The sequence below is a fragment of the Lutjanus erythropterus genome, chromosome 19 (assembly GCF_056507025.1).
Source record: "Lutjanus erythropterus isolate fLutEry1 chromosome 19, fLutEry1.hap2, whole genome shotgun sequence".
Lineage (NCBI taxonomy): Eukaryota > Metazoa > Chordata > Actinopteri > Lutjaniformes > Lutjanidae > Lutjanus > Lutjanus erythropterus.
Window position 1 is genome coordinate 12,703,609 of NC_139335.1, and position 113,188 is coordinate 12,816,796.

At 39.4% G+C, this 113,188-nt stretch overlaps 11 protein-coding genes across 16 annotated transcripts; 5 read left to right on the top strand and 6 right to left on the bottom strand.

The window, feature by feature from the left end:
• Positions 1-32,223: 32,223 nt before the first annotated feature.
• slc25a10a (solute carrier family 25 member 10a) lies at positions 32,224-38,480 on the bottom strand. Its single transcript, XM_084744058.1, has 11 exons — positions 38,125-38,480; positions 36,574-36,693; positions 36,362-36,476; positions 36,239-36,287; positions 35,748-35,789; positions 35,592-35,635; positions 34,999-35,069; positions 34,273-34,365; positions 34,112-34,189; positions 33,866-33,922; positions 32,224-33,714 (listed from the first exon to the last, which is right to left on the bottom strand). The coding sequence occupies exons 1-11, from the start codon at positions 38,212-38,214 to the stop codon at positions 33,613-33,615; spliced, it is 861 nt and encodes a 286-aa protein (XP_084600184.1). The 5' UTR covers positions 38,215-38,480; the 3' UTR covers positions 32,224-33,612.
• A 4,741-nt stretch (positions 38,481-43,221) lies between these two features.
• Positions 43,222-47,555, bottom strand: mrpl12 (mitochondrial ribosomal protein L12). The gene is made up of 5 exons (XM_084745171.1): positions 47,349-47,555; positions 45,484-45,682; positions 45,314-45,379; positions 45,017-45,154; positions 43,222-43,837 (listed from the first exon to the last, which is right to left on the bottom strand). Exons 1-5 carry the CDS (start codon positions 47,408-47,410, stop codon positions 43,721-43,723), a joined length of 582 nt encoding a protein of 193 aa, XP_084601297.1. The 5' UTR covers positions 47,411-47,555; the 3' UTR covers positions 43,222-43,720.
• An 889-nt stretch (positions 47,556-48,444) lies between these two features.
• Positions 48,445-50,737, top strand: LOC146309416 (methyltransferase-like 26 B). Its single transcript, XM_084743779.1, has 7 exons — positions 48,445-48,613; positions 48,697-48,899; positions 49,546-49,708; positions 49,824-49,883; positions 49,992-50,059; positions 50,170-50,248; positions 50,324-50,737. Exons 2-7 carry the CDS (start codon positions 48,700-48,702, stop codon positions 50,369-50,371), a joined length of 618 nt encoding a protein of 205 aa, XP_084599905.1. The 5' UTR covers positions 48,445-48,613; positions 48,697-48,699; the 3' UTR covers positions 50,372-50,737.
• Positions 50,738-50,807: 70 nt separating this feature from the next.
• hgs (hepatocyte growth factor-regulated tyrosine kinase substrate) lies at positions 50,808-65,396 on the bottom strand. 5 transcript variants are annotated; one of them, XM_084743778.1, is made up of 20 exons: positions 65,224-65,396; positions 62,919-63,003; positions 62,686-62,761; positions 62,473-62,565; positions 60,516-60,639; positions 59,656-59,708; positions 59,441-59,509; positions 59,199-59,323; positions 57,476-57,560; positions 56,453-56,551; positions 56,271-56,366; positions 56,125-56,163; positions 55,855-56,019; positions 55,512-55,722; positions 54,935-55,107; positions 54,704-54,844; positions 54,418-54,601; positions 53,721-53,857; positions 53,443-53,625; positions 50,808-52,188 (listed from the first exon to the last, which is right to left on the bottom strand). In XM_084743778.1, the coding sequence occupies exons 1-20, from the start codon at positions 65,258-65,260 to the stop codon at positions 52,087-52,089; spliced, it is 2,277 nt and encodes a 758-aa protein (XP_084599904.1). In that variant the 5' UTR covers positions 65,261-65,396; the 3' UTR covers positions 50,808-52,086. The 5 variants fall into 5 exon arrangements, with proteins under 5 accessions (XP_084599904.1, XP_084599901.1, XP_084599902.1 ...); XM_084743775.1 differs by having other exon boundaries at positions 57,476-57,587; XM_084743776.1 differs by having other exon boundaries at positions 55,512-55,725; positions 57,476-57,587; positions 60,516-60,633; positions 65,224-65,395.
• Positions 65,397-68,380: 2,984 nt separating this feature from the next.
• On the bottom strand, positions 68,381-70,294 carry cldnk (claudin k). Its single transcript, XM_084743629.1, has one exon. It carries the CDS (start codon positions 69,298-69,300, stop codon positions 68,653-68,655), a length of 648 nt encoding a protein of 215 aa, XP_084599755.1. The 5' UTR covers positions 69,301-70,294; the 3' UTR covers positions 68,381-68,652.
• A 1,848-nt stretch (positions 70,295-72,142) lies between these two features.
• On the bottom strand, positions 72,143-76,400 carry btr02 (bloodthirsty-related gene family, member 2). The gene is made up of 7 exons (XM_084744370.1): positions 76,270-76,400; positions 74,285-74,555; positions 73,870-73,947; positions 73,530-73,781; positions 73,209-73,356; positions 73,082-73,108; positions 72,143-72,861 (listed from the first exon to the last, which is right to left on the bottom strand). Exons 2-7 carry the CDS (start codon positions 74,552-74,554, stop codon positions 72,317-72,319), a joined length of 1,320 nt encoding a protein of 439 aa, XP_084600496.1. The 5' UTR covers position 74,555; positions 76,270-76,400; the 3' UTR covers positions 72,143-72,316.
• A 4,690-nt stretch (positions 76,401-81,090) lies between these two features.
• Positions 81,091-83,100, top strand: LOC146309420 (retinal cone rhodopsin-sensitive cGMP 3',5'-cyclic phosphodiesterase subunit gamma-like). The gene is made up of 3 exons (XM_084744802.1): positions 81,091-81,556; positions 81,646-81,686; positions 81,788-83,100. The coding sequence occupies exons 1-3, from the start codon at positions 81,411-81,413 to the stop codon at positions 81,862-81,864; spliced, it is 264 nt and encodes an 87-aa protein (XP_084600928.1). The 5' UTR covers positions 81,091-81,410; the 3' UTR covers positions 81,865-83,100.
• Positions 83,101-83,107: 7 nt separating this feature from the next.
• Positions 83,108-86,242, bottom strand: tspan10 (tetraspanin 10). The gene is made up of 3 exons (XM_084744801.1): positions 86,038-86,242; positions 85,300-85,883; positions 83,108-84,178 (listed from the first exon to the last, which is right to left on the bottom strand). The coding sequence occupies exons 1-3, from the start codon at positions 86,125-86,127 to the stop codon at positions 83,866-83,868; spliced, it is 987 nt and encodes a 328-aa protein (XP_084600927.1). The 5' UTR covers positions 86,128-86,242; the 3' UTR covers positions 83,108-83,865.
• A 6,800-nt stretch (positions 86,243-93,042) lies between these two features.
• Positions 93,043-96,664, top strand: LOC146309422 (uncharacterized). The gene is made up of 4 exons (XM_084743987.1): positions 93,043-93,194; positions 94,518-94,620; positions 94,837-94,966; positions 95,776-96,664. Exons 2-4 carry the CDS (start codon positions 94,521-94,523, stop codon positions 96,050-96,052), a joined length of 507 nt encoding a protein of 168 aa, XP_084600113.1. The 5' UTR covers positions 93,043-93,194; positions 94,518-94,520; the 3' UTR covers positions 96,053-96,664.
• Positions 96,665-102,463: 5,799 nt separating this feature from the next.
• On the top strand, positions 102,464-106,775 carry LOC146309423 (immunoglobulin lambda-1 light chain-like). Its single transcript, XM_084743817.1, has 4 exons — positions 102,464-102,603; positions 102,696-103,032; positions 105,395-105,429; positions 106,253-106,775. The coding sequence occupies exons 1-4, from the start codon at positions 102,564-102,566 to the stop codon at positions 106,567-106,569; spliced, it is 729 nt and encodes a 242-aa protein (XP_084599943.1). The 5' UTR covers positions 102,464-102,563; the 3' UTR covers positions 106,570-106,775.
• A 673-nt stretch (positions 106,776-107,448) lies between these two features.
• LOC146309424 (immunoglobulin lambda-1 light chain-like) lies at positions 107,449-112,780 on the top strand. 2 transcript variants are annotated; one of them, XM_084744821.1, is made up of 4 exons: positions 107,449-107,575; positions 107,668-107,981; positions 111,473-111,509; positions 112,266-112,780. In XM_084744821.1, exons 1-4 carry the CDS (start codon positions 107,536-107,538, stop codon positions 112,586-112,588), a joined length of 714 nt encoding a protein of 237 aa, XP_084600947.1. In that variant the 5' UTR covers positions 107,449-107,535; the 3' UTR covers positions 112,589-112,780. The 2 variants fall into 2 exon arrangements, with proteins under 2 accessions (XP_084600947.1, XP_084600946.1); XM_084744820.1 differs by lacking the exons at positions 107,449-107,575; positions 107,668-107,981 and adding exons at positions 109,661-109,810; positions 109,896-110,221 and having other exon boundaries at positions 111,476-111,509.
• Positions 112,781-113,188: the final 408 nt, after the last annotated feature.

Consider the following 113,188-nt stretch of genomic DNA (forward strand, 5'->3'; position numbering starts at 1 on the left):
CGGCATGAACCAGGGGCCGCGAGTGTGCTAACTCCCTGTCTGCACTAGGGCAGAGGGGTGTTGCAGACGCTGACAGCCTGTCTGAGACACTCTACGGAGAGGTCATTTGAAGACGTCGCATTTCAATCAGGTGTTTCTAGTCGCGTCTGGTCAAACACGGTTTGTGTGCTGCTCTCCTGAGTGGCAGACACAGATGAGGTAATTCAAAACCAGGAAGGGTCGGAGGAGAGGTGATGCAGAATCCACTGAGAAAACAACAAATCTCAACTCCAAAAAGTTCTGTAAAACATAAATAAAAACAGAATACGATTGCTTGTAACTTTTCAACTTACATTCAATTCAATTCAATACAAAGGTAAGATATTTTTTTTACTGAATGAATTAATTCTTAATTGGATTAATTCTTAATTAGTTGGGACACCTTTTCCTCAGTAATTGTTTTTTGGAACTGAGAAGACCAACTGTTGAAGTTTTGAAAGTGAAATTCTTTCCCATTCTCACTTGATATGACTTCAGGTGCTCAACAGTCTGTATTTTGTGTTTCATAATGCACCACACATTTTCAGTGGAGACAGGTCTGGACTGCAGGCAGGTCAGTCTGGTGCCTGAACTCTTATTACGAAGCCAATGCCGTTGTAATGCATACAAAATGTGTCTTAACATTGTCTTGCTGAAATAAGCAGGGACGTCTCTGAAAAAAGAAATCATCTGGATGGCAGCATATGTCGCTCCAAAACCTGCATGTACCCGTCAGCATTAATGCTGCCTTCACAGACGTGACAGTTTTGATGATGCCACTAACACGCCCCCATACCATCACAGATGCTGGCTTTTGAAGTTAGCATTGGTAACACCCCATGATTTCCCAAAACAATTTTAAACACGAACTCGTAAGACCACAGCCCATGCGGTGTCCTTTATACAATTATGCGGAATTGTAATGCAGCGCCACCTGAGGGGTCAAAGGTCGCAGGCAAAAAAAAAAGTTTAACAAGCTGCAAGACTCCTGAAACTCCTAAATTGCAACAGACAGTGAATCATTTCTTATTTGCAGTCAAAAATGAAGACCACAAGATATCAAAGGTCGAACCTGTCTCAGCTGCTCATTAAGTTGATTGAAACGTCTCTGGCAGCCAACGGTTTTCATTTTTTGAGCGTGAAACTGTTTATTTACAGGTTGTATATCTTTCCTTAAAATGTCAACCTTTGCGATACACATCATGCAAGTTCCAATGTTTTATCCTAAGACGGGAATCAAGAGAGCTTGTTCCATGAAAATGGGAAAAAATAATTCATTTCTAAGCCTCTCATTCCATCCCCTGTGTAATCCATCTAGTATAAGACCCTGATTACAAAACAAACTGTTGCCCCTCCTCGCAAAGCCACATCCTCTGACCACAGACTCCTCTCAGTGCACAACCTCTCAGCGGCTGGTATCTGCCGTCCACCCACCTACAAGCCTCTATAATCTGAGGAATAAGGAAGATTAGTCTGCTCATCTGAGACGTGTGCCATTTTATCCCTGATCCCACCTGCAATTTCAGCGGGATACAGCAGCACTTCACTCTCTATCAACCCTACCTGCTCTGCCTGTTGTTATCCACAGTATGAACACTCCTGCTCCTCAACAGTGATGTATGTCATTACTGTGGTAATAGCGTTCCTGTGCTCTGCGTAGTTGGAAAAAATGAGTGAATGAGCGGCTATACAGTTTAGTATTTTCTAAACCACATGGCCTTGAGAGGGAAGGATAGAGTAAAACGAGGACAAACTTAAGTCCTTAATAGATGATGTTTGTAGCCTCGAGCTTACAGGCAAAACATGACCATATTTGTTACTTGTGTGGTCAGTTCTATATAAACTGGCAGTGGTTGCATTTTCGTGGGTCTTTTGTTATTCGCATACCTTCACCGTTGTGTATATCTTTTCTCGGCTGCATTTTGCTTTAAAAGTAGCAGTGTGAATTTAGTGTCATCTGAGTTATTCCACAAAACCAGTACAATTTGGGCCTTGAAGTTTTTCTTTTCTGAACACCCCCTAACATTAAGGACATAGTTAACCGTTACAAAAACACATTTTCCCACTTCAGGCACCAAACCTCTTAATACTGAGGAAGATCTGGTTCAAATTCAGAATTTGAACTAAAATCAAAAGTCTTAATTCCTCTAAACATTTTAGACAGTTCAACAAACATTCAGTTATTTTTTATAAACGAAAAAAAAAAAAAAGATTTAAAAACGATCTAGGTGTGACAAGGTTGAAACTTGGTAACATGGTTGAAGGTGGTAATGGGGTGGAGGAGACAAATAGTGTGTCATTTCTTGTAAAATGTTGCTGTAGGTTAATCTGTAACACTGGTGCTGCCATGAGTCTATTAACCGGTGGGAATTTCCTCGCAGTGAAATTCCCTTAATGCCAAACCCGCCTCAAAGTGGGCTGATGGGTGGGTGATGTCTCACCCACTGCACCAACCCACGGTAGAGCCCCCTCTCCCCCTCAGAAAAATGTGTGTTATGAGACTCAACTCATGTGTGCAGGAGAGCAGAGAGAAAGACTTTTTAAAAAGTCTCAACAATTAGGGGCTTTTATTGTATAGAATTTATAAGAAATATAGTGTTTAATCCGAACAGTCAGGCCAGCATGTGCGTATGGAAAACTAGTCTCAACCAAAGTGCTAGATAGACACACATCGCCATCTATAATGCCAAGTCAGAATCAGATACTCTGAGCAACGTCGAAGCAAGTCCTGTAGTTAATAAACTAAGTGATCCTGCTCTTATATTCTCTATAAGTAGAATAATGGATCCCAGAGTGAACATAATGTTTCAAGGGTACTTACAGAAAGCTAAAAACTACCAGCAGAGACTTTAATGCAACTGATTGAGGCTGTACCAACACTTGTAAGTGAAGAAGTCAGCATAATGGGTGAAGCTAAAACAGCTGTGACCCTCCAGTAACACATCTCTTACTGCACATCCTGAGTACCATCATCTCTTGTTAATGACCTTGCTTCCACGCTAAAGTGATGTCTGCCTCATCACTTATCTTCATCTCTGTATGTGTCCAGGCTCGAGAAACAAAACAAGCAGGATCCCGGAGTGAAGCAGAGCCAGCGTGCCTGCAACCCCAGAGAACGAATGTGTCTGATGGGAAAAAAAAAAAAGGCTGAGCAGTGTCTGTCGACGGGATGTAGTGGTTTGTGCCTCCAGAGTAAAAGGGACATCAAGTCTGCTCTTACATAAGGACCTTGATGACTACAGCATCCATCCTAACCGCACATCCGTTTCTTACTCTCGCTCTCACAGCACCAGTGGACTTCTGGGGGAGTTGTTGTGATAACTTTTAGGAGTTCATCACTCGTCAACAGGCAATGGTCAGCACCTTGGCAATGAGCGAGCAAAACACACTACATCTCCACTGACAGATTCTCATTTGTCACTTCGCACCACGCCATTAACCAATCATACGTCAGTAAACACAGTAGGCCATTTGAACATGCAGCACAATATCAAGCCTCGGTTTCTGTCAACAACATTCATGAGCAGACATCATGTCTGCTCCTAAAGATCATGATTACAGTGATCAACCACTTATATAGATCACAAAGCTTGGGACAGAATAATTTCTATATTGTTTCAATGATTTGCTAGTAGTGTTGTCATAATACTGGTATTTCTTACTTAGATACAATAGAAAAATACTGATATTTGATACTAGTTTCAATATCAGGTGGAAAAAGATAAATTCAGTATTTCCTCTTACATTACAAACAAAATGTCTTATTTACATTTATGTTGAGAGACCTTTATTTTAATATTTTATTTTGAAATGACATCTTTTTCTGTTCATAACAAGCTATGAGCTGTCATATTGAATGTGATAAGATAATTGGTGCAGGATGCAAACTGTATTACAGTTTTAGGACTCATGTAGCTCTGACTGGTCAGTGATACATGAACAATATCATAATAATAACAATAATGATAATGATAATAATAATCATGCAATCCTTCAATGCTTTTAATTAATAATGCTATCAGAGAGTACACCTGGTCCTGGTGTATTGATACTACAAAGAGTATTGAAGTTGTTTCAAATATTCAGAATTGATATGTATTAAAAATTCAATAGTTTTGACAAGAGTATTTGTTAATAATCAAGTAGTCTTGCTTACATTGTTCATTTTGAGAATTTTCATCCAACAACGTACTGGAAAAAAATGTCCAGATGAAATGAAAAATGGTTTTAATGCTTTTAGATCACATTGCCAGTAATATGTTACCAATAATATCATGACATCCGGCTGTCAATCAACCTTCTAGCAGCATTTCTGAGGGTTTTCACATGAAACTAAACCACAACAAACATCATGGCACAATTTAAGAGGGATCAAAAAATTTTGCCATTGACTGCCATTTATACATATTTTTTTAAATAAAGTCCCACTTCACCTCTCTATAGAATATAAAAAAGAAAACGATTGCTAATAGTGCTCAGTTTGACTCAGATAAACGTGATCACTGTACCGTTTTTTTTCTCTGTCTCAATTCAATGAATTCAATACAAAGAAAAGTCCATTTATCACGATGCAGTGCTGACAGCTCTGTTGCTGTCTGCTAAGTGACTGTATATGACTTGTATTAAGTGTTTATATGATAATGTTGAGAAAGTGAACTGAAGCAGCCACCTGGAGACTGTGTTTATTACTGTAAAGGACTTCTGTTAAGACCAACAGGGGGACTGTTTATTAAAATGACAGAGTCACTCTACAGAATTTGTACATTATTATTTGATGTCAATCTGATGCTCCTGGTGAACCCACTGACCCAAACCTGCATTCAGTTATTTTTTGGCCATTTGGGGTCAGCGTAGTGTCACATATTGCTAATTTACACACTGTGGATACAAGGAGCAACAGTGTTAGTAGATTCATATTTGTGTCACTGATGAATCGGAGTCCCTTCACTCACTTTTTAGCTGTTTTCCCTTCACCTGCTCTGGAGGGAAATATCTGCCTGGGTAGTGTGCAGTGGGTTTATCAGAGCTCCCTGTAACTGGAAACATGAAGCTGATGAGAGTGGGAATCAGAACAGTAATGTTGCATTCACATGATTCAGGCAGATGATGGCAGACAGATGACACCTACGGGCTGGAACAGGAAACAAAGGAACTGCATGTGATGATATGCTGCAAGTTTGCTTGTTTACATAGACCAAATGAAATATATTCAGTAAAATTCTTTTGTGTCTGATATTTTATGCAATTGACCCTTCCTAAGCCCCGCCCCTTTTTGCTCTGTGCTCCAATAACAGTTGAGCAAGTTTGGTACCTCAGTCAGCTATTCCTTTCCTGTAAAAATGACATATTCTCATGTTAGGTTAGCCAATGTTAGCAAAAAAATAGCTAACTCATGTATATAAGCAAGGTAGTTAGCTAGTTTTTGCTAACAGTAGCTAATTTAAGATGTTTACAGTTTCCCCAGTAACCGTAATAAAAAGTATGGTGTGCTGCCATGCTGATTTTGAGCACACCATAAATGTCTAGTTGACCAATCAGATTGCTTGGTTTAAACTACGTCTTGTATAACGTTGGCATCAATCTACATCTTCAGCTGGAATATTTCCTACATTTCCCACAGTGCATTTCCACACCTCCACACAACAGGTGTTAACACATCAAGCTCCATACCAGTTTTTTTCTCACGAAATGTCAAGTTACATTGTAATCAGAACATATTCAGCTTTGGGGCTTAAAATAAAACAGTTGCTTTTGCTTCCTGCCTGCAGCAGAAAACAAAAAAGTCATCCTTATCTCTTTCTCTCAGAATTTATTGCACTAATTCGGTTGTAGTTCCACCACCATGAAGCCACTAACTAGCAAACAAACAGCCTGAATAATGTCTAATCAGATTAAAAGTTATATAGAAATAAATCTTAGCCGGCTGAATGATTGCTTACTGTAGAATTTGATTAAACGTTCATTAAGTGGAGCTTCTGTCAGCTCTAAAGAGCTCCCTGCTGTGACAGAAGCTTTCATCACCAGGCAGCGTAAGAGCCATGGGAATCACAGCCGCCGTAATGGAAACGCTGAGATATGATAGAGTCAGACCACTTGATTGCAGACAGAATCAGGCCACTATTTATGCCTCCCCTCACATGGTTATCTTCGGGTACCTCCATCCCTGTATGGATATAGAGCATTAATGTTCTGCCCTGGGGTTAAGTGTTTCCAATCTGCACTGTTTAGAGGTGACGAAGCATCCCAAGAGCCTTGCAGACAGTTCTCAGATCCTCTCTCACACACACGTATATCCCATGCACATTGCAGCTGCACACACACATTATCACTTTGAGTAACAGCTAGTTTGCCTCAGGTGAACAAACACAAGTTTGCCTTGCAGATTAAATTTAAACATAATTGAAGGAGTGGATGCTCAGTTTCTTAGAACTGCTATTTAAAAAAAAAAACAAGAAAAGCCCTCCAGCAAGTTGCACTTAACTATCCATAGCATGAAATAATAAGTACACGCAGGGGCTGTGATGAAAATTATATAAGCCTTTTATGATGACAATCTCTCTAATTTCTGCAACATCTCAGCTATAATCTATTGACCGTTCGCTAAACCCTTCACTAAACAGCTGTTCAGTCTCATCTGGGGCTGTAAGAGTGATACTCGTAGAGGCTGGATGGTGATGCCTTTAGCCTCTTCAAAACTGAAAACAAAAGAACAGGAGTGTAAGGACTGGCTTACTAATGTAAGCTGAAGTCATCAGTATGCCCGGAGTAGCAGGTTGATGTATGTTGCATCTCTGTTTGGTCTGAGTGGACTTGCACTGTCTTGACGGCACTCTATAAAGACAGACAGCTGTGATCTCGTTTCCCTTTTGGTCATTTAAATTTCAGTTTTGTTAATTTGGTTATCCTGTTTAATTTACAATTATATGGCTGCCAACCATCTTTAAGTAGCTTAATGTTGTTTTGGAAATTATTTTGTTTTCAATTAGTAGATTATGTGCTTTTGTTTGGGTGTAAACCCGCTGACTGTTCCTCCCTATCCTTTTCAGAAAATAGTGTTTTAATGGGTGTTTTTTTAAAAAATCTTGAATAATAAAAATAATGGTAATGGAGATTTTTCTCAACAGAACCAGAGTCCAAAATGAATATGGACAGAAATGTGGATGTGATATAGCCAAAAAACTTCCTTTGATCATGCAGCATGAAGTGTATGACCCGGGCTACGCTGCAGACTGGAGTCCGCTAACATGCCTTTGTGTTTCTACACTAAACCAAGCAGTGCCAGCAAAAGCTGCTCCAAGTTTTTATACAGCGTACCAGCATTGCAGAATAAAAAGAAGCATGATATAACCCAACAGTGCATCAGTCATCAAGTGATCCTGCTCATCTGCTCTTTTCTAATCACACACGGAGCTGATGTCATGAATTTTAACATAAAGCATTTTATATGTTCCTGGATGAACAGTCTGTTGCTTCTTCTGCAACAGATAACTTAAAAAGATCACTGTGTGTGTGTGTGTGTGTGTGTGTGTGTGTGTGTGTGTGTGTGTGTGTGTGTGTGTGTTTGGTGCATCCAGCTGTGTCAGTGCTGCAGAAAGTGTCCTCTCATCTTTCTCCTCTCTGTTCAGCTGACAAACATGCATAAAATGTTCGTAATTTGATACAAACAGCAGTGCAGTCTGTCACAGCTCTGTGACTATCTCGCTTTGTGGAATGAAAAAAACTCCCCCCATTCCGCCTCTGTACCTTTTACACAGACAGCGAGGCGGACTATAGGTGCAACATTTCCACCTTAAACAGACTGTGGAAAACGGGGCTTCTGCTACTGTGAGAAACGGATCAGCTGCCTCCTTTATCTCGTCTCCCTTTTCAGCTTCTTGCAGTTCTCATGCATAATGGTGTGATCAATTTGAACTGGGAAGTCGGAATTCTCGAGTTTCCAGCTGGAAATTTCAACAGTATGTTGATGCTAAAGTCTGTCTGCTGTTGCGCAAAATGTCTTTAAATTGTTGTAAAATGTGGCCATTTAAATTGATACAAAAAAACATTAATATCACGGACCATTAATTGTGATGTCATTTTATAGACTCCAGCATCCCTGGTTGAAGGAAGGATGAGGAGGAGGCCCCTGAAAAAAAAACACTTTTCCAGAGAAACAGCTGTTTTGTACCTGTTGACACAACTGCAGATGTAGAGGTTATTTATTAGTTTGTTGTTTTCTTTTCATTGTAGTTTTAACTAGGCCTATTTTCACTTGTGCCTGTATATGTGAGGCAAAAATTGAAAGCTGCTTTTCTCCTCTCTGCTCCCAGAACAGCTAGACTTCTCCTCACTTCTGTCTCTTGTGTGCGCAGAACAATAGAGAGACTAGTTGTTGATTTCATGAAATATCTTGAGCTATGTTCAGTTTTCTGTGTGATTGACATACTGCTGCGCACGCTTCCTGTTGGTGCTAGTACATAAAATTAGGTCTGGATATCATGAAAAAAAATGAGCAGTTCTCTGTGCTTTGAAATGCCGGCGTTTTTGTGAGTCATTTTGCAGGACTTACATAGTGTTAGGGGGCATATGGCTCCGGTGCGTCATTGAGCTTTATTTCAGGTTTGCCCAAAATATCCTGAACACAGACAGTTTGACTGTCTAAGTCCACTCTTAAGTGCAGAGTTCACCATCTTTTCACATTTTCAGCAACTTTTTCAAACTTGTATAATGTGTTTTGAAGAAAGGGCTACCAGCACTAGCTCTAAACTGCAACACAAGAAAAATTCTGTTTCTACTCCAATGTCAGTGCCATCAACTGTGTATTTAAGACCCATTCTACAAAATGTTCATTTTAAAAGAAGTGTAACATTACAAAGTCATACAAAGGTGAAACACTCATGGAGTCAGTGTTAACTTGTTAGGTTGTATGGGCCAATTAAATAGGATTTCAACTTATTTGGATTTCTGTACTCATTTTTGCAGAATTGATACATATTGCTCTTTTTACAGGCACATCAAGAGAAAAGGAGTTAGAATAACTGCTGAGGTTCGTTTGAGAAGAGTAAATGCAGTGTATCTAAGCTGTATTAAAGTTTGACAGAGTGATGATAATTACTCTTTAAAATGACTTTAGGGAGTCTTGCTGTTGAATATGCTCAATGATCCCAAAAGTACCATTAACACAATCTAGTGTAATTAGACTTATAGCTTATCAGTGGGTAGATACCATCATCGGAGCTCGCAAATATTGATGGTAGACTACATCACTGCAATTCTCATTTTCTTAAAAATCATTATTGCTTTTTAATATAGCAGGAAAGACTAAATCATTAGGAACCTTAATTGCAATACAAGGAAATGATTTAATTATGAGCAAATGAGTGCTTAGGGGGTGGATGTGTGTGTGTTTCTGTCTGTGTATGTGGGTAATGTCAAGTAGAGGGTGACACAGGAATGGGTTTTTACTCCTATCCCATCCCAATCCCAGGACAGGGTATTCCTGTCCTGTCCCAATCCCAGAAATATGATTCCTATCCCAACCCATTCTCGTCAATCCACAGTCCATGCACGATATTAGACACTTTTATATATATGTAAAAAAACAAGACCTACTGTTACTATGATTCCTGCTCCTGTTGACATTTTTTCCTGTCCTGTCGCAGAGGCATGATTAACCATCCTGTGGAAATCCCACAGTAGTGTCAAGGTGGGTCTGAGGGGACAGAATCCTCATTCCCAGTCGGTATATTTTCCCTGCATCATCATCATTATCATCCCTGTCATCATCATCATTTGTTTTTCCCTCAAGGATCTTGCATGGTATGGCTCACTATAATATATAAGAGGCCTTTTCTGTCTTTGCTCATGAGGTCTGACTTTCTTTTTCATGGGGTTATTAAAAAATTCCAATTGTATCTCTCGAGCACAGCAAGCATATGGAAAATTATCCCTTTTGCAATTAAGAGTGGTGCAGCTAAACATCTTTTGAATAGATTCTGTCCTTTATGATGCTCGAATGACAGAGGATCCCTGTGGTGTGTGAGGAGAGTTACATTTTCTGCATAGGACAGATAGGAAAGATCACAATATTACCCCAAAACACAGTTTTACTCCTCTGCAGTTGTGTTTTTCTGAGATTAATCCTCAATTCTGCAACATCAGCCCTCCTTGTTGTTCTCTGTTAATCTTCAGTTTCTCTCACAGCAGGGCTCAGAGAGCCAGCCTCATGTTCTGCTACAACGCTCTGATTTTTTTTCCTCAAATGCCCAAACTGTGCTGTGTGTCTGCCCTGATCAGCAAAATAATTGGAGCAGAATTTATATAGATGGTTTCATTTATATATAGAAAAAAAAGCTAAGCTATTTGTTTTAACTTAAAAAAGTTAGTGTCTGGGCTCTCTTAAAATTTTAAGTTGACTAAATTTGAAAAGAGAAGTTGAGGCAAATTTGTAAGGTTTGACAACAAATAAAATTTTCAAGGCAAATAAACCTGATATTAATTTAGTTCATGTCAAACTAAGCCTGGCTGATCAAATATGGATACAACATCACCTATCTCTCATTTAAAATGGTTTCAGAAACATATTTTAGTGACTGTTTTGTCATAAAACTTGAAATATTGTTACTGGGTGGCTGCCCCTGAACCTACCCAGATCTTAAACAAACTGTTGTCACATTATAAAACATAATTAGTTTGTACATTGTGCACAATGCACAAACAAATCTCACAAGAGCTTAACAAGTCTAGGGTTCCCTTCTAGAAACAACCAGATTCCTGAAACTCAGATCAAACCGTCAGACTAAAATCAGAAATGGATCAATATTCTGTTACTGCAGTCTTGCAGTTTTGCTGACTTATATTCTTATTTAGACAAACTTCAATCTAGGAGTTTTAGAAACGAAATAAAATAAATAACTTTTATTTGAAAATATTAAAATATTAACCATAATTAACCTTTCCTTAAATGAGTTTGCTATGGATATTTTTTTGAAATTTGTTGGCTTTCTAAAACTCAAACATTCAAGTTTATCTAAAGAAGAAAAGTAAAGTATCTCAACAAATGATTAGAAGTTGGTTAAACTTAAAAGTTTCAGTTGGGCTCACAACTCAAAAAGCTCCTCATTTTAATTCAAAAGACTTCAAGTGGGAAGAATTCATGATGAGTTTATAAGAGCTCTGAAAACAAACACTAGAAATTTTAAGTTCAAGTGAATAAATACAACTTAGATATTTACATTTTAATGAAAAAGTTTAATGAAAAAAATTAGTTGACTCGACTTAATTCCTCTATATTTTTGTTATATGATGTATGATGAGATAATAAGGTATCAAATCAAACAAAGAATTGAATAATGCATTAGAAAAAGATCACATTGTCACTAATTACATACATGGAAAACTTGTCTAAGTTATATTATAGTTAAACTATTTCTGTATGTCTCTGCATTTTTTCCTCTCTAATCTGCTTGACAGTTTTACTTCCCACAAATCCTCATCCTGACAAAAAACAGCCATTTCCTCGGATCCTGTGGTTTCCATATTCCTCGTAAAGCTGCCTGAACATGAAACTGACGTCAAAATGGTTCACAGTCGTGACAGTTTGACTCTCCAGCTTCTGAGTCTGCGAGACCTGGAGGAGTATTCTGGTGATGGAGCTAGACGTGAGGGGAGAAAGGAGGCAGGGAGTTATCTTTGGAAGGCAGGTTGTAATAATTCAGCGCTGGCACAGGAAACGGCTCACACCTCACTGCAGATTGAGTGGAATTAGGTGAGCAGTCCAAGAAGTGTGGAGTGGAAAAGGGAGAGCAGGATAATGTCCGGCAGCTGATCAAACATGTCCAGTGAGTAGAGAAGAGGACGTGAGTGCAAACACTTTCTGTCACGGTGAGGTCCGACTCTGCCAATCCGCTGCTTAAACATCTGTCGTCTACTGGCCATCTGTGCCCCGCTGACCGCTAATAACCACTGCGTGTATTGTGTTCATGCGTAAGCACTTGTACTGATTTGATTGAACCTGTTCTGAATAGGTTCACAGATATTCATCTATCTTTAGCTAGTGAGAAATATGGATTCCTCTTTTTTCTGTCACTGATAATTGGCTCCACATCATTGCTCAGACCGTCATTATCATTATCATAATAGAGTATACTCTATATGACTCAAGGATTATCAAACTTTTTTAACCTCAATTAAGGTCTTTCTGTGTTTTTAAACTTAGACTTTTTGAAGCAAACCATCTATTTACAGGAAAGCCTTTTTAACACATGGTTAAATCAGTTGCATTTTGGGTACGTTTAGGCAAGAAAATGACTTGGTTAGGTTTGGTTAGGCGACAAAACTACTGTTGCATCGTAACACTCTAGACTTTCCGTACGGTTGGTTGAATCTGCTGTCTCCTCCTGGCTGTCCCCGCACCCCAGTGGTGTCTATTCACCTTTTTCAACAGGTGGTTCGCCTTTCTTGTTTTGGTTGTTGCTCCTGGCGTCACTTTGCTTCTCTGCGGTGCTTCTACTGGCTTCTCCATGCTGGCTGGTGTGTGGCAGAAGGATGATGTTAGTGTCGCCTGTCGCCATGGTTTGTCCTCATTGCTATATATAAGTATACTGAGAATGACACACACACACACCAATCACTGATGTCACACACTTGCTTCTCTCTTGAACTGCAGGCCTAATGCTGCTAAAGCTTTGCTTTGCTTCTGTCCTTTTGCTGGGCTAGAAATCCATGTCTGTCAATAGGTTAGAGCTCCACCAGGGCCACGTTCAGTCACAACAAAACATAGAAAAATGTTTATTTAAACAGAAGCAGAGGGGCGTTGAACACCCTGGTGTGTATGCAAGTGCACCACACTGCAACTCTTTTTTTAATATGGTGGTGTTTATATACATGTCACTGCTGACTGGATAACACCTCTGACACACCCGCCAAATGAGAGAAAATGTACCTGAAAGTCCATTGCACACCATTGCACACTATTGCACATCGTTGCACACCGTTTTAAGGAAACATGACATCCAATCCAGAAACTGTAGCATCATTATACAAGTACACACTGCACTGGCCTTTGGAGAGTCAAGATTGACCTGTGAATGAGTGTTGCTGAAGGAACTGCAGTTTTTCTGTTTAAAAAGCACTATAATGTTTATTTCTCAGCTGATCTCAGTGAGTGGTGTTACATTCAAGGGTTCATGATCTATATGGAGTAAGAAACCAAACCAGCCCAAATATTTTTTGTGTCTAAATCATATATATTGTTGACCTGATGAAAATGGTGCCGACATAATGCAGCAACAAGCTGATGTCAGTGCATCATCTATGTGACAGAACCCTCCAGTCAGGTGGTTACAGAGCGACAAAATCCACATATGGCAGAAATTGGATGAATTGTTGTGTTTTACACGTTTTTTTATTAATCTGTTAGGTTATTGCTGTGTTTGGTTTTAACTGCATGCTTTTAGTTTGAAATGTACTTTTGCATTGATGTTTTAATCCATATTTTCTTCCTGCCTTGACATGTGAACTGATTACCTCACAAATATATGTACACATGTTGTTGTTGATGAGACAACGGATGCTGACTCGCTTCTTGGGAAAACAATCTCCTCCTCAAAATTACACTCATATTGTTGTAACTTGTTTTCCCAATTGTGTTGTGAGAACAAACATAATTGTTGCCTGATTATGTCTGAATGAAGGAAATTCTACTTTTTTGAACAACAGACAGGACTTTGACACTGGAGACCAGGATTCATATCTTGAGTCCTGCATGTGGTTAGGTTTGGGCAACAGAAGGACTTAGGACTTAATTGAAAATACAGTAAAACAGTCTCATGCAAGTCAAGGTAAGACAGTTTTATTTATAAAGCATGTCTGTTTTGACAGGAGGTCCCTGATTTTGGCTGTTTTTAACCTATACGTTTACTGTTAGTACTTTGTTGCCAAATAATAATAAATTAGTTCTGTTTTTATTGTTTAGTTGCAGGAAATTTTGAGCCATTCACTTATTTATTTGCACAGTTCATTTGGATAATGAGTCAGTAGGACTGTTGTCTTTTGATGAAAGCGCTAGGTAGAATTGTGTGTCATCAGCGTAACTATGATAAGCAAAGTTCTTGCTCTGAAGGAAGTGTAACGATGCACAGGCTAAACAGAAGTGAACCGTGAACTGACCCTTCAGAGACACCACAGGTCAGGGACATCTTCTTGTGAACCTTCATAAGAGCTGTCTGTGCTGTGGTTTGCACAAAAGCCTAACTGAAGTTTGTCAAAACAGTCATTTAAAGTTAAAATGTGTGTTGGCAGATTTAAAACTGCCTTTAAAACTGCCTCTAAAACTTTTCCTAAAAACTGAGAGGGGTCAGAAGTTAATATCCTTTAACTCACTAACTTTTTCTATATTAAACTAAAGCCACAGTCATTTCCTAACTTCAACCAAGTGTTTTGAGTGCCTAAGCATAACCATAAAATTAGTTTAATCATCTTTTAGGTCCTACAGGCAGTATTTTGCAAAGCAGATTTTGTCGGAAAAGAAATGAAAAGGGTCACTTGGGCGGTATAATGTTTCCTCGGAAATGTACTGCCTGTTTCAGGGATGTTGTATAAAAATGTCTAGGGGACAGGGTTATTTGATGCAAACAGACTGACAGCCAAAGTTATACAAATGCATCCGCAAGATAATCACACACCTAGCATGCAAAACCACGGAGTTACACCCACACAGCGGATGTCTCTCATATTCACGTCTGGCATGTTAACCTTGAAGGCATGATGCCGCATGGTCGCCTCTGAGTCAGGTCAAATTAGAGCCAGTTGTAACAGAGCTCTTCCTAAAGTAGGGCCGTGTTACATCATCAGTGGGGACAGAGACACCCAGGGCCTCAGTGCCATGTAGCCCTCACTAACAAGTAGGATGAAAACACAGAAAAAGCAATTAGTTAACAATTAACAAAAGGTATGTTTATAGAGGGCTCTAATTGGAACACTTGGAACTGAACCATCGTAGCTGTTGGATTAAAATAGATAAAAGAAGATTAATGTCTTTTTTCTGTGTAAAATGTCATAGGATTCATCTTTTCTGACGTCTGAAGTCTTTTGACTTGAAGGATCAGTTGAATAAAAGCACTACTGAGATTTCACTCAACTCATTAAATTAAGTTTCTTAATTTGATTGGTTTCACACACACATAAAATGAACTTCAACAAAGTTCAGTGAACACATTTGTAAAGATATAACTTTTACAGTAGGGATGCATGATATGGGATTTTTGCCAGTATCCGATATGCTTAAAGGCAGCAAGGGGACTTATACTTTTAAGTTAAATGGCTTAAATGATATAGACGACTGCATTAGATGCAGCCTTGGTGTCAGAGCTTGGACCAAGTTTCTACAGATGAAAGAATCTTACATATTACAATGAATATGCATAGCTATAGCATGCACTGTAAATAACCTGCATTTACTTTGATATTAACTTCTGAAGTTTTTCTTCTCTTTCATTATTTACATGTTATCTATAAAATTCAAAGCGAACTACATGCATGTGTTGGCCATGACTGATTCTTTAGCAGATACGCTCAAATTGCAAAGCAGTGAGAAGAATTCAAATATGTCCACTAACTGCTATATATTTATATATTCGATCAAACTCCAATGTAAATGGTCTGGAACTGAACACACATTTGTCTAGTTAGATGTAGAAGTGAGAAAGATACATCACAAAACAAACAGATGAAAAACATCTTATCTTAAAATGATAAGAATGTTTTTCTTTTCTCACATTACGGCCATCTTGCAGTGTGGTTCTCTTTATTACAATCATTTGTCACATGCACACATGGACCATTTTCAAATAAGTGTAATTTATGTTCAGGGTACATAATTAGACCATGGCACATATTGAACATTACCATCTATGCCTCAGAACTGTTAAGTGACCTTTTAGTTTTTCCACAAATATCTGTAGAATAGCTCCAGTTTCCTCATGTGCATTTAATTACGTAAAGGTCAACAAATGTATTTTTCTGCAATCCTTTTCCTACCACCTTTTCAGACCCTTAAAAGCTGTTTCCCACTTTATGAGTTAAAATGATAATCCAGCACCATTTTGTCTGGGCTATTTTCCCTTCAGTGCTCCAGTGTTAACATCGCCGGTCGTGCCATGGCACCGGCATCAACCCTGACGAGATGATTGCTCTGTCAGCTAAAGGCTCTGTTTGATTATGCGTGTTTTCACTTTGTTTTCATTCAACGGCATGCATGATAACTGGGTCTGGGAGAATGTGGAGGTGAGAAAGGTGCTGCTAAGATGTAATTAATCTTTTTGCCTCGTTGTGGTCGACAGCATGAGGTGCTCTGCCTCGGGCCCATTAAAAACAACACTGGCACTCCGGAGACACTGATGAAAACAGCAGCAGGGCAGCGAGGGCAGCGGCATGATTAGTAGAGAGTTGATGGGCTTTTCCTGTTCCTCCAAACACAAGCGGCGTGATTGAAGTGTGGCTTTTACCAACGCCTTTAATGAATATTTGCATGAGAATTTGCTATTGCAGAAGCACAAGCTTAATAGCATTTGGGAGCATATAATGAAAAAAGTTGATGTACAGACTTTTGCAGTCTGTATAATGCATACTTTAGAATCAAATGTATATTAGCATTAGATTAAATGAGGCCAGTAAAAAGAGTTTGTGTAGCTGAAATTCACAAACCTGATGCCAAACCTGATCACACTGTATTGTAGTTAATCTAGTGTCTTTTCAAAAAAGACTACCAGCGTCTACAGCCATGCTATGGTGGATCTCTGAAGCTGTGCGTACAGACACCTTTTCTGCTGGTAAACATCATAACATTTTTTCATGCAGGCTTAGGTGGAGACAAAACTACACTCGCCAGCAAGTTTTTTTTTTTTTTTTTGGCTTGTTTCTTAACTGAAGAATATACAAGTTCGTTTGTACATATACAGTCTTTCACTTTCCAGGGCTGTGATTGTTACAAGAAAAAGTTCAAGTCAGCCAGTGGGAACAGACTATTTTTGTCATTTTAGTTTGCAAAAATGAGTGACAGGTGCTGCTCCACACTGGCCCAGCTCAGGACACTTGGACTGAACTCGACCAAAGAACGAGTGAGAGGAAAACAGCCTGTACAACCACACTGTTTTAATGTTTAACACAGTGAAGGATTATTAAGGATTATTTTAAGCCAAACAAAAAGAGTTTGTGATTGTCAGAACAGTGGACAGAATGGACAAAACAGTTTCGGTGAGTTGGATTTTGTTTATTTCTATTGAATTTGGCACCAGCAACACAGCAAGATGATGTTTTTGCTTCGTTATATTATTATTACGCTACAACAGTAAGATTTTTTACCACACTATTAACAGGGAAATATTACAGTATGCAAGCACTGCAGTAGTAACAACAACAACATAACATGAAGGATATCATATGTGCTTCCTCTGAGACCCAAACAAAGGTGTTAAATGCCCTGAGCACAGACTGAAAGGCTGGGGGTTGTAGGGATGGACTTTGGAGGAAAGAGGGAGGTAGAGAGGTTTTATTTTGTGTGATGTTTAAAATGTTCTAACTAAATTACAATGCTGAAATTTAGAGGTTTGGACTCATTTTTACCTCTGAAATGACATTTTTGATATTACAGAGTGAAATACTGAAAAATGGTACCATTGTGAATGGTACCCAGCCTTACAGGCTACCACAAAGTGTGTCTAAATATATATAATTCCGATTGAATGCGATCAATCAGACTGTCAATTCTTGAAGGAAATTACTTTGATTACAGAAAGTATGTGAAGCAGAATGGCTCTGAAAAGGTCACTCAGAATGTGCAGAAGCACAGTGTTCGTGTGTTTCTGTGATCCTTGTTCATGTTAGCAGATGTGGTGGTAGCTACACATCTACCTTCACATCCAGCCTCCAGTGAAGGTTGACAATTCCTTCCCGTACCTCAGCTTACTCTAACCACACAAACTGTGGTGCCTGCTGGGAATCATCATCCAGAGCTGGAAGGTGAAAAAGCTGACATCCTGCCCCGTCACTCACACTTACGCACACACACACTCAGTGGATAGATTTTTGCTCTACCAGGATACTGGGGAGCAAAGCCTCACATGCATGACCTCAACTGAGTGATAAAAGCCACTCACACACACTTACACACACACAAACCGGCTCTTGTTTATGTTTTTGACATTTTCACTCATCACTGTTCGAATGTCTTTTGTGAGGGTGAATCTCAGCGGGGATAATTAATCAGTTAGAGATTTTAGAGGCTTGTTGGCCTCTGCTGAGTGGGATTAATGGGCCCATTTATGTGATGGCGAGGCAGCGTTCTCTCCGGGGGCTCTAAAGCTGTGTGAGACGCTGCATGTGGACACAACCATGGCATGACTGCATCCGGGTTGCAGTGTTTAAATCTCGACCTTGTTAGTCTACGAGTCGGTTCTAATCATGTTCCACTGGCTGCACCTGATAAGCAATCTTCCCATTCGGTCCCTGTCATATCTCCCAAGTGTCATTTCTCCGGATCATTTACCTGTTCCATCCTTTCCCCCGAGACTTTTTCATCCGAGAATCGCCGGACATAAAATGCAAATAACAGCAGTGATGAGAGTGGCTGATGTTCGGCTGCAAATGCAATCAAAGTGCCTCCATTCCAGCCACTCCTGTGTCTGAATGACTGTCATCAAGAGCCCACGGAGGGAAACATACAAACACAGAGCGCGCCACATTCCTTCACCTTTTTTGGCCACATCTGGCTGCAACTTCAAGTGCACCTCATTGGTTAAAGTATCAAAAACATGAGGCACCGCTGCCGAGTTGTAAACGAAACACAGCAATAAATCAGTCCAATTACAACATTTAAATGCATAAAACACATCTTGTACTTGAAGACATGCACTTAAGTGGGAAAGAAAAACACCACTTGAGTGAGCACATCAGAGGATGAAAAAGCATAAAACTGAGAGCGGTGGAAGAGGTGCTCATCCTTTACTTTGAAAATGTACAAAGAACAAATAAATGAACTTTATGGGTGTGAGTGAAAGTGAAAGAACTGAAACGCTATGCACATAACCAGTAGTGGGTTAGATTTTGAGCCTGTTATGAACCGCTGCCTTATTTTTCATTTTGCTGGAAAGCTGAGACTCATCTCATGTCTGGAGAGCAGAGAGGAAGACGCTTTTAAAAGTCTCTGTGTGATCAGCTCTCAGTACTTTTGTAGCCTCAACCTGAATCTCCTGCGTCACTGTTTTTAGTTTTATGTATCTGCTTTATTTTACTGTTTCATGTCCGGTTTCAGCTGATAGGAGTTGTGTTAAGTTACTGTTGATGAAAACCCAACATTTCCTGATTTTGCCACTTCACAATAAAAGCTTTTAGATGACAGAGTAACAGTAGACTTTTGGTGTGAAAATTTAAAGGAAAATGCATGCATGTCATAAATACACACTTTCAAGTAGGTGCACACTCTGCTGTGCTGGGCTGATGTGCTGAATAAAAGTGAATCCAGCCAAGCAGCAAAAGTGTATAAAAAAGGAGCAGAAGAAGAAGAAGTCGCAGAAGTTACAGATGGAGGCAAAAAGCCTTCATTGCAGATTGTAGCATTTCCCAATGAAGAGATGTTGTTAGTTGTTACTTGACAAGAGGCCCTAAATAGACACTACTTTTACAAGGAGTCAAAAACACTGGGAAAGTTAAGGGTATTTTTATTTATTTATTTATTTATTTATTTTTTTTGTGAAATCTTAAATTGAGAAGAAACTAGTAACTATAGCTGTCAGATAAATGTAGTTGAGTAAAAGTTGTGAAAGCAAAGTGGCATGAAATGCTTTTTTCTATTTTCTCGTTTTGAGTTTGGTCAGAAACAGTGTTGTGTAAGTTCACACTTAAAGAGAGGTGGCTCAAAGTTCAGTTCACACTTCCAAAAATGAACTAGTTCAAGTTCATTTCTTCCTTTTACTTTAAATCTAACTTTATTATAAAATTGTAGTCCCAAGATTGCAAATATTCATATCAACTTACTCATATCAACCAGTTATTAACAACGGTTCAAAACAATTTGAAAATATTTAACGCTGCAGCACACTGTGAATTTGCACACCAACCTACGATTGAAATTTGCAACTGGGAACTCAAAATTCTGACTTTTCAGTGCAAATTGAATGCCCCATAATACATGGGAACTGATGGGAGATGAAGAAAGAGACAAGACAGAGGAGAGCGTTTCTCACTGTAACACAATCTCCAGTCTTCAGTGCAGTTCATACACTTCATGCTGCATGATCAAACAAAATTTTTATACCATGCTGACATTTCTGTCCATATTCACACACTTCTCTGTCTCTCTCTCTGCTGCAATCACACTTTGTTTGTCAGCTGACGGTGTGAGCGCTGTTATTTCTCTCAGGAGTGAGCATCACTCACATCTTCACGTGCTTTAATTGATCCATTCAGTTCACCATTCACAAAAAATACAAACACATTCAGTAAACACATTATTATTTCCTCGAAAATATTCACGTAAAGGTACAAGTACCTCAAAATTATATAGAAGTGTTGTATCTGAGTAAATGTACTGAGTAAATGTACTTTCCACCGCTGAAACCTGATTCACTCCTGTATGAAAAAAGTCAAACTCTGTAATGGATGCAGGAAAATAGCGCAATAAAATGAGGCCTCACCTGTACTTGGCCTTTTGTGTGTCACTCAGAATACAGAGTGCTGAGGCCTTTTGACCTGCCGCACTTTCGGCAGAAAATGTTCAGTCTCCTATTGGTGACACACGTCTCCGCTAATGACCAACATCCGCCATAGTCAGGATTGCTTCTACATCAGAGGCCGTGGTGTGAGCAAAATAACATCCCACTAACTCTGTTCTTCCGCTGGTTAATAGAGGAGGTATATTAGGTTTGTAATGACAAGCTTAAAGACGTCAGCAACAAGCAGCTCCTGCACGCGTCCAAAAGAACGTTTTAGCTATAATGTCAGGTGTTATTTCCATCATCTGACACATGCATTTATAGGTGAATCTGCAGTTTATTCTAAATCAAGTCAATTTGGCCTCAGGGGCAAAACATGCAAGCAAAGGAAATGAAAGCAATTGTTTTATAATGTGGCCACAAAACAATATTTGACTGTTCTTATGTGTTAATGGATAAAGAACTGTCCCCAGGCACATTCATGCAAAACATAAAACTGAGTTAGAGGCAGGCAGAGAGCAGGCTGGGAAATGTGACTTTATTTTAGAGATCTATTTGGACTAAATGTCAGGCCAGTTTACAACAAACAAGGTTTAAGTGAAGGGGAACACTGCTGTGTTTGTTTTCATTTAACTCGTAGCATGTCTCACATTAGCCTTTTTAGAGAGCCAGCGACATGTTACCATAAAAACTAAAATAAAAACCATTCAGATTAAATGCATTCTGTATCGTCTCCAGTCTGAAATGTTAAAGTAATTTGTTTTGGTAGTCTGTGGTTTCATGCTCCATTAAAAGTGGCATAATGTTTCTGCAAACTGAGGGGAAAACACGGAAACGATCTCATTCATCTTAAAATGTTGGATGTTTAGATTTATAACAAGAGTGATGAATAAACAGGAAGAGTGATCAGATATCTATCAACTGCATGATTAGATTAAGATGCAGCGCTCCTTATCAAGAAATCTGTTTTTAAGAAATCTGATTAATGACTTAAATGTTATTATGTTGATATTACCTTTTTCAATTAATCAGACATCAAGTCACTTGTGTTTGCAAGACAAATGTTTAGTTTTTGAATATTTTCCCATGCCAGCAACATTTTTTTTTGTAAAATGGTCAGTTTGTTTGTGCAGTAGCTTCACAATACAACAGGTCACTGTGGGTCAGTGTTTCATAAGTGGGCGTACCAGCAGAACAGAGGCTCTTAAAGCTTTTCCCCAGTTTGAGAGGATTTTGTCTGAAATGGACAGTTCACCCCAAAATCAGACCTGTGGTGCTCAAAGCACCGAAAAAACACATGCATTTAAAAAAAAGAGCAATGTTTCTTTCCAGAAATCATGACCCAGTCGCTCAAAATAATCCACAGACCTCGTAGTGAGTGAGTTGCATGTAGGAACTACTTTCTCTCTGCAGTAGAATCTGCCAAACTACTTTAGAAGAACTGCTTTCTTTCTAATCAAGAGAAAGTAGTTCCTACATTAAACTGCTCACAACCATTCACCCATTTCTGTTGATTGTTTTCGATTCGTGGAGAGAGACGTTTCTGTGCAGTTTTTCAAATATATTTTTGGTTCTTTGAGCACCACAAGCCGAGTGCTGTTTAGTCTGATTATACTGGGGAGAAGTTATCCCCAAAACTCTGCAACTCACACCAAAACAATCTAGATAAATAAATAGCACTACAGGCCAGGGGGAAATGTGTTTAAGTTATTTATTTTTATCAGGACAAGTTTTGTTTTTCTTGTCAAATTCAGATAAATTAAATGCAAATGTTTCCTGCATCACAAATACTATCTTTTCTTTTCTTTTAAGCGTAGTTTGATCACACAGGCTTGAGGCCAGATGTGAGCACAGGGAAAGTGCTCTAACATTTGGTCCGGCGGTGAAAACAAACGTGTCCTGCTGGGACAGAAAACCACTCCAACCGCACTGTCAGTACACAATGTTCAGAGCTGATGCCTCTGCTCTCTAGAAAGTAATGAGCCACTGGAATTAACTTGGCAGCTTTCAACCTCAACACTTACTGTAAAGTAATAAGATCATGTCCCCTCAATTATCAAAATACTTCCCAGTTCAACAATAAAATGGTTTTATAAAGAGGTTCATGGAGTAGCCAGGATGAAGCGCTCAATATTTCATCTTTAAACAGCTGCTGTCTCCAGCTTATTACTGCAGAAATAGAAGCTGGATGCCAGTGTCAGACATCTGCAAGTAATTGATGTGGACGTGTGTAAGATTATCAAGTTGTCTGGTTATTAGTCAGTTTAATTGTGATATGCAGCAGCTGTATTATTTTTTCTTCTTCATATTCCATTATGAATCCAACTACAGCTTTCTAACTCTGCTAACGAATACTGTCACCCTGCAAGCTAAGGAGCACTACATTAAAAAATAAAGTATAATGTCAACTGTAGCCTCTCAAACCTGATCCGTGTGCACACGCCTGAAGCAGGTACACAAGCTCTCGCCCAAGCGGTGTGGCTGCAGCAACGAAATGATGTTCCTCTTCTATGTCGAAGTCCTTGGACTTTTTCTTCTTTGTTGAAAGTTTGCAAAGTCAGCTGTGCGTGTAACAAGTCACTACTTATGAGCAGATCTCTCTCTCTTGTCTGAAGGTATCGCGAGATCTCGTATATCTCGTGTCGTGCCGCTTGGGCGAGAGCCTGTGTACCCGGCGTGTGCACGCGGATCAGGTCTGAGAGGCTACAACTGACATTTAGCCTAAAAACATGGTGTAAATTGTGTCTCTTTTGGTATATATACATATATAATTTATATCACTTTTCACTTTCTATTGTTGTAGCCATATGTCTATTTTTGGAAAGACAAAGGGTTCAGTGTCACTGACTCAGTGTCCAGGTTATATCGGGTTGATAAGCAATATGATTACCTCAGTCCACTAATAGCTTCTGTGTGTCCACTGATGTTATTAAACACTGTGATAAATACAAACCACCACAGTTCAGTCATCAGTCTTGTTTTGTAACTTCACTTCCTGTTGCACAAGCTAAAATGGACTGAAGTTAAAGTGAACACTAAATTGGTCTGACAGAGAAAATGGACCTTGAACGTTTGGATATAACACAACATGTCTCCATTACTGCAGCCCTTGTTATTTCGGATGTAGGAGTCATGTCTGACCTTTCTGAGCACGCTGGAGGACAGAATCACTGTGGGCTAAATATCCTTTGTTAGTCTTTTGAAAACAAAAACAAAAACAAATTCTACAAAACATGCCTGACGTTTCAGCCTAATGGCCCCAGTGTTCCTCTCCTATGATCTGTTTAATGCTGAGTTTTCTCTGAGAAAACATCCTGCTGGGCCCTGCTTTTTTCTTTTTTTTAATCTTTCTCATTATCATTAGCAGTCATAGCGGCAAACAGCAGCCTTTTATTTCTTGTCCTACTGACCACTGGGTCTGAGTCTGCACTATAATTTCGACAGAGCTCATTAGCTGTGCTCCACAATTAGAAGATTTAGATTTAGACTTACAACAATATGTACAACAATAACAGATGCTCAACTGTTATTGGAGCACAGAGCAAAAAGGGGAGGGACATAGGAAGGATCACGTACGACATTTTCAAAGTCTTTCTGAATAGCAGACTTTTGCTTAATATTTTGTTGTTGTTTTTTTAAGTAAGTAGCTGTATAATAAGCAGGATAATGTTCTCATTATGGTATAATAATGCAGTTATTGTATATAGCTACATAAAACACAGTGTGCTCAGATTTGTATAATACCAATGTGAAGTAGGACAGAATGATCAAATTGTGAAGCTTCTGATATTTTTTGTTTGCTTGGTTCTGGACCAAATGCTAAAATTTGCCAGTCATAATACTCACTATCTTCCTTATATAATGTCTTTGTGATATCCACCCCCTTGGCTTCAGTTCCTGTTTGTGTGAAGATCTGTTCTGGCTGGCTGCAAAAGAGCTGGAAGCCGGAGAGGAGAGAGGGGAAGCACGTAGGCTAGATCCACTGTCAGACCTCGAGAGAAAAACCTGGCTCCCGCCGTCCATCCCACAAACTTTTCCATAATACGAAACCATCGCTCATTCTCTCGGCTCTGCCATCGTTCCAAACCAAAGAGATCAGCACTGTTACCACCCAGTGAGAAACAGGCAACAAAATACCTCAAGAGAGAGGAAGAGAGGCACATCGCTGTCGTCAAGTGAAAACCCAGGAACTGCAGCTTTGGTTATTTTCCTGTTTAAATATAATTTCACAGATTTATGACTCCTCTGTTGCACGCATTTAGTCTTACGAAGTCCATTTAAAACACCTTGGGAAAGTGGTGTGGCAGCAGTCTCCAGTACAACCTGTCGGGACTGGCCCAGGGGTGGTGCAGGTGGTGTTATAACTAATAAATTCTCCAAGTAGCAGACAGAGAGATTAAAAAGGCAAACATGTCATATCCAGCCACGATGAAAAGTGGGACACATTCATGAAGTGAATCTGGTCCAGTCCTGCGCTCTGGGAATGCTAATGGGAGCTGACAGCGGTCGACTTTGCTAACCCTGTTGAATTTTCCGTTCTTGCATCACGTACGTCTCTACAGTTTGCAATGACGATGGTGGCAGATTTCACTCAAAGTTCTTAACAATTTCTCAAAAAACAGTGCTCATTAGGTCCTTAATTGTAGTCAGAATCAAAATTATTAAAAACTGTTGATGACTCATCTTGCGCTTGCAGGTGTGCACTAAATTTGCTTCAGATGAAATGCGCTCTCACTTATGAGAAAATCCATACAGCCATTCATCAGAGCAGACAGGAGTCTTTCTAGGTTGAGCCTCACTGTACAAAAGCACCACTTTACATCGTTATTCACTGATTTGGGTGAAACTGGATTGAACTTTATGATTAAATTTACAGCGCTTTAGTGGTAGATAGCTTTAGTTTACTTGTGTGTGTGCGTAGTGTCACCTGCTGGTTTTCATTTTGGCACCCAAATTAGCCGGGTAGAGCGTCCACACAGCCCGCTTGAGCAGCGTGACTCATGCACATGTCAGGTGCTGCTCTTACCACGCTTCATCTAGAGATTCGTAGGCTTGTCTATTTTTTCCGTGCGATGCGAGCAGTTCTTGGCAAAAAGTCAGTCATATTAGCATTATATCAGCAACAGCACACCTCTGACTACAGTTTCATTGTCTATATCTGTGTAGTATGTCACAGCACAGCCATGAAAAAAGGAGGTCTTCTCCCTCTATTCATTCATCCCCCCTCTCTCTGTGAACTTGGGGGAAACTCTATATAGAGAAACACGACTTTCAGCAGCTGTCTCACAGTAGAAGTGCAGCCTGTGTGGCCACCACAGTGTGTGTGAGCCACAGTGTAGTGTGAACCAGCTGTTAGATCAAGCAGGCTCAGTAGTCTCCAAGTGAACACAGACGGTCACTGGGATGAGCGCAGCCTCCGATACTGACGAGGAATACAGTACAGGTTGTTTACAGAGTTTCCTTATGGAAAAATAGTTTTACATTTTGCTAAAGTAAGTTAGCTAACTGCTAACAGCTGTAAGTTCAATCCACTGTACCTCCCTGGGGTGCTAGGAGCCAAACTCAGCAACAAACTGAACTCAGTACAGCAACCTATTGCCAGTTCTCAAACTGGCCTCTGTTGGTCTCTGAGACTGTTTTTGTCCCGTTCCAGCCGTGTTCACTGGGAGCTCTCAGCCCAGATAGAGTCAGCTAACAGGACCATTCTCCTTCCTACAGCTATCTAAACTGGAAATAAGCAATAAGCACTCTGCTAACTGTAAATCCAAAGCTTGACAGGCCTGTTGTGCATATAGTTATTGTTGTGTAACTGTATAACAGCTGTCCAGGTGAGGTGTTATGGGGTCAATTAGCAGCTTCACCACTCTTCACCTAGCCAAGGTCTGACCTTGATACTCCTGGATTTAAGAGGTCAAACGCTTTGGCCTCCAGCTGGTGACCATGCGGAGGGTTCAAAGTCACCTTCAGAGGAGCGGCAGGGAGCAAACCTCAGCAGTCTTTAACACCAACCTTGCCTTAAAATATCAGCTGTTTGAGGTTTTGTTAGCGCAGGAAAAAGTGTAACCAATTACCCTGCGCCATTCAAATGTCCACTTCAATAAATTAAATTTAAGCAACATATGAATCACTGGGGTGTTTTTTGTCCAAATGGCTCTTATTATGCATGTGGGAATATGGAAGTGTAATGCAATTAAATTGATCTTGATTGAATTAAATTGCTAACAAGTGCATGCTGATGGTATGGCATACAGATTTATTAAACCAGAGGTAACGTGAAAAATATAAAATAACATCTGGCTTTTACATGCTCACTAATTTTACAACAAATTCTGTAACCCAGGATATTTTTAACATAAATGCAAATTACTCTCAGTGCAATAATGAACAAACAATTTTCTAAAGATAAGGAGTGTTGAGGACAGTCATGGTTAAAGTAAACATCGTCCTCTCAGCGCGTTTCCCTTTTATGGCCCACAGAAAAGCTTGAAGAGGATAACTTTCTCAGCAGACCCAAATCATTCTTTTAAGAACCGTCAGCCTAAATAAAGGCTTTATTTAATTAATTTTATGCTTCATAAGTCACATAAAGAGGTTGCAGGTTCACTGTAGCTTAAAATATCATTATTTATTTTGTTTTATTTTATTTGTTTATTTGACTGGAACAATACACAGCTTGTACCAGAGCAGTCCATGGGAAGGAAACAACATCTCTGCTAAAAAAAAACAACAAAAAAAACCCTACCACTGTCTACTACAATTACAAGACAGAATATGTTCATGATACACAACTTCAGCGATGACAGGATTTCACAGCATTGAGACACCACAGCAACAACAACAAGAACATTTCATAGCATCATGTTTTGTAGTAGAGTAGTATTTTTTGGTAACATTATCCATTGGATTACAAATATAAATGTAATATAATGTGAATACTTTTGGATTATTTCAATCAATCATCATCAAATACTGAAAATATTGGACCTTACTGAAAACTTGGCACAGCACCAGAAATATTCTTTTTTTTCTCTTTAAACATCTGAAAACATTTTCGATGCAAATAAAATGCATTTTTGCAATGAGTTCTTATTTCTCCCACCAGGTCACAAGTGAGCACATGTAGACAGAAGAAGAAACTCAATATCTCACTTTTAGTACTGGTTATTATGAAAAAAAGTTTAATAAGTTAAAATGTATATATTTTCAAGACATAATCAGCTAGAATTACCATCTTGTGTATGTATTCCCCTGCCAACCACTAAAGTTGGAGTTTTCATCCTCGTCTATCCAGACTCATATGATGTATATAATGAAGAGTTTGTTTGGAAAATAGAAGATACCACTAAATTGTCATAAATAAATCCAGTGAGAAGCAGGCTGTCTTCACCTCAGGAAATTTTGAGGAATTCCATCAAGGTGTTTTTAAGATATCACATTCACAAAAATGGGGCAGAGATGAGGTCGCAGTGACTTTGAAAAATGTGTTTTGTGAGGTTCACTGTTCATTTGACTTCCAAAATCATTTCCTCCTCCAGTCTAAGAGGACATTTGATCAAAGTTTGAAGAAAAAGCATCAAGGTGTTCTTGAGATATCTCGACAGACAGAGGAACATCCTGAAAGCGTAACGCCTCCAACTACGACTGCCACCATCACAGAAGCACAAAAAGGTAATCGAGTCATTATTGACAATGTACATGTAATCTAATTACACAATTTTTCAAATGGAATCTGGGCTGATTATAGTTTCTTGTTATTGATTACTTTCTGATACTCCTGTTTTGCACTGGTACGAGACGTAACTCATAAGTGTTTTGGTGTTGATTTTCCATCAAGAGGCAAATACCTCATCAGTGTTTATCATTAGAACAGTGAAACACCCCAGAACCATGAAATTGAATGCCTGTCCTTTGCATGTTTTTCATGCAGCAGCTGTCAACAACATTCTCTTTGGTTCTTGTACTTGCACAGGCCATGTTTCTCCGTGAGAGAGGAATGCGCTTCGCTTGATAAGACCTTCACGGCCACCGAAAGATATTCAGATAATTTCAAGCGAGCGAGTAGCTGGTATGAAATAAGAAAGCTAGAGAGCGATTTTGATCATATACACAGTGAGCATCCGATCAGGTAAAAATCACAGAATATTTTTTCCATGCGTTGAGACGTGAACATCTGGCAGAGCAATAATTGAAGTCTGAAATCTCCAAACTCTGTGTCTGTTGTTGGGGCTGTTTCCAAAATATTTAGTCTGACAGTTCTCAAAATCAAACCAAAGTTTGAGGTCTCTTTCTGAACTTTTCCAGAAACTAAGATATGAGAGAAAGAAGCTATGTGCATATGAATCTGTGTGTTTGTGTGTGTGTTTGCGTCATTAACATCATTAACTGTATCCTCAGTGGACGTTTTCCAGCACAGTGGTCTGTATGTATTCTATCAGTGATAGAGTGCCCGATAAAGACGGAACTACAAACCTGCGTCTGTGGCTACAAGGTAAATCAGGACTGAAACAGAAGGAGACAGAACCAGAGCTATGCTCCATATATGGCGCGTTATGTGCCATTACCAGCCTATGTCATCATGCTGCTCTTTTAGTGAGCTCCATGACAACCACAGATGATTACTGTCCCGCCATTAGATGACTTTTGGCACAGGTTTAACAGGGTTATGTAACCTGTCCATTAAAGGGATGGTTCAGGTTTTTTGAAGTGGGTTTGTATGAGATACTTATTCATAGTTAGTGTATTACCTACAGCGGATGGTGGTCGACACTTCCCCAGTTTGGAGAAGCAGCAGGAGCACCGGTGTAAGAAGTGAACTATTGTGGAGAGGGTCAGAAATTATTTCAGCCTCTTAAAAAAATCTGAAACAATCACTATCACTTTGAGTGTACACTATATTTAGAACTGTCAGCACTTTACCTTGCTGTCAGAAAGCTTTTTCCGATGAGAAACTGCCAGTCAAATATAGATCTCTTCAAACAAACCTGACATATTTTTTTAAAGGGTTAGTTCAGATTCACAGAAGTGACACAATAACATAAAAAGGTGATTCAGTTGAGTGCAGATGCCCACCTGGGGAAAAAAAGATGGTGAAGCACCTGCTGCAATGCCACCACAACTGCCAGATGCAACAAGCTGAGATTCACAAAGTTCTACCAACATTAACATGACTTACACATACGTTGTCCCGAGCTCAAACAAGATTTCAAACTGAAGCAAGCTATTTTAACAGAGGAGTAGATCTGATAGAGATCTGAACATTATGATGTCTCAGTGAAACTGACCTTTGTCCACCAAACTCAGTCCATCCTTGCACCTGAGGACATTTTTACCAAGTTTGAAGATAATCTGACACCAAGAGTTCCTGAGATATTTCCTTCACAAGAAGGGGACAAACATGACCTTTGACCTTTAACAATTTCAATCAGTTCATCCTTGAGTCCAAGTCGTCATTTGTGCCAATCTGAAGAAATTTCTTCATGTTGTTCTTGAGATATCGTGTTGACGAGAATGGGATGCCCTGAAAACATAATGCCTGTGGCCATGGAGCCACTTTTCAGAAAGTTAAGTGGTGAAAATATTTTAAAGATACTTAGGACTTGATATTGGACTGATATTGTCAGCTGTAGCACAAGAGTTAGAGCGGGTCCTCCACTGATGGGAAGATTAGCGGTTTGATACTCGGCCAGATCCACCTCCAATCTGTGTGGTGCTGTTGCAGAAGAGACCTCAGCTTTTCCACAATGGTGCAATTTTCTAAATGTAAACTGAAAGAAAACAACGAACAAAAGAGATAGTAATCAGTTTTAGAAGGAACAAAAAAATGAACAAAAAATCAACTGTGAATCAATGCAATCAGTCACAACATACAAACACCTAGGAACTGAAATAGACAATAAACTTAACTGTGAGGATTGTGCCACTTCAAAAATCAGCAAACTGCAACAGAGAAAACTCAATCATTTTAATGTAAGCTGCTGGGTTTTGCAGATGTTTTACACATCAGTACTGAAGAGTGTTTTTTCCCCTGGTCTTGTCTGTGTGTTTGGTAACAAGTAGAAAAACGACCAAACCAGGCTGCAAAGACAAATCAGGACAAGAGACACTGACCAGTAAACAGCCACTAGCCTGTACACAAAACTCATCCTCTAAAAAATCTCACATGACAGCACCCATCCCCTCCAAACGAAGATGCAGCAGCAACCCGATGCAGAGAGAGAGAGACTTCTGCAGAACTCTTTTATCCCTCAAGTCATAAGCCTGTATAACATGGAGGCTTAATCTCTTAGCTGGTCACTTTGCACTTTTATATCAAATCTGCTTTGGATTGACTGTTTTTATTTGACTTTATTGTCTATTCTGTCTCTGTGGAATCAAATATTCCACACCTGTTTTCCGTATTAAACTAATTAATCTCTGGTTGATATCTGTCATTCATCAGGCAAAGAAAGAAAGTTAAGAAAGTCTTTTTTCTGTACTTTTACCTCATAGAAAGAAGCATCAAAAGTTTAGCTGTCATGAGTTTGACCCCGAAGAAAGTTATCATCCCTCAAATACTGACATCGATATAGACAATAAGTAAAACGTGGGACATGGAAAAATATCAGGTGTCCCTTCAAGCTGAACATGATGGATTGTGCATCACTGTAAAAGGTGGAAAATAAGACCTGGAACAGTTTAAAACAAGAAGAAGCCACAAACCCACATACTGCCTCTGAACCAAGACTCACAGCTCTTTTCTCAGAATTTCAAAGTCAGAAAAGTGTCTTCAGATGAACATTGTTTCACAAGCTGTCTGGTTTAAAAGCCTGCTGATTGTCCTGCAGTCATATTGTGTTAAAGTGTTCCTAATCTGCAGCTTTTGTTCAGTAGTACATGACGAACCCGCCTTGAAGTATTCCTGTTTAAGAAGGAGAAAGCCTGACAGACTGTGCTCGGACTGATAAAAGCTCAGTAAAGACACAAAATATCAACATTTGTTTTAATTCGTTTAATTTAATGAGTTACAGCATTTTGTCCTTAGTGTCCATATCAGAAATGGATATAAAACTGAAACATCCTCTCAGGGATAAACAAAGTTATCTTGACTCTTAGCAATGGAAAATGAGAAAACGATGCCTTTCACCACAAACTTGGAAGAACTTTCCACAATATTTAAATAAATAATCTTCTTTTGGCAGCGGACACCAAAAACTGTCTGGTACAGATAGGCTCAAATTCTGCATCATTACAAACAAACTCACAGTATATTATAACACAGGCACAGTATTTTTCAGTGTAACAGTCAGAAGGCAAATAAGGCCTGGTATCAGTAGATTTATCAGTTGATATCAGCATTACAGGAAGACTACTCTTCACAAAAGTTTACTAAAACTTCTTTTCACAACGCTTATGTCGGATTTAAAGTTCATCACAGGTAATGGGCCACAATGGTGAACTGTTTAAGGATGCTGTGAGCAAACACAAACTTTAGGCCCTGAGAGGCAAATGGCAAAAAAAAAAAAAAAAAAAATACAAATAAAATAAAATGCAAAAAAAAACATGTAAGGAAAATTTTCTTAAAATTCACAATTAGATAATATTAACTGGTGTAAAGTGTGGTTGTGCCCCTTTCAACTTTGTGTTTCAAATAGGATCAGTGAAGTTCATTTTAAAGATCCTCTCCAGTGACAATCATATTTTTACTCTTGTTAACATGCATGTCATGTATTGTTAGACATCAGGAGCAAAATAGCAGTAGACACCATGTCTAAGCATTTCTTGCTTTAAAACTGCCTATTGATATAGAAATGAATGCACATTTTGTGACACTGAGCCAGCAGTCATGCATTTATTTTGTTATTGTCCCTCTCATCTGTGTTTTGGAGTAACATAGAGGGATTTGTTTACAACAAGACAGGATATTCTATAACAATAAAGACATTACTAAATTCAAATGCATCATTCAAATGCCTTTGAGGCTTAATAAGCAAATAAGCAATAAGCAAATTTAACACACATAAAGCAAAGATCTCTAAGTCCATTGCAAACCCTTATTACAAACAAAAAAATGAATGTACACTGTCATATTATTAAGAATTATTTACTGTAATTCCTGTTTGAGATATATTGATTTTGTTGAATTGCTTATTTTCACTTTAAATGTTTTATTTTTATTTTTTTTTTTATATTGAATTAGATATTTTAATGTGTGTTTTTGTTTTTGTTCACAGATGCAGCAGGTGAAAACTCTCCTGGAAAAAAATATGAATGCTTTTAGTGCTGTTTAAAACATGGGGTTGTGGTGCACTTCAGCCTCTTGTGGCCAAAATGGGTATTACAACAACAACAGAGATTAATGATTAAAAAAAGAAAGAAAGAAAATGTGAGGAACTAATAAATATTATTCTGGCAAAAACAATTAACCTGTTCTTAAAGGCTCTGAATTTAGTGGTGTCAAGCAGTGAGCTTGCAGATTACAAGCAGAGTTATTTTACTTTTTTATTTTTCATTAATTTTATTTCCTTTTTTGCATTCAGTTGATTCAGTTTAGTTTCAGTTCATTTCCAGAGTGAGTCTGCTTGTTTCAGTTTTGTTTTTATTGATGAAAAATGTTCAGTGTCACTTTTTACTAGTTTCTTTCTTCCTTTCTTTCTTTCTTTTGGTTTGTCCATTCTGGGCTATTATATAAACACTGTGGTGCAGCATGATGCCCAAAAACATATTTATGAATATTATTTAATGGTCTTATAAACACAGGAGAAAAAACAACTTAGAAAATGGATTACCAGGATTTTTTTTCTTACATGCTAGTCGTATCAAGGGGTTATTCTCTGTAAGAATAACATCAGTGATGAAACTGTCCAACACTGACAGCCAATGAAACTGTAAAGACTGGTCACGACAACCACGAGGAATCACTTCCTTCCTCTCAGGCGACAACAACTGCACCGAAATGTTGCCTCAGTTGCTCGAGGAACATGAAGGTGAAGACTGTGTGAGGGATGAGGCGGATCGCGGCGGGAACGAGACCCTGGTGGACAAAAATCATATCATTATTTCAGCAGGCGAACAGTCAGAAGATGTTTAAAACGCAGTGATATTTACATGATGAAATTAGAAAGAGTGGAGTTTTTGACTGGAAGGAGCAGTGTAAAACATCACGTCTTGGAGGTGACATCCACCTTGTAAAATGCCTTTGGGCCCAGTTTTGCTGTTTCTGTGAGACAGTGACACACACCCTGCAACAAGGAGACACAAAAACAAAGACACGTCAAGCTGTGTAATTCTCCACAGCCCATGAATAAAACATACATGTCCGAGTGATGAGACGGAGACCAAGCGAGGGAGACGCCTCAAGTAACCCCGACCCCGCAGTCCAGCAACATTTAAATCACATGACAGACAGCATGTTCTGTACACACTCTCACCACATATTCCAGTTTTGAGTTCATTAGTCGTGTTTTAACAACATCGAGTGGTTGGCAGAGAATCGTGGCACAGCCTCCCTGTACAGAAAAGGAGAAAAAGGTGTCTCATTTTGGAGAATGTGGCGACATTATACAAACATCAACAGAGATGAGTCACTTACTGCAATCACACTGGCCATGAAGTGTGTGATGATGTTATCAGTCAGGTAACCGGTTGCCAGAACCAGCTGCTTGGACTGGTCGTAACAAGACAGCTGTGGAGGTAAAACAACACACATTCTGCAAAACAGTACAGTAGCATTTCATGATTGGTTGTATAAAGCAGAGGTCCTAAGATTTTAATTCAGAGAGGAAGAGGTCTAGTTGTCATCTTCAGAAATTGCAGCTGATGACTAGTGTTGCTTAAAACCAGTGGTTCATGTCCAGTCCTCTGTGCAGTTGTGTATCGCCCCCTTTAGGCGACTGAATTATTACCTTCAGTTGTTCTGAAGCACAACAAAATGTTAATCTATGGTTATTTTTAATTTCATGACAACCTGTCAGCAAACATCAAAGCCACCAAATTTATTAGTACAATGGATTTTTCTTTTATTTTTCTTTTAACCCTTGCAGCTTCTGAAGAGTAGCATGCCAGAAAACGTTTGGGAACAACTGTTGAAGTTATTGTTACTTGTAATTCTGTCACTTTTTTTGTTTTTATGTTTTTGTTTTATTTGTTTGCTCTTTTGCTTGCTTATCTGTGTGTTTTATTTACTTGGCATATGTGGGAACATGAGGAAACTCAAGTATACTCTGTTATGCACTGGTTTTAGTTATGACACAGTTGTTGAAAATAAAAAATGAAAAAAAAAGATGTTGAAAAAGAAAGAAAAGAAAGAGGTCTTTACCTGTCCAACAGTAACCAGTGCACCTCTAGTGGACGCCACTGTAGCACCGGAGAACAGTTTTCTCACTCCCTCTGCAAATGAAACAGCAGAATGGAGAACAGAAAGTACAACACCCAAGATTTGCTTGGTTTTCTAGGAATAATAATAGTTCAGTATGTCATGCATGTGTGGTATACAAACAGCTGAGCTAACTTTAGCATTGGATTTAGCCAAGTTTTTTCTGTAGCAGCATTTGTATGAGACACACCGAGGTGTCAATTAACTTCAATGTAAACCCATATAGTATAGTGTAGTATAAAGAACAAGAGAGTGTTGCATATGGAGCAGCTGGGTCACAGAACTTTTACCCAGGAAGGTTTGTATCCTGTATGAAACCAAAAATTAAGGTTATCTTAAGTTAACCAAGGAGGTTATTGTGCCTAAACCAAAACAAACTGGCTGTTAACCTTGTGTTAAAAAGTGTACCTTGTGCATCCGTATAAGATGCCACGAGGCATGACAAAGAAGTTGGTGTTTGATGACCTGGGATGAGAACAGGTTGGTATTTTTCCTATGTAGCATGTAACAGTAAAATGTGTGTTTATGTGTCTTACCCTCCTTCCAAACTCGTAATAATCCATCTAGTGCATGAGCATAACTAGTAAAAGAAAGAAAAATCTCAGTGTGGTGATTTGCATGCGACCACAGACAGTTTTCATTACATAAAAAGGTCTGCAAAGGATGTATTCCCATTTCAAATGTTTACTTACTTTCTCCTGAGCTCCACCGGCAACTTGACATCATTCTGCATTCTGCACAGATGAGAGATTAAAATATTTCAAAGTCGGCTGATTGTCAGGATGATAAACCTTCACAGTGATTATCTTGCTGCTGAAATCAGTGGACATTGGCCTGTCAAATATTGGGCGACCATTAAAGGTCGCAGCCTCTTTGATTACTGACATCCAATCTAAATCTAACAGTGACCCCGTCCTGAATTTCACTTAGCGGAACTACTTGGTATTTCCTCCACATGAAAATTGAAAAGAGAGGGAATTACTCTTTTAGTCGATACAATACTGTGCACCCCAACAGCAGTATTATAGCAGCACTGCATATAATAATTGCATTTTACAGTTGACCTATATTCAATTGAAAACAGCACAAAAACATGTTATGTTCAAACTGCTAATCTTTATTGTTTTTGGTAAATATGTACTAATTCTGAATTCTGAATAGTTAATCTATCCTCTAAACTCACCGGACATTCACCAGGTCAGCTGGGGTCCCAATGAAACCACCTGCAAAACCTGTTGGGGAAAACACATTAAATAATAAAACAGAATATAGACTAACATGTAAAATACTGTGTAACAGCACATACCTCCAAAGGCGCCCAGCAGGACTTTCTGGGAGAAAGGCATGAGACCTTTATTCTCTCTGTTCATCTTGTCTCTGACAGTCTCATAAATGGCAAACCGGGACAAAGAATATGTCATCTAGGAGAAAGAAACAAAGAAAGAAATCCATCCAAACTTTGAGCAGCATGGACAATGAACAGTGCATGGATGATTTAATGTGTGTGTAGATTTCCACCTGTCGGCAGAGAGATGCACTTAGACCACTGTAGAGAGCCAGGAAACCTTCTCTCCTCACCACGTTAACTGTCATCCCGATCATCCTCACCCTCACCTCCTGCTGCGTCTGTAAGTGCACCTGGAAATGACCACATGGAAGCAGCGGCAAGCGTCGGGCAAAGTTTTAGTGAGAGCAACGGCCTCCCGCACATGTGTAAAGTGACAGTGTGCTGCTGTCTGAAGCAGCGAGCAAACAGAACCGGCTCTTAGCAGAAGATGATAGACCGTAATCAGCTCCAAACATCATCACAACCATTCAATCAGTGAGCTGAATGAAAGAAAATCAATTCAATGACGGGACAATACATCACTGAACAAGCAGATCTGTTTCTGCACTCTCAGAAAGACAGGTTCCACAGGGGTTCTGCCTGAATGGCTACAGTTCTACTCAGAACCACTGGCTTCTGAAGAACCCTTTTTTTAAAGAAAGCGTTTTTCAAGGGTTTTTTGTAAGTTATGATACCATGAAGAACCCTTTTCATCCAAAGAACCCTTTTAGTAGAAAGATTTCCTCAAAGATTATTGAAATAGCCAAAGAACTCCGTGCCATAGGTTGGTCAACGTTTTTTTTTTTCTGTACCATAACATAAAAGGATTCTTGCTAGAACCCCTGGGTGGGTTCTAGATAAAACCCTTGGAATATATAAAGGTTATTGGTAGATAAAACCCTTGGAATACAAAAAGGTTCTCCATAAAACCCCATCAGTAGGTTCTATATAAAGCCCTTGGAATATACAAAGGTTCTCGGTAGAACCCCCCTTGGTGGGTTCTAGATTAAGCCCTTGCAATATAAAATAGTTCTCATTAGAACTCCCTAGGTGGGTTCTAGATTAAACCGTTGGAATATAAAACGGTTCTTTGTCGAACCACCTGGGTGAGTTCTTGCTGTGACCCATAAAAGGTTGATTGTCAGTAGAACCACCAATAAAACAGCAGTTGGTTCTGGATGGAACCATTACACCATAGAAGGGTTCCCTGTAGAACCTCACATAATGGGTTCTGAGTGGAACCTTTCACTGATCTCACTTCTGATCTCGCTTCTCAGTGATTTCACTGTTCTCGGTACAAGCCTTTATGTTCAGTTGTAGGTGGAATCCCTTTAACAGGTTCTAACAGGAACAAAAAAGGGTTCTCCTATGGGGACAAGTCAAAGAACTCGTTATGGTTCTAGTCAGCACCTTTATTTCTAAGAGCGTGTCATAATTTCATGCAGTTCAGAACATCCAAACAAGCCTATTGATTGTCACGGTCAGGGTAATTTAGGTAAACTGAATCATCACAGAAAGATAACAAGCTATTCTGAAAGTCAGTGTCAACAGGAAAACAGGATAATAAACCGTCTAAGAATATAATTTTATTAACATTTTCCACAATTCAATCCAGAGGCACATGTGAAAAACACTCCAGACGGATCAATGAGGCTTAAGTGGATCATTTTCTAAACTTCTTAAAGGAAAGAACTCTGCTGCAGTGGTAATAAAATTAAAAATCAATTAGCTTTGTATTTTACCTTAATTAAATCCAGTGGGTGTGTTAAACAGGCGGCTGCGCTGGCGGAGACTCCACCAAAATACCAGCGAGAAACGCGAGTCTCCTGCATGTTCTCAATGAAACAAAGTCCAAAGGAAGGAGAAAGCAAAGTGTCGGCTTGTCAGAGGTTCCTGAGAAGACTCTTTCCAAGGGTGCTCGCTTCATCCTTTGCTGCTGATTGGTGGATGCTGTTCATATTAAATCCACAACAGACAAACTCAAGCATCCTTCGTGTAAATCTGCATTTTTGTTTCTCCGACTGAGCTGAGCACTTTGGATTAACATGTGGCTCAACTTGTCCAGTGGAGTAAGAGCAGAGCCTTCGAACTTACTCCATCTTCCTGTGCCAAGACAGGGAGGGAGGGGGGGGGGCAGCTGGGAGGAAGTGTACGTGACTAATATAAAAATAGTAAGCCAGCTTGACTTGCTGCTGCATTTGTGTGGATGTGACATGGCAGCATCGCAGGATTCAACTAGCACAGATGAAAGGTCACGCGGTTCTAACAAATGTTTGTTAAGAAAAGACATGGCCTTCCCATTATAGTCCGTCTCAGGGTTCCACAGAGGGTCATGAGGTCAAAAATGTCTCAAAACAATCAACAACAGTTTGTGCTGCTGTTATTGGGTCATTTTCTATGTTTTATCAAAGTCTCTACAGCCCAAGTATGCGTCTTAGTGTCTTAAGCATGACATGATTTTAAATGAGTGGTGCAGCAGTGGTATGAATGGGCAGCCTGGCACAGCACTGTGTGTGCTGACTCAGAAGGGAGTGGGTGGGGGGGCTTCATGACAGATGACAGAAACAGTAACTGGATACCCTCTACGCTCCAAGTCAGAGCAAAAGGCAGGACGTGTGGAAACGCTCGCCGCTGCCGCCGCCGCTGCTGCTGCTGCTGGAGGATCTGACACATGCAGACATGTGAAATGATAGTTAGTATTCAGAGTCAGGTTTCTGTCCTGGGCCTGGTTCTCATTATAGTCCACACAATGAAAGAGAATAATACATATCTTTTATCATTTTGTCTACATTATTCCCCCTGCATACAAATCTACGTCTTTACATTTGTAAAGTTGAGGTATTTTACTTGAATGTTTTCTGTTCTCTATACTTCATCTCCAGAGAGAAATATTGCGTTTTACTTTACAGAAGATAATCTGGTCTTTAGAGTCAATCAGTGATCAAACTAGGATAACTATAAATCACAATCAATCAAAACAACCAACCCCATTTCTTCCTTTGTATTTCCAACTTCCAAAAAAAATGTTTAAATATTCTTTTTCTCAACCCTAAAACCCACTCGAGGATCCCGTTGCTTCCCAGACCCCACTTTGAAAACCAGCGTAAGGACCCCCAAACAACATTTTGCATAGGGCCCACAAAAAGTTAGAAACGGTCGTGTCTGTAATGTTATGTTTTGCATTTTAAGATGAGTATTTACGTAGTGTCAAATCTGTAGTAACCTCGGCTGCGTCCTTTTGATGCACCATTATGCAGAGCTGTTTTCTTCAACCTGTTTTAATCACCTACTTTGACCTCATATTGTTCACCCCATCACACTGGCTAAAATCACATATGTTGAAGACTGTTTAATAAATGTTTTTCTTCTGAACCCTTTGGTCCCGAACACTTTTCAGCACATGCCCAGTAAACCCCCCTTGGATGTCTCTCTAAATTATCTGCACAGTTTGCATCTACTTTTACATGCAGTTTGACCTTTGTCTGTTATTTTTATCTCAGTTAAACCTGTAATTGGATTTGATTTCATGTGCTGCTTCCCCGCAGTGGTCCAAGTAACTGTCTCAAACAGCCTGAAAACATCATCACTAACACAGCGTGGTTTCCTTTTCAGCGCACAGGGGGCCGTGTTACAGAAACTTCCTATCTTAAGTTTGGTATTACATGAGCAAATCCTAACTAACTTACTAAATACAAATCAACCAGCCACTTGTGTATTTTACCAGGATTTGGCCTCTGGATGGTGTTAATTTTGACATTAGTCTTTAGCACAGTTTTACTTAATTACATCCTCGCAGCGCTGGTAGTGTGGCTGTAGACTCTTGGAGTATTGCTCTGCGTATAGGAGAAGCAGAGGTGCACATAATTAAATGAGTGATGGCTGAATTCCATTTAGCTGCTTCAGTTTCAGGGTCCTGGACATTGTCGTGGCTTCCTGGGACACTTGAACAGAACAGAGCTGTTGTTAATGTCATTATTAAGACCTGTGCTTTTTCTTACTGTGAACACTCCCCCCTGGTGTTCATGATGTTAACACTTCCTTCCTCACTTCCATTTTCAGGTTGTCAGTTCATATGCTGTTCAATACCAAAATCTATTTTATTATTCCTTTCCTATCTGATATGTTGTCTCTCCTCCTCGCTCCTATTATCGATCATTCTTTCTCGGCTGTCGTGTGCAGGACATGCAGGAGTCGGCTCGCTGCTTTTTGATTGTCTTAGAGTGGTCTTTTTCTAGGCACAGAACCTTGAACAAATAAAGTTTGTTGCTTTGGTAAAGCCCTCGTGAGCAAACTGGGGTTCAAATGTAATGATATCTAAAACAAAACTGTCAATTATGCCCACTAAATACAGTAGCCTTTAGCTACAATAGTCACCTTTAGGACTCTATCTGTTTCCAAACAGGCTCTTGAATGTTGATGTAATCTTCTAAAGCAGAGGTTTCAGGCGGTAGGCCTCCACGGGGAGGAAATGACTGGTGGGTTAATCGATTAGTCGATTAAAAGAAAATTAGTTCAATCTGGACATTTGTGCCAAGTTTGAAAAAATTCCCTCGAGGTGTTCTTGAGATATTGCATTCACAAGAACAGGATGACCCAAAAACATAACGCTCCTGGCCAGCTGTCCTGGGTGTGGACCCATAAAGTTGTTTGAGGTTTATCAAAAATTCTGAATCACATAGTTCCTCCAGCGTGGAGTGATGAATGCGCAAAAAAAAGCTGATAAGTCCAGTAGTATGGGAGATTAACTGTGGCCAAGATTCAGATTTGTTGGTCACACACACGCAATACCAAACACACCAACCTGACAGAGATAATGAGCCCTGGGTTTATTCTGAATCTATTCTAATATGGGCTACTAATAAAACCCAGATGTAACCCCCTTCAGCCCTGACACTCAATTGAAGGACCAGGGACCAAATCTGGCCCATGATAGCATGCTGGGTGCTCCACCAACCACTGATTCACACTGGTAAAATTTTTGTTTGTTGATATTGGCTGTTACTTGGGAAGTTGCATATTTGCCTTTTTTTCAGTGTTAAGCCAGTTTATGTTTGTGGTTTATGTTTATGAATGATTCCAACATTTCAGTGATTGCATGATGGAAGAGATTCCAGCTGTTTAATGTTGTGCAAACTCTTTCAAATGTAACCAAAGCATTTACAACTAAAATGCAGTTGATATGAAATGGACTAAAATATCTGATTTATCCGTCATATAGGCCAATATAGTGTCAATCCTTGTAACATGTTAAATTTAGTAAGTCAATGAGTCACTTAATTTGAAAAAAGGAGAATTTTAAAGACAGATTAGTTCTGGGCCTTTTAATGTTTAATAATTTTATCTGATAAATATGATCAACTGGCCCCTGACTTCCTGTGATTTTGCAAAACGGCCCCCTGGTAAAGCAGGCTGAGTGTCTCTGTGCTATATGTCTGTGAGGATGTAATAAGTATTTAATCCTCTTAACTACTTAAAAAAAAGAGATACAACCCTCTATTGATAAAGTAGTATCACAGAAAAAGCAACAGCTGGCACCATGCTGGACTTTATAATGTCACCTGTGCTAATAAATGCACTTTAGGCCAAACATTCCTCTGATCCTGGTCAGTGTTATCATGATGAAGAGGACAGCACACTAGTGAGTTTGAGTTCATCACAAAACACCTCCACCATCCATATCAAACATCACATTACGTGGAAATTATAATTCTCAAAATGGCAGGTGACTCAGGTGTGCCATTTAACCTGCTGATGTCATCAGGTGGCATATGTATATTCCACATGGTCAAATAAATGATTGTTCAAACAACCACTCTCATCCTGTTTGAGGCGATTAAAAGAGATCTTGTGACCTCTAGTTGTCAGCAGCAGTTACCACAGTTTGTAAGCTAATGTAATTAGCACCAGCCACATGTTGGTAAAACATCCAAGTGGCTGGTAGATTTGCTTCACTTAGCAGCCAAAATAAACAAAGGGAAATTATTGAGTGGATGGTAAAAATGAGACCATTCTTAGGCAGATAGGCTATTGACCCAAAAGAATATTAATTCTGCACCTTAACTAAAGGTTAAAATATTCTCTTGGAAGAGTTACGACACTATGACTTTCAGTCCCAGTGCAGAATATGTTTAACAGGTTTTCTGGAGGTTTCAACAAGTAGACTTTAAGGCATTTTAATACCTTTATGAATGCAATTTCAGATCTATTTCATGTTCATGCTGATAAAGTAAAAGCACAGTTTGTTTAGTGGTTACTGGGTCAATGTTAGTTTGGTTTTGTGGTTGTTACAGTGTGATCAATACAAAACTTCCCCAAAACACATGAAGTAATGCAATTTAGAGCATTTTCCTAAAAAAACAAAACAATGTATGGACTTATATCAACATACCCCTTTGAATCATCACATACGACCCACTAAAAGTGTGTGGTGGTTTATGTATCTGCAGAGGTCTCTGCCTGTGTTTCCTCAGTTTGTCATTATTTTGCTGTGCTTGGGGTGCTTTATTTAACATCTTGGGAATGAGGCTCAAAAATTAGCCGTCTTTCTGATACATTTACTAACAGCTCAGACAAATCCTACTAATTGCACAGTTAACTTCGTAATTCAATCAGTCTTTAAGACTTGTCAAAATCTGTTAGGTCATTTTAAAGCCTTACATTCTGTTTATTGGATTACATATATTTTAAAGACCTGCTTAAGGCCAGTGGTTTTCAAAGTCTGAGCCTGTGGGCTTTCCCTTTCACTCAATTCCTTGATGTCTTACAGGATCATGATGATGTTATTTGAGCCCATTCTTATTATTTTCACCACAAGAACACATAAGAGAAGGAAAAAAATGGATATTTTAACTTTAATCACATTATCAACATTTCTATAAGCAGTATGAGGACTCAGCCCAGTCATCCATCCCCTGATCTAGGTACAGTATCTGGTGTTCCTCACATAGGGAAAGGTAACCATGGTAACCATGTCCCTACAGGATAATCCTTCTTTCTGTGAAAGGTTTAACATACACACACGCACAGAATGACCAATTCACTCACTTGGCACCCAGGCCAGTGTTTTCTGTAGCTTGTTTGCTACACAAGTATCAGACAGAATCATGAGCAGACAAATGGACATGGAGACAGCAAGGCGGCCATTTGTGCAGGCTGTGTGCCTGGAAAGTTCAGTCTGAGTTGTACCGCCCCACCTGATGCTGTTAAGAGACAGTATTAATGTCAGAAGGCATTTGTTTCCTTTTCTCCTGGGATCCTCCTCTTTGTCATGTAAAAAAAAAATTAATAATAGGATGAACGATGAAGTGCACGAGCAGCAGAACGGGTGGGCACACAGATCTACTCCAACACCACAGTGCCACCTGCTGCCTCCAGCGCTGCTTTCAGTTTCTCTGCCTCTTCTTTGGATACGTTGGCTCGGATTTCCTGGGGAAGGGACTCCACAAGTTTCTTAGCCTGGTTTAGGAAAGGGAAAGGAAAAAAACAGATTTGGTAAGGTTAATGGATCTGTGAAAAGCTGCTATAAATCGATATTTTTCTTTTTTTTGCAGGGACCACTAATAGTTATCACAGTCCGCTAAAACTCAAATCTTTTGTTTGTAAGACATGGCGCTCCAGATAAAGTATGTCAGCTGTCTCTGACAACAATTACTCAGACATTATTCCAACTGCCTAATGCACCGCGTTGCATGTGGTTGAACTATGAAGCAGCATGAACAAATGAATAACAGCGTGTTTCAGTGCAGACATTCACATGAACTTCAGGCAAAAATAGGAACAGCAAGGAAAAAATTCTTCTTAAAATTTTATTTTGGCATTATTCTGAAGATGATGTATGGCTTATAAGATGCTACTGTAAAAAATTCTGGTGGTAAAGAGAAGCTTAACAATCACACTCATATTTCCACAGATCCACACACCAAAGCACACAATACACGACACTCCTTAGGAAACCACTAAAGGAGTTGTGATAAACACTATATTTTTAAGACGGTCATATTTTATTGTAGGTCTACTTTTGGCACTACGCGGCTGCATTAGGAATTGGACTGAGTGTATCTGGAGAAAATACTTAATATTAAAGGTGTCCAGTGGTTTCTAGTACACAGAGTTTCTGTTCACACTCAGTGTTTCTCACTGTACCCAAAACACTTGAGGCCTTATGAATGATGCAGTTTTAAAAAATATTCTAAATCCTGCACTGTTTCCATCCATGTCTGCTAACTAGAAGCCTTCCTCTTTTTTGCCACATTTCATGGCACACTATTGCCACCAACTGTCTATCGGCAGACATTGCACCTCAACATTACTAGGGGCCATAAACTGAGAGCTGCCTTTACAAACAAATGATAAAAAAAAAAAACAAAAACACATAACATGACAGAAAAGGAGAAAAGATAAACTGGGATGTGACAGGATTTCATCACATTCAACACACTGTGCTTTCAGCTCAGCATCATGGCCTGCTGTTATGGACCTAAATTTATTTTAGGTACTCAATCTGGTCTATTTGGTACATTTCCCACCGGACATTTTGGCTGTTCACATTTTCACGAGCCGGACAACTAAACGTGATAAAATAAACCTGATCAGGACTGACGACTGAACACACAGAGAGAAAACAACGAGACTCACCTGCACCAGATTCAAGCCTTGGATGCAGTTCTTCACCTCCTTTATAAGTTTCACTTTTTCAGCTGCCTTTAATTCTGTCAATTTTACTGTGAAGTGAGTCTTCTCTTTCTTGACCGGTGCCTCCTCCTCTTCCGTGACCTAGTTTCACACAGGAAAAAACAAAAGTGAATATATTTCTACACTTGATTTACAACTATTACCTGTGTCTCATTTTAAGTAGCTGGGAGGAATTATTGATTAAATGATGAGACATAAGTCAAACTCTTTGTACTTCATTTAAAAAAAAAATCCAGTCACCTGAGCCACAGGAGCAGCTGTCGCAGACATTGGCATCATTCCTACATCCTGAATGTTCAGCGTTTTCTGCAGCCAACAAAAACACAACAGCACAGATGGATCACAACAGTCTCTATCTGACAAGGTGTGCTGTGGTTAGTATTCGGTGTTTCATGACTTTTCCCACAAACCTTGAGGAGCTCGTTGAGGTCCGACACCTCTAATAAAGTGAGGCTGGTTATGTCATTGACGAGCTGTTGGATTTTGGGGGAATATTGTTTGGGTGCTCCGTCTAGAGGAGGGGTGGCGATGGCATCTGAATGGGTGACTGGACTGGTCTTCAGAAGTCGGAGGGCACACAGGGCTGGCGCCTGCCGCTGAAGCTGTTGCCTAGAAAATATAAAATGGATTATCTGCATGACTGATGGTGCCTGGTCCTTAAAAATAAACCATGTATCCAGATGTTAGAGCTGTAACTATTAGTTGATTGATCGATCGGAAAAAGCACAGTAACAGTAATTCTGGTAATCAGTCAATCATTATCTGTTTATATTATTTATAAAATGTGAAGATTTACTGCTTTTCTTTGCCATGTATGACAATAAATGAAAAGTCATTTGGAGAATGCTGAGAATTTTTCACATTTTTATGAAATTTTTTAGACTGACTTACTGATCCAGACTGATACTTTTAGGAGGCTGAAAAGGTAAAACGATGCAGTAATTTACAAGAAAAAAAAAAAAAAATCATACATCCACACATAATCAATGTGCAACTATTTTGATAACAGATAAATAATTTGTCAATTTTCCAGGAAAAAATAGCCAACATTCCTCTAGCTTCTCATTTTTGAGGATATGTTGTTTTTCTGTGTCTTAAGTGAATTTGACATCTTAAAAGAAGATTGGACTGGTGATAGACTTATTAGTCAATTGAATGGCATTTTGAGGTAATCTGCATCAGCTGGTACCTGCAAAACACATTTGCAGGCAGCCTTGTTAGTGTGGCTGCTGTGGAGAGTTTTGTGAAGTTTCAGTAAAAAGTTTTCCTGCTGTTAACATTTGCTCAAGCTCTTTGCCTTTACCCACCTAGTCATTATATTCCCTCTACTGATGATAATTTAATCCCGACAATATTACTGAAATATTGATATCTGGTATTGTCACATACAGCATGCTAAAATAAAAAAACAAAACCATGACAGGTATATGGTCAAAAATATTGTGAAATTTGATTTGGCCCACATTTCCACCCCTAATCCAAGATAATAATCAGCAGATTACATGATGAAAGACATGGAAAAATGAACTGTTGGCTGAAGTCCTCAAAAAAGCAAGGATTAGATTCAAGTCTGCCAAAACTCACCTAAATTGTGCGGTTTTTGTTATCCTAACCTTGGGACCCCCCCATGACTCTTTTGGGTGGGGGTTACCTACATCCACCAGGTCAGGATGGGGACCACTGCTCTGGCATGAATGCAGTTTTGTACAGAGAGCAGCTATTATACAGTTTTATTGTCAATACTGCTCGTCCCTGGTGGTTTATTACCACATAACCTGTAGTTTAAATTAGCAACCTCAACTTTGCTCAGAGTTCAACATGTACAAATGAGGAGATGCAGCTCCTCCAGTGTGACCTTGGCTGTCAGAAACAGGCTTAAGGAAGGAAAATATCAAGCAGCTGCGACATTTTGTTTCTTACAACCAAACTAAAGTGGAGGACAAAGTATTTAACGAGAATTAAAGCAGTGATCATTGTCATTGTGAAGTAAAAGCCTGTGAAGGTGCAGTTACTGCCGGCTAGTAACTTTAGCTAACATTAGCTTACACGCTTCACACACAGCCGTAAAACGTTAAACTGCTGCCTGACTGCGGATAAAACACATCATCTGTATTCACACGACCCGCAGAGACAACAGCAGGTCTTACAACCAGAATAAGCAGCAGCAGTCAGCGGCTGTCTGCCCTTGAAGCTGCAGACAGTCAGACCCTGAGGTACCGTTAAGTTCCCCCCGGTGTTACGTGACTGTGGTGGCCGCTCGGGGGACGTTACGTACCGGTGTGCAGTGGCTGCTGCGGCCCGCAGCGCGCTCCGTAGGCAGTATCTGCTGCAGTACATGCTAACGTTAACTGGAGCCGTTTGTCCCGGTCAATGTCCCCGTAAATACAACCCGAGTCTGTCACAGTCTCCTTCCTGCAGTCCCTCTGCCTCAAAAGCACATGGCGTCCTCTCGGCTTCTGACCTACCCACAATGCACCGCGTGAACTGTTAGAAAATCTATGGGAGCCCGCAAGGGACATGAAAAACTAGTATATAGACATACATACTGATGGTTGTCATAGGTTCCTAGATGTATCAGTAAAGATATTGGGAATTACTATAAATTAAATAGTAGATGGAATATTAAGCTACAATGAAAGAAAAGAAAAGGGGGGCAAGATTAAAAAATAAATTTATTTATTTATTTGCATTTCAAAAATAAAATCGAAATGCTAAAGTCGAAATAACTTGTAAACATTGAGAAAAAAAGTCAAAATGTCAAGAATAACGCTGAAAGGTGGATAATAATGTCGAGAATACAGTCGAAAAATTGAGAATAAGGTGGAAAAGTGGCTAAAGTTGAAATGGAGTCAAACTTTCAGTATTAATAGTAGGCCTAAGACAAAATGAATCATTATTCTTGACAGTTCAATTTTATTCTCAACATTTTGACTCTTCTTCCCCTAATTTGTTCCCTTATGGTCCTCATACTCTTCCACAATATGTAGTTATCTACATTAAGATTTTGTTATCACACAATAGGGAGCCTTGCATCATAATAATAAATAGTCCTGCAATACGAAACACCTTTGTTATGTTTTTTTTTGCCCACCCCCATCTAAAGTACATATTAAATGGTTGACAAAATCTTATATACGCACAATTAAACTGATTAATAGTTAGCCACAATTTATGTTTTGTTGCAGTTCCTCACTATGACCACAAGATGTCAGTATGCACCCATGATTCCAAACAGCATGACATGATAAAAAGCCATACAATATACCACAGATTGTGAAGATGCTGCAGTAGTTGCTGACTGCTTCTGACCTTGTTATGACAATAACTACATGATATTCGGTCATTTATGAATTTTTCCCTGCTTGTGTGTGTGTGTGTCCTAACTGGACTGTGACAGTGATGAGCATTTGGGGAGGAGCACAGACAGAATCCTCTTAACCAGGTAATCTCTGCACCCATCTGCTGTTACAGTCATCCACCACATCCATCTTCCACCAATATGCTATTCACCAGCTAGTCTCGATCAGCCAACAAGTAAAGGTAAGAGGGGTCCTCTGAGGGAGAAAATCAATGCAATGCAAGGTGACAGGTTAACACATCCTTCTGTTTATTTCTGTCTGCAGACCATGCTGCTGTCTCCTCAGGCAGAGAGGAACTGGGAGAGCCTGTGTTCAGTGCTGGAAGATGTGCTGGAGGACCAGTCCCACAGGCAGCTGTTTGCCTTAGAGCTGGGCTCCGGAACTGGGCAGCATGTCATACGCTTTGCCCAGAAGATGCAGTTTGTTACCTGGCAGCCGTCAGACATCACACAAGAGTGGCGGGACAGGTTTGTGCTGAATTATGCATCACTTACTAATGATCCAAATGGTTGTACAGTAGTCAGACAGTCGAGTTTTTTACAGTGAGCAACGTGGGCAACAGGTTGTACATTTTCTAAGTAGGAGAGAATGGGGTTACATGAGCCACTTTTTAGATTTGATGATTTACCTACAAAATAGAGTAGATCTGTTTCAAATAATAGTTATTATGCCTATACTACAGGTTGTTGTGTACACATGGGAATTAAAACAAGTTATCTAATTTCACTGTTTTTAGAACAGTGGCCCATTAAACTAGAATAGCTGCCTCATGGTTTTATGCTTCCACTAAACTATGAAGGAATTTACTAAAAGTGATCCAGATTCCAGTGAATAATTTCCAGTGAGAAACATACTGTCCTCACTCAGAGATTATTTCCAGAAGACCACAGAGGACTGAAAAAGAGCTTAACATTATGTCACAGTGAAGTTGACCTTTGACCCTTTGGATATAAACCATCCGAGACAGATTGACTAATTGCTTCATTTGTAGTCAAGATTACTTTTTTAGTTTAGTTTAGTGTTTACCCTCTGGCTCAATTTACCCATTTCTCCCCCATGTGGATGTGAAAGCACCAATTCATTTATGAGAATCTGATTTTTACTTTCTTGTAGTATTAAGGCATACATTGCTGCAACCCATGCAAAGAACGTGCTGCAGCCCGTCCACCTGGATGCCAGCCAGCCGTGTGAGCAATGGGCAGGCCTTCCTCGCAGCTCCTGTGATCTTATTGTTGCCATTAACTTACTGCAGTACAGCTCCTTCAAAACAGCACAGGTAGGCCTGCTCATGTCAAAAGCAATTGTTTGCTTGTGAAGGACCATAACACACAATTTCTAAGTCATCAAAATATGCCAGAATGTGTTTCATATACATTTTATGATTTCCCAAGGGTGTTTTCAACGGTGCTGGTCAGATCCTCAGGCAAAATGGCCTTTTGGTAACATATGGGGTAAGTACCAACAGTCGTTAAGTTTATAATCTGCTCAAAACAGCATGATGTTATCATGTGAGTGTGAAGTGTAAAGACACAACAAATGACATCTTAATTCTGTTCTAGGCGTATGCAATTAATGGCATCATTACACCAAGCTGTAATGAAGACCTGGATGCAGAGCTTCGAAAAGTGTGAGTGGATGTTTATTTTCTCTAATAAATTTTATACTGCAACATGGCATCAGTATGTGTCTTGTGTAGCTCTGCTGGCAGAATGTAAATTATCCAATGCTTTCACACAGGAATCCAGAGTGGGGTCTTCCCGACATCGATGTGCTGAGACAGTTAGCCTACGGGAACGGGATGCGTCTGGAGAGGATGGTGAGTAGCTTTAGGTATAAGTTTAGGTTATAACTGCAATGTAGGTTTTACACCTGTACTGTTTGTCATTTCCAGATTGAGATGGAAGAATATTACAAATGCCTCATCTTCAGAAAACTTTGAAGAAGCCAAAGAAGAAAAACTTTTTTTGTTTTCTTTTAGTTTACTTATATGTTAAAGAAAATTTAATCATATCACTTGTGTCAATGTAATGTGATGGCCTTTACAGTTGTAAAACAAAAACTAAAAGGTAACTTTGGTATTTTTCAACCTGGACCCCATTTTAATACTTGTTTTTTTGTCTAAGCGACTAAAGATACAGTCACACTGCAAACCTTAGTGCTCAATTATGATTTAATGCTCCGATGTGGTTTATTTTGATCCAGTGTGAATTGCTCACAGAAGTTACCCTTTAAAACCCCTCTTACTGAAACGTGTATGAATGTGACGTGTAACTCTGTATGTACATTAATAAAATATAATATCTCATACTGTACATCTCTTTCTGTTCAAATCCTAAGGAAGGTTATAGAAAAGAAACCCCAAGATGAAGCAAGTGGACAATAAGAACCAGATATTTATTAAATATAATTTCAAAATTACTTTAAAGTCAGACAGATCAGTATGATGGAATAAAGAAGTTCACAGACAGCAACTGAAGGGTGCGTCATGTTCACTCTGCAAGCATTTCCACATTTCTGGAGAGCCAAGTACACTTTAGAAAAGACTGCCCACCTGTATTTAGTATGTATATATTTGTATCTGTGACAGTTACAACCAAATGCATACAAGATGTGGTGCCTGGAGGCCATCTGCGGTTAATTACAGGTTAACATCCTAACTACTCTTCTGTCAGTCTTGTTTTTGTGAGGATCGTCATTTTAATAAAGAGACACAGGATGCTATTAGAGTTGCTGGACTGCTTTAGCATGTATATTTTATGGTCACTAGTTGTGTAATTTCAATGATTTAATCTATTAAAGTATATTAAGTGAGGATTTAACAACCACCCAGCTAATTTTTTTTAAACACTCCTCCCACAATGTACAATCCCTGCGATGTGTTTCATCATTTAAGAAACTACATTAAAAAGAAACTGAATATTCCAAGCAGCGCACAACAAATAAATGCTAAAACGAGATAAGATGAGCCCGTTTTGTGTTTGGGATGGAACCGAAAACCACAACGAACGGTGAGCTGTAGAATTATGGAGATGTGAGATAGAGCCATTTTATTTTCAGGCCTTTTCAGACTGTGCTTTCTCTCCCCGGACATCAATCTTTCTCCCCACAATCTCTTCAACAGCACGTACAGATGACAGGTTGCAATAATTCACTCCCGTTTGGGGAAAATATTTGAAATTTAACATGCAAATTTTGCTTTAGAAAAATATGAGACAAAGGATGGTTATGTCTTATCTTTTTTTTCTCCTCAATTATCATATTTTCTTATTCATTTTTAACTTTAATACCACTGACTATTTCTGAGCTTCAGTAATTCATTTAATAAGGAAATACTACATACATATCAGCTGGAAAGGGGGAGGAGGAGGAGGAGGGAGAAAGAGTCGGGGTTATGGTGCCCTCTCTTGCAGCTTCACCCCGCGTTCACGTACTTCAGTGGGGGAGAGGCAAGGAGAGCAACAGTTCTGCAACATCATCACAATATTTTACATTGCCACAACATCACAGCAGGGTGGGAGATGGGAGGTGTGTGTGTGTGTGTGTGTGTGTGTTTCCAGAGGGCATCCTCAGAGTCCAGAGAGTGACGGGAAAAGACCAAAAGGAGGAGAGAGGGTGTAGTGTGTGTGTGTGAGAGACCCTGCAGCATGTGGGCTTTCAGTCGAAGGAGATGAGCTGTGCCTCTGCGCTGCCCGGCACAGGCTGAGGGGCCTGCTGCTGCTGCGGCTGCTGCTGCTGAGGGCCACCAGGGGGAGCCACCTGGCAAGACAGGAGCAGAGTAGAGGTAAAAAAAATATGAAAATTGGGGCAGACTGAAATAACCTGGATAAGTTTAAAAATAAAGAAAGTGCAGCTCTCCCCCAGGCAATAGGTGGTGAAGCACTTACTGCAATGGTACCACAACTGCCAGATGTAAACAGCGGAGATTTGCAATTTTTTAATTTTAGTTTTCTTTAAGATGCAATAAACAGTGTAATGGTGATGGAACTGAGATCCCGGGTTCACCTAAAGAACTCCTTCTAGAAACTGAATAAGTTTGGTAAATCAAAACTTTCATTTTAAACACTGTTATTCATTTAGAACATTTTGCTATTTATTTATAACATTACATGTAACGAAGCTAGAGACCTGCACCAGGTCAGATACCCACTGGGTGACCTAATTGTGGGCGGGCAGCAGGTTAAGACTAATAATAAACCACACAGAAAGCACAAACATGTTTTTTTCCCCTGAAAAAAAATCAGAAATGAAAATGATGCAGTGCAGTATTTTTAACATTTATATCTACTTCTACAGTCATATTGAGATATTAACAGTGATGTAGGCCAGCTGCTGGCTAAAGAGAATAACATTGTCAGTGGCTCTGCTGCTTGTAAAAAGTTTCAAGAAGTATCAGCTCCTGATAGTCGCAAGCAAGGATCATCGTCACTATGGTAACACATCAAAAACAACAGGAGCACAGGTGCTCCACTAGTTGAGGATTAATGGATTAATGTGGGAGAAAATAAAAAGAAGCTGTTCATTTTACTATGTCTCCATGTCCTGTTTATTATTTTCTGTTTAAACACAACACAGATGAAAACCCTTTTAGATTGCTCAGAAGATACACTCTCTGGAGTTTGCGTTTAGTGACTCACTTCCTTCTGCCTGTCAGATGCCACTAACATATTTCTCTGTTTAACCATCAGAAACCTCTACTCCTTCTAAAAGATTATTAATGATTTGTTACAACAGACACCAACTCATTTGGTGAACTCTAATTAACAGGAAATGGGCAAACAAAAACACAATTTACCGTCCGTAATACAAATTTCAAAGGAGGACACTGCAGCTGTAACATTATTGTCAGAGAAGCAAGTGTTTAATTTAGCGTGTTTCCTTAATCTCTGAAGACGTATCACATTCAGTTTATGATTTATTACAGCAAATGTATTACAGATTTCTCTGTAGCACAGAAAGCTAATTTACCACAGTATGCTCTGGTAGCAAAGGAAGAAATAATGAGTGGCTAACCTGTTGGTACATGGGCTGCTGGCCTGGCATGTACGGCTGTTGGGGGGGCATATTGGGGTCCTGTCCTGGCAACGCTGAAATCATATTCTGCATGCTGTACGGCTGGTAGCCCATGTAACCCATGCCATTGGTCGGGGCAGCCTGGGACATCGGGGGCATACTCTGGGCCTGAGAGACCACATTCTGCACAAAACACAGACAAAACAGTTAGTGGGATAATTATTTTATTTTAGCTTATGTAGTGTAGCGTAGAAAATTAAAATGGGAGTCGGTCAGACCTGGTAGCCCTGTGTGGGTGTGGGCTGATAGTTCGAATAGGGTGGACTAGTAGTCGGTGGAGCCTGACCAGGAGGAGGAGCAGGCTGCCCATTGGTGCCTGCAGCCTGGTACATGTACGCATTGACCATATTGGGGTCTGAAGGAAGAGAAGACAAATAGTCACACACAGGAACAAAATTAAATAAAAACATTTAAGGGATAGATTGGGTTTTCCATAGGCCGAAATCAGTAATTTTACCTTGCAGATTACAGTGGGAGTTGTTGGGCTATCATTGCATCAGTCTGTTAGTTTCTTTGTGTTATTGTGTGGCTTTGTTGAATCTAATCTAACCCTTAAAAACACCAAAGTCACACAACAACAAAAACAAACTAAGAAATTGAAGCAGCCTACAACCAGCAACTCCTGTGTCCTGCAAGGTAAAATTATTCCTTTTGCCAATGGAGTTTGGTTGAGCAACAGAGGGCAATATTTGGCTTAAATAACTGCAGTTTCCTGCGTCAAGGTAAAGCAGCAAAAATATAGCATACGGTTACACTGATTATGGATACATATTTCATACAACCCTGGTTCAAGTACTATGAATTACCCCTTTAAAGTTTCAGGTCAAATGTTTCCTGACTGAGTGTAATTTTTTAGTCCTATCAAAAAGTATTTCAAAGCATTCTTTGCATGTTTTTTCTTGTTGTTCTCCTCACCTGTGGCAGCACCGGGCATAGCTTGGTACTGTGGTGGTGCGGTCTGCCCAGGCTGGTTCATATAGATGTTGTGCATAGGTGAACCCTCCACAGAACCAGCAGGGCTGAAGGTGCCCGGGTAGCTGGGTGGAGCACCAGGCTGGTACACCACACCTCCTGCCACATTGGGGGGCAAAGACTGCATCTGTGTGACGACACGTACAGACATTATTAGACACTTATCCCAAACTTCTTCCTTAGAAATAGTTTATTTTTGATAGCTGATGAAGGAGTGTGCCTTGTGTACCTGGGCGTAGGGCAGAGAGAAAGCAGGCATTTGGGCTCTCATCTGGATCGTGTGCTTCTGCTGCTCCAGACGCATTTGCCTCTCCTTCTCCTGCTCCTGGAGGCGCTGGATGGCCAGCTGTCTCTGCATCTCCAGGTACTCCTGCAGTTCAAAGACAAACACTTGTGAGCATGTGATGAATAGTGCATCAATATCTGCATGTCCTTCTAGTGAAGAGCCTTCTTTCAGGACCTGTTTCTTCTGCCTCATGATCTCCAGTTTCTGTGCCAGCTGGATCTGCCTCTGTCTCTCTGCCTCCTCAGCGGCACGGCGAAGTTTTTCTCTATGTTCGTCCCGAAGGGCATTGAGGGCCGCCCGAGCATCACGCACCTGAGCCAGCTTGTCCTGCAGCCCTTCATAGTACACTGTGGACAACATACATGATGTGATAGTTCAGAGGCTGGACATGCAGGATTAAAGGAATGCATTTGTGTATATAATTCTTCCACTTCTTATCGGTTATTTACTTTATCTTCTTCTATTTTTCCCATATAGTGTATTTTATATGTATATATACATATTGCTGTCACACATTAAAGAATAAGGCACGTAGTTTTACCTATTTCTAATCTGTATAAATGTATTCATTAAAAAATGTAGTAGAAGCTTCTTCTTTCTTATAATTTCTCTTTTAAAAAACCTAAACTAAAACTTAAAATTTTTATCAAACATAAACTAAACTAAAATGAGCAAATACACTCTAGGAACTAAACTTTTCTGAAAATAAAAAGTAAAATGAAATAAACATAAAGCTATAACAATAACTCACATCGCTTCTCATCCAGCTGGTTGAGAATGTCCAGCAGCTGTGGATGCATGTTATTGATGGATTGGAAGAGTGAGAGCACGGCGCTGTCGTTGGTGATGCTGCGCCCGCGCATGTGGTTGCTCTTCATGCGGTTGAGGAAGGTGGTAACAGCGTTCTGCAGAGCCTTCAGGAACTGCTCATGGTTCTCCTCTGACTCCCCGTTCTGGTACTGCTGCTGAAAGAGAGGACGAGAGGGGGGGCAAAACACACAAAGTCATTTGTGGTCTGCACACTACGATTCAGCTCAATACAAAAGAAAAATACTACTACAAACATTTGCTCCCAGCACTGCATTTAAACATACCTCCACTATGCTGACTGGCTGAACAGGGACGTGACTTTCTACAGGCTGACTGATTGCTGGAAGCGGCTCAGCCAATGGCACTGGGGCAGGGGCTGAGGGGGTGGGACTCTTGCGAGCCTCTTCCTGTTTCTTCTCCCAGTACGTTCTGTTCAGGTAGCGGGCCAGCTGGAATAATGTGACAGATAATCACCAGTATTATAAGCATGATGAAAGATTTCCATTAGTCTACCTTAATGCAGGTAATGAGGAAAAGAAGGACACCACATGTACCTCAGGGTCGACATCTTCAGCTGATGGAGCAGAAGAATTCTGGAGAGAGTATACAATTACTTTTACTTAACATATTACAATAATTTGAGATAAAATCAGCACCTTTAAACCTTGTTTTAATCATGTTTGGTTGTGTACATAATTACCACAGGGGAGGTGTAGAGGGTGCTGACTGGTGGTGCCGAGGAGGTCACTGGAGTGGGATCAGCTTTGGGATACATTGAATAGGAGTTTTTCTGCCTCTGTTAGACACACACAGGCATTTATCAGTTTCTCTCTGTAAAAAGGCAGTTGAAATACAAAGTAAAGTTTCAGCTGTGCAACCCACCATCCGCTCCTTCTCCTCGGCCTCGCTTTGGGAAAGGGCAATGGCCAGCTGCAGTTCTTCCTCCTCCTGCAGTGCTGCCTCGTCTCTCTTGGGGGGCATCTGGTGAGAAAGCAAACCAATACTGAGATTCATCTTCCACTACAGAGCAGGCTGAATTAAACAAACAGACCAATACACATTTCAGCTGTGACCAATCTGACCATCTACGGCATCTCGGTTTCAACTTGTACTTACTTTCTAAATAACTACCCAGTATTTCCCACTAATTATCTGGAGTCTAAAGCCTAATTTGTCCCACCACAGTTTCATAATGAACCAAGTATATTTCTACACTTATCATCACTGGATTATGGTGATGCAATCCACAGGTTTGCTTCCAAGAAATTTATTTTTAACTGGATGTCATCTACCATCTCGCCATTCGCCAGTGCTCATCGCTGGAACCCGTACTGTCTTGTCAACTGGCCATCAATCCGCACCCAGCGACTGATTCATTGGTATCAGTCCATTCATAAAACTATCACCGGTTTTCAATCGATTTATCTGATTGAATGAAGATAAAATAAATAAATAACACACTACGTGGTTTTTGTGTGAGTACTTCAGCAACACATTTCTCCGTTCCAGTCAGTCAGCAACCCAAAGTTTGATATGAGCAACTAACAGTAACATTAATTTCACATGCTAGCTTGCAGAGCATCTCTCTGTATGCATCTCCTGGTCTGTCTTTGAGTTTGTGCCTGACCAAAGTGAGAGTAATTCAACTAGTTATTATGTTTAATAACCACCAACAGGCAACTGTGTTTATAAATGGCAGCTGGGAAAAGATAAAAATGGTGTGCATGAACATGTGTTCATATGTAAATGCACAAAACTCTCACTTTCCTGCAGCAACCTCTGAGGGACCAGTCCAAACGATATATGCGTGTGATGGCACAGTAAAATGTACATAACTTTCTCCCAGGGGACCATGTCCCTGAACCACAGTAGAGGGTCCACGGTCCTGTGAGAAACACTGATTACCTGTGACTGTTGGGACAGCGGGCTGGTCAGGTACTCAGGGGGCAGCTCAGCAGGGCCTGAAGACGGGGCTTTACCTTCAGCTTTCCTAAGGGGAGGAGAGAGGGAGGGGTGGCTGGTGAGGAAAAGGGATCAGGGAGGACAAACAACCTTTTAAATCAGAGGAGAACATGCTGCTTCAAATGACACAATTTCTCAAAAAACACAACAATATGAGAGAGATTCCACAGTCAAAGAAATGCAAACCTCTGTCAATGCTGCAAAATCTTTTTTTTTCTAATAATATAAAAAGTTTTGTCCTACGTTCAGATGAGCATCAAAGCATGTATACTCTTCCTGAGTTTAAATGAATGCCTAAATTATGAGAATGTTAAGCCTCTACAAGGTTTAACAATGCAAAATATCAAGTCAGTGAGACTAAATACCATTTCATGTTTTGACAGAGCCATTTACAGACCAAATGCTATTAAATGTTGCAGCATTGCTCAGAGTGGATAATATGCTTAAATCATTTAACTGCACAATGTATTACTGAATTAAAACCTTTTTTTGTCACACAAACATTTATAGGACTGTAGTTGCAACAACATGTTAATATGGGAAATGCATGGAATACATTCAGGGTTCTTCCCACATATTTTCATAAACAAAATTTCTAAGCTTTTCCAGGACTTTTCAAGGTCCCATAATAAAATTTCCAGGACAATTCATAACCTATTAACACATGAACAGAACTGTATTATACAGCTCTGGTCAGAGGCAGAACCAGATCCACTTGCTGGTCTTGCTGTGGTTCTAATCAAGTTGAAAAAGGCCTGGACTGATAAATCATCTCTCACGATCCTCTCATATTGGATGTGCTCCCTTAGCATGACTCCTGAGGGCTGCCTCCCCTGTACTGTCAACATCAAAACTATTTTGCTAAACCCACATCCTGCACTTTAGTCATTATCTTGTTTGGTTTCTAACCAAGGTTTATATCATTAGAGAGCCATGGCATACTAAATGTACACTTGATCAGCATTATTCAGAAATTTCCGATTCAAAGTCTACCCTAATAACATTTCAGGGCGTTGGCCTACGTGAAGGAATAGAAGGAATGTGGGAGAAAATTAAGAAACGTGTCAGATAGTAAAGGAAACGTCATGTGCAGAAGCATATTAAAACTTTCCATGATTTCCATGACTGTCCCATGTCTAGAAAAGAATATTTTAAATCTTTTCAAGGTTTACAATGACTGTAGGATTTATAATGTACAGCATGTACATTACAAATGGCAACATGACTTAAAAAAAACAAACTAACTAAAAAACAATTGGTTCTTTTCTGGTCAATGATTTAACTTCCCACAAAATTTCAGAGAAATCTGTTTTTGCAATATTACTAGCCCAGACAAACTGGGCCAATAACATGACGGGTGGGAAAAAAGAAACAATTTCCACAGAAATTGAGGTTCAATGCATGACTAAGTGTGAACAAAGATTACAGAAGAGGAAGTCAAAATTTTAAAATCTTTTTCCCTAAACTAAGAAGCAGTAGAGACCATCAGTAATCAAGAACAAAAAAACTAAAACAAATACACACTCAACAACAAAGTATACAGCAATAAGTAAGCGAGACAATAATACTGCAGCTAATGCAGCAGTTATCTACTTTGCCGGAAACAGACACACGCGAACAGACTGGAACACACACTCATTCTGGTGGTTCAGATCAGTGGACTCACTTGTTAAGCAGCTCAAAGCACGGCTCACACACACGCACTTCCTTCTCGATGCCAAACTTCGGAATGGTCGAGTACTTAGACGAACACTTTCCACAGAAAATCTGGCCACAGGCTCGACAGTGGTGCTGGAAAAGCAAAGAACGGTAATCAAGGTCAACTTCCGCACACGCGCTGTAAACATATAAACACTGCTGTAACCATAAAATCTTCAAGTGGCCTAGTTTCAGGAAAGCCCGGCCTACCTTTCGTGTCATAACTCCAAACTGGACTCTGCACCGGTGGCACTCTTCAGCATCAACCCAGTCTGGAGCCTGAGGCAAAGCAGACACACATCACGTCTTACTACAGATCACAGGAGAGTTGTGTGCAGTCTCTTCTAACCAACTCCTGCTGATTCTACTGACACCTCATAAAGCTAACTCTACTTCAGTGAGACAAGAAAAACAAAATATCTCACCCTCTCAGCTGCAAACATCGCATCGCTCTCCTTAAACTCAGGGAACACATGACCTGTGGGAAAAGAAAAGCACACCTGTTAAATATACAGTCTGGTACTAGTAGCACATTAACAGAACTAAATGCATGAATAAATTAAATAAATATACATATATTGATGTAACATAATGTTGATATAAAATGTTCTGTGTGTGTGGATTCAGGGCACGATGCCCTGCTCCGTTAACATAATTTTTTAATTTCTCATTTTAAAAAATAACTATGATTTATTTTAGACTCATTAAGATACATCCACTCATGCAGCAAACATTTAACATAAAGCATTAATTTTAGCACCATGTAGCATGAATAAACCCAGTGTTTCCCACAAAATGCTTGTCTACCTCAAAGATGCATTTATAATGCTGAACAGAGTTCAACTGAGTGAAACATGATATCAAATTTAGCAGAAGACCTTATTAATATAAAAAGTCTCTATTTTCTCTTTATAGTTTCTATTGGACATCTACTGCACAATCTCAGTTTCTGTGATTTAATATCAAATACAAAGAGTTACGTTGTTATAATGTGCCCCACTAAGCTAATTTGTTGATTTAGGATGCAACTAATCTGATATATGAAAGAACTTTAAGGTTTAAGGTTAAAAAAGAAAGCAAAAGAAAAACTTAAACCTCACTAAAATTTTCAGGAAAGCCACCAAGACTAAAATTAAATTAAAAATTCTTGTCAGAATTAACACTGGCTATAACATATTTGGGAATCATTTATCCGGGTAATTATATTTTCAGAGAACCTTCCTTTCAGGAAAGCTTGATGGAGGGAAAAAAGTAAAATACAGCTCACGTACAGGTGTCCACTTACCTTCCACTTTCATGATCTGATAGGTGTCTTGAACCACCTTATATTTGGGTTCGTTGCGGAAGGCGTGAGCCCAGGCCTGGATCAGGTAAAGGATCTTGTTTCTGACGTTTGGTTCCGTCTGTTTCTGGTGGTAAAAGAACCACACAGAGTGAATTAAACTTGTCTTTACAGAATAAAGTCCCTCTTGTGTTTATATTCCACTTGTCTGTTGGTACAACTGAGCTTTTGAGACACAAACTGAATAAAAACAAGAAAAACATGCTGTTTGATAATATAAGCTGAGGTGGGAAGTCCCTCCCTTTAGTCAGAAAAAAAAAACCCTCCTGTCACAAGGCTATGACATCAACAGGAAGTGGAAAGCAGCATGGCCTGCTGGAGCTTGTGTCACATGACACAGCAAGGATCCAATCAGATTTTGCTAGCTCATGCTGTAATGCAGCCAGCTGTCTGACTGCAGCGAGCAGTTATCAAGAGGAGAGAGACGGTGGGAAAGGTGATCAGGCTTCCAGCCAAAATACAGTCAGACAAACCAGCCTGTTTGTGTAAAACCTGTAAAACACTGAATTCAAACTTCACACTGCTTATTTACATGTTACTCTGACAGAGGAGGGCAGGAGATTAATACATAGTTACACAGATATTATCTGTGTATAACCTCTTTGAGGTGAAACAAATAGCAAACATTTTGATAATTTATTAATCATTTCAGTAATTTAGCAACCAAAAATGCCATATATTTGCTGTTTTCAGCATATTACATATCTCTGTTTTAGGTCATGCTAATCTGAATATTTTTGGGTTGTGGGCTGATCGTCAAATAACACAAGACATCTGAAGATGTTACACAGAGCTCTAAGAAACTGCAGTGGGTAGTTTTTACAATTTTCTGACTTTAACTCTTTTTACACAGAGATCTTGCAATAGTGCCGTAACAAAGGCTTGTCATTACACCACCTTTGGTTTTTTACACTGAATCAAACAACTCCACCATAATTGTGCCCCAGTATGGCTGCAAATTCTGTGTATTTTCTGTCCTTATTGAACAAATGGTGCCACCAAACAAAACAACATCAAATCCAGCACAAATACTGCCAATTCTCGACTAACAAGGCAGACCAAACTAAACCGTGAGAAAATCTGTGAATCCAGTGAAATGGCAAACAAAACACACATTGTTGGTTAATAAATTGGTTAAATTCCTAAGTGTATGATTTTTTTTTGAAGAAGTGTAACAATTGCACCAGTCAGCAAGTAATTCTGCTCCTCTACTCTTTCCTAATCATAGATGGAGATGATAACCTCATGAATTTATAATGTAAAGCTTTTTATATGCTCCTGGATAAACAGTGTGTCGTTTTTTTCTGCACTAAGTTCAAAGTATCGCCTTTTGTAACGATTTCTCACGTGTGTCTTTGTCTGTGCCCACTTGTGTCTCTTGCTCTCTGCTTAGACACAGCTGAGAAATATGTAAGTACATAGTTTAAAAAAAACAATCGCAAGCAGCAGTGATCATGTAACTCAATAGCGTCATGTCCTGTTAGCTCACCCTTTTACACAGAACTCGATTCGGCTCGATTAGTAGCTCCGCTGACAGATCAGAGTTGAAACAACAATGCCCCCCACTGCATGTAGTAGATTAAAGGCGCAACAGTCCCGCCTCAAACAGGCTGTATAAAAGGAACTATAGGCTAAAGACCTGGTCCATCAAAAATACTGACAGATTAATTGATTATGAAAATAATCTTTAGCTGTATGCATTAATTCCATTCTACAAAAGCTCAAAGTGAAAATTTGTCAGCAAATTCAACTTCACAATGAAAAGACAGACAAATGTATGCTTCTAACTTGTGTAGGGATTCTGACTGTAGCAACTCAAAATGAATCAGACTGAAGTCAGCATGTTGGAAATTCAACAGCTAAGTTATGAAGTTCAACATATTAATAGAACAAAGGTCACCTTGAGTAAATCCTTCAGTTCCTCCATGGTTTGTTTACTCGCTACCTCATCATGAACTGTCTGGCCACAGTTCTTCACCACTGACTCCAGGACCTGAAAAGTAAATCAATTCATCAAGTTCATCAAAGCACCTTTCTACAAAAAAACCTGGCAAAAAAGCACACTAAGCAGAGTTAATTCAGGAGCTCATTTCCGACTGTACAAACATCTTACCTCAAGAGCGTAGAGGGCAACATGTGGATTTTTGTCATTTAGTTTCTTCTTAATGGCCCCGATTGCATATTTAGCTCTGGAAGAACAAAAACAAATATTTCTCTAAAGAAGGTCCAGGAAATAAATCAAGTCAAGAGATGAACCTAATACTCAGATGGACTTTTTTCAACTTCAACAGCTGGGGATATAAATTATGTAATATAAATGAGAGAGAAGTGCACAAAGTCACTCACTGTGCATCTCCTTGTCGTATAAGATCACAGATTTGCAGGATGGACTCCCAGTCAGTCTCCAGCAGCAGCTGACTGGTGGCTTTGTCTGTAATTAGTGCAAATGGTTAAAGCTTTAATACATGTATTGTCTAATATCCATCACACAGTATCTGTTACACCAAACCAACATGTCACAAAAAATAACAAGCCTCCTCCTGCTCACATTACAGTTCTGGATGAATTAGTCTTACTTTGTCAAAACAATGTTAACCAGGGTTTTATAAAAATATATAATGTACTGTATGTCTACAATCCTCCAAATCCTGCTTTCGTGAAGGTTTTTTTCTAGTTTTAAAGAGCCGTTGAATCAACTATATGATCACTTTGGAGGCTGTAATTTGTAGTTCTGTTGTTGTTCTCTTGAGTTCATGCAATTTTACAGTGATATTTTCTCTTTGAGAATCATTATACAGTAATAAATGTGGCAGAAGATGAGACGATAAATCTCATGACGGAAAGACAACTGAAAAGCATTCTGAACTACATCAAGTTCAGAAATTACGAAGTTGTGTCAAGAAATGAACAAGAGTTTTATCTGTTAACCTTGTGATGTGCAACACTGTGATATAAGAAACAATATCAGCTGGGATTTTACTTTTTTGTATCATTGCAATTTACTATTAATTATGTTGTACTATTCGCATCAATGTACTATTTTGATACTAAATAAACTATTTTAAAAAGTTTTAGCTTGACTGTCTGGCAATTTGTTTGTGGCATTGTATCTTTGGGACTAGGCACAAGCTATGGCACAGTATCAGCTGACATGATAAAGACCTTAAAGATGGTTTTGCTTTGTACCTGCTCTTGAGGCTCTGTTTCTACATCTAGTTTTAGGAACTTAATTGAGTAAGCTGACATTGCGCTTACATTGTATGTATTTCTACATTTCTGTGTTTCAAATTACCTCACAGCAGACAGCAGGGGGAAATTATTACTGTTGCCAGATGAACCAGAGTAAAACTCTAGACGATCAGTAACAAAATCAGTAACAGTCTCCCAGATGGAGGTGCAGTATGAAACATGCACTTGTTTTCAGCACAGACCTAGAGCCTGACCGACACATCGGTCCATACTGGTGTCACCATATATGTTGTTTGTTATGCTTATATGTTGTTTTTTTTTACAAAACACAAAGCAGACTGGGTTATTTTTTGTTAGCTAAATAGGATGCATTCCATGTATATTTGATCTTTTTCAAAATTCAGGTTTAATACCTATATATATTTTTTTATGTATTTGTGGTTTTGTATTCATAGCTATTTATACTTATTAAATATATCAGTAAATATTTACTGTTTCAGTGCCCTGATGTCATTTTGGACAATATATATATATATATAAAAAAACGTGCATTTACTACTATACACAAGAACATGGAAAAATAGAAAGAAGAGGCGGAAAAATATGCAAACAACAAAAAATACACAACAATATATACAGCAGTGGTACATATTATAGTGTAAAAACAACAGTAATGTTGAGATGGGGGATAGGTGTGTTTAGTACATACAGTATAAATACCTGCCAGTGCATCATGTTTAACTTTAGCTGACTCATAAAACATACCTACCCTAACTGCATTGTATGGCTAAATTGCTTTTTATCATGGGATAATACCAGGGTAAGCTAAGCTAATTAGCCACCTTACCTTTGCCAACTGTATTTTAATGGAAAAGGCTCTAATTAAGTCTAAGGTTGATGTATACAAGGAATAGATTAGCAGCTAATTATTCCCGTCAAGCAGCCAGCTAATCAACCTGTTGTGAACTTAAAAAAAAAAAAAAACTTAGGACAACACTAAAAGTCTTCAGTATCTCGCTTCTGACAAGGTTGCTCTTGGTTGTCTGACTTTAATGGACACCAGAGCCATGTCATCAGTTATTCAGTAACATTACTGTTGGTGTGAATCAATAGCTAACGTTAATACATGATCCTGTGTGGAGCTGATATGAACCTCATTGGTTCAGCTTAGCTAACAGCACGAAGATAACACAAGGATAAGGTAATATAGGTTTGATCAGACTCTTGACAAGAAACAGCGGAGAAACGTGATTGTATTTAGTCGTGCTGCTAAATCTAGCGAGCCTATATGGGCCTCCAAACAATAGCAGCGAAATTGTTAGCAGGCTAAAATTAGCTAACCTAGCTGGCCTGAGAGCCACAGCCCCAGCAATGTCTGTCAAAACAATACGCTGGAAAACATCGCACTTTGACTCGTAGTTGGCTAATAAACTATTAACTTAAAAACGTGCTGATAACTTACCCAGAAGCCTCTCAAATGTGCCTCCACCTTTCCCCATGTTAGATTCAAAGTCTCACAGTAGCTGTGGAGGAGTCTTGTTTAGTGAACGGGATCCTGGTATTTTCACCGTTGAGCTTGTTAGCCTGTTAGCTTCTCTGTTAGCCACAGAGCACAGCTGTACGGCTCTTCCTACTTCCCTCTTCCGCCGGACAAATAACAACACAGGAACTTCCTCCCTCTACCGGTGGACACGTGCAAGTATTTTAAGTACTTGTGTAAAAAGTAGTACGCTAAATGTTGCTGCATTACATTATGGAAATTATTTTCCCCCCAAATATTAATCAGCAACTTCAGGCAGAGGGAGTAACCATTTCCAGTGCATTATTTGTGTTTTCTTGAGTAATGTATTCAGATTCAGTGATGATATTGAAAACCACACTGTGTCTTGAACAGGTCACTGAGCGGTACAGTATCATTATGTTTTATTAGTTGTGATGTTTTACTTTGTGCAACCCCTATTCCAAAAAAATGTTGGGACGCTGTGTAAAACATAAATAAAAACAGAATGCCGTGATTTGCAAACCATTTTCAGAGACTCTGTGATGGTATGGGAGTGCGTTACTGCCCAAAGCATGGCTATAACTGTCTCATCTGTGAAGGCCCCATTAATGCTTAAATGTACATGCAGGTTTTGGAGCAACATATGCTGCCATCCAGACGATGTCCCTGCAGTGTGCTTGTGTTACAACAGCATGACTTCATAGTAAAAGGGTTTGGGCAGCAAAGTGGCCAGTCCTGTCTCCCATTAAAAATGTGTGGTGCACTAGGAAATGCAAAATATGACAATGGAGGCCCTGGACAATTGAACACTTTAAGCTATATATTAAGCAAGACAGTTTTCATTTTTGAAACTTCGACAATCAATGTTCCCAGTTGTTAAAAGAAAAAGTGATGTATCACTGTACTAAACATGCCCCTGAAGGCATCGAATTCAGTCAAGAGAGTCTTAATCATTTTGAACAGTAGATATTTTGTCTTTATATTGAATTCAACTGAATATATGTTAAAAGGTTTCACAGATCATTGCAGTCTGTTTTTATTTAAATTTAACACAGCATCCCAACTTTATTGAAATTGGGCGTGTACAGCATGCTTTAGCAGTACTGTATTTTATTATGGACATGCAAATAAAACCTCTTTGGATTGAAGTGAATGTTGTGTAGTTGGCCCAGTGGATGCTTCACCTCACTGTGAATGATCTGATTCATCGCTACACTTATTATCTGTTTGATTATTGTTACTATCATGTTGGTGCCATACCTTTACATTTACTTTGAGGCACTACACTAATTATTTACAATGTAAACAGAGCATTTGTCTCACTCAATGTTTTCCCTATTACAATTGTACAGTTAAAATAGCACAGACTGTCTTACTGTACTCCCAGCATTACTCTACCAACATCGGTATAGGCCTACTTAGGTCATGTATGAGTCACTACCTGGCACTGGGACACTGGTGCCCATTGTTATTGTAGCGCTGTAATGCTCTATAAAGTGCCATTGTGCTGCTTTGTCCTCTGCTGTTGGACAGATAGAAACAAACACTGAAGGAGCCTGAAGCCCTGCACAACTGTGATCAAATTTACTGTTTACAGCAGATAGAAAGCAGAGGCCAGGGTATTTTTCTATGTAGAAATTTATCTCAGAAAAAAAAAAAAAACATTGAGCATCACATCAGCATGTAAAACAAGTATAGTCAGAGGCTCTCCAGCGGTTTTAATTCACTGAAATTGAAACTCTGAATGGATAATAATCATTGAGTTCAAAGTGAAGGAGCACAGAATGTGAGGGATCTGAACAATGTCTCATGAATAAAGATTTTTCCACTGTGGCTTGTAACATCCCACATTACATGCTTACACAGACAGACACTGACAGACCGCCATTTCAAACTTCTGAGTGCTGATATGTTTTTATAAAATATATAATTATCAAGTTGAAATGTGAAAGATAGGTGGTGGGATACACAAACTTTACCAGGGAATTTAATGATTCTGACAAAGAGGTCGGGGTGCTTTTAGATCACCTGTGCTGAAAGAGCCGAGTGTAAATATGAAAAAAGTTGAGGAAACTCAAAATTTCAGGGCAACTTACATCAATAGATTTTTGCGTTTTGAGCCCAATTCAAAGTTCTACCAACTAATAAAGTTTTGTTGAGATAATGTACCTCAAAATTGTTTATAAGTTTATCTGAAGAAAAGTAGATTATCTCTTGGTAAAACTTTTTAAAAACTTAAGATTCTGAGTTGGGCTCAAAACTAAAAAAAAATCTTTAATGTTTTCTGAACTTTGAGAGTATATGTTTGAAATGTTTTTACATACACTGTAAAAATAAAAAAGTTGAGAAACCACAACCTCTAAAGGTAGCTTGCTTCAATGGATGTTTTAGTCTTGAGCCTCAAACTCTTAAATTTTGAAAAAGTTTTACCTACTAATACTGTTTAACTGAGACATTTTACTGCTCTTCTTCAGATAAACTTGAATCTTTGACTTTGAGAAACCCCAAAAAATGAAGTGAAAGTGAGCAATGGTTAATAATTTAATTTTCAGTTGCAACCATTACATTTTCAAGCACCCAAATAAAAACAAATTCACAGCTCACTGTGAAGCAATTATGAAATACATGTTTTGGTATTGGTATCAAAGATTCAAGTTTATAAGTAAAATAGGCCAACAAAAGATTATAGGTTGGCAAAACTTGATTTAGTTTATTTCAAAACTGAAAAGTTTGAGTTTGATAAAAAGCAGTCGCCTTTTTCAACTTTTTTTTTTACATTGTTAAAGAAATTTCAAGATTTTTGTGTTGTGAAAGGAAGATAATATATTTTTCTTTGTCCCTGGTACTGGGTAGCCGAGACGCAGAAGAGTAGATGGAAGATACGAGATGGAGACCACAAACAGACACTCACACACACAGACACACACACACACACACACACATACACACACACACACACACACACACCACAACAATATGGCGCCACAAGCAAATGTACACACATCCCCATTGTTCTATTGTTCTTCTCCACTCTGCAGAACCACAAGTAGTGTTTACATAAATGAGCCAAACAAAGATTTTCCTTTTAAAACTACTATACAAATGTGAACACACACCATTTATTTCCCTCAGAAGAGGATTTGGAGGACATTTTATTGTATTTTACACTGACAGACAGACAAACAGGTTATTGAAGGATATCAGGTATGAAATAATGAAATAATGAGTTCAATTTTCCCTAAACAGCCTCCTGCAGCTCTTCAGAGAAAAAAGCAAACTGGTATACAATTAAATATAAAATAATTACAAGAAGCAAAATCAAAAGGAAAGGAATCGGGTTTGTTTGGGATATATTTGTAGGACTTTAGGGCATTCAGACATTTTGGAAACTTAAACATAACCTTTGACCTGTGTGGCAGGTGCCCTGCGGGGACTACTTTCTCCACTGCTGAAGGTGGGAGAGCCGGGGATCCCAGGGGGACTCGACCCAGCATAGAGCAGAGATCCCCCGATGAGGAGCAAGGCCGAAGCCCCCCAGCCAATGTACAGGGCTGGGCCGAGCTCACGCTTGTGTGGGGCCGCCACATGTGGGTCATAGAAATCTCTGATGATGGAGTGGGCCGTCCAGCAGACGGGCACCAGGTAGAGGAAGCCTGCGATGGCAAAAAGGGCACCAGAGATGCGAGCAATGCGGGCCTTGAGGCTGTTTACACCAATGCACTTGGTGCACTTGACTCCTAAGACGCCCAGAGCCAGAGCCAGGCCACATATCAGGATGGAGAGCACAGTGAGGCCTCGGGCCGCCTGCATGTCACTGGGCAGAGCCAGCAAGCTGTCGTACACTTTACACTGGATCTGACCTGTGCTCTGCACGATGCAATTCATCCATAGGCCCTCCCAGATGATCTGAGCCGTCACTATGTTGTTCCCGATGAAGGCAGTGACTCGCCACAAGGGGATGGCGCAGACTATCGCCCCGCTCACCCAGCCCACAATGGACATGATGAGGCCCAGCAACTGCATGCCTGTGGTCGCCATCGTGAAAGGTGTTATTTGAATCAGACGGACTTTCTTTCAGTCTCTGTTTGTCCCTCTTATAGTCCAACACAGAAATGTGACAGTCAGACAGAACAGGAAGTATTGTGCTCCGCTACTGGTTCTTCAGTCTTTGGGCGACGGTGTCGCAGAGTTCAGCCCAACAGGAATAGGTGATCCTGAAATTCAGAAAATTATCAAAATAAATACATTTCTCATTCATCACACAAACAATTCTGTAAAACTCACAGATACAAACATAATTATAACTTCTTACTACTCACAACAACAAGCATCACATTTGTAAAACATGGAAAGACTAGCAGAGCATATATTTATCATAAATATTTGGAAACAGGCTGGGAGGCCCATGTTTAGTGGATTCCAGTGAGAAGCGCAGAGAATAGCCGTCTTTGACACAGCTGTGGGTGTCGAGCTACGCCTTGCCGGGTGAGTGGATTATCTCAGAAAAACATGAGGAGACTCTGAACACAAGCATCTTTCATGAAGCCCTGTAGAGTGGGCCAGGAGGACACATGTCATCTCTTTGTCACAGCTCTCAGTGTCCACATTTTACCAATTCTGTGAATCAAAACCCTCCCTGCACCATCAATCCAGGGATTCTTCATGACAAGGACAGATGGAAACAGGTCAAAGGGTCAAGCTTTGGACCACTTTTAGATAAACATGCATCCAGCAGATCCATCTGAGGGGATTATTATTAGATCTGATAAGTGGGCAGGTAACTATGGATCATATGGATCCTCAAGACCAGATACTAGAACCATAAAGGGTTCTTCAGTTTGCCCCCATTTTGGCCCTGTTAAACCTTTTTTATTAAGGGCCCACATGGAACCCTATTGGGGAGTTCTACCTGGAACCTAACATAAAGGTTCATACTTTAAGGCATCTGTGAAAGGTTCCACTCAGAACCTCTTATGAGAGGTTCTACAGTGAACCCATCTATGGTGTAATGGTTCGACTGAGAACCCTCTCTGAAGGCCCTATCCAGAACATTTTCAGCTTCTAAAGGCGCCTACAAGACCCCACTGAGGGGGTTTTACCGAGAACTTTTTATACTCTAGAACACACTCCCTGTCCTGCATAGGGACTTTTTATATCGCAAAGGTTTTGTACCAAGAACCTTTTTGTATTTCATGGATTTTATCTTGAACACACCTGCGGAACATACACAGAAGTTTCTGCTGAGAACCTCTTAATATTCCAAGGGTTTTATCTACATGCTCAAGGGGTTCTACCAAGAACCCTTTTATATTATGGCAAAATATCTTAAAAAATATTGTTCATAACAAAATAAATTAATTGAATGAATAAATTAATGAATTTATGAAGTCTTGATAGTTCAGTCTTTGGTACAACTACTTCTTCTGTCCACATGATGGGAAATTGCAATGAGACGAGAAATTTCATACACCGGCCTCCATGGGGACTACTTAAACTCATGACATTTCACACAAATGTATCTGTTTTTCAGTCAAATGTTTTTTTGACATTGTTGGACATGCCACTAATGCACTGATCAAGGATATTTTCAAGGATATTTACCGCAAATGAAGTCCTCTCACTGCTCCCCTCGGCCCACAGGTTAGCGTCGCTCCTCCTCTGCTTGGTCAGATCAGCTGGGACATCTGGATTTGTGAATTCAGCCCTGAGAATTCAGTCGGGTCCACTGCAGGCTGGAGAGCAGAGGGAGAGGCTCTATCTTCAGAGGTCGATCAGCTTTGACACCCAGGACTGGACTGGAGATGGGGCTGCCCTCCGAGATGCCAGCGCGAGTCTGTGCGGCAGTGGGCAGAAGCATGCGCTTGTGTGCACGGCGGTGTCAGTGTGTGAATGAGTGAATGTGTTTGAGTGTGTGTCTCCCAGTGCCTGGTGTACGAGCACAATGCCCTGCTGTTTCCACTGTGCCCTCCCTCCCTGCTCCTCGTCAACCTCTGTCCTAACCCTGCAGCCCCTCGCATCCATCCAACTCAGCAACCTATTTTCTCCTCTTTTTTTCGACTTGGACTCACTTGTTCATTTATGAGAGCCTTCTCTTTTCTTCTTCTGTCCTTTTCAATCTGTTTATGGGTTTCATTGAAGTTGCTGGAGTGCAAGTGGTCAGTCCTTATGCAACCTCTTGTTCACTGTTCTGACGGGGAAAATGTGGTTCATTGTAGTTTTTCATGGATTTGTGACTAAATAAATACATTTGACACACTGGTTTGATACTGAAAAGATAATCACAAGCACAACTGTATATATCGGAGGTGGAGGACTCAAGTCACATCACTTGACTCAAGTCAGGCTTAAGTCACAAATTTGAGGACTTGAGATTTGTTTGACTAACATGGATAAAGGACTCAACTCAACATGAAAGGACTTGCGCACAAACCTGGCAACCTACTAGTACACAGCAGACCAGCAGAGGCCAACTCCTGAGGCAGCTATCATGAAAGGGGGTAGTCCAGGTGTCAGAAACCTTCAATAACCCCTTACTGTAGCATGCAGAAAGGAGTCAGATGGAGGCAGGACTGGATGTCCAATGGGTGGAGCATAGCCTATGACAGTCTAATAAAACAAATAGCACCATCTGCTGGATGACTGCAAGAAGGAGGCAACAAATCTGTATATCTGTAGAATAGAAACTTATATTTAAAACATCTTTCTTAAATTGACTGCACTAACACACATAAAACATGGTTCAACAACAAGAGCATTTGAAAATAGTATAACATTTGGCTCAACAACTGTCAAAGTTTGTCTTTTGCAGTCAGTCAGAAGTGCAAAAAGGTTGCAACAGTTATCAATTTTTCATGACAACTGTCTTTTAAATGTTGGAGATCATCAGAATTTTATATGACTTGACTTGTGACTTGCTTGACCTTAGCAACCACTCAACTCGACTGGTTTGAATCTCTGCGCAGTAACTTGGGACTTTCTTGAGACTTGAAGGTTTGTAACTTGCACATGTGTGACTTTTTTTATTTATACTGAAGATTTATAAATCCAGTGATGTTTAGATGCTACAGAAACTAGAAGAGATGATCAGAGGAGCAGCGTTTCTGCCGCCATGCAGGCGACCGGGAGTGAAGAATGGACTGAGCCTGTCAGTAAATGTATCTGTGAAGGTGTGAATGTGGACTCCAGATTCTGCGCAGTAGAAGGACACCCGTCCCTCTGTGTAGTCCAGAAACACGCCCACCCTCCTGGGTCTCTGCTCCAGAGCCAGCGGGGTGACAGGAGACGTGTTGGCCATGTACTGGCCTCCAGGCTTCAGGCTTAAAGTCCAGAAACCATTTGCAGGACTGACAGTGAACTTTCCCTTCCTGTTTATGGACTGTCTGACAACACCCAGGTTCCACTCGATCTTGTCCCCGACCTCCACCTCCCAGTAGGTCCTCCCGCTGCTGAAGCTTTCTTTGGCCAGCACGTTTGCCACACGGTCAAACCGCTTGGGATGGTCTGGTACCTCCTGGAGCTTGTCCGTGTGTCTCACCTGTTTTCTGTCGTCTGACACGGAGAGGAATGGGTGTGCTGTCTTAACGCTCAGATTGACATCCACTAAGAAAGAGAGAGGGGAAAAGGTCAAGAACGGGTCAAACAAGACGGTCATCTTTAGCAGATCCTTCCCAAAGTGGGATTCAATCTCAAGACCTCCTCAGTGCGGGGCAACAGCGCTAACCACAGAGATAAAAGTTAAAAATAAAATAAAAAATAAACAACCCCTTCCCTTTTATCACCCCCTAATAATTTCTGTATAGTCATTTGTTTTAAGCCTTACCTGTGTATTTCTCTATTCTCTTCAGTTCTGTCAAAGAAGAGCAACAGGGAAAAGAGCCATTAATCTCATTGTATTTATTTTAAAATACTGATTTAATACATTAAAGATAAAATTCTGCTTTACTAACCAGATTTTGAGAGCCTGTTGACTTCTACCTTTATCTTTTCCATCATATCTGACAGTGCTCGCCTGGTGACGCCGACACAAGGGTCAGTTTCTATGGTAACCTTGGACCAGTCCTTCATCTGAGAGGGGCACACCGTGGACACAATGTTCTGCGTGACATAAACAAAGACATTTCACTGACAGTATCCAGTGTCACGGCTTCACCATCTTCGCACGACAGCCATTCTCCTCTGACATCTCACAGGTCAAATGTCATATTGATAAAATTCCAGGATGCAATGTTTGTTATATACATACTTGGACAGAAGGTAAAGGTGCATACCACAGTAACTTCCTTTGTATCATCACTTTGATCACCGTTTACAGGAATCTGAGGATCAGACTCGGCTCCAGTATCCTTCCTCAGCTCCTCGATCTCCTGTTTGAGCTCCTCCACGAGTGTTTCCACTCTCCTCTCCTCTTCCAGCTGTCTCTCCTCGATCGCTGCGACGACCGCTTTGTGACTCTTCTCCATGGCATTCACGAGGGCAGAGAAAACCTTGTGGCTCTCTCGCACCTCCCTGAGGTAGGAGCTCTGATTGGACACCATCATGCATCATCATTCAACAATATATTTAAAAAAAACCCAAAGATTTAATGATACTAAAAAGTCTTCAACGCACCTTTTGGAGCTCGAGGGAATATTTCAGCCTTTCAATCTTCTGCAGCCTTTCCTGAGTCATTTGGTCCACATCTATAACCTGCAATAGTGATATAAGCACATACAAATACTGCATTAATTGACAGAATAGTTCAGATTTTTTGCAGTGGGTTTGAGCTACCTGTTGATAATCAGTGTAGCTGATGGACAGTTGATGGCGGTCGGCACACCCCCAAAAGGAAGTCTGATTTTTTTTAGGTGGACCTTTTATTATTAAAAATATCTTTTGCTGCTTACCTCGTCCACAGCAATTTGTATACTATACATTATTAATAAATACCTAATATTACCCCACTTCAAATAATCTGAACTATCCCTTTAATTATCTGATGATGACACATATAATAAGATAACAATGATAAGATGCAATGAAGTACCATCTCGTCATCAGGTGGTTTTGGTGGTCGAGTCTTCCTGTAGTTGTCCGAGACGTCAGACAGGATGCGGTTGACACTGAGGTCAGGCCTGTCGGCGAACACTCTCTTACAGCGGGGACAGTATTTGGACTGGTGCCGGGCCCAGTAGCGACAGAGACAGGACAGGCAGAAGCTGTGTCCACACGGTATGGTCACTGGGCTGGTGAAGATGTCTCGGCACAGAGAGCACAGGAAGTGCTTCTCCGGGAGGAGGCTGATGGTAGAGGCCATTCTGTGAAAATGACAGTCAACAAAGTGTGAGAAAGAATTTTCTGTGTTTTTTCTAAATTCAAACATCTCTCTGGCTGAAGTTTGACTGTGAGCTTGTCCCCATCGGAGAACAACTTCTGGTTCCTGGTAGAACCTTTCATATAGGTTCCACTTGCAAACCGCTCCGAGGTCTACCTAGAATCCAACATAAACGGTTATACTTAAAATCATCTGTGAAAGGTTTCATCCAGAACCCCCTTTGAGATGTTCTATTGACAACACTTTTGTGGTGTAATGGTTTAACCCAGAATCCTCTCTGGGGATTCTATCCAGAACCTTTCCACCTTTTAAGGGTACTCACAACCGAGAACCTTTTTATATTCCAAGGGATTCATCTGGAACCCACCCAGATGAAGAACAACACTACTTGAATAAATGTACCTTCCATCACTGTTTCACTGGTGTCTTTTAAAGCCATCAGTCTTCTCCTCCCACAGCGTCAGACAATCAACACATTGGCCCTTGGACTTATTTCCTCCCTGTCAGCAGCCATAACCCATGATTCATACCTATTTCAACTCTGCACTACTGACGTATCATTACAATAATTTTGTGTAGGAATTCTCTCCCACTTGTCTTTCTTATTTGGTTATTTTCCTATGTCTTGTTTTCTCTTTTTTATATATATACAGTACCAGTAAAGACTTTGGACACACTTCTCATTTAATGCTTTTTAGTTATTTTTTATGAGAAGCAGTTCACATTATATGGTAAGTGTGCAAAGGAGACTCCCATGACGAATCAAAAATACTGAAGAGCAAAAACTTTTACACACTTGTAGGTGGACAGGTAGGTAGAAGACGATGAAGCAAAAAGATTCTCACACACCGTCTTTAATAGCATTGTTATTAAATCTTTGATTGCAAGTGCAGAAGGCAGTGTGACTCTTCACAGTTTGACGTCTCCAGTTTTAATCTACAATGTAGAAAAATATTAAAATTGAACAAGAAGATGTGTCCAAACTTTTGACCGGTGTTGCATATATTGTTACACATTTCGCTCTTGAGAATCAACAAAGTATTTCTTATTCTGATAAATGTATCAGCCACAGGCCACTCAAAGAAGCAGCATTAACAGTGAATTGTGAAAATTCAAATATTAGCTCATAGCTCAGCCATGCAGCTCTCACAATCTCAGGCACTCAAGAACATGAGCGGAATGACATTCCTCTCATATTACGTAATGAAACACAAAGGACAGGACGTGTGATTCTTATTTAATCTACTTCATTTCACTGGTGAAAAGCTTCCCAGCCCTCAGATTATTTTCTATCACGGTGTCCCTCTCATTGTACAGTCACAGAGATCAGAATTAAAAAGAACATCTTTGTGATCAAGGTGAGATAATTATGTATTAACAGAGAGCGGAAGCCAAGTAAAAAGATGTGATGTAAAGTATGTAGTCAAACAGGTAGCAACCAAATAGTCTGTTACGTCATCAGGGAGTTACAGCACATAGAAGTCAACACAAAACAGTAGCTAATGAAGCGGCTGAAATCCTAATGTTATCTTTCATGTGAGTTTTGTCCTGACTTCGTTGTGCTCTGACATTAATGTAGGAACTCACAGGTTATGCAACATGTGAATGAGTCACAGGTCTGATTTCTTCTTTTTCTTTTTTCAAAAGTGAAACAGAAACAAATGTAAAAATATCTACAGAGGCAAGTTTGGTCTTACCTGTCAGAGCTGATGTTGTCCAGATAACACCACTGCTTCTATTCACAGTTCCTGGTTAAAACAAATACAATAATACAAAGCTACTGCAAACGGTGTACACTCAACAGGTGCTCTAAGGTGTGTGTGTGCGTTGTGTAGGAAAGGGGCAGTGCTTTAGACGGTGAAACTCTCAGTTGAGACTCCACCCTGAATGTTATCTGAGCTGCAACTAACCTACAGCAGGACACCAGGAAATGTTGGACTCTGCACTGTGACAAGAATGCTCTAAAACTTTCAGTAACTGACAACAAGGAGGTGGTAAGTTGCTGTAAATCCATTTCACAGTATGATTACTGTAAATCTAAACACAGTACCACAGTATTGCAATTATTACAGTTACATTGTTAAAGTAATTATCACCATGTTGTATTCTTTTTCTTCTTAATCAGAGTATGCTCAGCAAAAATAAATTCTATACCCATTGAAAAGAGATGAAACAGAGCTTATTATTGTCTCACTTATTATTTTAATTACCCTTGATCACACAGTAGTCTAGATGGCACAAAGTAATTTTGAAGTCAGTCAGATTATTTCTATAGGAGGAGTTCGTTAAAATATGAAGCACCAAAATTGTCCCCAATATTCAGAATGGCCAACTTGTGTTCATGAGACTTTTCTGCATCTGGTCATGATAAATGTATGTACTGATTTTCATTCATGTCGGTGAAACATGCCACCGGGAATGCAATTTAAAGGGTGTGACGAAGCCATTGGGCCCCTCTCATCAACAAAACTCATTTCATATGTTCAGGCCTGTACTACTATTGAACATGTGAAGTTTCAGGCAGATTCAACACGGAAGTTAATCCAACTTCCTGTGTTTTGGCGAAACATCAACCATTGCTGTGCCGTCATGGCAACACCATTTGATGATATGTCAAAATCTTCACAGTACACCATTACCAAGATCTTAAGGTCTTTCTGACCAGATTTGAGGTGGATATGATCAACCTGCTTGGAGATGCGCCTCAAAGACATGTCAATTCCTGTTGCTAGTAGGTGGCGCTATGGTTATTGCAGTATTTGTCATTTAGATGTTCAGGACGGGACTGTAATCAAACATCTGGTGCAGGTCGGATCATGTATACTAAAACCAGTTGCGGCGAGGTCAGGCGCCCGTCAGGCGCAAGCTTGTCTCAGGTGTCGACAGCAGAGACATCTCATATTTCATGGTGAGACATCAAAATTCACATTCGTGCCATGGCCAGGGCGCCCGTCAGGGTGGACAGGTGACAATGGTGTGGGTGTGGGCCAATTAATAAAGAAGTAATTTATCAGATAAAATAAAATATTAAAGGCCCATAGCTAGTCTCAAACTAAAACACATTTTTAAACTGTCTTAATTCAAAGTGACTTGCATAGTTTTATCTTAAAATACTCATATATACCCTGTTCTGGATTGATGAAGGATTAGAGCTACTCTAGGACTTCAAAGAGGCAGGTTTAACTTGTGCTCACTGCTGTCTGTGAGGGAACATGGACTGTTTGTAATATCTAAAACAGGGTTGGACAAACTTTTTCCATCAAGAGCCAAAACTTTAACTTAATGTTGTGCCATGAGCCAAAAGCAGACACCTGATAGATGCAAAATGATACTAAGATCTCAGGTTCCCTTAACTTCCTGGACGAAGAGTTGCTCTACCTGTCTGCTCAGATTATGAAAAATAATTAATAATTAGGGATCCTATTTAAAGAGTTTTTCAAACTATTTTGGGGGCTTTTTCCTTTATTGGACAAGAAGGTGAAGGTAGACAGGAAAGGTGAGCGAGACAAAGGAGACCACAAACAAAAATAAAGTAGCATAAATAACAATTTATGTCTTTTTTTTAATTAAAGCTAGAAATATCTGGTGGGCCAAATCAAACATTATGGTGGGCCGACTTTGGTCCGAGCACCCCACTTTGAGAAGCCCTGATCTAAATAAAGACTAACAGGCACTACAGAGGCCAGATGAGTCTGTTTTTTCACTTTCAATTCCTGGATGGTTTGAGACAATTTGTTTTAGAAGCATTTTTCATTCTCACTAAAGTTTTTGAACAAATTCTTTGTGCCTTTGCTGTTGATTTCAAGACTCACTTCAGTCCTGGTGTTTTCTAATCCATCCAGCATTTTTATGAGCACCATACTGACCCAGTAATAACCTTAGTGATAATCCTGGGACGCTGGTTTAACAGGTAAAACATTGTTTGACCCTGCTGTTGCTTTTATCTGCCACCACTAGATGGAGCCGTTATTTCAGTTTGTCTAAACACAATACTTCTTCTATGACGATATTAAATTTGGAAGAGGCCTACAGATACAGTGCACTTCATTTGACCCTCTACACTGTGTGTTACTGATTATCATCAGAAGCCATAACTGAAATCATGACTGCTTAAACTGGTCAGATCACAAACCACACACGCTTCAGTTTGCACCACCTCCTCTCCACCACAGAGACCTGGACAAAGGACAGACCACACAAACACCAGGCACACTGAGAGGGAGAGAGGCGGATAGGTGGGGGAGATAACCTGCAAACAAGGGAGAGAACGAGAGAAGCTCCTGAAGAGAGTTTGCAGTCTGTTTGTTCAGTTCTTGTTGTTTGTTTGTTGCCTGAAGGAAACATTATGCATTAAGACTACTTTTGTTTGAGCAATATCAAACTAAAGAGTGGGGATGCTCAAATGCAAAATTCTGGCCATAGTTTTTTATTTTAATATCTAGAACTCAGTAGATTAAATGATTGGTGGTTTCATTAGAAAAAATAAGTATACAGATTAACCAATAAGCACATGATCATTAGTTGTAGCCCTATGACCAGGTAATTGTAGCTCATTCATCATTTTTCATGGTTTGCAGTGCGTGAGAAGGATTAAATGATCATACCAGAAACTCACAATTAGGTCATAAAAGTAGAAATATTGGTATGAAATTCTTCCTCTGATGCTGACACAGGGGTTTTGTGATGTTTTTATTTGAAAGTCTTTTTGAGAGAGAGCCAGCGAGTGTAAATAAACCTCAGGAAGCGAGAGTGTGTGTCCATACACGTGTCCTGAGTGTGTGTCTGTAGGGGAGTGTGTGTGTGTGTGAATGGAATAGATTACAGAGGGAAGCTGTAGTAAAGCCTCAGCTGAATGGACCAGGTGTGTGTTTTTATGTCCGTGTCTGGGGGGGATTCTCAGGAAGACATGATGCAATTCAATCTGAGAGACTGCTGATGAAAGGGGAACGCTGCTGCTGTTCTCGCTCGTATGTTCTTGGCTGCAGTCGTTGCATAATATTGCAGGTGGTGGGGAGATACTGAGGATCATGGGACATGCTCTGAGAAAATCCCACCGCTCTGGGCCTATACTGCACATTTCAGTAAGCAGATACGTGATTCCACTGTAGTTTACAGTCCAGTCCTGTTGTAATGTCTCCCTAATTACTGTCTAATAATGGTTTAATAAAGGGTCTAATGCTGTCTAATGAATAACATGTTAGTTTTTGTCTGATTTCATACAAAGTTTGGCTCATATGCTGTAAAATGTGTGACCTGTTTTTCCTCCACTGTCAGGTGTCTGCTCTCGTCAGCCTCAGCTCAGATATCCCCTAAACTGCCTGTCAGCCAATCCCTAATGTATATACTGCTCCATACACAATGTGAGAGGTCTGTGTGTGATGAGGGCCCTGCAGTTCATTGGCTGGTAGCCTCATAATCTCCTCAGAGTGTGAAGTGTATAAGAAGGCTTCACTAAACACGACTCATCATCTAACAGCAGCCCTGATATCTACGAGACGACCGGCTGAGATAACACAGCAACACAGGAGGTGAGTAATATTGTTAAAACCATTTCTCTCAAGTTGTACTTTGCCATTTTTCTGTACTTTTGAATTCAGATGTTGTACATGTTTTAATTATTCTAGTTAATTAAACTTAAAAATTTCCATTTATTTTTTTAGAACATTTCAGAATTCATAAACATAGGTTCCTCTAACTTGTCTTTCAAGTCTTTTGACTTGAAATGGTGAATTGAATGATTGTACTGTAAAAATTTTGATCAATTCATTAAAGTTTCTTAAGAAACATGATCACCACATTAACAGATGTGGATCCAACGTAGATTATTTGAGAGACAAAACTCTCGTGAGATCCCTATTTTTTTTTTATAGTTTGAAGAAAACATATATGATGAAAACTTGCTACTTTACTGAAGAGTTGTTGGTTCAAATTAATATCTTAAGGTAATTGAACATGTTTTCTTATGTACAACTGAATTAATACGATGTTAATTTATTTTGAATCATTACAAAATGAACTTAACTTGTATTTTCACATTCAGTCAACTTAAGGCAGCCCAGACACTGACTTCTTTAAGTTATAAATGTTTATTTTTTTATTAGTGTAGACTACACTAAAGGGTTTTGGTACACCTGCACAGTCTGATATTATCCAAAAATATGCCATAAAATGTACTTTTATAATGTCTATATTATTCAGTTTTCTAGAGGTGTTCATATTCATATATGTTAAGGTCATAATGAGAGGTGTTTCTAATATCCTGCCCCCTCATGTGTATATAGATAGGGTGGACAAAAAAAATAGAAACACCTCTAAATATGAAAACACTTATTATTTGTCGTAGTTAACTGTTATAAAATTGCATAAAATTGCAGTTTTGTAACGTTTCACTGAAAAATTCTGTCTATCTGATGGAGTAATTAAGGAGCTATTGTCTGGTTAGGACCTCAAGCAAATTCAGCATGTCCCCACAGTAATCTGATTATAAAGGCGCTGCGAAGCTTAAAGGCACTGCGGAGAGTTAATTAGTAATGTGAGTTAAACATTACAGGGGCTTTCATTTGTCTGTATACAAGTCTGTATATTTCTGTAGATTTTAATTTATTTAGAAGTGTTTATAATCATAGCAAGACAGTTTGTCTGGTGTAATAGCAAAATACAGAGGTGTGAAATTGGGGGCGTCTGAACCACCATCTACTGTCAGTAACACACTTACTAAGGATAAGTACTTCATACAACTCCACATCAACTAAACCAAACTAAATTCCATTAATATTTTAATGCATTCCATCCCTTTTTAACACAGTGACTGCCTCATTACAGTTCAGACAACAAAATTATGAACTTGGATGTGGCCAAACCTGAACCCAAGATTGGCAGCAAAGGTCCCCTCAGAGCCGCCGGCCCAGCGTCCGGCCCACCCAAGTTCAAACAGAGGAGCGGACGCCAGTTCAAGAGCAAGCCTCCCAAGAGAGGCGTCATCGGGTAGGCCTTTATTGAGTAAATTGGGTGAGTGAGTGTCATATTGAAAGAATTTCCCCAGAATAAAGTTTGTGATTTTCTTTCTTCCTCAGCTTTGGAGAGGAGATCCCAGGAATGGAAGGGCTTGGCATTGGTAGGCAGAAGTTCAAAAGCTGTCCCACCACACCATGAAAAAGTATAAACCACACAATCTTTACTTTCATTACTCACTATTTATTCTTTCTTTTTTTTCAGACATCACTGTAATCTGCCCATGGGAAGCATACAGCCATCTAGAGCTACATGAACTAGCTCAGTATGGCATCATCTGAGTCTCTTTGCTGAGAAATATTTTTATATCTACTAAAAGGAACTGATGTTGCAAGTTCAGCAGCTAGAATTTCAATGACCGACCTCAGCAATCTGGATCATCACATTGGTTTGACATGTAAAAGTTGTCTGCAAATTATGGATACTGTTCTTTGTTTAAGTTGCTTTATGTATTCAGTCTATTTTCATAAAACTCTCAAGCTGCCATTTTAATGTCCTCCACCCACTGGTGCTGAATGTGTCCTTGTGTCATTGCCTGAGGTTGCAGTGGGAGCTGTAACTGGAAGCTTGGTTACTTGAAAGAGTTTCTGCACCATTAGCAGCATTGTGTTTGATCAAACTCAGAATAAAGCTTGGATTTTTACAAACGATTTCAAACACTTCTTGTTTTTACCAAACTTAAGAAGCTCTGTGTATGAAATACTATAAAGTTCTCTGTTTCATGCTCTATTTGTCCCTTTTCAACAAATAGTAGCATATGTGAACCATAAAATGATCATAACAGCAATTCATTTAGTGCATTTCTCTAATACTTAAAGGAATAGGTTGACATATAGGAAAGTATGTGTCTTTGCTGCCTTATGCAGAGTTAGGTAAAAAGAATGAGACCAGTCTCATGCCTATCTGGTAAATATAAAGCTACAGCTGACAACCAGTTAGCTTAGCTTAATTTAGCTTAGCACAAAGAAAGAACAGCTAAAGAGCCAACCCTGCTCTATCCAAGGGTAACAATATCTGGCCCCCAGACCATGCTATAATGTGTTTGGAGTGTAAAAGTAACAAATTGAGGTCCAGTTCTTCAATCGAACCAACGTGAGGATGATTATTTCATTTTGTGTGCACAAAGACAAACTTAAATGGTCCAGAAATAGCGAACAAAGCCTATGAATTCATTGGTCATACAGTAGGCAGGTGAAGGACAACAAATCTGTTCCAATTTCTACCTGGATATTACACATCATGGAGCACCGTCAAGTTCGTGATGGTGTTAATCTGGAGCGCACATCTGCAGACCAGAGGAGCATCTGTATGAAAGTCTCGTAAGACAGCAGACACTGAATAATTTAATAATGCAGGCATTCCTCACTTCCACAGTCCACATTTTGGTAGGAAATGTGCTACAAATTCACCAGTCACCAAAACAAAGAGAAAATGTTTTTTAACCAGTGAATCTGCTCGTACATTGGCGCGCTTCGGAGATTGGTTGGCATGGTGTTCGCACCAGAAATGAACCTCTCCAGAGTGGTTGTTTGGTCCGCACCAGAATTTGAGTCCAGTGTTCACACCAGCCTAAACAAACTGCACCAAGGGGGTAAATGCTCCAAGGTGTGGTTTAACTGAACTAAACAAGGTTGGTGCGAATCTGCCCTGAGGGACTATTTCTTGGCTGGATGCAGAAACTTCCTGGTGTCTCTGCCAGTTGTCTGTAAACCTCATGTTGAGTTTTCATGTTGAGTATTCACTCATATTTGCTATTGCACAGTCATGGGAGTGATATCGATCTTTTCATCTAGTTAGCTTGTTAGGACATATTTCCCAGACTGTGGAAGTATTTATTGTCATCAAAAGCTCTTCAGAAGATTTGGATAAGGTTTGTACGCTAACTGTGCTGGACAGCATGTTGTTTAGGAGAAGTGAAGGTTTTCACAGCACGATGGAGGTATAAGGCACATACTGCATATTTAGAGTTAGGAAAGGCATCACTGTCCTTGTAACTAAAGGTTAAATCGATTATTTTTGATGGAATTCGTTTCTAAATCACACCATGTTTTTGCCAGCTGAATGATGCACTTTAGCCTGTAATCTTGACGCTTTTCATTTAAATTTGATTTGGTAGTTGTTTTTCATTTCTTCTGGCAAACAGACACAGTCATCTGAGTCTTTTCAGTCAAGCTGAGTGAAGAATTTCCTTCTCATGCTTTAGAGGGTACACTGCAGGTGACAAACAATGTGGAGCTCCAAAAGCATTTAGCACCCATTAAATAACGTATGCAATACATTCATCAGTCCATGTTATAAACATTATGCCACTGGATGCTTTCCAACAGCCGTGTTGTGATAAACAGAGTCAGAATCTGGACCCCCAGTACAACAATCCCAACTGTCCCTATGAGGCCCTCGTGCTGCTCGATCCAGCGAGAGATTCCCCCCAGACAACCGCCCAGGAAGATCACGCTCTGAGCCGTAAACTCGTCCAGCAGCTGGGCTCCGACGCCACACTGAGAGTTCCACACTGTGCCGTTCTCCAGAGGGTCCACACAGCACGTTGCAGGGACGCCACAGGCCAGAACTCCTGGAGCCGAGCAGTTGTAATATCTGAGGAAAGAAAGAAATATTCAGTAGAGAGCCAAAGTCCCTCCCCTTCAGGTGGACCACCATGGGACTTTACACTCTTAGAAATTCAGGTGCTAACTAGAACTATGCAGGGTTCTCCAGCTTGTCCCCATAGTTGATATAGAGCTTTTCCATTGGAACCCTGTCAGAGAGCACCTTTTAAGGGTGCTGACATCAAGGGGTGTCGATCAAGAACATTTATTATATACAACCCACCCACAGGGTCCTACTGAGAACCTTATTATATTCCAAGGGTTCTAGCTAGAAGACACATATGGAGTTCTACTGAGAACCTATTTATATTCCAAGGGTTCTTCAAGAATTCAACAATCCCTGAAGAACTCCTTTTTCCAAAAAGTGTTCTTCAAATGCAAAGTGCTCTTAATGGAGCCCTGGATACTTTGAGAAAAAAAAAGAAAGAACTGCAGTCAATGGCTGGAGACAAATAAGTTTTAACCTGTTTGAATGGTGCCATGAATTACACATATGATGTTTGCTGAATGAAAAAAAAAATTTACAGTTCAAGAAAGTCAAAGTTTGTTGGAAAACTGCTGAAAGATAGGAAAGATTTGTAATCAGAAAGACTTCACACCCAATGAGTCAGCTAAGCAGCGCCATGACTTTCACACAACAAAAGCTAATGTTAGCTGCTGAAGCTACGATATCTGTGTGTTTTTGTACTGGGATGTAGTCACTCAAGCAACTCCCTGGCTGATAAAAGCCAGCTAGGTGTCTCTGGATATCTGGACAAGAGATGTAGTTCACTGAGCAGTGTCACACTAAACTAAACTAAACTAAACTAAATAAGCCTATGACAAACTGCAACTTTCTTGACTTGTAAAATTATCTTTTGAATTGCCGTATGTCTAATTCATGGTGCAATTCAAAGGGATTAAAAAATTATTTGTCTCTTGCAGTTGTTGTTTCTTAGCATTTTTTCCAAAATAAGGGCCGATAAGTGGGACAGTGGAAGGGGAGGGACTTTCCTTCTCTATAACACTCAGATCAGCTCATTTACATTTTCATGGCATTCGTGCATGATGACCATTAAGTCATGATGTACTTTTTCATGTATATATTCGAGTTAGTCACCCTCTACTCACATGTTGACCTCCCAGTCACGGTAGTTATCCGCCCCACAGCACTGCAGATTGGACTGAATCTCGTCTGTGATGAACCGCAGATCCAGATCATCCTGGTAGCGCACCATGGCGGCTAACATCCCCGACCTCAGGTAGCTTCCTATTTGATCTTGCAGACTGTAGGCCATAATGGCGGCCAGCACCTGGGCTGTGATGAGCACAAGCACGGCGGCAGAGAACAGCTTCAGTAAGCAGCAGTTTTCTCTTAAGGATCCCACACAGCCTGACAGGCAGAGTGTAGTCAACACAAAGCCCACAGTCACAAGTATCAGCATTGGGTCTGTGCCGATGCTGCCGATCTTCTCCTGAGCGAAAGACTCTTTGCTGATGAGGCCCCACATCCCCAGACCAAGAACCAACAGGCCCAGGACTGTGAACACCAGATTGCATAGGAACAGGAAGTACTTAAGGAAATAGTCCGTCAAAGAATATCTGTAGTAGGGTCGGACTCTTGTGAATACGGGGCTGCTGTTGTCGTCCTGTCCTTGGTGAAAGTCAGTGGTGACATTACCAAGCTCTTCAGCATCCTCTTTTGTGGAGCCTGCCTTTGGACACACAGGAATGCAACTGAATACCAGAGTTTCTGAAAGCTCATGCCACGTCAAACATTTAATTACACTTCACTCACCACAAAGAGGGATTGAATATTCAGAAAGGAACTTAACATAACAAATCAGAAGTTCAAAAGTGATCCCTTACCTTTGGTATGAGTGGACTGGACTCAGTCTGCGTTGTGTCCCTCCTCGACCATGGCAAAGGAATCCTTTTTATCATCAAATATCTCCTCATGTTGTCAGCCGCTGGGAGACGGTTCTCCCCGTGCTTTCAGCTGGTCAGAATGACACGAGCTACAGTGGAACGTAGGGGGAGCATTTGCTACAGTATGAACAGAGGAGCATGTGAGCTGAGGTGGAGAAACCATGCAGTGTTTAGCCTCCGGCTGCTGTGAGGCGTGGGATTTCTTCATCATGTGAGAGTCACAGTGAGGGGATTATGGCTATCAGAGCCATGTATGAGAGACTCACACACACACACACACACACACACACACACACACACACACACACACACACACACACACACAGACTAGACTAGAACAAGACACTTTTGATGTGAGGTTTACTCATACAAACCACTAAGATGCCAAAGTGTAATAATTTGATTGGACTTGGAAAAGATAACATGGATAATTAAAGAAAAAAATACGCACCCGGCAGACTGTAACTGACAAGCAAATAATGAAAAAACAAACAAAAAATAAACATACTAACTGTTAATTTAATGCGTGTAAATCTGATTTTTAGTTCATGATTTTTAAGTCCTTTTTCTGAATTATTTTACCTCTTCATGACTCAAGCAAGAAAGAAAAATCACTCTTTGCTTGAGCTAGTTATAAACCGTATACCAGCCTGTGTGTGCTGTTTGAACGTGCAAGCGTCTTATTCCATTTACGTCTATTGCACCCCCTAGTGGATGTAGTAAGTATGACAGGAGAAGTATAAAAAGTGAGAGTCATTTGAAGGAGCTGGGGTGGATGGGTTGCTCAAACAAGCACTGGACTCTCATTATTTAAGTTAAAAGTTATTTTAAGTTTTGAGTAAAATTTCATTACCGTCTAGATGTCCTTCCCCTCATTTCCGCAGTGCTTGTTTTGTCACTTCTCTGAAGTGACATAGTTATTTGAATTCAAACCACAATCTTTTCCTAAATTTCACCATGTACATTTATTTCCTAAAACTGAAATGCATGACTTATGTCACATGACTTGGGTAACATAGTTAAGGTCAAGTAAGCCCGTCATTGCTGGTATTCTCCACCAGTAGCATGTTGTTTTGGGAATAATTGGTGTTTGACCAAAATTTCTGGAAACTATTAGGCCTTATTTTCAACTGACTTGCATCTGGATAAAATCCAGATTTGATTTAATACACTTTTGCTCACACTTAGCCACATATGTGTGTCTCTGTTGATCTACATGAGCGGTCCTACTCCAATCCAGAGTGGTGGTAATGCACCTGAAGCTGCTGCCAAAAATACCACAAGAAGAATACCCTCTTCACTTTAGCAGGTTAGCTGCAAGAACAGTTTAGCTAACAAGTTAACAACATACACAAATGTAGATTGATCACATTTATGAATTATGAGTGAGAAAATATTTTAATGCCTTTGCTTTGAGCAGTTGTCAACTTTGCAGCCACTTACAGCATTTTGGTTTGGTGTTAATCCAGATTAGTAATCTTTTTTGTCCAAACTATCCATATAGATGTGTCTAGTCAGTGTCGCCTTTATTACCATTGGGGCCTATTAACAGACGCTGCCTTTACCTGCTTAAAAAGTCAAAGATCTTCAGTGCAAAACAGATCTGACATAGGAAAACTATCTACTTAATTGTTATCATGTGAGCTATATAGTCAACCTTTTCTCTGTTTCATTGCTCAGTGAAGGCTATTTGGCTGAGAAGGGCAGATCAGCTGGCTCTGGTGTTATGGACTGGAATTTATTTTGCCAGTTGGAATAAGAAGATCAATCAAAGTTTCCACCAGCCACCTCAACAGAGTTAAGAAAGGCCAGGCTGTTCTGGTTTTATGTTCAGCGGAAATAGTTTCTGAAAAACAGCAGAAAGGGTGATAATGATGATATGATATGAGAACGCTCATAAAAAACAAATGTGTTATAATGAATGTGGTGCATGCACAGAAACCTGAGGTGATTTAACACTTCTCAGCAGCGCAGTGAGCAAATCTGCGAGCTCCATCCATCACACGGCTGCAGCTTTGATCATAAACAGCACCTTTGTTTTATGACAGACAGGGAAGGTGATGCAGGCTTGTTAATGTTGCATATTACAGCCTCCTGCTTGGCTGCCGTGCTGTGATTTTGTTATCCAACTATTTAGCAATGTGGAGCCCCAACACTGAACAAAATCGTTCCATGACCATTTTTGTTGGATCATTTCTGATTGCTTGTTTGGTCTGACTTTGACTATATTTTTGAAAGTATTCACTTGAAGTAATATATGTGTAACTTTGAAAACATTTTTGCTGATTATGACATTATATAAACTGCAAACATTATGTAGATTTACAGTTCATCACTGTCACCACTAGAGGGTGAACTCATGCTCCTAAATGGCAAACTGCCAGCTACACGAGGCCTCATGGCAGACATCTGGGAAGGGCTGTCAAAATAAAACTGTAAAAAGAGATAACTGTTTCTAATAATCTGTTGGCTGAATGTAAATGGAGGTAGACCAAACATTCACAAATAGATTTAAGAATTAGAATATTATTCAGTGAACATTTTTTGTAAAAAAACAAAACAAAAACAAAACAACAACCAACAAAACATCTATTATATTTTATCATATTTCATTTTATACACATTTTACATGATAATTAATCTGAAAGTTTATCACGGACATCCTTGCAGAGTGCCATTGACCCCTATTTTTGAAACAAGGCTCTAAATAGTATAATTTGGGCTGGGTATCGTTTAAAAAATTACAATACTTGTACCAATACCAGTACCCTTGAAGTGATATTGATACCAATGGAGTGCTTCATCTGACACCTTCTTGTTTTGAAGGTTCTTCTTCATGAAGAACAGTTGCGGTGATCGGCTGCGAGCAAAACGATATAAAGAGCAATTTCTTCTAGATCTGGGTACCAAAATAACTGTATGCAGGTATGGATTGATTGGAGAAGTTATCCATCCAATACATAACCCTAATATACATACAATTATGTACAAATATCCTCTGAAGAAATGTGTTTGTAGACAGAATAAATGTTTGTTCATTTCATGAACAGTTTTGATGTGACTTTTTTATTGTGTTCAGTGGAGCAGTTGTTCCAGGATGTAGCTCTGGAGGCAGAGGAAACAGCCAGCCTGCAACATAAAAGAAAAAAACACCATCCAGCAGCTCCAAAAGGATGTATTCATGTGTTGCATATTGTAAACTAGTGGCTTGCCAACATTTAAGAACCACTTAATTATGTTCAGAGTACATTCACTACGTGGATAGGACTAATAAACTAAAAGAAAACATATCAACCTCAATCAATGATGCATCTAACTTTTGCTCCAGTCAGTTAGAAGTTATTCCATCTTCTCTTTAACTGTCATCAAAATCAGTTCAGGGTTGTAGGAGCTCTTTTAAAGTGTGAAACTGACTCTAAATGATCACATCCCTCCCGTCAGGCTTGTTAAAAGTCAAATAAGGTTAGATAACTGATGACAGCATCCTTTTGGTCATCTGTCTCCTCCTATAAAGATTCACAGTCATGTGACTCAGTAGGAAACGTGAGAATCCTCATGGTGGACCTTCTGTTTGGCCTATAAAAGCTGATATATTTCAGCTTTACCATCCTCTTAATATTGCTCTGATAAAGTCATTATGAAGTGGTCTGCTGCTGTGAGTCAATAACAAGCAGCATGCGAGGGAGCAAATGTAACAGTGAGTTAAAAAACAGACAGACAGAGGGCTGGTTATCTCACTTTCTGGCTCTGCAGGGCCGCTGCTGTCATTCTTTCCTCTGGCTGTGCTGGACGGGGCTGCAGGGAGCTGGAGGGAAGTCAATTGAATGCTGCTGGACCCCAGGGTTATAAAGCTGGGCATCGGTGCTGCTGTACATCTGTTTCCAAATTAATGCAGAAAAACAAATTATATTTTGTGACACTCATCAGCAACCCTCCAGTAGATTTTGCCTTCTTTGCATAGCAGATTAATGTGTGTGGTGTGTCTGTATGGATATACGCTGCTCTACAAAGATAAATAGTAAGCAGCAGTGGAAAGCAATGTACATTAAATTATTTTTTGTTTTTACTCCTTTACATTTATCCATGACTTGTAGATTTACTATGAAGACTAAAGGGACGGTTAACCCCCAAAACAAAATCATGCATTTTTCCACTGTCCTCTGAGCAGTTTCCTTTGTATGGCAGAAAAAAGTAGTTCCTAACTGAAACTGCTCACAACAAGTTCTGTGGATTAATCAGGTCATGATATCTGGAAAGACACATGTTGTACTGTTTTGGGGTTTTTTTTGTGTTTGTTTTTTTACCACAAGCTTTGTGTCAATTTCCATTATATTGGAGAGAAAGCAAACATCTCTACGGCCAATATCTCCAAAACTTTGTTGGAAGCAAACTAGTTGCATAAATGGCACTACAGGTAGAGGAAAAATCTGTATTTTTGATTAGGGAATTACTGTCCCTTTAATGGAGAAAGTAGTATATGCACTTTAATAAATCATAAAATGACCATGACATGCCATCGGAGATGAGTTGTGCTTTTGTTTGCCATGTGTATTTCACATTTATTAGACTTCAAATTAAATGCCAAATATTCACTGAATAAGGAAGTAGTGGAGTAGATGTTTACAACACTTTAACTGAGCAATATGTTAATGAGTGTATTTTTGGAGCAGTGGGCTTTCAGGATGACAGGCTTAGCTTTACATTGACAGACAACTGACAGTCATAAATGTATAGTGAAGTTGTCACTTTTTATCGACACATTACAACATTACCCTCCTGCAGGGTTCCTGCAGCCTGCCTGAGCTTCCTTGAGTCTGGGGAGGATTTAAAAAAACCATAACATCTGTTGTATTTATCCTTTGGTATTGTTTTGAATGTATGGCTTTTACTTATAGTGGAGAGGTTTTTTTTTTTTACCTGGAGGTGTTGCTCAATAATTTTTCCACTGCACATATAAAACACATACCTTCGGTCACTGCTCTGCTGCTACTGAACATTTCCACTGATGTAGTGGAAAATCTGTCCGGACAATGAATTTCAGTCTGTGATGATCAACAGATAAACCAGCACCAAAAATATACTTAAATGTAAATTTTGAGTTCAAAAATGGAGTTGACATAATTCCAGATTCACAAACTAATTTACTGTGACTGGCTGTCAACAGAATGGTTTATCAGTGGGATGTCTCCTTAAACAAATCTCACTGCTTCCTTGTTTCTAAATCTTTTTTTGTGGATTGGATTCAAAGTGCATTTATTTCCCGCTGTTTGAATGAGATCCAACTCATTCTGTAGCATTGTCAGCTCTGACGATGTATGGTACAGATGGCATCATGTTCATACATGCGTGTGTTGCAGGGCAGTGTGGATTCACTTTGGGTTTAAAGTTGGTGCAGATGGCAGGGACCGCTGCCCAGGCAGATTCCTCTTCAGCAGTGATGAGAACCTCATGTCAAAAATCAGTAATACTGTCTGCAGACATCAGCACAGGATGCAGCAGCGTTACTCGTCTTTCAAATCAAATAAGGAGCTCTGATCTGGAATAGATCAGAGCTGGAATTTCTTGTCACAAAAGGTATTTAATTTCAGAACTGACAGGAAAAAGCACTCCCTTTGCCCCAGGATTTAAAAATGAAGGAAAATGTGCTTTAGTGATATATTTCTCTACTTCTTTTGCGGCCAGCTGCATTTGCCTGCATTAAACTGTCCAGAAGAAAGACAGAAGAAATCTGTTTTAGTTGTGAAACTAAACAAAATGTGTTGCTTCACCCCGCATCAGCAGTGAGATTATTTTCACATAAATCACCAAGACTCATCAAGGGTGGATTAATGTCAAGCCGAGTGAACTGATTGAGTAAGTCACACGGCAGCTTACTTGAGTTTGGGATATCGGGGGTGTGGGTGTGAGGGAATCTCTTGAGGGCTGTATATTTTTCATACAACAACTGTCAAGTCTTAAATTGACTTTAATCTGCCTCACCTAGGATCTGCTGCAGCCCCTGACTGAAATACTCTCTAAACAGTTGCTAAAGTTCACCATGTGAACCTGATCTAACAAGTGAGGGCCAACAGTATAGAGGTAGAGGAATATTTTCTCTATGGATGACTGCAGGCACATACTGTGATTTGATCAAATAAGTAGGCATCGTTTTCGGCTACTCTGCCATTTGCACAGGACCAGCCAAAGAGGGTGTGTCTCAAGAAGCGGATATGTAATTTCACTTTCATTTACACTACACTTCTGTTGTAATGTGTCCCCTGTTACCCTCTAAAAAAGTCTAATAAGGGTTTAACAGTGGGAAACAATACACATCATCTTAAACAGAAGTTCTTTTGTAATGTGTCCATAATAAAGTCTAATGAGGGTCGAATACAGGGTCTAATCCTGCCAAATAAAGAATGTTTTATTTCTAGATTTTGTCTAATTTGATATAAAGTACGTCTTGTTATGTCTAATTAGGGTATAACTGCTTTCTAATAGAGAACATATTATTTCCAGTTTTTAATTCCCTTATTTTCATCTTCATCAGCCTTGACAGTTAAAGGGACCAGTGTTGGCTGAGTCTGTCGTATAGCCCAGATGTTGAGCAGATTGTATTACAGTAGGCAGTAAGAATGCTAAACTGGAGCCACACGGCTACATCAAACACCTCCTCTGGATTAGAGCCCATGAGGAGCGCACTTGCCCTCCACCGCTCACAGTAGTTAAAGACATGTGGAGGATAGATGGAGCACAGATCGGGGATTATCAGGACCTCCCATTGCGGCTCTGTGGGTTATTTATCATTGTGGTGGATGTACAGTCTGCAGGACGCATCAGGGATCGAAGTGGAAAGCATGTGTTTGGGGAGCGTCGCTGTTAGTGCCATGTCGTGTGTCAGTGCAGGCATGCTATACAGGAACAGAGTGTGTCATCACTGCATCACTGGAGTGGGTGGGAGCAGGTGGGGGGAATGGCTCCGGGAGATTAGGGAGGCATTTATAAGCGAGTGCTGCCCAGGTCATGTTTTCTCAGTGTGTCACTGTTGAAGGATCGAACCGCAGAGTGAGTTCTGCTGCTGTGACGTGGAAAGATTCCTGGCACTGCTTCATAGAAAGGTACAGTAAAACTGATTAGATTCTTTGCGTTGAGTTTTACAGAACAGTAAAACAAAAATAAATCTGTAATGAATATAACCATGCATCAGTCTTATAATCATCTGAACTCAACTGAGGGACAAAACCTTGGTTTCTCAAATTAAAAAAAAGTAGATGAATCATTTGCAGATTTGAACTTTGTCATCAGGTGCAAGAGGTTTTCTTCAAGTGAAAGCAAGGGCGTAGTTTTCCCTTCAAGATTCAGGGGGACACATTAAGCAGGAGTCCTCAAGGAAAAACTCTGAACACCGAAACACTTCATTTCCTGCATTCTTGTTATATTTTATCAGTGTACTGAAAATCTGTTCTCAAGTGCAAGTGCTGTTACTCAATTAGAAGTAAAAGTACTGATGTTAGAAATATACTTCAGTAAAATTACAAACTATTCATCTTGAAACTACTTGTCTACTTTGAGTATTAGTTACTTTTTAACTGTTGATGATTAATGTTTTATCTATAGCAGCATTCAATCAGAGGGGTTTTTGTTTTCTTTGAATCTTTAGTCTGAATCTCTCCTAACTCCTTCTGTCCTGTTCAGTGCTCACAGTCACCTCTACAACTTTTGTGCATTTTCACTTTATTTCTTGGTTATTTTGAAATGTTTTCTTAATTTGCATTTAAGTTTCCTTATTCAACAAATGGCTCAGGACAAAACAGTTACTGTAATGTCTAGACCAGTGGTTAAATATCCATGAATATATTTTTAATTGCTTAAACTGTCAATGCCGATTAATCGGTTTATTATTAATCATCAACATCCTTACTCCAAACCTGTACTGCTGTTCTCATTGGTCTGTTTGTAATCAGATCACCTTATTGGTTACAAAAATGCAGATGAAAGGTTTGGACGTTAATTCAAATTGTACTCAGTACTCAATTATGAATAGCTAACTACATTACATAGTGTAATGCATACTTAAATACGAGTAAAAGTGCAAACTTAAAAATCTACACCTAAAAGTACAAGCACCCCCAAAAACTACTTAATTACAATAACTTGAGTATTTGTAATTAGTTACTTCCATCCATGTATCATAAGCACTAATTTGTGCTCTTTCTGGATCAATTTGTAGTGGAAATGTCTTTATATATGTAAAATAAATCAAAATTCAGGCAGCAGGGGACAGTTCAAAATATAATACGAGACAGTAAGGCTCTCAGGAAAAGTAAAACTCATTAGGGGAGAGGCCGTAAACTTTGCTTGTTTGTGTGGCATCACTTTCCTGCAAACTTGTTTATCAGCAGCACTCACATCTTATTTTATTATTTTCACGTTTTTGTCAGGTGATGAAGATGAGGATGAAGGGGGTTCTGGCTCTGCTCTGCATGACCATAACATGTGGAGCTCAAAAATGGAAACAGGAATCCTCACGTTGGGAACCCAAAGGTCAGGGATGATATGATTTTCCACAGTCTGTAACTGGTTACCAAAAAAGTTTTATCTCAAAAAACACTTAAAGGGGTTGTCCTTTATTAAGTGTAATGTTTTTCTGCTGACCCTGGCATGCCACAAAACCTGAACTATCCCTTTAAATCAAGATTTTACTTGTACTATTCAGGGTAAATACTGGGCTATATGTTTTATAAAAGTTTCTGTCTTTAGCTGAACACACCAACGGCAAGACTTGTTCCAACCTGACCCAGGTGCTGGACAACTGGAAATATGCTATTGTAACCCAAGTGAAAGACCTGCTGATCAATGACCACGCCTCCGTCCTACCTGAGTACAACAGGTAGGTGACACTGACCGCCGACTGTAAACTTCAGTGACGGTGGACAAAAACAAGAACAAGAAGAAAAAAAGCACAAAGTCAAAATGTTGAGTAAGAGGGAGGCGAAATGTGGGAGAATAACAACAGTCGGTGACATCATGCGAACATTTCATTGTTCACTCACAGTCGTACAAAATTAGGAATTATGTAACTTCCGTTGCACATGACCACTGACCTCTCAGAGCCAGTAATGCAATCCATGATTACTCTGGTCCACACAAGGCCAACTCTGCTTTGTAAATGACCTCACTGCAAAGACTGTGCCAGAACAATACGGGAAATGTTTCAGCCTTGTGTGCTGACGAATTGAGTGTTTCTGGCAGATATTACTGCAAGTCACTGACCCTTTCCTTTGGAGATTAGGCTCCGGACCATGAAAGAAACAGCTAAAAACGTGTTTAATGCAAATTTCCCTGAGTATCCATGCCATTTGGACTGTAGGCTCAGTGCCCTTTCTCAAACTCTGGCCAAAAATCAGCCAACTTTTATACTTTCATCTATTTTTGAGAGACTTCCGTTCTTATGTCTGTTTTCCTGATGTTTCTGCCCTGCTGGACTGTTCCTGCTTAACAGCATGTCGTGACTTTCATGTTCATGTAGCCAATTTGAATTAGTTCTCCTCTTGGTTATGTTTTGCCAATAAACAATGTTCCTTCCTATTTAACGTGAGCCTGTGGAACATTGCAGTGCCAAAGCTCCTTGATTGGTCATTCAGATGCTGAAATAATTTACTATTTTTTGCTTTCCCAACTCTGTGTACATGTGTCCAGGATCCAGCCCCTGTCAGATGCCCTGAGAGACCTCTACAAGCAGTTTAACAGTCTAAAAGATGAGCTGGGGAAGCTCACCTCAAAGTTTGACAGCTTGGAGGGTTTTGTGGACGAACTTAAGAGCGGCAGATTCGCTGTGCCCCAGCGGCCCGTCCACAGGGTCCCCCCGAGCGTTGGACTCAGGTCTCCACTGCGAGCCCAGATGAGGGCCCCTGACAGGATTATCAAGGGGCCAACACTGGTCAGAGCGAGGAGGAGAGGGCCACAGAGACCTTAGACAAGAGTTGTTTATCATATAATTTTAAGAGGAAGTTTATATATTTTATTGAATATGATGTAAGAATAAGTCTTACATCACTTAGTGATGCATGGAGTAGAAAAGATGATGGAATTATCTTTGCCTTTCTGTACAAAGTCACTTTCAGCCACAAGGTGGCAGCATTTATCAAATAATGTCGACTGTCATTCTGCTGCTCTGTGTGTGTCAGACACAAAGTAACATAATGGCTGAAAAGGTAGTGCAGACCTGTGATATAATACAGTATATAGATTTTTTTTAGTATTAATCCATCAACTGGAGCACCTGCAGACCCCAGAGATATACCTTTTGTCATATGCCAAAGGTGGCTTATTCTATCAATTTGTTAATAAGGACTTCATATTATTGTTTTCTGTTTCTGTTTTGCTTTGTGCTTTTTTTAAAAAAAGTAATAATAACATGTTTTGGGGTCCTGGGGCACACCAGTCAAAAGCATTCAGTTATATGCTGTTTTTTTTTTGGTTTTTTTTCAAAGGGTAGTTTATTCCAGGGGTCGGCAGGGGGCCCAGTTGTATGTTTTGTACGTATTTCTATGCCCATAATTATTAAAAATGATTCATATGCATCATATATCTTTTTCAGCCTTACTGGGACAAAGTGCATCAGAAAATGTAATATATACAGAGTTTTCCCTTCACAGCACCTTCAGCACCTCCTCTCCTCATCCTCCAAAGCTTCTAATCTGTCAGCAGTCAGCTCACTTTTCCAGGTTGCAAGAAAACACAGATGGAAGCCATGTTTCTAGAATTTTTACTGTCTCCTTTCCAAGTATTATCTTGTTACTGAAACTTGAATTCACGATTATTGAAATTAATAATATTTCTTTATCAAGAGTTAATTATCTATAGTTAAAGCATTAGAAGATCAGCTGAAATGAGCAAATGAAACTGAGTTTTCATCCTCTGTCAGTGAAGCATCACTTCTCTACTCCTCCCTCTCTTCCTTCCCAGGATGCACCTGCAGGCCTCCTCTCCTTATTTATAGCTCCATGTAAATGAAGAGGTCAAGTGTCAGCTCTCTGTAAAATCACAGGGAACTCAATTAAATTACATTTATTAGTACAAGTGAGCAAAGAAACAAATGTATGAGAATCAAACTGCAGGAAGTCTTTTTCACACCATGTAAAGTTTTGGGGTCAGGGGGGAGACATTGTCCACATTGACAGATGAGAACAAGAAATGTGACGCAGCATGCAGATTGAAGCAAAGCTCCTCCTCCTGTCAGTCCCTCTCAGTTTCAGTGTTGTATTAAATTGCTCCTCCAGCACCTCCTCTCCTCATCCTCCAAAGCCTCTAATCTGTCAGCAGTCAGCTCACTTTCCAAGTTACAAGGCCATTCTCAGCACACACTGACAACATGCTGGGGACCCTCTGCACTCTCATCACTGCTCTAACATGTAAGGAGGCTGACTTACTGCAGCTTTGACCTCATGTTGGATTCATCAGTCTGTGTGTTTCTCTTGACTCCATGTCATCTTGTTGTTTCCAGGTGTGAGTGGTGTGACGGTGGTGACACAGAAGCCTCCTGTTGTGACAAAGAGGACAGGAGAGACAGTCAACATGGACTGTAACCTGGGGACTGTTACTAATGATGCTGCTTTCTGGTATAAACAGATTCCAGGAGGAGTTCCTCAGCATGTGCTGAGGTTTCGTCACAGCTGGAGCTCTCCACAGTATGGCTCTGGATTCTCCTCTCCAAAATTCACAACCACTCATCAATCAACAACAGATTATCGTTTGATCATCAATAATGTGGAGGAGGGAGACTCAGCAGCTTATTATTGTGCTACATGGGATCACCCTGTTAAGGAGTGGGTATCACAGTGATTTCCACTGTGACAAAAACCTCCTCACTAAATACTTCTGCTTTCTGAGTGTCTGACACTTGATCACAGAGCCATGAAACATCACTCTGTGGAAGGACCCACTATACACAATAATGTCTCTCAATGATCTAATTGGATGCCTACATCAATCTTTAAAATAATAAACCATCACTGCGTTTTTTCGCGAATTACTCATGAAAAATACTGTAAACTAATTCAAGCACTAGTGTACACCACCTACATGTATAAAAAGGTAAATTCCATATAAAAATCCTCACGTCCTCACTGCATACATTATATGAGTTTGGACAGACGTGTTTAAACTGTAACTCGACTGGTTGGTGGAGTCAAACAGCTCTGAGGCAGTAACTGTATTTTTTGACTGCTCTGTTTTATGCGATCATTGACAGCTGACTTCTCACTCTTCTTAACTGGCCACTAGAGGCTGCAAGTGATCAACTGCTTCAGTTTGAAATTCTTCTTCCAGCTCAGGACAACATGTGGGGGTCATGTTAATGTTGATGGATCTTTGCAAATCTCTGCTGGTTGCATCATGTAGATGTGGTGGCATGACACTACATTTGATCAGTCTGTCACTTGATCACAGAGCCATGAAACATCACTCTGTGCAAGGACCCACTATACACAATTATTTCTCTCAATGATCTTATTGGATTCCCACTTAAATGTTCAAAAAATATACCATTACTGGCTATTTTCACAAATAACTAATGTAAACTACTGTAAACTAAGCAAAGCACCAGTGTACAGCACCTACATGTATAATATGCAAGATTGTCACATAAATTAAATGTTTCTGTTTTGCCACTCAGCATTGTTTCTCATCAAAAAAGAGTTTATAGAAATTTCTGAATTTCCAAAATGTAAATAATATTTTTGTGATAAATGGGTGGTGATGGTTGTTACATTTCAGATGAGATCAATCTGACAGTAATCTAACTACAATAATCATATTTCATGAGGCAGACCTCATGGACAACGTCAAAGGACAACTTCACTGTGACATCATAATGTTGAGCTCTCCATCAGTCCTCTGTACTCCTCGAGAAAAACTCGTCTCTAAGCGAAGACAACATGTTTCTCACTGGAAATTATTCACTGGAATCACACATTTATAGTGATAACTGTTTTGAAAACAAAAGACCCCACTTATTACCTTTGATTAAATTCCTTCAAAGTTACAGGTCAATGTGGTGATAAATTCCATATAAAATCCTTACGTCCTCACTGCATACATTATATGAGTTTGGACAGACGTGTTTAAACTGTAACTCGACTGGTTAGTGGAGTCAAACAGCTCTGAGGCAGTAACTGTATTTTTTGACCGCTCTGTTTTATGCGATCATTGACAGCTGACTTCTCACTCTTCTTAACTGGCCACTAGAGGCTGCAAGTGATCAACTGCTTCAGTTTGAAATTCTTCTTCCAGCTCAGGACAACATGTGGGGGTCATGTTAATGTTGATTGATCTTTGCAAATCTCTGCTGGTTGCATCATGCAGTTGTGGTGGCATTGCAGTAGGTGCTTCACTAACTGAGTGCACTATTCTAGTTTGTGTTTACGTCTTTTCAGGATAATCAGGAAGTATGTTTGTTTGGTGGGAGAACGATTTAGATGTGTGAAGATCCTGAGATTATAGGTGAACAATTTTACCTCCAATCTTCTTTAACAATGTTTAATGAACATACAACAATAAAAGAAGAGTATGAACCGACACACTGAGTATTTAAAAATGAATTAAAATGGAGATTTAATCAGGGAATCAATCTGACTTGAGTTGTTAATCCTCATGCAAAGGACTTAAACACACTTCAAAGAATGATCTGCTCATAAACATTTACTTTTTGAAATATGGGATTTTTGTTGCAACAATGATTCAATGAATGAACATGAAACCACAGTCTGATCTATGAAAGAAAACAGTGTTGAGTGTTGAAACTCGTCCTCCTCCACTTCTCCTCTCCTCAGTGTCTTTATAAGCTTCAGTCTCTCTTCTCCTCACACTCCAACCTGCTCACCTCTCAGCTGGACAGTAAGGGACGTTTACACCACACACTGACAACATGCTGGGGACCCTCTGCGCTCTCATCACTGCTCTAACATGTAAGATATTCTTCTCAGTCCTTTTACAGCACAGATTTTCACACACAAACCTTTCACTCATGTATTTTTCTGTTTGTTGACAGATGTTGATGCAGTGATAGTGTTGACCCAGACGCCTGCTGTCCACACAGTTTCTACAGGACAAAAGGTTGTTCTCAACTGCAACATTCAGAGATATGATGGAAATTATGTCAACTGGTATAAACAGGTTCCTGGTGAATCTTCTCAGTATGTTCTCAGATTTTACTATGAGGACAGTTCACTCGAGTTTGGATCAGGATTCTCCTCAGACAGATTCAACTCTAAAGCCTCATCAAACATAGATTATCAGTTCATCATAAAGAGGACAGAGGCAGGAGACTCTGCTGTCTATTACTGTCAGACATGGGATGATTCTGCATCTGCAGCTGTATCACAGTGATTTACTCTGTGACAAAAACCTCCTCAGTAACTACTTCTGCTTTTTGAGTACACAAACTGTCAATAACTCCCCTACAGACTAGAAATTGCATGAAGACAGATACCACTTTATAGTCTTAAAAGAACAATTTTAAATAAAAACTGAACACAAAGAAATTATTAATTCATTGTTGCATTTTGTTCTTTTTATTTGCACTGCAGTACAGTGAACCTAACACTAGAATTAAACATAGATTCATTTATGACCATGGGGATATTTAGAATATCAAAACAAAACAAAACAAAACAAACAAACAAACAAACAAACAAACAAACAAACAAACAAACAAACAAACAAAACAGCATGAGGAGTATGAAAATACATCTCGTGATTTTATACTTCAAAATCATTCTCAAGTAAATTCACAGAATCACAAATTTTAAAAATTCAAAATGAATTTGGATGAAAATTCACAATGTGAATAGAAAATTCAGTAAAAATGCAACAAAAGATACATATTCGTGTTAGACTTTGTTATGTTTATCATTTGACCATCATGTTGAAAATGCTGGGTCTCTTAAACCGATCATACAGCACACTTAACATTGTTTATTCAGTTTGATACTACATGACTTTCCTGAATTTGATGATGAACATGATTTTGAACTGGACACGTTTCAGAAGTCCGCTACAGAAAAATGACACTTTACTTCTGCTTTGGTGTCCCAGAGACGCCTTCTGTAAATTGTGATCAAATAAAATGAATGTTAAACAGCTCTAGTGTGATGGTGTATAACATTAAAATGAGAAAATAAATAAATAAATAAATTCACTAATTTACTGTAATAGCAATACTATGGGTATTTCTATATTTCATTTGTATTTGTATCTGTGCAGAGGAATCATGTATTTTCGTCTTAGCACATTAAACATGTTAGAAAAATCACATCCTCCAAAGCCTCTAATCTGTCAGTCAGCTCACTTTCCAAGTTGCAAGATCAGTCTCAATACACACTCTCAAGGAGCCAAACAAACTCAAAACAACAACAGCAACAACAACAACAACAACAACAACAATACATGTAGAAGTATGCCTCTTTTCCCACCCTCATCATTCATCCTTCATTTAACTTTTTGCCAAGCAGCTGACATCACCTGCCCTAACCTGCAGCACGTACACGTCATCATAAGATAGTTTACCTTGGTCAAAAAACAACTCAGTAACTCAAGGTTACTTGAAATAGTAACTGTAATATATTTACCTATTTTGGAAAATATAATCCCTCACACTAGTGTAAAAAATAATAATATCACATTAATATATTACTCCCTAACACTGGTCGTTAAGCAAAAAGTGATTGATGCCACAAAAAAACTTTGTGGTTGCATGGATCTGTACTCATGACAGTTAAATCAACATTTTAAATGTAATATTAAACCAATTTCTATTTCAAATGTAATTTTTCTCACTATAAAATTAGAAAACACAGATGGAAGCCATGTTTCTAGAATTTTTACTGTCTCCTTTCCAAGTATTATCTAGTTACTGAAACGTGAATTCACAATTATTGAAATTAATAATATTTCTTTAACAAGAGTTAATTATCTATAGTTAAAGCATTAGAAAATAGGATGAAATGAGCAAATGAAACTGAGTTTTCATCCTCTGTCAGTGAAGCATCACCTCTCTACTCCTCCCTCTCTTCCTTCCCAGGATGCACCTGCAGGCCTCCTCTCCTTATTTATAGCTCCATGTAAATGAAGAGGTCAAGTGTCAGCTCTCTGTAAAATCACAGGGAACTCAATTAAATCACATTTATTAGTACAAGTGAGCAAAGAAACAAATGTATGAGAATCAAATTGCAGGAAGTCTTTTTCACATCATGTAAAGTTTTGGGGTCAAGGGGGAGACATTGTCCACATTGACAGATGAGAACAAGAAATGTGACGCAGCATGCAGATTGAAGCAAAGCTCCTCCTCCTGTCAGTCCCTCTCAGTTTCAGTGTTGTATTAAATTGCTCCTCCAGCACCTCCTCTCCTCATCCTCCAAAGCCTCTAATCTGTCAGCAGTCAGCTCACTTTCCAAGTTACAAGGCCATTCTCAGCACACACTGACAACATGCTGGGGACCCTCTGCACTCTCATCACTGCTCTAACATGTAAGGAGGCTGACTTACTGCAGCTTTGACCTCATGTTGGATTCATCAGTCTGTGTGTTTCTCTTGACTCCATGTCATCTTGTTGTTTCCAGGTGTGAGTGGTGTGACGGTGGTGACACAGAAGCCTCCTGTTGTGGCGCTGAGGACAGGAGAGACAGTCACCATGGACTGTAACCTGGGGACTGTTACTAACAGTGCTGCTCGCTGGTATAAACAGATTCCAGGAGGAGTTCCTCAACATGTGCTGAGGTTTTATCATGGCTGGAGCTCTCCACAGTATGGTTCTGGATTCTCCTCTCCAAAGTTCACATCTACTCATCAATCAACATCTGATTATCGTTTGATCATCAACAATGTGGAGGAGGGAGACTCAGCAGTTTATTACTGTCAGACATGGGACAGCTCTGCTAAGGAGGAGGTATCACAGTGATTTCCACTGTGACAAAAACCTCCTCACTAAAAACTTCTGCTTTTTGAGAGTCTGACACTTGATCACAGAGCCATGAAACATCACTCTGTGTAATGACAAACTAAATATGATAATTTATTAGAAATGCTAATTGGGATTCCTACATGAATTTTGAAAAGTAGATTTTCAGTTGCATTTTGCAAAAAAACAAAAATAGGTAAGCCACTGTTAAATATACACCACATTCAAGCATAATAGAGTCTGTGGGTTTATAAAAGCTGTTTTGAATTTCCAAAATGTAAATAATATTTCTGAGATACATAGGTGGTGATGATTGTTGAACTTCCAGATGAAATAAATCTGACAATAATCTAAATATATTAATTTTGCTTTATGAGGCAGAATTCTAGGTCAGTTGCTTCACTGACAAACAGTTCATTAATGTGCGGCTAAAACATGAGAAAATACATTTTATCATTCAAATCTAGACTCAAGTTTTTGAGCATCCTAAAGGCCCCAAACATGTGATCATGAAATCAAAGGTTTTGCTTGAAATCCGGTTGAAATATGTAATTTATGATGAAAGCAGTGATCCCACAACATTTCTTAAAACTCCCCCCATATTATATTCAATTTATTCATATTCTGCCATTAAATCCTTGTAGATTTGACAGACATGAACCTCAACACTGATGCAAAGGACATCAGAAAGCCTCCACAGACAACAGGAACAAACTGAAACAAACTTATTTTTGGATTTGATGTAAAAACACACCATTCCTGCCACTGATTTAAAATGTTGTTGAGTGTTGAAACTCCTCCTCCTCCACTTCTTCTCTCCTCAGTGTCTTTATAAGCTTCAGTCTCTCTTCTCCTCACACTCCAACCTGCTCACCTCTCAGCTGGACAGTAAGGGATGTTTACACCACACACTGACAACATGCTGGGGACCCTCTGCACTCTCATCACTGCTCTAACATGTAAGATATTCTTCTCAGTCCTTTTACAGCACAGATTTTCACACACAAACCTTTCACTCATGTATTTTTCTGTTTGTTGACAGATGTTGATGCAGTGATAGTGTTGACCCAGACGCCTGCTGTCCACACAGTTTCTACAGGACAAGAGGTTGTTCTCAACTGCAACATTCAGAGATATGATGGAAATTCTGTCCGCTGGTATAAACAGGTTCCTGGTGAAGTTCCTCAGTATGTTCTCAAATTTTACCATGGTAACAGTTCACCCAGCTTTGGATCAGGATTCTCTTCAGACAGATTCAACTCTAAAGCCTCATCAAACATAGATTATCAGTTCATCATAAAGAGGACAGAGGCAGGAGACTCTGCTGTCTATTACTGTGAGACATGGGATGATTCTGCATCTGCAGTTGTATCACAGTGATTTACTCTGTGACAAAAACCTCCTCAGTAAATACTTCTGCTTTTTGAGTCTTGATCTTTAGAGAAATGCATGTGGTAAATATCTGTATTGATCAGTAAGTAGAAATGATGAATTATTTATTTTGAAGGACTCCGAAACCTGTCTGTAAAACATGATTAAATATAAGTATGTCAAACAGCTCTGTATGTGTGATTAGTGTCTTCAGTTTTTATGCAGCATTACACCTCCCAAACACTAAATAAGTCTACATGAGTTTATGTTTCTGGAGTTTTATAACACATTGCTTATAAGAGGTTGAATAGGAACTTTGACCTCTCTGGAGTTTAACGGACCTCGAACATCAGAAAGGTCACGAGTCACAGAGGGGACATGAAGCTAGAGCCCATATGAAACATGAAATATTTTATTTTGTGTGATAACAAAACGTTATTGTCAAGTCATGTTTTTAATCTACATCATCAAATGTTGAAATCCAGTTTGACAATACTTGTGATAAATACTGGCTTTCCATTAACACATACACACACATAAGAAAGGAAGAGAAAACAATAATAAAACATGTTGTGTTCAATGTGAATGAAACAGGATTATTAAACTTGATTGATGAAGATGATTTTTGTCTGCAGCAAGTTAAACATAAAATGACTCTTATTCTGTCCCTGCAGTCAATAACAATCAAGTTTAGCTGCATTGTCTGAATGAAGCTGTTTTGAAGGAGAACATTTTCATCATGAACATCAGACTGAATTCACTGATGATATCTGGACTTTGAACATCTCCACCATGAAAACAAAAGGCTGCAAGTGAAGATTCACAATCAGTCCTCAAGTGCAGCAGAGTTTGTGAATATCAGCAGACTGATGAAGTGAATGAGATGTTGACAGTGAAAGTTGGTCTCAACAGGATGTTTCAGTTCCACTCCCCTCATTAGTGAGAGTCAGGAGGTTTTTGTACGGCCATGTGTACAAACTGAATCACTGTGGTATTCGGACAAGGCACCAAGCTGACTGTGACAGGTAAGTACTTTTTAATTCATCATAAAACAAGACAGATTTTCTCTTTCTGATACTTTTTAGGAGAAAATAACCACTTCATATTTTGCTAATTGTTAAAAAAAATATTTCACGTTATCTAATGAATAATAAATTGACTCTCTCACATCTGCTTTGATACAAGACAGAGTTTGAAGAGAAAATCACCACAATATTTAAAATATTTTCTAGAAATATTCCAGAGATTTTTGATGTTTGAGGACAGGAAAAAGAGATTGAACTTCTTTATTTTTGCAACTTAAAACATGATTTAACATGGCAAAACCCTATGTAAATAATATGAGAAGAGTAGTTTGGATTATGAAATGAACACAAAATTTCTGTGCTTTAAATGTTTTTTTTTTTTTTTTTTTACTAATGGTCAAATATTAAGGGATTATTTTGAATTAAAGAGAATATTATTTTTGCTCTTTGAAATCCTGACATTTTTTCTTTAATTGTCAGTTAAACATCAACAAAAGCAGAAATTTGTCAGTGACTGAAGTCATCATATTAGAGTTCAGATACCATCTTATAAGACACAGAAGGTGACTTGATGAATTTGTTGACAACACAAAATAAAACTGAAGTTAACAAAATATTTCTTGTGTTGAGTTCAGTTGTTGTTTGTGATTGATTGATTAAATTTTAAAGAGGAACACTGCTCATATTTCACCTGATGATTTCTAAGTTTTTCAAGATTTTATACTGTGACAACAACAAATAAAACAAAATAAAACTCTCATGTTTTTTTTAAACAGTGATTTGATTTCTAGTTATCTGATGAATGTCCTTCATGTATTTTCAGACTCCAGTCTCTCTCCTCCTGTCCTGACAGTCTTCCCTCCGTCCAGTGCTGAGCTCCAGTCCAACAAAGCCACTCTGGTCTGTCTGTCCAGTCAGTCTGTGCCTTTTGCAGATGTGAGCTGGTTGGCTGCTGGGAGTCCAGTGAGCAGTGGGATCTCTACCAGCACCGCTGTTCAGCAACCAGACCAGACTTTCAAAATCAGCAGCTATCTGGACATCCAGACGTCAGACTGGAACATGGATAAGGTTTACACATGTAAAGTGTCTCTGGGCTCCCAGACTTCAGAGAAAAACATCAACAAGTCAGACTGTCTCTGAAGAATAGTAGAGGAGCAGAATGACCATTTCAAATCTGCTTCTTTACTGTTTGTGCTCTTTGCTCATTACAAGGTTCACATGTTAGAAAAGATGTGTCTGCATGCTTGTAATAAATGTTGTGACAGTTAGGTGGAGGTGTTGTATCAGCTTTGCTACTGCTGCTTTTTTCAAGAATCATTCAATAAAAAGACATTGTGATCAAAAAATGTTTGTGTTTATTTGTACACATAAAAAATACCATTTATTATGTTTTGGTGGAAATAATTGCAGCATTCACCAGACTTTATTTTTCTCTTTCTCGTTGAAAATTATTGTAAATCTAGGACTCATAGATAACACACATATTTCTTACTTGAATATGTATATTTATTTCTGAAAGCACATTGCATTGAGATGTTGATTTGCAATAAAATCACAACAGAGAGATTAATGTAACTGACTGGTTTTATTTTTTTAGTTAAGATGTTATGAAAACAGATGAAATGAACAAATGAAACTGAGTTTTCATCCTCTGTCAGTGAAGCATCACCTCTCTACTCCTCCCTCTCTTCCTTCCCAGGATGCACCTGCAGGCCTCCTCTCCTTATTTATAGCTCCATGTAAATGAAGAGGTCAAGTGTCAGCTCTCTGTAAAATCACAGGGAACTCAATTAAGTCACATTTAGTGGCAACTCAGCAAAGAAACATAAACAATATGAGAACTGAACTGCAGGAAGTCTTTTTCACATCATGTAAAGTTTTGGGGTCAGGGGGGAGACATTGTCCACATTGACAGATGAGAACAAGAAATGTGACGCAGCATGCAGATTGAAGCAAAGCTCCTCCTCCTGTCAGTCCCTCTCAGTTTCAGTGTTGTATTAAATTGCTCCTCCAGCACCTCCTCTCCTCATCCTCCAAAGCCTCTAATCTGTCAGCAGTCAGCTCACTTTCCAAGTTACAAGGCCATTCTCAGCACACACTGACAACATGCTGGGGACCCTCTGCACTCTCATCACTGCTCTAACATGTAAGGAGGCTGACTTACTGCAGCTTTGACCTCATGTTGGATTCATCAGTCTGTGTGTTTCTCTTGACTCCATGTCATCTTGTTGTTTCCAGGTGTGAGTGGTGTGACGGTGGTGACACAGAAGCCTCCTGTTGTGACAAAGAGGACAGGAGAGACAGTCACCATGGACTGTAACTCTGCTATAGATGGACCTCGCTGGTATAAACAGATTCCAGGAGGAGTTCCTCAGTTTATACTGAATTTTTATCACAGCTGGAGCTCTGCACAATATGGCTCTGGATTCTCCTCTCCCAAATTCACACCCACTCATCAGTCAACCTCAGATTATCGTTTGACCATAAGTAATTTGGAGGAGGGAGACTCAGCTGTCTATTACTGTGCTACATGGGACAGCTCTGCTAAGAAGGTGGTATCACAGTGATTTCCACTGTGACAAAAACCTCTTCACTAAGTACTTCTGCTTTTAGAGACTCAAGTAAACATTGAGTTGGGTGAAGATGCCATAAACAATGATCTTTCACAAGAAAATGTGGAAAATAAGGTCATTAATGTTGGAAAAACAGTATTATTATTGTATTTTGAGAAATCTATTGTAATTTAATTAGAGAATTTAAAATTTAATTGACAAATCTAGTGTTAAAACACTGATAACTGACCACAGACCAAACATTCTTGCAAAGCTCTCCCATAAGTCCACCAACAGGCTGATAATTGATACAAAAACAGTCATAACTGTCATTAAAAGCTCTACATTCACCAACAGATAGATTCAGAGTTCCACAATGTCTTTTTCTTTACTTTTAGAATGAATCTATTCAGTTTTCCCCCAAAAAACCTCAACAGAGAGGGAGCTACACATGCAACAGCACATATGGCCCCGTGACTCCCTTATCTGCTCCTATTACTGTCCATTTCATCCTTATCCAACCCTGACCCCACCTGACTCGTCTGACAGAAAATCTATCACAGAAAGACCTATATTGGATTCCTTTAGTTTATCCTTTGGTTAACCCTGAGTTTAACTGTTAGTTATCATTGTCTTGCCCTTTAATTCAACTGTCACTTACTCATTGATTTAATAATAGTTTTGTCCATTAGTGTTTATTGTTTAACTATTTATTTGTGGTCTAATTTGCCCCAGTTTGCCCTGTATGTTGTCATAGGTTTTCTTTATTCAGTTATTGTGGTTATTCTGACTTGTTAAGCCAACTGTGATACTTTACACTGATTTTGATTAATTTTGTGGAACTTTCTTTCAGAAGCAGAGAGACATATTGTTGGGAAGCTAGCCACGTGTGGAGAGGTCCCTTCACTTTTGCATGTGAGTAGATGCACTGGTACCCTGTATAGACTGCACCATTTTTATTGTGAGGATTGTTGTGATGTTTGCTGTGCACACCTGTGGAGAGTAGTGGTAGCACCCCTGGACACTCCTCAGTGCAGTCTGCCTCTCAGCAAGTGGCCTCGACTGAGTTTCCTTAGTTTCTTTAGTTTTGTTTATGTTGGACTGAGTTTTAGATTTTGAAAAATTCAATGTTTTTAGAATTTATATTAAGGCCTTAAAGTGATTTTAACTATCACTGACTTTCAGTTGTTTTGATTTGTCTATTAATAACCTTTGTTTCCTTTCCAGTGATTCTTGTCCCTGCTTCTTTATTGCTTTGATTGTTAGCAATTAAACCTTTACTTTAATTATGACAGCATGTCTCTGTCTCTTCATCAGTAACAACCCTGTCTGCTTTACCACCTAATTTCTAAAGAGCACTCAAGGTTCTTTAAAGTATTTACTAGGATGAAATTCCCCTCATGGTCTCTATTCTCCCCCTACTGACTCCAAACCAACCAACAAAACAACACACTCGCCACGTACACTTTCATTTTATGGGATGATTACAGAAAACAAACAAAATACATGTCAATAAACAAAACAACACCCTCAGTTGTTTACTTATCCATCAGCACACTGATATCAAGATAGATGATAGATTTAAGATAATTTTATGATTTAATTTTATTGTCATTGCCTGGACTACAAATATTGAGACCAAAACAAAATGTAATGTGTTGAAACTCCTCCTCCTCCACTTCTCCTCTCCTCAGTGTCTTTATAAGCTTCAGTCTCTCTTCTCCTCACACTCCAACCTGCTCACCTCTCAGCTGGACAGTAAGGGACGTTTACACCACACACTGACAACATGCTGGGGACCCTCTGCACTCTCATCACTGCTCTAACATGTAAGATATTCTTCTCAGTCCTTTTACAGCACAGATTTTCACACACAAACCTTTCACTCATGTATTTTTCTGTGTTTGTTGACAGATGTTGATGCAGTGATAGTGTTGACCCAGATGCCTGCTGTCCACACAGTTTCTACAGGACAAGAGGTTGTTCTCAACTGCAACATTCAGAGATATGATGGAAATTATGTCAACTGGTATAAACAGGTTCCTGGTAAAGCTCCTCAGTATGTTCTGAGCTTTCACTACTCTGGCAGTTCACTCAACTTTGGATCAGGATTCTCTTCAGACAGATTCAACTCTAAATCCACATCAAACATAGATTATCAGTTCATCATAAAGAGGACAGAGGCAGGAGACTCTGCTGTCTATTACTGTGAGACATGGGATAGTTCTGCATCTGCAGCTGTATCACAGTGATTTACTCTGTGACAAAAACCTCCTCAATAAATACTTCTGCTTTTTGAGTCTCTGACACATCAACTAATGCTCTTTAACTGCTCTACATGAGACTTTAAAAATGACAATAAACCAGTTTCCTCAATTCAGTTTGATATAAAATGTACTTTTAAAAATCTTTCTCTCAACATGAAGAAATAACTAAATTCAATGTTTCTTCGTTTCTCCTTTTCATTTTGTTTGATTAATTTTCACTTGACAGCACAGTGACACAAAACACCAATGAGTGATAAACAAATATGAATCAAGATTCATTCTTGATCTTGGAGAGAAATGTATGTGGTAAATATTTGTATCAATCAGTGAGTAGAAATAATGAATTATTTATTTTTAAGGACTCACAAACCTGTCTGTAAAACATGATTAAATACAAATATGTTAAACAGCTCTGTATGTGTGATTGGTGTCTTCACTTATTATGCAGCACAACACCTCACTAAAAGTCTACGTAAGTTTATGTTTCTGGAGTTTTATAACACATCGGATGAACAAGAACTTTGACTTCTCTGGACTTTAACTGTCCTCGAACATCAGAAAATTCACTATGTTTCATAAAACGCTGTATATTTCTTACATGTCTTTGGTAAACAGAAGGGACATGAAGCTAGAGCCCATATGAAACATGAAATATTTCTTTAATTTGTATGATAACAAAAATTTCTGGTTGTTTTTTAATCTACGTCATCAAATGTTGAAGTCTAATTTGTAACAATACTTATAATAAACACTGGGTTTTCATTTAGTCGTTAGAAAGGAAGGAAAAACAATAATGAAACATATTGTGTTCAATGTGAATGAAACACAGGATTATTAAATTTGATTGTTTGAAGACGACTTTTGTCTGCAGCAAGTTAAACATAAAATGACTCTTATTCTCTCCCTGCAGTCAATAACAGTCAAGTTTAGCTGCATTGTCTGAATGAAGCTGTTTTGAAGGAGAACATTTTCATCATGAACATCAGACTGAATTCACTGATGATATCTGGACTTTTAACATCTCCACCATGAAAACAAAAGGCTGCAAGTGAAGATTCACAATCAGTCCTCAAGTGCAGCAGAGTTTGTGAATATCAGCAGACTGATGAAGTGAATGAGATGTTGACAGTGAAAGTTGGTCTCAACAGGATGTTTCAGTTCCACTCCCCTCATTAGTGAGAGTCAGGAGGTTTTTGTACGGCCATGTGTACAAACTGAATCACTGTGGTATTCGGACAAGGCACCAAGCTGACTGTGACAGGTAAGTACTTTTTAATTCATCATAAAACAAGACAGATTTTCTCTTTCTAACACATTTTATGAGGAAAAAAATCAATTTATATGTTGCTAATTGTTAAAAAAAATATTTCACGTTATTTAATGAATAATAAATTCACTCTCTCACATCTGCTTTGATACAAGACGGAGACTGAAGAGAAAATCACCACAATATTTAAAATATTTCCTAGAAATATTTCAGAGATTTTTGAGGACAGGAAAAAGAGATTGAACTTCTTTATTTTCACAACAATTAAAGTGTTTTGAATATTTATTTACTGGTGGTCAAAATTTTAGGGATTATTTTGAATGTAACAGAATATTATTTTTGCTACTTGAAATCATGACATTTTTTCTTTGTCAGTTAAACATCAACAAAAGCAGAAATTTGTCAGAGTGACTGAAGTCATCATATTAGAGTTCAGATTCCATCTTATAAGACACAGAAGGTGACTTGATGAATTTGTTGACAACACAAAATAAAACTGAAGTTAACAAAATATTTCTTGTGTTGAGTTCAGTTGTTGTTTGTGATTGATTGATTAAATTTTAAAGAGGAACACTGCTCATATTTCACCTGATGATTTCTAAGTTTTTGCAGATTTTAAAAGTTTTACTTCTTCAGTTTAGTTGTTATATTGTGACAACAACAAATAAAATAAAATGTAACTCTCATGTTTTTTTTTTAACAGTGATTTGATTTCTAGTTATTTGATGAATGTCCTTCATGTATTTTCAGACTCCAGTCTCTCTCCTCCTGTCCTGACAGTCTTCCCTCCGTCCAGTGCTGAGCTCCAGTCCAACAAAGCCACTCTGGTCTGTCTGTCCAGTCAGTCTGTGCCTTTTGCAGATGTGAGCTGGTTGGCTGCTGGGAGTCCAGTGAGCAGTGGGATCTCTACCAGCACCGCTGTTCAGCAACCAGACCAGACTTTCAAAATCAGCAGCTATCTGGACATCCAGACGTCAGACTGGAACATGGATAAGGTTTACACATGTAAAGTGTCTCTGGGCTCTGGACTCTGGACTTCAGAGAAAAACATCAACAAGTCAGACTGTCTCTGAAGAATAGTAGAGGAGCAGAATGACCATTTCAAATCTGCTTCTTTACTGTTTGTGCTCTTTGCTCATTACAAGGTTCACATGTTAGAAAAGATGTGTCTGCATGCTTGTAATAAATGTTGTGACAGTTAGGTGGAGGTGTTGTATCAGCTTTGCTACTGCTGCTTTTTTCAAGAATCATTCAATAAAAAGACACTGTGATCAAAAAATGTTTGTGTTTATTTGTACACATAAGAAAATACCATTTATTATGTTTTGGTGGAAATAATTGCAGCATTCATCAGACTTTATTTTTCTCCTTCTCACTGAAAATTATTGTAAATCTAGGACTCATAGATAACACACATATTTCTTACTTGAATATGTATATTTAATTCTGAAAGCACATTGCATTGAGATGTTAATTTGCTTTAAAATCACAAAAGAGAGATTAATGTTACTGACTGGTTTTAGTTTTTTAGTTAAGACGTTATGAAAACAGATGAAATGAACAAATGAAACTGAGTTTTCATCCTCTGTCAGTGAAGCATCACCTCTCTACTCCTCCCTCTCTTCCTTCCCAGGATGCACCTGCAGGCCTCCTCTCCTTATTTATAGCTCCAT

What these genes read in the sequence shown, in the direction of transcription:
- slc25a10a (XM_084744058.1), bottom strand. Translation starts at nt 38,214, where the DNA reads ATGCAGGAGACTCGCGTTTCTCGCTGGTATTTTGGTGGAGTCTCCGCC. An exon ending in ACCCACTGGATTTAATTAAG is followed by an intron (nt 36,694 to 38,124) that starts GTAAAATACAAA and finishes GGTCATTTCCAG; the next exon opens with GTGCACTTACAGACGCAGCA. An exon ending in CACTGGTTACTGTTGGACAG is followed by an intron (nt 34,366 to 34,998) that starts GTAAAGACCTCT and finishes TTACCTCCACAG; the next exon opens with CTGTCTTGTTACGACCAGTC.
- mrpl12 (XM_084745171.1), bottom strand. Translation starts at nt 47,410, where the DNA reads ATGTACTGCAGCAGATACTGCCTACGGAGCGCGCTGCGGGCCGCAGCA. An exon ending in GCAGCAGCCACTGCACACCG is followed by an intron (nt 45,683 to 47,348) that starts GTACGTAACGTC and finishes TATATTTTCTAG; the next exon opens with GCAACAGCTTCAGCGGCAGG. An exon ending in CAGCTGCTCCTGTGGCTCAG is followed by an intron (nt 45,155 to 45,313) that starts GTGACTGGATTT and finishes GTGTGAAACTAG; the next exon opens with GTCACGGAAGAGGAGGAGGC.
- LOC146309416 (XM_084743779.1), top strand. Translation starts at nt 48,700, where the DNA reads ATGCTGCTGTCTCCTCAGGCAGAGAGGAACTGGGAGAGCCTGTGTTCA. An exon ending in ACACAAGAGTGGCGGGACAG is followed by an intron (nt 48,900 to 49,545) that starts GTTTGTGCTGAA and finishes ACTTTCTTGTAG; the next exon opens with TATTAAGGCATACATTGCTG. An exon ending in GATGCAGAGCTTCGAAAAGT is followed by an intron (nt 50,060 to 50,169) that starts GTGAGTGGATGT and finishes GCTTTCACACAG; the next exon opens with GAATCCAGAGTGGGGTCTTC.
- hgs (XM_084743774.1), bottom strand. Translation starts at nt 65,260, where the DNA reads ATGGGGAAAGGTGGAGGCACATTTGAGAGGCTTCTGG. An exon ending in TCTCTCTGCCCTACGCCCAG is followed by an intron (nt 54,602 to 54,703) that starts GTACACAAGGCA and finishes GTCGTCACACAG; the next exon opens with ATGCAGTCTTTGCCCCCCAA. An exon ending in CACCCACACAGGGCTACCAG is followed by an intron (nt 53,626 to 53,720) that starts GTCTGACCGACT and finishes TGTTTTGTGCAG; the next exon opens with AATGTGGTCTCTCAGGCCCA.
- cldnk (XM_084743629.1), bottom strand. Translation starts at nt 69,300, where the DNA reads ATGGCGACCACAGGCATGCAGTTGCTGGGCCTCATCATGTCCATTGTG.
- btr02 (XM_084744370.1), bottom strand. Translation starts at nt 74,554, where the DNA reads ATGGCCTCTACCATCAGCCTCCTCCCGGAGAAGCACTTCCTGTGCTCT. An exon ending in ATTCCCTCGAGCTCCAAAAG is followed by an intron (nt 73,782 to 73,869) that starts GTGCGTTGAAGA and finishes GTGTCCAATCAG; the next exon opens with AGCTCCTACCTCAGGGAGGT. An exon ending in ATACAAAGGAAGTTACTGTG is followed by an intron (nt 73,357 to 73,529) that starts GTATGCACCTTT and finishes TATGTCACGCAG; the next exon opens with AACATTGTGTCCACGGTGTG.
- LOC146309420 (XM_084744802.1), top strand. Translation starts at nt 81,411, where the DNA reads ATGAACTTGGATGTGGCCAAACCTGAACCCAAGATTGGCAGCAAAGGT. An exon ending in CCCAAGAGAGGCGTCATCGG is followed by an intron (nt 81,557 to 81,645) that starts GTAGGCCTTTAT and finishes TTTCTTCCTCAG; the next exon opens with CTTTGGAGAGGAGATCCCAG. An exon ending in AATGGAAGGGCTTGGCATTG is followed by an intron (nt 81,687 to 81,787) that starts GTAGGCAGAAGT and finishes CTTTTTTTTCAG; the next exon opens with ACATCACTGTAATCTGCCCA.
- tspan10 (XM_084744801.1), bottom strand. Translation starts at nt 86,127, where the DNA reads ATGAGGAGATATTTGATGATAAAAAGGATTCCTTTGCCATGGTCGAGG. An exon ending in CCAGTCCACTCATACCAAAG is followed by an intron (nt 85,884 to 86,037) that starts GTAAGGGATCAC and finishes GTGTGTCCAAAG; the next exon opens with GCAGGCTCCACAAAAGAGGA. An exon ending in CGTGACTGGGAGGTCAACAT is followed by an intron (nt 84,179 to 85,299) that starts GTGAGTAGAGGG and finishes TTCTTTCCTCAG; the next exon opens with ATATTACAACTGCTCGGCTC.
- LOC146309422 (XM_084743987.1), top strand. Translation starts at nt 94,521, where the DNA reads ATGAAGATGAGGATGAAGGGGGTTCTGGCTCTGCTCTGCATGACCATA. An exon ending in CTCACGTTGGGAACCCAAAG is followed by an intron (nt 94,621 to 94,836) that starts GTCAGGGATGAT and finishes TTCTGTCTTTAG; the next exon opens with CTGAACACACCAACGGCAAG. An exon ending in GTCCTACCTGAGTACAACAG is followed by an intron (nt 94,967 to 95,775) that starts GTAGGTGACACT and finishes ACATGTGTCCAG; the next exon opens with GATCCAGCCCCTGTCAGATG.
- LOC146309423 (XM_084743817.1), top strand. Translation starts at nt 102,564, where the DNA reads ATGCTGGGGACCCTCTGCACTCTCATCACTGCTCTAACAT. An exon ending in TCTCATCACTGCTCTAACAT is followed by an intron (nt 102,604 to 102,695) that starts GTAAGGAGGCTG and finishes TGTTGTTTCCAG; the next exon opens with GTGTGAGTGGTGTGACGGTG. An exon ending in CACCAAGCTGACTGTGACAG is followed by an intron (nt 105,430 to 106,252) that starts GTAAGTACTTTT and finishes ATGTATTTTCAG; the next exon opens with ACTCCAGTCTCTCTCCTCCT.
- LOC146309424 (XM_084744820.1), top strand. Translation starts at nt 109,771, where the DNA reads ATGCTGGGGACCCTCTGCACTCTCATCACTGCTCTAACAT. An exon ending in TCTCATCACTGCTCTAACAT is followed by an intron (nt 109,811 to 109,895) that starts GTAAGATATTCT and finishes GTTTGTTGACAG; the next exon opens with ATGTTGATGCAGTGATAGTG. An exon ending in ATAGTTCTGCATCTGCAGCT is followed by an intron (nt 110,222 to 111,475) that starts GTATCACAGTGA and finishes TGAATCACTGTG; the next exon opens with GTATTCGGACAAGGCACCAA.